The sequence below is a fragment of the Malus sylvestris genome, chromosome 7, assembly GCF_916048215.2.
Source record: "Malus sylvestris chromosome 7, drMalSylv7.2, whole genome shotgun sequence".
NCBI classification, from domain to species: domain Eukaryota; kingdom Viridiplantae; phylum Streptophyta; class Magnoliopsida; order Rosales; family Rosaceae; genus Malus; species Malus sylvestris.
The window spans coordinates 27,866,726-27,983,643 of record NC_062266.1 but is presented as its reverse complement, the minus strand read 5'-3'; the positions used below and the strand labels follow the sequence as shown (position 1 = coordinate 27,983,643).

Here is a 116,918-nt window from a genome sequence, read left to right as displayed (position 1 = left end):
CAATTAATTTACCAACTTAGAAATCCAAATCAGGAAGATCCGTACGTTGGATTCCCAATCCATCAATTCCAGCTATCCTCAAATATTACGTGCTATAATGCATTAAATTTTGGTGATGATCCAACGGTCGGATCATCAATTCAAATTTTGATCAAGTGATGTATCATAATGAAACTAAGTTCAAACAATCAAACCACTTCATACATATATCAATTATGAATTCAGGGCATCTATTTGGACTTAGAAAGACATCGTCGGCCTGGCCACCCACCGTCGCACGGGCTACCGCGGGTGGCGGTCGGCTGCCCCGACTCACCGTAAAATTCAACTAATTCCAAAAATTACCAAATTTTACAGGTATATAGATCTCAATGAGTGGAACAAGTTTCATACATGTGGTCAAGTCCAATTTGGCCTGGAAATGCCCTAATTTCACTCTAACCATCGGAAACCCTAAAATGGGTGTGCTTCGATTTGACTTCCTCGATATTCCAACACCCTTACAACTGATTGGGTCTTGTTCTTGGATCTAAGGGGAGTTGATTAAGGGTGGTGGTGGGTGGTGAGACTTGCTGGAACGGCGGAATCGCCGTCAAAACTCCTTGGGTAACCCGCACGGTTTTAGACCTAAAAACCCTTAATTTTGGGTGGGAATGGAAGATGGGAGATGGTAGAAGAGGTTGCAGGTCAAAGATAGTTGAATTTTGCCTGAAAAAAAAATGATGGAAGTGGCCGAAAACCACTCCGGGTTGGCGCGGGTAAAGGGTCCACGGAAAATGGAGGGAAAAAAATCCTTTTTTCCCCCCATTGGTCCTTCCTTTCTTCCTTACTTCTAATTGGCTCCCTTTTCACTTCCACATAATTGGGCCGGTCCTCCCTTTCATTGGTCACCATTTCCACGAGAGTTTTAAAGAAAATTAAAATCTATAGTTTAGAAACACAACTTCAGATGTCCGTAACTGTACCGTTATAATTCGGACGCGTAAACGGCTTTCGCATATGCGTTCGTGAGATCGAGCTCTATTCAGAAATATAAATTGTGACCTGAAAAGATCTACGGATTTTAAATAATAAATTTCCAAACTTCAAACTTCGTAACTAGTTTAATTAAAATCTAAATTCAAATAAATTAATATAAATTCCCAAAATAACATAAAATTTCAATAATAACAATACATAGATTATAACAGTGAAATCCGGGAACAGGATTTCACATTCTTTCCCCCTAAAAAAAATTTCATCCTCGAAATTTCAATGTCAATCCCATATCCATCAATGCCACAAATCAACTGAATGACAACATCGAAATGGCGTTCACTCTTTAATTCTAATTGAATTTAGTTAACATCAAGCTTGACAACATTGAATCACAACTCACAAATACAATTATCATCGTCTCAGCATGACTTCATCACCAATCTTGCACAATCACAAAGAATTCCACTACTAACAAGAATTCTTCAATATACTCATCATTCTAGCAACCAAACCAACCAAATTTGCAATTACAAACTTTCCCCATCATCCAATTTATAGTGAATAAAGTCATAACCTTAGCCTATGAGTTTATTCAAGCTCAAAATAAATAAATCAACGAAAATCATCGTGATTCTCACCCATATACTTAGATTCCCAGCAACATTTATTGGTAGAATAATTATAAGAATTTCTAGCCATATACATTGCAAAATAATTATCAAACATCAAGCCGCAATCCTCATTGGCTAAATAAATACCAGATTATCAAACCACATCTACCATTGGCTAGATAAATACTACCACAATAACCACAAGCATTTATCATTAGTGAAACAATATCATAATTTCCAACCGGAACCCTCATTGGCCAAATAAATATCAAAATTTCAAACCAAACCGTTAGAATTGGCAAATCAAACATCAGAAATTCTGGCCAAATTGGAATTTCAAATCACAATTACTCACCACTATATATTAAACCAATCATAGCCTCGGGTTGTGATTTCATTCTCATCCATAAAATCATTGTGACTTTCATAAATACTCAAATTTCCAACCATAATTCTCATGGCCAAAAGATTTTAAAGTTTCTAGTCATAATCATCATTGGAAAAACAATAATTTAATCACCTTTTTCTTTTATGCCCATAAGTGAAATGGTTGTGTTTGTATGATTGAATGGGAGAAGAAATTTTTTAAAATATCATATTTCATGTTATAGCTTCAAAGATGAGCATTTGATTAAAGTCTCGAATTAATCTTGAATTGGGTTGATTTATGTTATACGATATGAAAATTTTGATGTTAAGATGATTGTGCAATTGTGATAAGTAGATAGAAAAGTCGTATTATACATGTGCAATTGAGAAATGTTGAATAAGGCGGAAAATGCCGTGGATGTTGATTCGGACAAAAAGGCCGAGGAATGTGGAGGAATGTTGGAATGGGTAAAATGACTTGTGGAATGTGAGCAATGGATGAGTGGGCACAAAGACTCAATGTTTCCAGGGAGAAACTCCATATATGGGTTGCGAGAATGAATTATTGAAGGGAGAAATATGTGTGATGTGTATTGGTCATGTATATTACAATCTTTTCCAGTCCAGCTTTTCAATCGGGCCGAGACCCCCGCACACCAACCTGATTCTATTACCAGCGATTCCACCATTTTTTCCGTCGAATGACCACCATCCAACACCTACAACTTCTTCCACAGCCTCCCATCTACCATCTCCACCCCAATTTGGTGATTTTTAAGCCCAAAAAACCGTGTAAAAACCGTGCTGGTGACCGGAGGTGTTGCTATAATCTACGTATTGTTATTATTGAAATTTTATGTTATTTTCAAGAATTTATATTAATTTATTTGAATTTAGATTTTAATTAAACTTGTCACATCCCGGCCCGGGCCCTCACCACATCCCGGGCTCGACTTCACCATAGAACGATATTGTCCGCTTTGGGCCCCAACAATGCCCTCACGGTTTTGTTTCTGGGAACTCACACAAGAACTTTCCAGTGGGTCACCCATCCTGGGATTGCTCTCGTTGCTATCTCGCTTAACTTCAGAGTTCCGATGGAACCTGAAGCCAGTGAGCTCTTAAAATGCCTCATGCTAGGTAGAAATGAGAATATACATATAAGACTTACGTAATCCACTCCCCTGGGCGATGTGGGATGTTACAATCCACCCCCTTTAGGGGCTCGATGTCCACATTGGTACACTTCCGGCCAGGGATTGGTTTTGATACCAAATTGTCACATCCCGGCCCGGGCCCCCACCACATCCCGGCCTGGGCCCCCACCACATCCCGGGCTCCACTGTAGCATGATATTATCCTCTTTGGGCCCCGACCATGCCCTCACAGTTTTGTTTCTGGGAACTCACACGAGAACTTCCTAATGGGTCACCTATCTAGGGATTGCCCTCGCTGCGATCTCGCTTAACTTCGGAGTTCCGATGGAACCCGAAGCCAGTGAGCTCCCAAAATGCCTCATGCTAGGTAGAGATAGGAATATACATATAAGGTTTACATGATCCACTCCCCTAGACGATATGGGATGTTACAAGGATCCTCCCCGGATCCCTTCCTCCTAATCCACACAATTACAGGATCTGTACCGTTGAAATTTGATCCAACGGCTGAAATTATTATAACTTTTAAAGTATACCCCTGTGTGAAATCTCGTTCCTAGACTTCACTATTATAATCTACGTATTTGAATTATTGAGATTTTATATTATTTTTTGAGAATTTAGATTTATTTATTTGAATTTAAATTTCAATTAAACTAGTTACGAAGTTGAAGTTTGGAAATTAATTATTTAAAATTCATAGATGTCTTGAGGTCACAATTTATATTTTCAATTAGAGCTCGATCTCATGAACGCGTGGGCGCAAACTGTTCGTGAAATAGAGTTATAACGAATAAGTTATGAACGAGCAAAGTTATGGATGAAATTGTCATTTGACCATAATATGGAATGCTCCACAAAATCTAGAAAGCCATGTGGATGGTTGTGATGGAGAAAGGAAAGAGATGGATAGCTGGATTGAAAGAAAAGAAGAGAAATGAGGGTAAAGGGCGGCCAATCAGAGAAGAAAAGGGGAGGATGTGAACCAATGAGAGGGGAGAGTAGGGAGAGAAATGAAATGGGGTGAGAAACACCCAACATGATTTCCCCCTTTTGTGACTTGTGTACCCGCGACCCGACCCGCCCTCTGTGACTATTCTGACGGCTATTCCGTCCAATTTCCTGGCTTTCTTCAACCTCTCATCACCACCAAACTTCATCACCACATCACAGCATCCAATTCTAGCTAAAATCGACGAAAATTGATTGTGATTTCACAAGGGTTTTACACCTTGGGTGCCGCGAGGAACCATGTCGAGATCTACCAAATGTGAAACGTTTTCCTCCAATTATCACCACCAATGGAACAAAGCCTAAACAACATTAGAGGCGGCAGAGCACCGGAGGTGACGGATCGAAGTCACCCAAATCAAGGGTTTTTGGCGGTTCGTGGGCAATTTGAGGTGTTTCCCGGTCAAATTGGACTTGGCCACAGGTATGAAACTTGTTCCTCTCATTGAATTTCTAAGTTTGTGAAACTAATTGTTGACCGTTACCTAATTCTATAAATTGACAGAGATCCAACCGTCGGATCTGGATGATAATTTAGTATGTTGTTCTATGAGCATAATATGGACCTTGGGAAGTTACAGATATGAAATACGATGTGCGTATCTTCCGAATTAAATTGTTAGGGTGTGGACCCCGCTATTGACGTTTGGTCAACAGGTTTTGAACCATTTGAATTTCTAAAATTAGTATTACTAGAGATTCGATGAAGCTTTACGGACTTGTCTCAGTGAGTGACTTTAATATATGTGATATGGTGATTACCCGATTCTTTATATTAATACCATTTGTGGATATGACATGGTTTTATAAATGTGTTTTCTGTTAAAATGTGATTCTTTTATAATTGGCCATCGATCTATTTTTATTAAATGTGATTTGATTCATGGATTGGTAATATTTGTGGAAAAGTGATTCGAATTGCATATTGAAATGTTTTGTAAATTAAGGGCTAGTAAGGGATTATGATCCTGCTTAGTTAATCTGCATTGTAGGGTCACTAGTGGTCCTACTTAGTTAATCCGCATTGGGGGACCATACTATATAGATCGCGCTTGGTTAATTCGCGTTGGGCGATCCTTATGGCCATTTATACTGAGGGGTGATCATGCTTGGTTAATCCGCGTTAGGTGATCACTTCCTAACAGTTCTGTAGGTGTGACTCTGCTTGATTAATCCGCGTTGTGGGGTCACTACCTACCTAATTATCTTGACCCTACTTGGTTAATCCACATTAGGGGGTCACTAATGGTTCTGCTTGGTTAATCCGCATTGGGGGACCATACTATATGTGGATCGTGCTTGGTTAATCCGCGTTGGGCGATCCTTATGGCCATGTATGCTTAAGAGTGATCATGCTTGGTTAATCCGCATTGGGTGATCACTTCCTAACAACTGTAGGAGTGACTCTGCCCGCATTGGGGGGTCACTACCTACTTGGTTACTTTCTCAGGGGTGACTCTGCTTGGTTAATTCGCTTTGGGGGGCCACTTCCTGTTTGGTTACTTATGTAGGCTTTGGCCGAACTGCGTCCCTCTAGCCCTAGTTTTTAATGTACATATGAACGATGTTTTTTTGAGAATCTTGTGGTTTGAATTAGAAAAGTCGTTGGATGTCTGGGTGACTTCTTCAGAGTTTTCAGCAACTTGATTATGATTTCATAAAGCATAATTCTTTACTTGATGTTTATAGATTGTGATCGATAGTCTGTTTTTATTGAATATCACATATTTGTATTATTGTCACTCACTCGAGTTTCGCAACTTATCCAAGTTCTGATTTGCCCAGTGCACAATTTTCATGATGTAGGCACTGATTGTACATGCGAAAGGTCTGGGTAGATTACGAGAAACTGATTGATATTTTGGTTTCGTTGAGTGGTCCGGAACCCGATGTGGTTGGGTTCTGTTGAGTGGTCCGGAATCCTTACTCTTGCACATTTCCAAAAGGTTAGTCTAGAACCCTAGATTCGGGTGAATATGAATTGTCAACATTAGACCTTGTGAATATAAATTAGTTTTGCCATGTTATTACTCATGATCCAAGTAGGAAATTATATAGAGTTCTTTAATTAGATTCATAAAATGATATGTTATCGCATTGTTTGATTAACGTAGTTAAATGCTAAGATCATGCATTTTTAATTCATGAATTGTTTAATTTACGGGATTGTGGAATGACGTTGAAGATAAAGTGAATTATGTGATAATTGTTCGAGTGTAATATATGACGAACTACGAATGACTTGATCCCTATTGAGGATACGTAGGCAGTCTAACGAGAGGTTAGATGCATCCATAAAGTATACGAAAAAAATCACTAATCAATTTGAGGCTTGAGCGTACTTGGTACATATTTCGGAGGCGGGATATGTTAGATATATGGATGTTTGGTGATGTCACGTGTCGATCCTAGACGTATGTCAGGATCGGGGCTTGACACCTTATTTGTAGCCGTTTGATTAAATTTCAATGGCACAGATCCCATGATTTGATGGATTAGGAGGAAGGGATCCGGAGAGGATCCCTTTCCCTAGAAAAGGAGGTCCATCTTAAAATATATATTAAAAAAAATAATGAAAAATGCTTGAAAACTTTGAGTTTGAACGACGAGGACAAAATAAATGGTAAATTGAAAAGTATCAGCATTAACTTTTTAGTGTAAAAATATGATTTTTCGTTAAAGTGAACAATAGAAGAAGTTTTTCGTTAGAATTTCTATTAAAAATAGAGATGATGTCTAATTGGGGGAGGTGTTAAATGGATTGATTACAATTACGACAACGCTTCAGTAATTACATAATGTGTAATGGTAAGGAAATATTCGACATTGTGTTACTAGATCGAGAACTTACCGTAAGATGTACTCGAATAGTTTAAATTGTTCTGGCAAGTAATCCCAATATGTGGTGATTTTTTTTATTTCTTGAAATACCATTAATATTGGTTGTGATTGCAGAGTTGGCCAATCAACACCGAGGAAGGACGATAATAATGATAGTGTCGTAATCAAACACAACCATCGTTGAAATAAATTTCTCTTTCTGTTTGCCTTTTAAAAATAATACTTGACAACTTTAAAAATGAGTAAAATTCTTACTCAAAATTATACGTTGCTAAGTCATAAAACATTGTGTTTATGATCAAAATTGTTCATATTATAAATCTTCTACAAATGCCATCTCTTAAAAAAATCAATTAAAAACTAAGTTCGTTTGTAAGTTCTTGAAAGGTCTGTATGCGCATAAGAAAGATTTATAATAGTGATTTTAAAGTTTTAACCAGAGAATTACTTGTGTTTTTGTGAACTTTGTATCTCAAATTCAAGATCAAAAACTAAACCTGACCTGAAATTCGACCACAATTCCCCCTGAACCACTTGTTTTGTTTAGTAAACTTCTTTCGACTAAAAGTTTGAGATACCATTTCGCCTTAGAGATCATTCTACATTTATAAATGTTTTTACAATACAAATAATTAGGGTTCAGACAACCCAAATAAAGAAGGGAGTTTTAACGAAAAGTTCACGGTACTGTTCACTTTAATGAAAAACCATATTTTTACACTAAAAAGTCAAATCTGGTATTATTCACTTTACCCTTTATTTTGTCATTATCATTAAAAGTTAAAGTTTTCAAATCATTTTCATTAGTTTTCCTAATAAAAAATTGGTTGATCGAGTTAATATCGTAGTACTACTTCTAAAACTATGTGCCATGACTTTGATTTCTCAACCGTAGAAAAATAAAAAGTTTGTAGTATAAAGATAAATGGCAAAATATATATGAGTAATGTTATTCTTATCATAATTTTATATTATATTTTTTTTATCATTTTACGTGGTAGATGAGTTAGGGCTGGTTTGGTATTGTTATGCTTTGAAAAAAAACTGCTTCTACTGTGCTGTGAGAATAAGCATTTGTGAAATAAAGCAGCAGAGTGTTTGGTAAACTTTTTTTGTAAAAGTGCTTTTGAAAAAAAAAACAGTATTATAGTGTTTGGTAAACTTTTATGTAAAACAGATGTGAAAAAAGCTAGTTTTTCAAAGTTGAGTTTTGTAGCCTTGTGTTTTTGGCTTTTTTTTCATCCAAAACTGAGAAAAAAAAGCTAAAGCTGAATGTTTACCAAACACAAAAAAGCTCCCAGCTTTTTTTGATACCCACTTTTTTTTCAGAATCACCTCAGTACCAAACCAGGTCTTAGACAAGCTACATCATTTAATTTCAATCTTTTATTAATTAAAACACTTGAATAATTTTAGATGGAAGAATGAGACTTCTCGTATACCACAATCATCATTTAATTAATAATTTTTTATTAATTATTGATTAATATTTTGAAATTAAATGCTAATTAATTTAGATGATGTAGTTGTCCATATCAAATACTACCTAAAGTAATATACAATTATGGTACAAAAATATAATAAAAATAACATTATTGAATATATATATATATATATATAGGGGTAGGGATCCTAGAGGATGTGTGACATATTTAATTTGAGATCCACCGATCACTATTATTTTTATATCAACTTGCAAGTTGCAGCCAAATTTGCCAACAAGGCAGAAAAAAGCATATTCCAGATAAAGATGCAGCTTACACCAGAGCAATTTTTCAATCTTTTGAAGAACTTAATTTGATATATCAAGTGTAATAATATAATTGGTTAATTTTTTTTTATTTTTTTTATTTTCAACTAATTATACTATTACTATTATATTTGATATATCAGACCGTATCATCTTATATCACCATACCAAACCTGATGGGTTTTGCTTCTAATGCAAGATCCACATAAAGGTTCAAATTAACCCCAAATCAAAGGCAAAGTATATAAGCACAAACTCCAGCTAATTTCAGCTTTAAACTTTTGCTTGCCTCTTAAAAAAATTGTCATTGATATGCACCAAAACAAAATCTCTCTATTTCTGATACGAATGATGTTATTTTTACCACATTTACTGATTACTTTATTAGTTTTCTAATAAAGGTGAAAACTTCATCTATATATGTGAGACTTGCATGTATTTCAGAGGTCATCGACAATGTAATCAGTAAATGTGGTCTGAATAACATCACTCTTCTAATACTAGTAAGTACAAATACAAACATGGGAAATTCAACCACGAAGCAAGGTTCAAACTTTTAACAAAATGAAAACGAGTTTTTTAGGAATTTTACATTGATTACATCATAATAAGAGGTTTGTAACTGAAGCAAATACAAGCGTTTATCTATGCACCCGAATCATACAATTAAGGAAACTTAGTTGTCTTGCGCCAAAACTAAGGCTTACTTATGTTGGTCAATATCAGCATGTTCTAAATTTGCCGTCCTCATCCAAACAACCTAAACAATTCGTTGACCTTTTGGTGTTGGATCCCTTTGACAAAATAGCAAGTCATGCATGTATATATATTTGGTTATGCTCCACTTCTAAGTAATTGGCCTTGTGGCCGACCTAAGTTAGAAATAGAACCTTTAACCTTTTAGTGTTGTTAAACCAAACAAACCAAAAGGGGTATGTATGTGTGAATGAGATTTTAAGTCTCCAATTGAAGTAACAATTTGGCTTTTCTTTTTGTTATCTGTGGAACCATATTTTTTTTTTTGGATAGGAGTAAGGCATATCGGAATATAAATGCCTTAGAAATCCGATTATAAACTCAACGGCTCTAATTGGACTAAGCCGACTAAATAGACCAATAATGCCCTACATCTTGTTGAGCTCTGATATGATAAGGAAGGTATGCAGACCTTGCTGAGATCGACCATGCCTATTTTGCAAGACATGGAAACCTAATCCGACTAGGGTTCATATTGATTTCTTATATTCTTAGATATTCCAACCATCAAGGGAATGGTTTGCGCTACAAGTATTCACAATCATAAAAGGAGTGCGAAGATCTTTATACTAACTTGACCATCAAAAAGCCTTTGGCTTGGTACCACACCAGTACCTTATGTTAATCACGATTGTTTATTCTTGGTACCACACCAGTAACTTAACGACTTGCACCCGAAATCACGTATTCGATATTTCATACCCACCATTACTAATGAAGCCTTAAGGAGCATGTCATCTTTCCTTAATTAATACAATCAAGAAGTGCAATGCGAGTTAAAATAGTAAAGGACAAGTCAGCCCAACTCATCTGTCTGCTGGAAAAAGCAAAAATAATGTGTGAATTTGGTCTTATTTGACTATTCAAAATCTTTAGGCTTTACTTCATATCGTCACCCACTTTCTTAATTATATCAAAAAATATAGACACGACAAGCCACCATTTTTTAGTATAAGCCAGAAATAATCAGGAACAGAAAAAGTTCGAGGGTAAAACAAGAAGATTAACAAATTAATTTAATCCGTATATTCTTTCTTTAACCAAAACAATGGAATATGCATTCTTATCATGGAGAAATTATAATGTGGTCTTAGAACGCTGCCTCATAGCATGACCAGTTCACCACTAACGCGTGTTATTAATAATACACGCTAAAATGTAAAATAATCTCACCTATATTATAATATGAGTGAATTAGTTATAAGATCTGATTGTTCTATTGCCTTTTGTTTCAGGCACAACTCAAAGTGTGTTAAAAGCGGTCTAAACATGTTTACGATATCCAGGTAGTTAGTCCGTTCAAAGCCTATTTTTAGGTCTCACTTCTACTCGTTACCTACTTAAGAAAGAATCAAAAGATTCAAAACTGAAGACCAGCCAAAGAAATCATTTGAAAGAGTTGATTGCAACTAATTAACAGCTCTGCTCGAGCTAATCGCTCATTAGAAACTAAACCAGTGATTGATCAATGCCATCTTTCAGAATAAAAAAGAGAACAAGCAAAAACCCTTTGACCATGAAGGCCCATCTACGTAATTAGTGCTAATCTTTCTTCAAGCCCATATGTCCACCCAAAAAGCCCAACTACATAATTCCCTTGCCACCCATATGATTGAGCTTCTTTCTAGAGAGAGTATGCTTTGGATTAGAGAATCTCTGTGTCCGGCACTCAAAGACCAGGAAATTCAGGCTGTTGACAAAGGTTTGGGCTATTGGTTTGTGTAAGGTGGGCTAATGAAAGTCGCAAGATTTGAATGAGTAGTTCAGATTTCCTAATCTTTAGGCTCCGAACACAGAGATCCAGAGAGAATCTCAATGACATAATAATTATCAAATGCTTTGTGTAGTGTGTACACATGGATCACGAGTGTTGTACACGTAAGTGAATAACATACTTTCTCCTCTTTTTGGGTATGCCCATTGGCATGTCCAATACTTCCAAAAAAAATTCTTTAAGGCACGTTTCTAAACCCTAAATCCTAAACCCTGAACTCAAAAAATAAAATAAAAAACTCATATTTCAGCAAGCAAAACCTTCACCTCAAGCTGTACAAGCAGAACTCTGGTAATATATAACATACATATGCATCTGGTAAACAAAAACACAACCGTGCAACATCCAAATAGGACAGGTAACTGGAACAAAAATTAGACATCAACCACCCTTTGCTGTGGCAACGCTTGCAATGTACTCAATCTCCTCCGCGACTTCTTTCATTCAAGGCCTGTTCCGAATTAATAAAGCAATGTCATGTGAGCAAGTTAAAAGACATAATATTGCATGATAGTTTAAAATACCGTCACCAGTGCTCTAGTTGCATGTAAGTCTCTCTCCTAAAAAATGAACTTTGAGAGTATAAAAAAACATAGAACGTTGATTTGCAATTTTGCACCAGACATCGCATTACACAGATGAATCAAGGAAATTTCCATAGCATTCCCCACATAGCTGCATGTTTCCTAAGACGATACAGAACAATTACATAACATTTCCAAGCGTTTGGTTACATCACAGCCACTTCCAATTATACACAACCTTAGTTGTACATCGTCGAATTGATACATATTACGATATCCTAACCGTATTAGACGTGGAAGACGTCCGTCATGAAAGAATGAGGTACATGCATATACATACATAAATACATATGTATATGTACATACAATTCCATTCCAAACTAGTGTATGTACATGTAACCAATAAGTTACCAACTTCAATGAACACTGCTATCTAACAAAATTGTACCGTGGCCTTTGGACTAGGAGAACTCAAGTAGGTTCAGCAAGCAGTAAGGTATGCCACCAGCCGCATGCCACATTTTTCGGCACACATCCGTCGATCGTGACTTGAGCTGGAATGTTGCGGTCGATCACATCACCCAGGCCAAGCTGGAATTTGCAACAGAAAACCACAGTATTAGACTTGCAAGGCAATACGAGAAATGGGAACATTGCAGAGCAAAATACATTCATAGCATCGACATGAACTATTGATGACAGCTGAATACCTGACCATACTTGTTCCATCCCCAGCCGAAAACTTTCCCATCCTCTACATGAAACACAAATAAATTAAGAATCTCTTTAGGTTTTAATCCACACAAGTTCAACTTCAACATCTTCTAAACCAAAATTATGACATAAACCGATATTTCTGTAAACCCAAGCAACTGATATCTCCACCGGAACAGATATTTTTATCCACACTACCTACAACTTCAGACACTTTACTGTTGTTTCGTTTGTTTACTAGCCTAAACGCAATATTTGGAATTTTCTAAGGACTTGTGAAGGCTCTCATGAGCTGACCAAATTTCTGTGTTTCTTTCTCCATAAATCACTTCCTGTTTTCTGGACCAATGCAGACGACCACATGTAACCAAATACAATCGAGGTAATCATATGTGCTTAACCACATTAAGATTGGATATATACCATCTCTTCTTTAGCTTAAAAGAAAGACTAGTTAGCTTAAAGAAAGATAAAGTCGCTTATCATAAAATAGTAAGGGAGCTTGTAAAAGTAGACACATACCCGTGATTATGGCACTATGACGCGCCCCACAGGAAACAATCTTTGCATTCTCATTTTCCAGAATTGGAGCATCCAAAAGTCTTGGTATTGTCTGGTCCACAATTCAAGAAAATTCAGTTCAACAGTTTCTCTGAAAGCAACATTCAATGAATATTGGCAATGATGATTTGAAAATACTGCAAAAGTAGCCACGCAAATATTATCGATTACTTAATTTATGTTACCCTAGTAACCCTACCTATATACTATTAACATTTTATGGCCGAGTAAGGGAAAAATTAAAGTTATCATAGCGTTGTGTCGTTGCCTGAATGACAAACCTATGAATCAAAGCAATCATATACTATTCTAGTAACCTTGTGACTTCTCAATTAGTGAGGATGTCAAAGTCTATAGCCAACAAAGGAAGGATGTAGGTAAACTTCATAGTTTACCTCAGCTTGATCTGCTCCGGTTCCCAGCTGTCCAAACTGATTCCCGCCAAATGCATAAACATCGCCATCAGCTGAAATGCAGACAGTGTGCCACAGTCCTGCCGCAACACCCTCTATCCGGATACCCAGTAATGAAGATACACAAATCGGGCTTAACTCGTCATCTGTGCTTCCTTGCCCACACTTGAATAAAACAAAAATGACAAGGAAATCAGTTTTATGCCTTATTTTAATAAGCCAAAATGTTCAGCAACAGTGCAATATTGGTAACATTGAGAAGGAATAGAATAGATTAATCCATTTGAGTGAACCTCATCTTGAGCACCTACAGTGCTTTTTCTCCATCATTCCTATACCTACGTAATGATACCGTAGAATGGTTAAGATTTGGGGAACACCTGCTAGTTGTTGTGTACGGAATTATGGATGGATACAACAATTAAAAATTAGTCATTCCGGTTTGATTGGTACACCGGTAACATCTTGTTTAGGTACTAATCCAGTAATACTATAGATAGTGAATTTTTATATTGGTCATCAATAACAGTTTTACCACCAACAAGCCAAAAGCACTATGATCAATGATTTTTCACTATGAAGAAATATGTTGTGCATAAGGATGAAATAAAATTAACGCAGACAGCACTAATGGTTTCTTGAAGAAGCAAAAGTGTGAGGCAAAGAGTGCAATACTGCAGAAAACTCACCTGTCCATACAGCCCCCAACCAAAAGCAAGTACTGCTCCAGCATCTGAAATGCAAGAAAGAAATCACAAACATACATGTAATATAAAACATAAAAGCTAAAGTGCTAAAATCGTTTAACATCTCAGTTGTACCACATGATACACTAACCACGGTAATGCCATTCCTGTGATAAGTCAATTCTAATTCCCCACTTACAAACAGCTATAACTATGAAGTTTTGAAAATGGCTCCCATGATTCCAGTGATTGATCATTCACCTGACCTAGTGACTGATTCTTCAGTATTTAATCTAATCTCTCTTACATATACCATGAGCGGTAGGTCTCGGGTTCGAGACTTGGGAGCAGCCTCTCCATAAATGGGGGTAAGGCTAGCCGACATTCACCTCTCCCAGACCCTGTGTAAAGCAGGAGCCTTGTGCACTGGGTACGACCTTTTCTCTTACATATACCATATTAACGGCTAGAAATACCAATTGAGTATCTAAGATTAGTTAAAGATGTTGGCAGTAACAGTACTATCCAGCTCGGATGCCCATGCTTATACATAATTGGAGAAAGAACTTAAAATTTGTACCTGTGATTACTACACTATGTCGCCCTCCACTGGCAATCCCCTTCACATAATTTCCAGGAACCCTAACACCAAATCCGTCTGAACCCATGGTTCCTCGAGACAGTGCTGCAGATCTATCTTTTCCATAAGAGGACTCAATGCAAGGTACAGGATGAGGAGAGGACACCATACGTATGCGGGAGCCCAGACCAAGCTGCCCTTCACCTCCATAGCCCCATCCCCACACTTGTCCTATATCTGAAGTTTTGGGAAATTAGGATACATTATGTCTTGCTTGATATTATAAATATTCTAATTTCTAACTCAATACTTCATTCCACACCTTATTTCATGACCACAATGCAAAGAGACTATGCATCGCATACAGGTAAAAATCAGAACAGGGTAAAATTACCTGATAATGCCAGAGTATGGCGCCCTCCAGCAGCAACACTGGCTATTCTAACTCCCGGGTTCAATGCCACAAGACAAGGCAATGCTGACGGAGGTTCATCACCAGATGAAGAACTTTCAGCCGCTTGTTTTGCTGATGACAATTTTCTTCGCTTTGTACTTTCTTCACTAGCAGAAACTGCCGCAGCAGTGGATCGTGAGCCTTGAGAGCGAGGGCTAACTATATTATAAACATAAGTAAGTCAGCAATGAACGAAAAACAAGCTTTTGTCATTGTCATGAAAAGAGGCTAAACATAAATTACCTTGCTCAGTCATAAAAGAATTCTGCCTTTCATAGGCATCCTTTACACCGTCTGAACCCATAGATTGCTCCCCAAAGACCTTCCCAGATGGAACACACTCATTCCATCCCCATGTGTAAACTCCTCCATTATCTGCATTAAAACCAAAATGTATTGACTGCCTCAATACTCATAATAGCTTAATAACGATGGAACACGGAAACTGAAATTGTTTCCACAATTCAATTAGTTACCAACTAATTGTTTCAGTCGGTCTAGTTTCATGCGCTTAATTCCAAACCCCCTTGGCATCTTCAGAAGAAATTAGTTGTCAGAAAAGGGTTCAGATGTTTCTAAACCTTTACTCACTACGTTGAATAAAAATCTTCTCTTTGATAAAAATTCAGTTGGGAGATCAGCATTACCTGTGACTGCAACACAATGGGCCCAACCCGCGGCCGCCTGTACTATACAAGCTTCATTCGGAAGAGGAAAAGGCTCCGGGTTTTCCTTAACAAGCAAAATTGAGAACAACGTCAATAATTCCATCAACAAATTAACAAAATAAATCAATGAACAAACCAAGTGTCGTGTATCGCTACAGTACCCCGTGCATCCCAGATGTCACATAGCTTTGGCCTAGATCATCTGTTGAGCCCCATGTAATAAGCTTCCCAGGCTCTGGGTGAAATCATACCAACAAAGAACCATAAGCAAAAACAAACGTACTTTGCAGCACAACCATCAAAGAAAAACATACACAAAGATATGGGGAGAAAAATAATAGAGTGTGCCCTTGCAACCAAGTTGACATTCCCTCGCCGTGGATTAGAGCAATTTAGAATATATATATATATATGTATGTATGTATTTATATGCATATATATATATATGTGTGTGTGTGTGTGTATAGACTAAAATTATAATTCTTCCCCAATTTGAAATGTGAAATGAAAATAGAAGAAGATACATAAAGTACAGCAGAAATTTTCAGACACAAAAACTCTGTATACTAAATTTACTTAATTTACTATGCTGTATGTTTTTATATAGCAAAAAAATAGCAGAAAGCATAAAATTTCAAGCTTTATTTTCCCACATTTTCTCGGCATCCAAACAGCGGGTAAAACTGCAATCAGAAAGTAAAAAACCGAGGCAGAGTTCGAAGAAAGCACCAGAAATGGCCATGGCGAAGCCGCACCCGCCACCGCATACGTCCTTCCACGCGTACTCGGCGTCGGCCGTCCGCACGACCGTCGGCGACAAAAGCGGCGACCTCTGCGGCAGAGCTCCGGGAAGATATCCCCACATGAACACCACCTTCTCTTTCCCCTCTTCCATCTTCACTTCCTCTCCCTCCGTAATTCCCTCCGCATTCATCGCTCGATAAAATCCGAAAAACAGGGAACGGAAACGGATTCCGAATCCGAATTTTTGTTTTTCCGTTTTCGGAAATTTCAGAATTTTCTTGAAGTTTTTTGAGCTTCGGTGGACTTTTGAGTACGTTGTTGGGAAGTGCCCTAATTTTGCTGGGTTGCTAAAAATGGGGCCGTATCAAATACAGGAAAATGGGGACGCCACGTCAGATTCCCGCGTGGCTGTGTGGACACGTGGCGCGTTTTGGACCCCAAGTTGCCTCGGCCGCTGCGAGCCAGTAGTTCCCGGAAGTTTCTGGAAGGTCGGCCTCCCTTAACTACAGAGAGCATTGTTCGGGGCTGGCGTGGCCGCCTGTCCATCACACCACGTGGTGGAACCTGATGCGAGCCGCCAATGATTATGTGCTACCACGTGTCCGCATATTTGATCAGGACCCCTCGAAAATGTTTTTCGATTCTTTCTTTCCATGATTTCTGTTTTTTATATTTATCTCAAAAAATGTAGTAGGATTTTTTATTTAGTCATATTTAAGTAGGATAGTGTTTTTCACAAACCAATTTTACGGTACCTCTCATACACTTTTATCTTTGATTTTTAATTTATTTGATTCGACGGTTTAAAACTAAAAAGAATGTGCGAGGAATAAAAACAGTTGTACATGTAGCACAAGTATCACACTTGTCATCTTGATAAAATAACTTTGAGACATTTTACTTTTATGTAAGAAAAAAATATTGTTAGATTGTCGTGCTAGTAGCTATATTTTTGTGTTGTGATTCTATTTATTTAAACCAAAGAAATTTACTTATTTCGAGGAGCAAGTCGAATAGTTGAAGAAGGTGTTGACCCTAAAAACTACCAAGCCTACGTGGCGCGCAGGCCGAGTAACTAATGAGCTAACTACATCCTTCGATTGTATGCGGGCGTGCCAACTCATCGGCCGAGCTCGGACGGGGAGTAAAATATGTTGATGTTGCGTCGGATGCGCTGCTGACTTCTTGATCTTGCGATTGCGGCCGAGGAAGGAACACGTCTTGGCCTTTGGGTTCTAGAGCTTGAAGACAAGGCTATTAGTTCTACGAAGTTCATAAATTGTCGGTGTCAGATTCGATCACGGTGATTATATTTGTAAGAGTATAAGCACGTCGAATCGACACCAGACTATATGGACACAAATATTCAAAAAAAATGTACGTCTTAATCGTAAATGTGGTTCGGCCTTCAGAATGCTAAACTCTAAACCCAACTTGTGAGTATCCAATCATAAAACCACTCGGCGTTCAATGCATCGAGTCTAGTGATTCGTAACACCTCACTTCGCCACTCGTGAGATGACCTTTGCCAATAAGGATTCGAAAACCCTTCTCGACCGAGACTTGGATAGATAACCAGTCGACCTTAACGCAGTGCTGTTTATCCAAACTGAAGGTGCTTTGCGATCGGCTGATTCTACGGCAGCAGTGTTGTTTATCCAAACTGAAGATGTTTGCCGGTTGCCTTCACAGTGTTGTTTATCCAAACTGAAGATGTGTTGGCGAAAAAGAAACTAAAAATCTCAAGGTTGTTGAGAGGTTTCGCGTAGAGTAACGGTTTACGCATTGCAGTTTGTGGGTTGAATTGGAGAAGGCCTTTCCGTTACCATTGCATCTGTATTTATAAGACTGATTGCTTGGCACGGCTAGATAATTGTGTAGAGTCCAACTGCAACTCTAACTCGTTGAATAGGCCAAACATATCCTTCAGACGCATTTCTTGACTTTTCAAACAAGATAAAAAAAAACCTATATAGAAATCATATCACATCAGGAGCTTAGACCACCTAGACTTCTGATCTCATAATAAAAACTCCATCAGAAACCTTTAAACCCATTTGATCACTTTCATCACCACCAAAAACCTAGCTTTTCTAGGCTTGTCTCATCATCATCACCCAAAGTCACCATTTTCTTACCCCATTGTCGCATGCATCCTGACCCATGAATATTAAATTCATTTTTAATTATCATCCTGTTCTGCATGCTTCATTATCTGATGCCGTGCATATCCGTTAACCAAAATTGATCCAAACCACATACCCATATGCCAAACATCCACATCAACTTGAATTGTGCTGCCTGTTTCCTAGCTTGGAGATATATTATATTTATAAGAAAATGTCAAGATAAATCATTATTAAAAGATAATTATGATAAAAATCATAATGTTTTCTTTTAATATTAATAAAATTATCTTCACTTTTTCAGCGACGGTGTGGAAGTATGCTTACTCAACGGCCTCGATTACTCGGGCCGATCGTGTAATTTTGGGTCCAAACAGAAGGGCATGATATTTTACTAGAATTATATGTTATTAATTTTCTATTTTGTTCTATTATTAGAAAGATCCTAACAACTTGGCATGGTAGTTCCAAAACTTTAACATTTTAACTTCTGGGGCCGGAGAAGGCTAGGACCTCCTCACGGTTATCTAAACCTATCGGGACCGAAGAAGGCTAGAACCTCTCCAAGGTTACAAAGTATCGAACCCAACTTATTAAGCATCAAAACTAGAACCTCCTTTTTTTTCTTTTAAAGAGTTGTTGTATGCATTTTTTTTATTGAACCACTTATCGTAGTTGAGTATTACTCTAACTCCTTTTTCCTTATTTGTTTAGTAAAGAGGACAACTTGCATACACATCATGCTACAAGTTGGAAGCTATAATTTTCAGCAAATTTTTTATTTAGAAACAATACAAAAATATTTGTACATGAACCAAATAAAATGACAAGTGTTTTTATATGTTATAGAAGGACCACCAACTCCATCTGCATATATAGCCAAATAAAATATCAATTTATTAGAGAGTGTCAAGACCAAATGGCTTGGAAACATGCAAATTGACTGTTATTTGATATTGTTTGCATCTAGCTTTAGTATTTCACGCGTGAACCAAATAAGCAGTGCGTCTGTGGTCCGACATACCAAGTTGCATTCAACGAATTTTTAGACCAACAATTATAAGTATTGTTATTGTGCATTGTACTTTTAATTTTCTTTTACTATGGAATACTCAATGTCGCTTAAAGTCATATGTTTTTCTTTTTCTCGGTAACATGGAAGAAGAAAAAGAAAAACTAAGGAACAACTAATCTAGCTGTAGCGACTCTAGAGCAGTCATCGAAAAAAGTTTAAACTAAACAAAGATGAGGCTCCGCAAGCTCTTGAAACTCCATCTTGCTATTTAAACCCAATTTGGCTAACCCATCAACTGCAAAATTATGCCCTCTATGAATATGCTGCACATAACAACTCCAGTTCTTTATGATCAAATTTCTGCACTTCGAAACAAGACCATAAAAAAATGATTATTAAAATTAAGCGAAGCATGAATGAGAAAGACCATTCGTTTTTCTCTACATTTCCCCACCACTACTAATGCTAGAGCATTTTTGGTATAAATGTGTATGGATAACCTTTTAATTCTCCTAAATATGTACACATGCAATCCAATCAAGTTAGAGAGAGAGAGTCCACCACAAAACCTAACTTGGAAGCCAATTAAGTGTGCCCTAGTACTGTCCCTTCCCTTGGATATTGAGCAGTCTCTGCTTTTGCACAAGTGGCCCAACCTAAAACAGTAGACACCTGAACTGAATTGAACACCTGAAGAAACGTTGGATGGACTGCAAACCACAAAGGGTATTGCTATCCACATCCACATACTTCTTTTACTTTCTGCACATCATCTGCTAATTTATATTATTTGATAATCTTCAATTCATTTAATTTGATAATCGAAAATTAAGAAGGATGTATGAAAAATAAAAACGAATGTATTGATAGCACCACTTATGAGTGGTGATTTGAGAAGCCACTTGTTACTCCCTAAGCCTTGTGTACGGCACAATTCCCTCCATATTTGGGCCTCATGCATATTTCATCTGCTTCTCTTCGATGGAAGTTTTATTTTCCCATAATGTATCCTAATTTTTTGCCTAATTCTTCTTCTGATTATCGATTCAACCTCTGATAAAAAAGATATACCTTAGTTATATTTTATCTCTTCAACAAGTTTGGTAATGAGCATATCGGCCCTATTGTTCCGATGAAGAGAAGAACCTACGATTAGCTTTTCGGGAAATTTCCAAATGAACAATTTAAACGAAATCTTTTAGTTTCTTATTACATGGTAAAATTGGCCTCATTATTTCCCTCAATTTGGCCCCCTTTCAATTCGAATAGCCAAAAAGGGAAAAATAAGGAAAATCATTTCCGCACCAAAAAATAATTTGCTTCAGTTACCATGTATCCATTACAGAACAATACTTAGGTTAGTCATTCATTGTCCTTAAAAAATTTCACTTACATTAGGATTCAAGAAATTTATTAAGATTTGCTTGACTTTATAATACGTTATAAAGTTATCTCATCATCAATTTGAGTATATCTTTATTAGTAGAGCAATTTACACTACACACAAGCTTTAATTTTTACATAAGAGCAAGCGATGTCTGATTAAACATTTGTCCAATTAGAGGCAGAGCTTCGTGAAAGGTTAGATTCGGCTCTAGTCCAGCTCAAATTTCGTGTTATCCAATAAAAAATTATGTGCATTGATTTACCTATTTTAACCTTAATTTAGTCCGAACTTCGCCCGTTAATCCACTCTCACACCTCCTACTTTGTCATCCTGACTCCGCCATTGTCTCCATCAATTATGAGTAGACCCTCACCCTCAATCATCTGGTTAACTTAGTGACACGATTTAGTTGAAGCAAATCACTAGGCTAGGAATATAGTTTGATGATTGAGTTTAAGGGTCCCAAAGTCCCCACAATCAAGAGGTGGGTCGCTATTTTTAAAGTGACCATGCATACGGATCCGCAAACACACCACATATATTTAGACTAATATCTAACTATATTACACACGTTTCATGTCTGAACCTCATGAACCCGCACGACATCATACCCCAAATGCACCAAGTCCGGGCCCTCCAATTATATGCGTCTCACTTTATCATCAGTCGGTCTCAGAACTGATCGTGTGGCTAGAAGTGGATGTTCATCTGATCCCATGCAGCGGCCTACAGAATTGAGTGGTTTGGATAACATTATCGAATACAGACTCGTACTATTCCGTTTATAGGCACCATATGGCAACACGTACAAGTTGCTTATTCACACCCTTTAATTTAGTTTTGGTTTGGGATCATTTTATAGGGTCACTTGGGAGTTGAGATTGTGTCGGTGAAGATTGTGGTAGGGGCCAAATACCAGCTAGGGTTTTGGTTCTAGTGAATCTTTTCGTTTTAAGAACAACAAAAACATCACATAGTTGTCGAAGGCTCGGACAGAATTAGGTCCGGTTAGAGTAGTGCGTTGATGTTCGATTAACTCAAGGGCTACTTCAACGAAGAGACGAATGGTGTAACAATTCGAACAAAAAAAAAAGTATTGTTGTATTGAATCTTGACCAATCCTCACTTATCAAGTATAATTGATCCTTGTAAACATACTCAATACTAATATGACTTGTTCATTCATACAGTTGACAAAATTTAAGAGAGGTCTGAAGTTTGAATACATCCAGCATAATTGAAAAAAGAGTCGAACCGTAATAACATAATGAGTGTGTAGATGCATGTTGTATGTGTTCCTTATCTCCAATGCTTGGTTTAGCCTTCTTATTGGGTTAGTGTCGTGCTGTTCTCGTTAAGAGTCTCTCTCTACAGATGCACACATGCACGTAAATACCATGCTATGAGAAGGTATGCCAACCGATTCTTGTGAACCCTAATCATGCCTCTGGAGCCTTCGAGGATTAACTCTCATAAAATCTCTATAAATCAAGCTCACAACACCAAACTAAAACACAGAAAACCGAATTTCTAGATCGAGCATAGTGATTAGTAAGAGTGGAAAAATCAGATGGAAAGCAGAAAAATGAGCAGCGGTGTGGGCTTCTTCAAGATGCCTCTTCACCACCCGAGATACTCCAAAAAGGACTACGAGGGCATGGCTGAGTGGAAGCTCGACCGCCTTCTTGCTGAATATGGGTTGACCATGCACGGTGACTTGGCGCACAAAGCGAGAGTTTGCAATGGGTGCCTTTCTCTGGCCTGATACCACAGTTCAGGACGCTTCAAGTTCTCTTGGAGACAAAAAGCTCAAATGGCTACCTTCCTACCAGCAGTAGCATCTACGACTATCAATATATTTTAGGGAACTTTAAAGAAAAGAACCCGGTATGGTTCATTTTAACGAAAAACCACATTTTTACACTAAAAAGTCAATCCTAGTATTATTCACTTTACCCTTTATTTTGTCCTTATCATTAAAACTCAAAGTTTTCAAGCCATTTTCATTAGTTTTCCTTATATTTTATGTAATTTTTTCTTTCTATCATGCTCCTAAAATTTGGTAATGAATTTGATTTCTATTACAATATTATGATTTTCATTGCAATATTCAGAAAGTGTGGCCAGTGGTAGAGCTAGAACTTTTTGTGTGATCGCCTTTCAGATATGTATTGAGAAAAATTCTGAATCATAACATGAGCAACTGAAGTAATCTTCACAAAACTGAAAGACCCATTAAATTTAATCAAAAGGATGAAGAAGTGTATAATACAACTAAGTGGGGGGGGGGGGGTAGAGAGCACCGTAACTAGTAAAAAAAATTGAAATTATAGGAAGAAAATACAAAGAAATCTGATTTGAATCATTTGACAGAAAAAAGAAGGCAAATAATAGTTGATTAGGTTGCTTTAGAAATAATATTAAAGTAGATTTTAAACCCCATCCATGAGTTTCCCAAAACCACAAAGACAAAACAAACAAAACTATTAGAAAAATATAAGACACAGCATCGTTCAACTCAACTTCTTTATGAAGATAATTCATCTTCTTCCTCATGTCTCATGGTTCTACAGCTGCAAGCTTGAGGCAGTTAGAAATTTCTTACACAGTCGTCAAGATAGTCCTAGAACCACTCTGGTCCCTTAGTGGACACAGTTGTCAAGATAGGCCTAGAACCACTCTGATCCCTTAGTGGCTCTGCCCATGACCATGAGTGTGGCCGTGTACTAGCAGTCTAGCCCAAAAGAAGTATGCACAATCGTCTCATTAATGGGACTGACTACAATACTTACATCTTTTTAACATCATTTAACGATTAAATGTAAGTATTGTAAGTAAATTCTTCATTTTATAGTTTTTTCTTTGACATGGAGCCATTTTTAAGAGAAATCGAACATAGAATCTCAAGCATAATGGTTAATACTCTTTTAACTACTTCAACCTACAAGCTCCTGAACTAACGATCGAAGTTATACCTTTACACTAACAATGTACCCCCAAACGAATTCAATTTGTTGAATTCATTAGCACGTTTGCGTATAACTTGAACTTAAAGAGTTCATATACATCTTTCTGTTGGTATAACAGCTCCCCCCCCCCCCCCCCCCAAAAATCAAAACAGTGTACAACATCAAAGAACTTAACATTTCATATCAAATGCTCTTAAAAAACCCCGAAGATCTTAGACCGCGAGTCCGAAATTGCCTCGGAGTTGCTTGTTACTTGAGCAAACATTAATCTAAAACTGAATAAGTAAATTTCAACACCTAAACACTCTATGCTTTTCAGTAAAAATTTCAGATTCCATTGGAAAGGAGAGACTACCTATAATTCCTACATAACACACAATGCAACCATACAATTCTCAGTTTTACATCCAACAACAGTGACCCCCCACAGAACCTTTATACAAGGAGTGCCTGGCATAACGCAAGACGATAAGTGACAAATACACGCCCGCCATGCATGACTCCCACTCCTTTCAGGCTTGTGGCCTCCAGGAAACTACATATGCTAAAACCGCCGCCTCACGCGCCTACCATTGAGATTTGCTGATTCTGCTGCAGTCCCACCCCCATCTGCTGGCAAATCGAGTCCATATATGCTGCTGCCACTCCTCTTCCGACTTGACAGAAGACTAGAATTGTCATCCACCGCTGCAAATGTCTCCAGCAGCTCTACCAACATTGATGGGCAGCTCTCTTCTAGATGCTTGTACCCTTCTGATTGCATTACAGCTGCAAAAATCACGAGCATTCATGAGTCCTATATTCAGTTTTACAACATACACTACCAAATGAATAGAGTTGCATGCAAAGAAAATAAAAAATAATTCCTCTATGAAAGGATGAAAGTGATTGTTGCAGGAGGACGGATGTGGAAAATACAAGCTTTGAGAAAGAACACATGAAAATTTATGTTCACGGGTAGTAACATAAATTCATGCTGCAACAGGAAAACGTACAGATTCATATCAAATGCATCACAAATATAAGGTCAACCAATATTTTCAGCAGAATAACCATGACATTCAACCACGTGAGGATAAGGAACTACGGTTAAATCAATGCAACTAATGGAATTATAGGAACTCTGAGATGTTCCAGACCATTCAAAATGGTCATTCAATTATTAACCAACCCATAAGGCATTCATCGGTTAATCCCTAAAAACTTAGAAGAAACTGATAACTGTATTCGAGTTTAAATATCGCAAACAGTGGGTGGGGGAAGAGGTCAGTGCCTTGTTAAGACCAATTAACAGCACTTCTGGTTTAAACCAGTTTCCAGGGTCTAAAATATGGCAAATTGTAACAATTTCAGGCAGGGTCCAACTTTTTGAATCACTCTTCTACCATTAGAGAGAGAAACAGTGAAATTCCTTGTAATTCTTTCCTTTCTTTAACTTAATGGAAAAAGAATGTATAGGGGAAGAACCTATATACAATCAGCCAAAATAGAAATCCTACTATACCATTCTCAGAATGCTGCCCCTCGATCAGCCAAATATCAAGGTGTCACCATAGGCTGACCAGAGGACCCAGACAGAAAGGTTGACCAGAGGTCCCACCATCCCAAATGGAAATATCATAAATTTTAAGGCAACATCCTTATTGACATCCTGAAACCATAGACATTGATAAGGACATCTGCAACATGCATGATGAGGCAGGCATGCATGATACATCAAGGATACTTGAGACACTAAGAAACAGAGAAAATTCAAAACTGATATAACCTGAAAGCTTGCACCATCAGAATCTATGGGTAACACCCACCTCCCAAGTTCGACGGATTTGCTGTAAATTTAAGACAGACATCCTTAAGCTGTCGGCATTGATGCTGTTCAGCAAGCGCAAGTGTAGTCGCCACTGTCTCAGTAGTGATTTCTTCACATAACTTTGATTCACACAACAATTTCAGTCGATCTAGATTATACAGGTCTGCAGCTGCCAACAGATGCTGCACCATGACAGTGAATGTGCACAAAGGTGATGAGCCCATAACTTCGTGTGTATCAGGAAGTTTGTCCGTGTAAATAAAGAGAAGCATTGCCTGGAAAAAAGGATCAAGATCTCTATTAAATTCATTAAACATGTTCAAAATAAGAGCATGCATAAATAAATCCATATGGATAAAACTTATCAGGAAAGGTCGGTACCGCTGTGAATATTGGCCACAGGCCAAAGAGCGAACTTCTAGTCTAAATCTAAACTAATGAAACAAAGACAAATGGACCAGCGTAATATTCACAGTTACATGTTACTGAAACAAGCTCAAACTGGTTCAACTTTTCACTTATTAGAGGCCAGTTCTAAGCAATCAACTCCCACATGTACCCTTAATTACATGTTGAATCTGAATCCAGACATGCCATCAGCTACTTTTGATTTATCACATTTGATTATATCTGTAAACAATCGAACAACAACAGTATAAAAACTCAAACCTTAAGATGACTCTCTCTAATTCATATTAGGGGATTCCTGCAATAATTATACCACCAACCAAGCAGACCCCAACGAGCACTGTAGTTTAAGTGCTAACGTGAACATGAGAAGAAACAAATATCACTTTCCCAGATAATCTTTAACCTATAGATAGGTTTTTATATTTAAGTGAATTTAACAACTCAATGCATTATATGAGAACTTGTAATTATTATCATCATTACTTTGTCTTGAAAGCTCCTAATCTAACAAAAGAATACTAGCATTTGACTTTGATCATCCCAAGATTTCCTATTTGTTCAGTTGATAACTGAATTCAAAAAGAACCTTTTGACTACTAATAAAAGTGTAAAAGGTGAATGTCAATTATGGAGAGACACAGAAGTGCACAAATGTTAACGCACTCTATTATTCAGATGCTAACAAGTGGAAGCAACAAGATCATGAAGCATTACCTTGAAGATGAAGGGCTCAACATCCTTCACAACTACTTTATCTACGTTACAATCCCCGACAAGTCCATAAAACTGCGCTCTAAATACACGAGACCGAGCAGCAAGTATCAACTTGTGAGCTTTAAACTGTTCATCACCAACCTGAAAAACTATGTCACAACCAGCTTCAGAATCTAGAAAGTCCTTTAGGTCTCGTCCCATGTCTGATGATGGAACAGTGATTGTAAATTGTTTTGGTTGCTCAAGGCGAGTTCTGACAACTCCAACAGTGCAGTTCAATACAAGGCAATCATCCTTAAGGAACTCAGAAGTTTCTAGGATTGATCTTCTGAAGAATTTCTTGTAACCCCTGAAATTACAAAAGTAAATCTAATTACGGAAACATGCAGAAAGTTCCCACCTGAACATAAATTCCCAATATTTGGAAATCAGTAAGCTTAACCAAAATTGAAAAATAGGTTACATAAACTGCAAGAAATCTATAAACAGTCTGATCAACAATAAACGATGAACTTCTCAAATTAGAACTTTGCAAAAACAGTTGACAGGTAGACTTCTGTTTAACAATAGTATAGATTGTAGATATTGATAATGAAACGTTAGGGTTTTCCAAAATATAATCTTTAATATGATTAATATTCACCGGACAAAATAATTTCTTTATATATAACATTTCTAAAGTAGATGTATATCGGGTCTGAACTAAGCATATTACAAAAAACTCAATCAGACCTTTAATATTATTATCACCATCACTTCTGGGTCTGTTTTACATTTTCTATGGAGAAAAAATCCTAACCAAAATCAGCTTTTCTTTCTTTAGCTGTGTTGATTTTCCAAGTGATTTATTAAATAAAAGTACAATTCAAGACTAGGTTTACTAACAACAATGTGAAAAGAAAACTGAAGAGGAATGGTTCATTTCAAGATTTGGATGAACATACACATTAGTACATCAGACTAAACAGTGATATATCTTAAAAGTTAGTATCCATTTGAAGTTTTTTGTACAGTTTTATACATTTTTTTCTCTCTCGTTTTTTTTTTTTTTTTTTAAAGCAAGCCTAAGGACTGGAGATAGGTAGACCTATGTCACAGAGAGCTCAACCACTTAAGCTATAAGCCCCAAATATAACAACTAGCATGCCAATCTAGCATAATCACATACGTACCCACTGAAATAACACCCATACCAATCACATTCAAATCCCAATTACCCAATTGATTACCAAGCTGCCAAATCACCATTATTTCACATAAAACACATTAAAACCTATCCGTAACCCACAATTCTCCGGGAATGTACTCAATTTTATCATAAAAATTGAAACTTTAAGGCACGAAAACCCGCCAATTAACCCATTTAAACACATACCACATGCTGCCTCTGTACTTCAGCGTGTACGGCCCGCCCTCGAGAGCGCGATCAAAGTGACTGTGCACCTTGTCCTTCCCACTGTCCGTCTGATCCACCAACGTCAGCTCGAACAGAGCCCTCACATCCGTACCCTCACTAACCAAAGCAATGAAAACCGAGACGTACGCGTTGCTATCCTCGGGGTTTTTACCGTCGGGGTAAAAGTAAATTGCCCAATCGTATCCGCCCACCGTGAACGTATCGCTCATCAGGTACTTCCCAGCTCCCATCCCTTTGGCCAGCGAATACCCCTTTATCGTGAACCGGTGGGAGCCGTTCACAGTCTCGCTGATCGATCTCGAGCACGATTCCTGGTCGGACCCAGGCTTCGAATTCCCCATGGATTCACCCGATTTCGCCCCTCTGGAATGTTTCCGAATCGGCGGCATCGGACGGTCGGGTCCGGGCTGAAACCCTAGAAAGCCAAGAGGTCAAGGCGCGGCCTTGGCATGGCATGTAAATTGCGCAAATTGGGAAAATGAAACCCTAATTTTGGGTTTTGGGTGGCGAATTGGGAGGAGAAACGATGCGTCGCCGGAAGAGATGAAGATTCGAGAATACTGAAGAGGTTTTTTGGGGTTAGGCGGTGCTTCCTGACGGGCCAGATGGGTTGGGGCTCGATTCGAATTTATAGTTCTTTTCGGTTCGGGTGACGTGTCCGAATGGACTTGAGAAGATTTGGTCTAAAAAGATTATTTTTAGAGAACTTTAACGAAAAACACCCGGTACTGTTCACTTTAACGAAAAATCACATTTTTACACTAAAAGGTCAATCCTGGTACTATTCAATTTACCTTTTATTTTGTTCTTATCATTAAAACTCAAAATTTTCAAGCCCTTTTCATTAGTTTTACTTTATTTTTATTAAGTTTTAGGACTTGGAAGTAAATTAACTATAAATTTGGTTAATTAGCAAACTGAGGACCAAGTCTATTCGTTAATCACATGTATCATGGACGCAAATAATGCCTATGCATTAAAACATATCAATTATGATTTTTTTTTTTGTCAATATCAATTAGGCTAATTATATTAACACCCCACAAATTGTTGAATAAATCCCACAAACTTAATACACCTCACATTTGCTTTTTCACTTAAAAATTATCTTAATACACCCACTTACTTTCCCATAATACCCTCACATCCCACATTCTCAATATACATCTTATATTTTGTACATACACCCCACATTTTCTTTACACCCCACATTTCTCAAATCTTATAACACTCATTTTTAATTTTCAGGGATTGAATCTAACCGTATGAACACTAAAAGATGAATATGAATATAGAAGTTTAAATAATGCAGCAAACGCAAGATGAAATAATTATTGATGTCATTGAAATCACTAAAACAATGAAAACTATGAAGTCTTACCTCATGTGAAGCTCCTGAAACATCAATTTCGTGTTCCATTCGTCAAAAACAATTTTTCTTAATCAACATGTTTGATAGTTGAGAAGATAAATAATACGCTAAAAGTGATTTGGGGTGTATTTATAAATCTTTATTTTTTTTAAACCTAATGAGGTCAAAATTGTCATTACATAGTAGAGTAAATAAGTCATTTAATATTAAATTTTAATGTGGGGTGCATTCAACATTTTGTGGGGTATTAATATAAAAACCCTATCAATTATTATGATTTGGAATTTGAAATGTTAATGTGATTCTTTCAAAGTGAGACTCTCTATCAAGAGATTTTTCAGTGTATCAGAAACTCAGTTCGGTATACCAAGTGACATAATACAAGTCGTTGGATATTTGAAAAATAAATTCCAATTAGTTGTATTATGACACTTGGTGTACCGACTATGTTCTCCCACACTAATTTTTTTTTCATTTTTATGGACTCTCTGTCACTTCACAATTTAAAGTCACTTTTCGTGCCAACATGATAAAAAATTGTGTCAAAAACACTAAATGGCAGAACGTCTATAAAGAATCACACTTTTGAGAAAGTCCCGTTATCATTTCTTATAATTGATGTGACCTAATTTAGAGCATGTTTACTAGAAATGGATATGCATCAAATTACAAACATATTTTGTGAAAAATAAGTGCATCGCACATCAAACTTGGGTATGTCATTCATGAACACCATCAATACCATGGCCGAATTGGCTGGTTTTACTTACTATCGCATACATTGATGACTATTATGACTCCCGTTAAAACAATTTGAATTGATTACAGTTGACGGCATTCATTTTGCTAGAAAAAAAGTTTGGTTTAGAATATGTGGGACCGTAAATTTTGGCCCATGACACGGGACATTTTGGGTGGTCAAAATAACTGAGAAACTCTCAACATTATCTCTGCCAAAGGTAGTCAGGCACAAGTCCATTAGTTTTAACTTTTAAGTTCGTTATAGAATATAGATATTTCTTGTCTCCTAAACAAGGAAATCTTAATTCAATTCAAATTAAGATTTCTTGAGAATTAGGCAATGTAATCATAATTTTAGAAAGATTTGATATCTTATTCTGAATTTCTTCCTAGATACTTTTCCGATTAAATAAAGATTACTTTCCTTACAAGGATTCAAGATTTCTATATAAGCAAAACACACAACATGAACTCATCTCTTACACGCCTAACCTAAGGCTCTTTTGTCAGGTATGGTTCACAATGTCACACCCCTCATTCTCTAAAATTGTAGTTGTGAAATTGGTTCCAACAGATCTCATGAACATGAACATTACTATGTTTATAATTTATAATGAGTATATACATACATTTATTGTTGAGTCATAGAATGAACTGTCAACATAAACAATATATCATTATAACGAACAAAACACATTGACATGTTATTGACAATAAAGAATGAACACCATTTACATATAAACAACATCATTTTTCCAAGGGAACTCTAACGAAAAGCTTATGGTACTGTTCACTTTAACGAAAAACCATATTTTTACATTAAAAAGCCGATTATGGTACTATTTATTTTACCATTTATTTTGTTCTTATCGTTAAAACTCAAAGTTTTCAAGCTTTTTTTTCATTAGTTTTCCTTTTTTCCAATAACTATTCTTTTAAAAAAGTTACATTTGAAATAATTTAACATATGAAAATTTAGATGATTATCTATATTATTAAGAGAATCCTCCTTGTCAACTTTTATCCCTTTTTTTTCTATTTTGCTCTCGCTTTTGATACACGCTGTTGACAAAAAGAAGGGCAAAATAGTAATTCTATACCATTTGACAAAATGACAATTATATCCCTATTTTCCCTATTTTACCCTCTCTTTTTTTTTTTTGAGAAAATGTAATTTTGTACATTTTGACAAAATGACAATCATCTCTATTTTTCCAATTTTACCCTCACTTTTGATTCACAATATTTACATAAGGATGACAAAATAGGAAAAAAATGGGGAAAAAGTTGACAATGAGGTTTCTCTTAATAACATTTTTGATACACAATATTTACATAAGTATGACAAAATAGGAAAAAAGGGGAAAAAAAGTTGACAAGAAGGCTTATCTTAATAATCATACTAGCATTTGCCTACACACTTTGTGTGTATGAACATATTTTTTTAAAAAATGAAAGGGAGAGAGGGAGAGAGAGAGAGAACGTGGGGGAGTGGGATGTTTTTGTTTTTGGTTATTTTAATTTTTTAAATTTTTATTTATTTATAAATATTAGAGGTATTTTAATATCATCTGTGTATGAGACTTCAATAAAAAAACAGTAAAATTTGAACCTGTGAAATTACATTATTGCCTATCATTTTTATTTGTGTGATAGAAGACTAATTTATCTTTTCACCCTCTTTTGACTGACAAAGAAGATTTTATTAATTAGTAAGGATAAAAAAATATGTATTTATTAAAAGAAATGGTTCATACACACAGTGTATGCTATCTGCTAGTTTATCTGATCAAAACGCTAAATCCGTTTATATTTCTGACACTGCAAAGTGATCAGTTTTTACAGTTTATTTGGAAATTTTACGCGCCCTTTAAAGCGGAACATTCACCCCTGCCAACTGCTAATTAATTCACCCCTGCCAGTTGCACACGTGTCACCATCTCTCACTCCCTCCACAAAACAATTTCACACCTCCGTCGGTGACCGTCTGTCTTCTTCTTCGGCCAAACCACAACCACACTCAACCTTCAGATCCTCACTGCCCTCACTCTCAGACCACCCCAGTTCCGATTCCTCAACCCACCCAAACGCAGCGTTTCCTTTCGTTTCGATGCCTTCTTCGTTTTCCGATTCCACCCATTTGAATTAAATACCTGAAAAATCAGAAGCATGACGATTTTGGGCAATGGCGATTGGCTGCGAATCCCTTTGATCCTGAAAGTTTGGGGATTTGTGATGATAGCAGTCACCTGCTTCTACCTCGGGAAGCACTGGTCCGATGGGTCCCAGCAGCTCCTCTTCTTCACCACCACCACCACCACCACGCGCCGAGCACCCTCCGCCGTCTCCGTCTCGCCCAATCTAGACAAGCCTTTCAATCTCTCCGCCCTCATAAACGAAACCCTAGCTCCACCTCCACTGCTTCCGCCTCCGCCTCCTCCGTCTCCACCTCCTCCGTCTCCGCCTCCTCCTTCTTTGCCGCCTCCGCCACCGCCCGATGTGGTCCGGAGGTTCGGGATCGTCGACGAGAACGGCACCATGTCCAACGAGTTCGAGGTGGGGGATTTTGATCCCGATGAGGTGGTGGAGAATTGGGGCAGCGAGAACGGGACTGTGCCCGAGAGCGAACCGAGTAGGTCGGGTCGGGTTAGTGTGAAGAGGTTCGAGCTCTGCCCGAAGAGTATGAGCGAGTACATACCGTGTTTGGATAATGTGGAGGCGATTAAGAGGCTGAAATCGACGGTAAAAGGCGAGCGGTTCGAGCGGCATTGCCCGGAGGCTGGTCGGGGTTTGAATTGCTTGGTTCCGCCGCCCAGGAGTTACAAGACCCCAATTCCATGGCCTAAAAGCCGGGACGAGGTATTTTCTGAGACTTTAAAGTTTTTAGCTTTCTCTATGTAAGTATTTGTTTTTAAGATTAAGGCATTAATCTTTTCGAATTTCCGAAATTGTCACTTCATTGCAGGTTTGGTACTTCAACGTACCTCATACAAAATTAGTGGAAGATAAAGGGGGTCAGAACTGGATTACCAGACAGAAGAACAAGTTTAAGTTTCCGGGAGGTGGCACACAGTTCATACATGGAGCAAATGGTTACTTGACTGATATTTCTAAGGTTAATACTGTTTAAATTCGACGGAATTGGGAAATGTGTAATTTGAGCATTGGATTATTGTTCTTCTGATCATCTGATGGTCAAAGTATTAATCGTGCAGGCGGTCCCTGACATCACCTTTGGTCAGCATATACGAGTTGTTTTGGATGTTGGATGCGGTGTTGCGAGTTTTGGTGCGTATCTGCTGTCGCGAGATGTCCTTACCATGTCAGTTGCACCTAAAGACGTCCATGAGAACCAGATTCAATTTGCTCTTGAACGTGGTGTGCCTGCCATGGTAGCAGCATTTGCAACTCACCGTTTGTTGTACCCGAGTCAGGCATTTGACTTGATACATTGCTCACGATGTAGGATCAACTGGACTCGTGACGGTATGCAAAACTTATACTAAACTTTTTAATTTCCTCTGAACTGCCTTAGTTACATGATGGTCACGCGGGGATGTCTTCTGATTGTGTTTTTTTACCTCTTTCACTTCTTTGTTATGAAGATGGCATATTGTTGCTTGAGGTTAATAGGATGCTAAGGGCAGGTGGATACTTTGCTTGGGCAGCACAGCCAGTTTATAAGCACAAAGACGTTCTAGAGGAGCAGTGGCAAGGTATTACCGTGAAAAATTTCTTTGGTGAAACTTTTTAGTAGTGTATTGATTGCTAGTTAGTGTTTGAAAGTTCTGCAGTTTTTGTATTTGCATTTCCTGGCCCAGATGAATCGGGAGCAAAATAACATTTTGTGCCTCCAGTTAATCACTTCATCCCACAAACTATAATTTCTGTTTGACTGTGAATACAAATATTCAATTTCAATTGTTTCTTGAAGACCTATACTAACTGACAAGCCAGCAAAACAACTTTGTTTGTTGCACGCAAAACTTTCTAATCTAGCTTCCCTTTAGGCATCATGTATGACTCTGTTCCTAGTTTTGAGAATGTGGAAGGATCGAGAAGAGAAGAAAAGTGGTCGCAAGGGTTTAGTAATCATATCTGGACCTGGGAAACAATTAAACCTTGTGTACTAACTTCTTGTTTGATGACATCACTGCTTTGCTAATCATGTCTGGGCCTGGGAAACAATAAAATCTGTTTTTCATTTTTTCCTTTTTCAGAGATGCTTAACCTCACCAAGCGGCTTTGCTGGGAATTGGTGTCGAAGCAAGGCTACGTTGCAATATGGAAAAAGCCGGTTAACAACAGCTGTTATCTGAATCGGGATGAAGGAACCAAACCTCCATTATGTGATCCAAGTGATGACCCAGACAAAGTTTGGTACATCCGCGATTCCTCTCTTAACAATGATTTGATAATTTTTTTAAAGTAAGATAGGTTATTCATCAAGCTCAGATATGAATTAAATGCATACCAACTGTTTTCCGTCCGACCACTTTCCTTTGCATTAAGGCCATACATATTTTTTATTGGAGATAAATTTGGAATAAACCTGCAAGGAACTCTTTGAAAATGTTGGACTCCCTTTTATCTTTTGTTTTTGGTTCTGAATTGACCTCTTGTTTGAGGTCTAGTTTGAGTTTAAAAGTTTATTTTTGCAGATCCAAAAGAGCTTTCATGTGCATGTAGAGCACTTGCCTCTTGTTCTCTGAAGGTTAATGGTATTCTTTGTATGATGATTCAGGTATGTTGATCTGAAGTCATGCATTACAAGACTCCCTGAAAATGGTTATGGAGCAAATGTCACAGCATGGCCCGCGCGTTTGCAAACTCCCCCTGATCGGCTTCAGAGCATACAACTTGATGCCTATATATCCAGAAAGGAGCTCTTCAAAGCAGAATCCAGATATAACGATGAATTAATTGGAGGTTACGTTCGTGGTTTAAAATGGAAGAAGTTTAAATTAAGAAACGTAATGGACATGAGAGCTGGCTTTGGAGGGTACTGTATTTATCTTGTGCTCTACTGGTCTTCCATTTCCACTTTTTTGCCAAAATTTTCTCATTGCTTCTGGTCTCTTAATTGGTTGGCAGATTTGCAGCGGCACTAATTGAACATGATTTGAATTGCTGGGTTATGAATGTGGTTCCTGTTAGCGGCCCCAACACCTTACCTGTTATCTATGACCGTGGACTCATTGGAGTAATGCATGACTGGTACATTACCAACTGTTTTTCTTTGTATAGCATGATTGCTGCTTATAAGAAGTTCAGTTGATTTAAAAGTACTCATTTGCATTAAATGTATCAGGTGTGAACCATTTGATACATACCCACGGACCTATGATTTATTGCATGCAGCCGGTCTTTTCTCTATTGAGAGAAAAAGGTGCTCTCTCTCTCTCTCTCCCCCCTACCAATCTCAACATTTTCATTATTTTTTTAGTTTTATTTATTTCGCAGCACTATCTTGTCATTGTGTGCTTTAGATGATACCGCACAAGAATTTTTGCTTAATGAGGGGAGTAACAGTTTACTGAGAACAAATATCCAAAATATCAGTGGTTATGATTAATTTGACATAGAGCTACTTTAGAACAGCGTTGGATTTAACTTCTGATAAGTTGTTAATTTAAAGGTTGGGAAAATGGAAAGGCTATTTCTTGTTGAATAGTAGTTAATCATGACTGGAAAAGGAAAGAAATGCAGAATTATATTTGATTTGTCGGGATCATCCTGCATGCCTTCTCTCTTTTGTTTGTTGGCTGAGGTTGAGGTTTATAACCATGATGATGCTTGACTGTTTGATTTGAAGTTTTCATTCCATAATTTGACGTTTGGATTATCTGGATTTGTTCCTGGGGTGGGAGTGAGATTCATTGGGAGTAAAGTGGCGGTTTTACACCTTTGTTTTTGTTTTCTTTCTGTAAAGCCTGATTTGATTCATAACATTATAACAGATGCGATATCTCTACAATCATGCTTGAGATGGACCGGATGCTAAGACCTGGTGGTCGTGTATACATCCGCGACTCTCTTTCTATCATGGATGAACTTCAAGCGATCGGAAATGCCATGGGTTGGCGCGTCAGTATAAGAGACACATCTGAGGGGCCTCATGCAAGTTATAGACTCTTTATTGCCGAAAAGCGCCTCTTGCATGGTTGAAGCATTGGGACATAATGACCAGATTGTATCTTACTACTCATCTTCTCAAAGGGAAAATGAGCAAACCAGATTGTCAATGTCAAACACCATCGCTTGACGGTGCCATGGACCGCTAATGAGAGAGATTGATAGAATTCTTCAGATCAGTGTCGAAACTCCGTCCGGATAGTGAGGAGCTGTTTTTCCTTGTGAAATAGAATCGTCATAGTCGTGAATTTAGATCATGATTTATTTATTCAAGAATTTCAAATTTTTGGCGTACGATGTACATATTGGTCATATCGATATCGATTTTTTGATTTCTCAATGTTTAATATTTACGTGGTTCAAAAAATTTGAGGTTGCGCTGCGTTCTTATTGAAGGCTATCAGTTTATTTGCTATAAATTTCTCATGATTTGCAAAATTCATTTCTAATTGACATCTTTACAGAGATCAAGGAAACTCCAATTCAATGGAGATCAAGCTCATTGCATGGTTAAACGAGTGAAAGGAAATAGACGAAGCCTGTCAAAAGTGATTTTCACACACATCTTCTCTTTGTGCACACTTTTATTTATATATAGGGGTGTGCATAAAAAAAAAAGTAGGTGCGAAAAAGTCATTTCTCGGGTCCAAATTTTATTTTTGAAAATGGTTGCTAAAGAAATTGACATCTTTTCAGTCGTACTCTAAACCAAACCCTCAATATTCCCTTATGCACATTCATTTGTGCAGGAGAGAATGACTGATGAACCCTAAATCTAAACCCTAAACCCTAAACCCTAAACCAATGACTGAATCTTCGGTCCAACATAACTTTTGGTCAATAAAATAAAATAGGGAAATGTTATTATCACTTCAAAAATCTTGTTCTACACTCAAACTAGGTGTGAAGATCCGAACGGAGTGCAGGATGAGATGAGATGAGATTTTTTAACTTGTATTGGCAAGATGAGATTTTTGATGGTGAACCCAAACCAAACCAACTACACCCAGCCATTTACATAGGAGGTGAACAACTTACATGGCATCGGTACACCGCTACGTAAAACCACTATCTTTATTTCATTAGTACGGAATGTCATTGTCGCAGCATACATGTGCCATATAAGTCATTCTCACATTGGAAAGGGGGCGACTTGACTCGCAAAGCCCGATTGTTCTCCTTCACCATACCATGTAAAGGTTCTTGAGCCCCTTGATGTAATATTTGAACCTTATACACATTTATACAAATTACAGTGAATTTAGCTCTGTTTATGGGTAGCCCACTATATTTTCTTGTGTTTATACTATGAATCTATGATTCATCTCACCCCTTGCACCTGTATTTGACCATCAATGTCCTTTGTTAACCTTACTAGTTTCAGCGTTAACAATATAGATTCCAAATTATATTAAAAAAAATCGAGATAGCTTCGTATTTCATTTGAATTTAAAAATTATGTTTCGATCCAAAACTTTTGAAATGAAAATCAGAAACCTTGTTTCTAATCCGATCCTTGCAAAATCATTGATACATAGATTAGGAACTAGGAAAATTTTATTCAAACCCTGCTTCATCTATTCAAACCCTGCTTCATCTCTCTACACCCATCTTAACATTTTAATGTAAATGATCTTTTCTACTGTATTAGAAAATTACCAGAACATATGCTTTGTCTAATAAATCTTTTTCTCAAATTTTAAATCATCTCAGATAAACTAGAGAATGTGCTTAATTATACGTTTGAAGATGGCAATGCGTTTTCTCTGGTTGTAAAGAAAACAATCGAACTCTTGATCTAACCTAATCCGAATGGAGAACACAACGAAAAGGGTTCCTTCACTCTCAAGCTACTAGTAAAAAAAAAAAAAAAAGATCTGCAGGTGCTCAAAGTTTCAAACATAGCATGTGATGTGAAGACATTTGAGTCACGACCGAACGCCCCCGCGCACTGCACTGCTGTCTACAAATTTACAACCCCCCATGCATAATGATCCAGATTGAATTATATTATACAGAAAAATAATTAATAAATAAATAATATTTTTGTATAAAAGGCTTAATTGTAACCATGACTCTTGAACTTTACTTCTAATTTAATTTTAGTCTCTGAATTTTTATATTAGTTCTTTAATCCTCGAATGTGTCACTAATGCCGTTTTTTTTTTCATTAAATTTAAAGGTATATTAGGAACTTCAACTTAAAACTTTTCAGAAAAAATAAAAGAAGCTAAAAAAAATTAAAATTATAAATTAAAATCTAAAACTTACAACAAAATGAAATATGAACTATAAAAATACAAATGAAAGTTGAACTTTAGCAACTAGTAAATTAAGGCAATGGAATTTCAAAGTTGGTAGGAAATCGAACCATGGTTGAACTTAACCAACTAACAAATCATATAATGAACTAAGGAAAAAATTCCATGTATTCAATAGTTGGTGTTAGCGAAAATGACGGATAGTTCCTAAATATCTCATTATTTTCGAGGACTAAGAAACTAATATAAGAATTTATGAGACTAAAATGAACTACGTGTAATGATATAATATTCATATAGTAAACCGTACATAGTTTTGCAATACCAGGCTGAATAGAAGTTTCCATGTCTACGGATCATCGATCTTCTTGACTTTGATTGCTTTCCAAGTAGTGACGTGGTCTTAACTACAAGTTAGTAGTCCAGTGTTAAAGAGCAGATTACGAGATTTTTTTTTTAAACTAAAAATTGGTAGTTTTGGGTTCGAAACTCGTTACTAATGTGGAAACCAAACTTAATGATCAAAAGAAGACTGAAATACCTTAATGAATTTTTCTAATCCTCAAAAATAATAAATAACCGTAACTTTGCACCATATGTTCTCCTTTTTAAAAAGAATAAAAAAGTATTGTGGTCTTCAACCGTAATGAGATTAAATGGTATTAAATTCGATATTGTTTTTTTAAGTCAAATCCCTAATGTGTGGGTGGGTGATGTCTCTTTTTTCCTTCTCTTTTAATTATTTCATTGCGTAATGCGTTTTCATTATTTGATTGGTCCACCTCACATAGTATTATATAATATAATAATATAGTCGGGTTATTGTGTGTCCTCTCTTCTAGATAATTTTAGTAAGGGTGCAACGTGGCTATATATGTAGGGCAACCTAATAAAACGTTGTTATGGACTTATGGTGACCTGATAAAAGACATGATTAACCAAAAAGCATAAAAGCTTGTGTTACTTGTTATAAAAATACTTACATTAAACAAGTTCAATGTTATTCTAGTAAGTTGAGACACTACGTAATGATAAATTTAGGGATGTGATATCCATATCTTTTTAATTTTCGGCTGTCGGAACAAGGGATGTGGGAGAAGTAAAAAGGGGTGTGTGGATAGCACACCCCTAAATTTATTTTATGTAGTGTTTAAAATATTAGTATCGGTGAAAATATTGATATGTAAATTTGTATAAACTTGATTTCAATGGAAATAATGAAATTTTATAGAATGTCAAACACTAATTTAGACAAAATATCATAGCTTCTCTAATATTTAATCGATATGTCAATATATCTACAAAATCTGTCGATTTTAGACGAAATTTAAGAATTTTTCATATTTTTTTCTTCTGATTTTTCAGATATTTCTACAAAAAATATCGAGCATATCGAAAAAAACATTACATACTCATTTTATGTAAATCTTACGTGGAGCCAAAAAACCCTCACCTAATGAAGTTTTTCACCCTCTCTTCAAAAGAATGCAATTAGGTAGGGACACAACTAAATCCAAACAAAAAGGAAAATTGGATCAGACGACTCGCAAGGAAAGCCCGAAGGAACATAGTATCATAAAATTTGAGTACTATTTCACTCTTCATCACACCAACCAATTGAAACTGGAATTTTTATAATTTTGCAGTTGACAACACCAAGCAATTAGAATCATATAATATAAGAATTTAGAATTGATAATGATACGCGTCTATAAGATTTGGTCACCTATCAAAATTTTAGTTACGTGTCTACAAGCGTCGTACAACTTTTACTTATTATTTGATGCATTAGTCACTTGATTAGTTGTTCAACAATTGTCATGCTTAAGATTTGAATTCACAGTTACTTTTTACAACAAAGTTGAGACAAAATGTGATTGGATTAACTGATCATAGACGAGCATTTATTAGTTGCATCGGTTTTTTCTCGAATTTACATATATTTGATGTTAAAACATATTTAACCATTAGATTTGATCTGCAGTTTAAACTCAAGGCCGGCCCTGAGTATTAAGGGGCCTTGTGCAAAACTTAGATGGAGGTCCTTCATTTTTTTTAATGTTATATTTCTTTATTATTATTATTTTTCAATTTTTTCATCTATAAAACTAAAATATTATAAGTTAATATAACAAAAATAAGTTGTTTGATCAGCTAGATGTTTTTCCTTACCTTCAAAGGTCCTGAGTTCGATACATGTTGGATGCCTTTTTGTTATCTTCTGTTTACAAATTTGCAGATGCCTTTTTGTTATCTCTTGTTTACAAATTTGCAATGTTGGATGCCTTTTTGTTATCTTCTGTTTACAAATTTGCAGATGCCTTTTTGTTATCTCTTGTTTGCAAATTTGCAAAAACTTAAAATATAACAAAACAGTATCATTGGGATTCAAACCCAGCACATGGGCTATAAGAAAGAAGAGCTAAACCGCTTGTGCTAGAACCACATATAAGATTATCTTTTGCATCTAATATATTTTATATGCATCTGTATACATGTAATGAAAATTTAGGGGCTCTTCAGAATCGAGGGCCTTGTACGATGGCACCTGTTGCACACCCTCAGGGCCGACTCTGTTTAAACTAATTGACAAAAACCTGTTGGATTAAATTCGACAATCATATATGTGCTGAAACTAAATGAACGTAGGCACTCAATAAAAAACAATACTTGACTACTCAAATATGAGTAGGAACTCCTACTTAAAACTCTTAGTGTTTTAATCACAGAGTTTCATGCTTATGATAAGAACCATTCATAATATGAATCACACTGTAAAGATCATCTCTGCAAAAAATAAATTAAAATTAAGATCGTTTAGTCAATCTATTGTAGCAAATATATAGACGGTTCGTAATGCCTTTACCAATACAGTTTGATGACTAATTGATTTTTTGCACATACGATCTTTATAGGGTGATTTATAGTATGAAAAATTCTGATTTTAAACACAAAGTTTTATAAATTGACAACGGACAATTTTGAAAAATTTTAAGTACGAGTTCCTACTCATGTTGGAATAGCTAAATATTGTTCCTCAAGAAATATTGGAGTTGTATCACAAGAAATACAAAAATATTACTCTTATCACGTATTTATACCATATTTCCAATAGAGATGGAACCCACATATGTTTGTAGACCTTACCTCTATTGAAGATGTGATATAAATATGTGATAAGTATAGCATTAATCCAAAAAATATCATACATATATTTACTTGGTATGATAGAAGGGAAAAGTCTTGACGGCCGTCAAGAAATATATTCACGTGCGTAATTTCACACAACACTGTCACGTAACGAGTAGTACCCAAACATATATTTCCGATTCTATGCACATTTATCCCAAAGCATATAAAACGGCCGATCATTCAACGTTATTTTTTGTTCTCCTACTCATCTCAATTAAGGAAGGATGCACCAACATATCATACCACCACCTCATTTCTTACCCTTTTGAAAAAGGGTTGGCGTTATTAAAGTGGCAGAAAAAGCTCTTCTTCCCCTTCCTTTGATTTTTGAGGGTAACATTTGGGTCCATGCCCATCACCATCAAAATATAAACAAATCAAAGCCAGTTAAGAGATGCTGATGCCACAAGGCCAGCAGCACATACGAAACGCTACGTGTCGGGATTCCATTGAGCAGGACAATGTGTGTGTTCCCCTAACATTGTTGTTGAGGAATAAAAATCGGGTGGTGGAACCCCCCAAATCTGTGCCCACTCAGCCACTTCAAAGGCCGATGGGTAGGCCTATATCTATCCAGCTTTGGCCACTCAGGCGGCTGAGACTGAGAGGGAGCTCACGGTTATCCGCACACGGCGACAGCGGTGGCGGAGATAGAAGGGGTCCCAAACGATTCACGTGAACGACCCATATGCCAGGTCTACATGAACTGAACACTTCCGAAATCTGTCGCTTCCCTGTTTTTATAGAATAATACTTGACTCGTTCTTCAATTATTCACTTGACATAGAATTCGTTTGGACGTATTTTTAAAATAACTGAAACCGTTTTTAATGAAAATATTTTTAAAAACTATTCTTAATAAAAATATTAATAAATTCTAGAAAATGAAGAAGCGAAAAAGCTGGTGCTTTATATAAAAAGCACTTAAAAATGCTAAAGAATTCTTAAACCAGAATTCTGGCCCGGTCTTCTCATTGTTTTACTTTCTCTTTTTCTTCATATCATTAACAAAATCTAGTACTGAAGGATTTTCCAGGTGGAATGGTCCTTCCCCCTTCCAAAAAAGGTTACGGCCACACATTATTGACCAAAAGCTAATCTCGCATAATCCGTTATACAAAACTTACACAAAAACAAAAATAATCATCGTGACGATGTTCATCACATTTGAAATTCAATAACAACACTTCAAGCAAACTCATTGATTTTGAGAAGCAACAAAACATCCAAAAGTAATACAAAAAAACAATTTAGTTCGTATAATAACACATTTCTGCAACGTTCTGCAGTCAAGCGAATATTGTAAAATAAAAAAGAAAAACTAAAAATTAAGAAGGAAAAAAAAAAAAAAAAACCAAACGACTCAGAGAAAGAAATCTAAATTTTCTTTCCTTCAACTTGTAAATTATAAGAAAATTAAGAGCAGCCTACAACCAAAAATTAACAAATCGAAAGCTACTCTCTTGTAATTTCCCTTTCTCTGAGGCTAGATCAGTAATTATATCACGATCGCGTAACGAAACGACACCGGATTTAGGACCTCCCCGGTCTTCTCAAATCCACGATGACGACGCTGACGTTGTCGCTGCTCTGCCTAGCCAAGGCCAACTTCGTCAACAAAATGGATGCGTCCGAGCACGCCTTGTCGGAGCTTGCCGCCGCATCACAGCACAACTCCGACTGCGACGCCGCCGTCTGGGCGCGCAGGCACATGCGCACGACGCCGCAGGCGGTGTCGTTAGATACCACGTCCCAAAGGCCGTCGCTGGCAAGGATAAGACACTCGTCCTCCGCCGTCCGATCCGTGACCGTCACCTCCGGCTCCGATATCACGTACGGCTTCAGGTAGTTGTCGCCGATGGCCCTCGACATGGCAAGAACTCCGAGGACTCGCGCGCCGTCCCAGTAGATCACGCGCCCGCCCGCTGCTTCGATCCGAACGAGCTCGTCGGGTCGATCCGGCTGCACAAACACAATCAATATAATCGCACGTTAGCTAACGTGTTGTGTACGCGCAGTCAAAGTGTCAATTAGTTCACGCGCCAAAGCGACAGATTAGGTTCAATGAATTTGTAGTCTCAGTCTCTCAGATTTTATTAGATCCAAAAAGTAACGATTATTTAATTTTATTCCACTATTTGTGTTTGTTGCTCGGGAAAAAAGCGAGGGAGCTAAAAGCTCACCTTATGATCGGAGGAAAGAGGAACCGCGGCGCCGCTTCGGCAAAGCACAGCGCGCGAATCACCGCAATTGGAGACGACTATCTTCTCCGGGGTGACGACGGCCACAACCGCCGTAGAACCGACGGCGTCGCACTGCGGAGTCTGGAGCTCGCACCGGCAGTTCGAGCTCTGTGCCTTGAGGTTCCCTTCCTGGACCTCCTCGTCCATCTTCAAGAAGCTTCGCTCCATGGCGTCCTTCCACTGTACGGACTCGCCTTCGGTTTCGAGCTCTTGCTTTACGATCTCGTACAATCGGTCCTTACACTTCAAGGCCACCTGAAGAAAAAAAATATCGAATTAAGAACAACAAAACTAAATTCCGAAACGAAAAATCGAAAGCGAATCGGCTAAGTAAACAACGAAGATCAATTAGGCTAATTGAATAGAATTAGTGTGCTTACATGAGAGCAGCCATGGCCGTCGAAAACGCCGTAGAAGTGAGTTCCGTTAGATTCCGGATTCTCCTTTTGCAAAAAAGACGGGTGAATCGAAACGGCGTCTTCCATGTCTCGTCTTCTCCCACACACCGAAGTCATACCGAACCGGGGACTCTCCTGGACCAGCGCCTGAACCGCTTCGTTTTCCACACGAACAGACTCAGACACATCATCACCACGTGCATCTTTTACACCAGCATCATCTTCCACAACACGCACCGTAGGACTAGGCTTCGACTCTTCGAGTCCCTCTTTCGAGCTTTCGGCTGCGTTTTGTGGCACGGACGATAAGGACCGGTACAGATCGATCTTCTGCCGCTTCCGCCCGTTCTCCGCCGTCGGTTGGACGGCCATTTCAGCTATGTACTTAAGCGGCAAGAGGTCCAATCTCCTCCGCCGCGACGTCCTGGAGCTCGCGTCCATCGTCGTCGTCGTCGTCGCCGACGCCTCGCTTTCTCCAACAACACCGCAGCACATTCCAGCCATCGCAAATCAAATCAATTAGACCAATACCAAAATCAAACAACAAACAACGCCAACAAAAAAAATTAACTCTTCTCTCGCTCGTTAGAGAGATTTCAAACTTGTTAGGGTGAGAGAGAATGGATTTCTATAAAATGAGTTTGGACGGAGCTTTTTCTAAACGAAGGAGGAGAGCGCCACCTCATCACCCCGCAACAATTTCACCTGGGGGCCACCACGCCTAATCACGGGCAGCTTGCCCGTCACCATCTCGGGCACGATCCGACACTGTCCAGTTGGTATGACGTCGAACTACTGAATAGAACGCTCTCATCTCTGCCGTCCATCTCATCTCCAGCATCCCTCGATTTTGAACACGTGCTTCGTCCTTCTCGACGCGTATACGTGGCCTGCTTTTGGGTTGACACGTTAGGTATACGCGGTGTCCTTTCTTCGACACGCATGTGGTCCACGACCGACCCCTCTCTCTTTTTTTAAATATTTTTCTATATTTTATTTTAATCGCTGCTTCTATATACCACCACGTGGCGTCATCGTGGATGTACGAGACTGGTTTTCTTTCCCACACGCGAGTAACTCCCTCCAACAGCTAAAGCTTTTTGTTGTGGACTTTCCCCATTGGGAAGAGGGGAACGATCCTAAATTTTATTTTTGAGCACCAGATTTTTGTATTCAATTTAATATATTAATTTCATACCACTAAAATGATAATTCGATGTTTGGGTGCAGAAGAAAAACACATTATTGTTAATGGATTTGATAATTTTTTACACGATTTGTTAAGCCGTTTAGACGTAGTTGTATTGTTTGGTTTCTATTTCATACTAAATGTTGATTTGTCATTTTTTTCTAATCTCTACTAATTAATAAAACACTCATTATCAACCAAAACTTTATGAAATTATCAATTTAACCATCTAATTAAAACAAAATATGAATAAAAAATATAAAGTAGAAATGTAATTTCACACAGCCAAATTTTGCCATTTTTTTTTCAAAATCTTATCTAAATGTAATCCTAACATATCTCTAATTATTTTAAAAAAAATTCTCACTCCCTTCCTCTTTCCTTCTATTTCAAAAACAAAAATAAATTTTTTTTCTCACACATTTGTGTGTGCCCATATGCTAGAAATATTTGACAAAAGTTCATACTCAAAATTGTTCGTTACTGCTTCGTATAACTTTGTGTTTATGACTAAAACTGTTCATATTTTAAATCTCGTTATAAAGATCGTCTATGTAAAAACTAACTTTGTTTAGTCATCGAACTGTACACAAACAGATGAACGAAATTAATAAAAGCATTACAAATCGTTTATGTATTAGTTACAATAGATTAACTAAACGACTGTAATTTTAATTCTTTTTTTTTTTTTTTGCAAAAATAATCTTTACAACAAAATCTATAATAAAAACGATTCTAATCATAAATACAAATCTTAATAATTTGAACTTAAATAATTTTGAGCATGAGTTTTTACTTGAGTGAAACATTTCTTTCGTTTTTCAGCCGTATAAATAAGGCAAGGACAACATAGGGGCCCAAACGTAATAATATAAGAACAACCGGTGACCAGCTGCCACGTAAAGGGTATGGGTTGTCAAGCTACGAGTTTCTGGTTCCCCACATGTGGTGACCCACAAGTGGGATGAAGTGCCACGTCAATGATCATTAAAAGGTCAGTCACTGTCCCTGAGTGACTCAACCTTAACGTCCTCCTCTAACCACGGTTCACTTCACCCATCTTGGTTACTTGTTAGGTCCAGGGGTCCTCTCCTCTCCTGTTCAATTCTATTTTCTTTTTCTTTTTTATTTCTTCTGCGCTTGTAATAATAAAATTTGGGATGTGATATCCACACAACTCATTTTCCTTCTCACACACCTTTTTAATTTTCGGCTTTCGGATCAGATGAATTAAAAAAGATCAACGGACAGAAATCATCAAGGGGTGTGTGAGAAGTAAAATGGGGTGTGTGGATAGCACACCCCTAAAATTTTGATATAAAGTACGTTCTCATTTGATGTCATTTATAACTTCGGTTTAATGGTATTTTTCTTTATTTATTAATGAAAGATTTTATATTCGATTCACAAAGATGTATTTGAATCACATTACTGCTAACCTATTATGTGGTTAAGTTCACCTCTCTTTCTCTTAATGTAAATAATATCGTTTGTTAAAAAAAATGTTCTTATTTGATATATTCATTATAAATTAGAAATCGAATAAATAGTGTAAAGAGAGGAAACATGACTACGAACTCAATTTCCTTTTGAGGAAAAACAACGTAAATTGATCAGATATTAAACATTGATTACAATGTAAATAAAATGAAACCTTGTGACTTATTTTTGAATTAACTTAAAAATTTAACGGTGTGAAATGTACATAAATTTAGGTAATTTTAATAAATTATTATAATACTAGTAAAATTTCGTGTTTATAATCATTCTTTAATTTATTCAATCTATAAGCATTAGAAAGCAAATTTAAAGCTTTCATTCTCATTTGCATCTTTTGGTTTTGAGGGATATTATGGCTAGTTTGGGGTTGATGTGCTGTTAAAAAAAAAGGCATTGTTTTTAAAAGTAGAGGTAGAGCTAATTCTGCTTTCTGCAGTTTTAAACCCATGATTTTTTTTTGCATTTACCAAACACAATTTAAGCCCCCGTTTTTCTTAAAAGCTACTTTTAAACTAATTTCAGCAATCCCCAACTAGCTCTTAGTTAAGGAGAAGATATTTTACTATAAGGTTCTAAAAGACTAAAAGCTCATAGTCAAAGTGAAAGTTTAAATTTTAATCGAGAAAAAGTATTAAATTTTAGTTCGAATGACTTTTGCGTAATGGAAAACTCATTGCAACAGTACCAATTTAATCATGTTTTGTCATTAAAATGACACGATTAAATATTAAGTTCAACACAAATATTTATTTATTTATTTATTGAGAAAAAAGGGTGGGGGGATTCAACAAAAACATTAAATGCCTTATATGAATCTGTTTGGGCCTAAAATGATAGTTTGGGCCGAGTTTAGTGACTCTCGGCCCAGTAACTACTTAGAGTTCTATCATGGGCCGTCCAGTCGTCATGGGCATTTAGTCAAGGTTGGCTGAGTCCTACTACAAGGATAAGTGGTTTAGATAAAGGTAAGGTAATCGAGACTTAGTACAACAATGAGTCTTAAGGCTAAGGCTGAGGATGATGAGATTTAGAGGATGAATCTGGTTCGTTAAAAGATGTTGGTTCAAAGTCCTATTGGAGTTAGGATTGGCCCATACCTAATCAGATTAGGTTGACGAGTTCTAATCCAAGTACGGTTCTAGCTCGGCCATGAGGGGGTTTGCTAATATAAATAAAGAAGGAAGTGCATCATTTGAAGCCCCTCCAATTTAACACAATTGCCTTGCACAAAGCTTCTTAACAACCTTTGAGATTTTATCCTCTTCCCCTTTATTCCACCAATACATCTTCAGTTTGGATAAATAGCACTGTGAAGGTAATCGGCGACATCTTCAGTTTGGATAAACAGCACTGGAGCCGTAGAATCAGCCGATCAAGGAGCACCTTCAGTTTGGATAAACAACATTGCTTCGAGACCGACTGGTTATTTATCCAAGTCTCGGTCGACAGGGACTTTCGCATTCTTGTTGGTAGAGGTTATCTCATCAGCCTTCTTGGCGAAGTGAGGTGTTACATGTTACCAGGCTCGGCACATTGAAAGCCAAGTTGTTTTATGATTGGATATTCGCAAGTGAGTTTCAGAGTTTGGCATTCTGACGGCCGAACCACATTTACTATCAAGACATACATCTTTTTTCGAGTACTTGTGTCCATATAGCCTGGTGGCAGTTCAGCATGCTTATACTCTTATGAATATAATCACTGTGATCAAACCCGGCGTCGACGATTCGTGAACTTCACAGGACTAGCAGCTTTATCTTCAAGCTCTAGAACCCAAAGGTCGAGACGCGTTCCTTCCTCGACCGCAATCGTAGGATTAAGAAGTCAGCAATACGCTCAACGCAACATCAATACATTTTACTTCCCGATCGAGTTCGGCCGTCGAGTTGGCACGCTCTGCATATAACCGAATGACGTAATTAGCTTACTAATTACTCGCCTTGCGCGCTACGTAGGCTTGATAGTTTTTAGGATCAATAGAATGAAACCTAAAATTTTCACTTGTAAAAGAATACGAATACTCTTAAATTCGTTGTATAAAAGATAGTTAGGTTGGAACTTGGAATGGTTCGTGCAATATTACTAAATTGTGTTTATTTAGTAATTGGACCGAAAAGCAATAATAAAAACAATAAAAATTTTCCGTAAAAATCCGACATGCATCACGATGGCAACACGTATTGGAATTCCTAATTCCCAACACCCACGACATTACAGAAGGTGGAAGGAAGAGGAGAAGAGAAGACGTCGAAAAGGTTTTCGATGGTTTTGGAGACGTCGAGGATTATTGTGTTGGCGTTTCATCATTCAACAGTTGATATTGGTTGCCACGTAAACCCACAGACCCAACTCCCCAGGTCAATCACGACAGATTTTTTAGTATGCTCGAAAAATAAAATGAAACGATACGTGTCATGATATAAGTAGTGATACTGTAAAATTTCTCGTCGCTCACTTAATACTAGTTTTGCCATGAAATGAAGCAACTTGTACGGTAGGGTTCCTTTCACCAGAAATATCTCACATCTTCATCCTCCTGTACACCTGTCTTGCAATAAATAAAGTATTTTTGTTTCCCATGCGGCGCCGTTATTAATTCTATATACTATTTTTTTTATGTTCAATTTTAATTCTAGAGTAAATTACATAGTAGCTCATCAGGTTTTGAGGGTAAATTACAACCCCATACAATAACTTTAAAACATTTCACTTTCATACATCTAGTACCATTTTATTTCAAAATAACACATCCGTTAGATTTTCCATCAATTAGTCTGTTAAATGCTGACGTGGCTACCACATTTGTGCTGATGTGGCTGCCACGTGGAATTTTTTTTTTTTATACATTAAAAATATTATAATATTAATCCAATTATAAAAAATTAAAAAAAAAACATAAAAACCCTAACCCAGATCCCCTTTCTTCCCCCTCTCCTCTCTACAATCCCTACCCACTATCTTTCACCCACCCCCCAACGACCTCCCCCCAATCGACCCACATCCCTATCCCTAACCTAGAACCTAAAAACCTGCAACAAGAAGAAGAAGAAGAAGAGGAGGGAGGAAAAGAAAAAAAAAAACCCCCAGTTCATCCCCCCAAAACCTGCAAGAAGAAGAAGAAGAAGAAGAGGGAGAAAAAAAGCCCAGTTCGCGGGAAGGTCGTCAGAAGGTCCGGGGGGGGGGGGGAAGGGAAGTGGGTCACGGCGGAGCGGGGGGAAGGGAGGTGGGTCGTGGGTCGCGGCAGGGCCGGGGGGGGGGGTTTTCTCTCTCGGATCTCTCACTCTTTCACTCTCTCTCTCTCTCAGACTCTCTCCCCAACAGTACACCCACGCACGCACCCATCTACACAACCACGCACGCACCGACGACACACCACCACCACTGAGCTTCAAAATCCCTGGCAGGAAATCCGACTTGAAGTCGTTGTGGCTGATGCCGAGGATCCTGAGGTTGTAGAGCTCGAAAATGGCGGGCTGGAGAGGGCCGTTGAAGGCGTTGCCGCTCAAATTGAGGTGGATTAGTGAAGAAAGGTGGCAGATTTATGGTGGGATTTGGCTGGAGAGGTTGCAGCGGGAGAGGTCGAGGGAAACAGAGGGAAGAAGGAGGAAGAAAGAGAAGGTACTTTCATGGTTTTGGGGGTGTGGGGAAGGTGCTGGGTGAGAGTGAGAGTGAGAAGGTGAGTGTGTTGGGAAATTTAAGGGAATGGGGGTCTTGATGGCTGCTTATGGGTTTTCTAAAGGGATGGGGTTTCGGCGGCCGGGGGGGAAGTGGTGGGATTTGGGTTTTCTAAGGTTTTTTTTTTTTTTTTTTTTTTTGAAGATTTAGGTTTTTTTTTAAAAAAATAAAAAATTATTATTTTTGCCACGTGGCAGCCACATCAGCACAAATGTGGCAGCCACGTCAGCATTTAACAGACCAATGGATGAAAAATGTAACGGATGTATTATTTTGAAATAAAATAGTACATGAGGTATGAAAGTGAAATGTTTTAAAGATATTGTATGAGGTTGTAATAAACCTCAAACCTGAGGAGTTACTATGTAATTTATCCTTAATTCTACATACGATTTTCACAATCGTTAGATTTTCAGATTATAAGCCTTTTTTATATATATAAAATATTTTAACGGTTAGAGTTAATTTTTATATTTTAGAATAAATATCCAACTGTTAATATCTTGTCATTTGAGAAGGTCTAAGTTTTCTAATCGCCAAACTTTTAATTACTTGTATTTTCTCCGACAATCGACATATTCTTAAATCTCTAGCGTTATCTAATCCAATCCAATCACATTGCATTAAGCATTGGCATCATTGGTGAAAGATTACCACAAATTTACCAGCAAGGGTGTTGTTATTTACACTTCATCGAAATCATTCTACACTACTCATCAGTAACAAAATTAACAAAATAAAGGAGCGCCTAATGATCATTATAGAGCGTTAATAACCACTCCTCGAAATTGCAACAATTTTATTCTAATGTTCTTCAAGCGCGATAACTTTTTAGAATTCATACAGTCGACATCACTTAGATAAGGGTTCGTGGCTAACAGTATGAGTGGTACAAATCCATTCATCCAAAAAAATGTGCAAACATTAGGAAGCAAGCATGGTAAGAATGTGAGAGACAGAGGATCAAAATGGCCGGCTAGTAGGGTTGAAACTGTTTACAGTCATTCCTCCGTCCACAGAAATAATCTGACCGGTGATGTACGAAGCAGCCGGCAGGCAAAGGAATGCTACCAGAGATGAGACTTCCCCAGGCTCTGCAATGCGCTCAGGAGGAGTTCGCGACGTTCTCTCTTCCAAAAACTCCTTGTTATCCAGCAACTGAAACCAGCTAGCAACTCTGTTAAATTATACGTACCCGACAACAGATCGATAAATAGAGAACAATGGTCAAACATAAATTTGAAAACTTCAACAGAAGCCAATTTTTGATACATTACCATTGCACAGCAGATCCAATCTTTACATAAACATAAAATGCACGGAATCAACGTCAATGTTAGGGGATTAAAGTATCTCTTTCTTCGGTTACATGCCAGAATATCAAATTCTGGACGTGTCTTAATTTGTATCCTAATCTTAACCCATTATCCGATTCTTATTGTGCAATATCCAATTAGTGCTACTATGATCACCTCATAGTCTTATTTTCCCACCCACTTATTTTCACCCGATAGAAAAAATTTAAAAAAACCAAACACTCTCTTCCCATCCACTTATATTCCTAAAATATCCCAAACAATTTTAAGTTTTAAATAAAATAAATATAAAAAATGATTGAGTTTTGGAGATTTTAGGAAAATGGAACAGCACGAAAGTCCTCTCCCAACCCAGTCTAATGCAACTCCAACCAAACACCACATGATGGCGACAGCTCTTTTTCTCTTTGCCGGTGGGAAAATACATTCCTTTCTTTTTCTTCTCTTCTTTGTTTCTCTTTATCTCTTTCTTTCTTCCCCTACCACATCTGGATTTAAGACTCATATTCACATTTATTCCCAAATTCCAATTCAAGATAAGGGTTGAAAAAGTAGGGAGAAAAGAAGAGAGAGAATTTGGGGTGTGTGGGGTGGACAAAAGAGAAGATGGGGGGACAAAAAAGTTAGAAAGTGATGAGAGATGAAAAGATAAAATGCGAAGGTTGCTGGGCAGCTTGATTCGTTTCTCATTTTAAGTTTTTTAATTATTTTTCATTAAAAAGTGAGTGAAAAAAAAGATTATGGGATGCATATCAACACTCTATCTAAATATATAACAGTAAGAGAGGCGTAATATTGGATGTGTACTAAACTGGAGAAAAAAAACTCAGCACGATCCAGTGAAATGGTGGGACACAAACACTAATTTAGGTTTCAGGACTTGATTCCTGAGAACATGAGGTGCAAAAGGGAAAGGGAGACAAGATGACGATGCTTCAGCATGATGATAAAAGACTACTGGAAATGCAACACAACCATTGAGAGGAGGATCGATGGTGTTAAAAATACTCATTCCTCGCATAGTAAACGCACACGTATGAAAAGGCAAAGTGTTATTCTCCATGAGACAAAAAGAAATTCAACTTAAGACCTTTGGCACATGTCTGCATGTAACCCTCTTGTTTCCCACTAAAATTAGTAAAAGTGCGACCTCAAGCCAACAAGGCTTCTCGCTTTGCGAGGGGGAAGGAATGTCTATCGTACGCAACTTTACTTTTGCTTTGCAAAGAGATTGTTTTCACAACTCGAAGCCGTAACCTTTTGGTCACAAAGAAACAACCCTTCTGTTTCCACAACTCTAAACCACTAAAATTAGTAATTATCGAATATCATTTGCAAGAAAAAGCATACTGAGTGGGATATAGGTTAAAGCCCCCACAGCAGGGTCTACAAAATCATACCTTTATGCATCTTTTGATATTGTTCAAAGTCTTATATTTGAGCTGCTGATACCTCTCATACATTCTATCAGACAATCTCTTGCCACTTTTCTTGGTTGAACACGACGTAAGAAGCATGTCGATTACTCTTGTATCTATATTTCCAGAATACATCTGAACATTAGCAAGTGTATATGATTCCATTTGTAAGCATGTAACTCATATAAAATTGCCTGTCCGAATACCTAATAACCCGATAAAAGAGAACTAACATATTCGCAATCAATATAATTTGCATTTAGACTTACTCCAACCCTTGGAGTAAAACTCTAATTTTAGGTTCTAAAATCACCCCAACTTGCTCCAACCCTTTGGCCAAAAATGAGTTTTGTGGCAAATTCTGGCTAGCCCACTATTGAGAATAAATGCGCCCAGCCTTCGGCCAGACACAGAAGAATTATATGTGTAGGTGAAGCACCTAAATGGCCATAGCGAGGAAAGAGAATTACATGTTCCACGAGTGAGGTTCTAGTGTACCAAGGGCAGACAGCATTGCTCCTGATATTTGTCTTTCGCCTACTCACAAGCCAGATGTTTCGTAAGCTGATTGATTGCAGCTGAAAAAAGAAAATTGGAGACAGAACATAAAGACTTGGCTTTCTCCTTTCGCACTCAATCGAATATAATAATATGGGGCAAAAGAAGACACCAAAACGGAGCAATGCCTCACCTTTACTTACTGCATAAATGGTCCCGGAACCTATATCCGCCATCCCGGCAGCAGAGGATATAAACACAATGCTTCCTTGCGCGGATGCTTTCAAGAGAGGAACAAGTTGGGAAAGGTGGTAAGTAGATTCTAAGTTGGTAGCGATGAGTGATGAATATTCTTCAGAAGTGTACTCAGTGGTTGGCTTCCTGATGTTAGTCCCAACGTTGTTCTACCTAAATCCCACCACAAAACCCAAAGAAACCCTTTTCAGATTCTACAAAAGGTACCTAGTCAATTCGAGAATCGAAGTCACAACCGCAACCCGTTTCTAATTATTCTAATCATATGAAAAATGAAAAAGTTTTCTTCTCTGGGGGCACTTATACAAACATCTAGAGGAAATAGGCATGATTGCTTTACACCACTAAGGTAAAGTGTCATCTGACAATGGTTAGTGTTTTTGATGAGCAATCCATTATTTCTATATGGGGGAATGAAACTAAGCATTTAAATTTTAAATGTCTTATACCGATTTAGAAATAATGAGTTGCTCATCAAAAATACTTGTGCATATCGAGTTTGATACTATTTTATTAAAACAAACTCAATGTACTGCTCAAATTATCCGGCTGTCAATGTTAATACATCTTGTATAAAAAGAATTGATTTATATTTATTTTGTTTTTGGTTGTTCGTTTTCATTTTTTATGTGTTAGTGTGATAGAGGTTGAAGAAATGTATATGTAATGTAATGATAATAAAATGAAAAACAACTTTGAGTTTTCAAAGAGTTTGTAGCTCAAGTTTGTTAAAAAAAAAACTTGTAGCTCAAGCATTTAAAAACATACTCCATACCGAGGAAGTGCAATGTTTGAATCACCAATCTTCTAAGAATAGGTCTATTGAAAAAATAACACAGCTTTTTGTTGAAGAATAGAGTGCCACCTCAAAAATATAAAAGAAAATATACATCTTATACGTGGAAATTCCACACTTAATATCATCGAGGTTTTTTATGATAAAACCAAACATCTAGTAAAATGTGTTTAAATTGAAAGAACATACATATTGAGTTTTATTACAAAAGAACTCGTTAATATTAAGTGTATACCATACTTGACTTAAAATCTTATCAGAACCTTCCTCTTTAGCCCATCGCATCCCAAATTCAAACCCTTTTTATTTCGTGGATAGAGACTTTCACTCTCTCTCTCTAATAAAAAAAAATTAAAGAAAAACGAAAATGTTACCAATTCAATTCCATAAATCTTCATTCCATCAATGATACATGTTCGTTTGGCCCACATGCATCCTATGGACTCTCACACAAATACACAATCCTACAAGCATTTTGCCCAATTCTGGCCAATCCAAGAAGTACGTACCATGCACCACTAGGGCTTCATATCACAGTTCAAGTTTTGGACTTTTAGGCCGAATCAAGCTTTTTCCTTCAAGAACAACGGTTGGGTCAGATACCTGTATAAATGCAAAAGCGAAAATGATACAATGCTAATCTGCTTCGGTGTATACATGCACCAATAGGATTTGGATGCTCTCTTGAGCCCAAGGAGAGGATCCTCCTGATCAAACAGTGTGGGCCGTTGAATTTTCATCCAACGGTTATAATTAATATAATCTTAAAGGGATCCTCTGCTTGTAGTCGTTGGATAAAAATCCAAAGGTCCACGCCACACTGCTTGGTCATGAGGATCCTCTCCTTGGGCTCAGGAGAGGATCCAAATCCGCACCAATATACTAGATGTCTAGATTCATTTGCATGACTATATTTTGACAATCCTAATTTAACTATTCAAACACTAATGCATCTCATACACCCGATATACTATAAAAAATTTCAAAACAAAGCACCAAACCCAAGTAACCAACCAAAAACCACAAGCCATTTATGAAGATCACTATCCAATTGGTCATAAGCTCACTTAAAGCTGATCAGTACCGCAATATCTCATCATTCCCTTGTAAAAATTTCCTCTTCAGTGAAGGAAATAAACAGAGGAGAGAGAGAGACATCTCATATCCATGTGATTTTCTGGCTCTACAACTGCACCTCAAATTAACTCATCTCTCAATAATATTTTCAGACCTCGATAACCGGTAAAAAGTAAAACCAAACCAACCAAACTACTCGAACTGCCAGACCAGACACTGCCCCAAAATAATACCGTTAACTTTTCAAACCCTCCCTCCGTCCCTCCTCCTTACACAGAAACAGCGCCCTCATTCAAACCAAAGTAAAACCAAAACCTCCATACCTATTTACCCTTTTTACCCACCTCGAAATTCATGCTCATAGAAATGTTCATGTGTGTGTGATGAAAGCATGCACATCAAAAGGTAAAGTCTTTCCATTTTTCACGTACATCGCCTAAAAGTGGTAAAAATATAGTTGGGGTAACATAAAATCCCTCCAGAGAGTAGATACCGTCTGAAAGTGCATCAAAAGAGATGTTTCATCATCGTTTTACCTTATAAAGAAAACGTTGAAAAAACACACACATTAAAACCCTAGAGGGTATCCCCGTGTATTCTGCAGGAAGAAACCATTGTGTGTATATTCTAGGGTTGCTGCATTACTAAAACCAGATAGGAGTCTCGTCTATATAGGGTTTCGAAATTTTGACATTAATTTTGGAAACTTATTAAGAGAAGACTTTTATAGCTCAAGTATACCGCTATTGTATTGTCCCGTACCAATGATATGATGCCTGTATGTTGTTTATCGCATGGCATCGTATCATTGACACCAAATGCTATGATAATAGTGTACATGTGCTATGAAAGTTGCTCTCCATTCTAAAACGCTTTTATTTTATTTTATATCTATAGGGCAGCTGGTGATTGGTCGTTGAGGGTTTCAATATGTAGCTAGAATGGTTCCAAAAGTAAAAACACTGGCCTATTTGTTTCTCTCTGTGCCCGGATTATTTAATGGTGCTCTTAATTTGTTTGTTACATTAATTAATCGAATTTGATTCCAGCGAGTTGATGGACTATTTGGACGATTAGAGATAATGATTACCATAGCATAGAATTACAGAAGAGATCAACAGATCGATATTCCATAGAAGTGCTTCTTAAAAACTTGGAATTTGATTTGATTTCATGTTAATTATATACTATAATGTATATAGTATTAATTGATCTCTGAATTACTTTCAGTACACTATGGGATATTGTAGCTGAAATGACTTTTGATGTCAGTTACTAGTCAGTTCTTTCAACAATATTTGCAGCTTCAGAGATACAGTTAAGTTCCCTAGTCTCTACCACTCTTGGCAGGAAGATAAACAACAAAGGAAATAAACATAAAAACAAGCACAAAGAAGCTTCTCTCTCTCTCTCTCTCTCTCTCTCTCTCTCTCTCTCTCTCATGATGATTCAAGTAGTCTGAGAACTGGCAGTCAACTAATGGTAACTACTGTGTACTTGTTTGAATTTTTTAAAACCTCAACAGCAACAGCAAAACTGGTAGATCTGAAAATTTTATGGGAATTTTATTTATCTTTGGACCTTCATCTATCTAGGTATCTAACACGTGGAACTGTGGAATGGAATATATATCACACCTCTCATAAACCCTAATGCAACACTACTTAGCATATCTTTCCATGCCATATCAAGAAATAAAATTCCAACTATTTCTTGTGTAGCTTTTTTAGTTTGCTCTCTGTCATTTAACTTCCAGTTTCAGGCATAACATGTTATCATCACATCAATACTAGCAATATATAGTAACTAATATACTGGAAACAAAAACCCATCGATCAGAACTGAAAAATGGATAAAGTGCAATCAATTAATCTTGAATTCAATTATGTGCACATGGAACCTCAATCTGGCATGTTCTGTTACCCTTGCATCTTTAATTAAGGGTTTTTCCAAGAAAGAGACGGAAAAAGGTGGACGAGGAAAAACAGAAATTTAAAGTGATTAATTTCTTCTAATTCTCTCCTAAAAACTAATTAAAAACATTAACTGCAACAATTAACATGATCAAGATGATTAGCTAGCTAGCCAATAATACAACTGCATGCCGATTGGCCAGGCCAACTATACTATCATTTCACCTTGGGAGGGTCACCAAGCCTGAGCTCAAGATCCAAATCTTCCATGGAGCTTGCCGCAAGTGCTGTAGTTACCTCTACTTCTGGTTGTAGAAAAAATGGAAATGATGAAGAAATAGCTCTATTAGTAGTATTCCTAGGCCTCTTACAACTTATGCTTGCTTCTTCCCCACAAGAACCACCTTGTGATCTGCTTCTGCTGACAGCCGAAATATTCAAGCCCACCGACAAGTCGGTTTCCACATTAAAGTGATCGCCATGATCATAATTACCTTGAAGGGATATGGAGTCTTCCCTGATATTCTCCTTTTCCAATTGGTCATCAGGTTTTGAATTATCTGATGACCAAGATGGAGCTGCAGTAGCAGTAGTAGTAGAAGAAAAAGGAGGAGAGAGAAAAAAAGCTGGTTCTTCAGTACCTGAATTCTCCTTTTGAATAGCTAGTAAATTAGCTGCAGATGAGGGAACCCTAGAAGAAGGTGGTGAAGAAAAAGGACATGATATTGACGAGATATTATTAGGGTCAAGCTTGTGACCTGAGGAAGCTATAGGTTGATGATGATGATGATGATCATGTACATCATGGATATGATGATGACGATGATGATGTGGGATATGATGATGATCATGTGTAGTGGCAGTAATATTAGGGTTAAAGCATTGCTTAAGTCTAGCTCTATCTCTCCTGTGGACATTCATGTGGCCACCCAAGGCTTGAGCTGACCTGAACTCTCTCATACAAAAACTGCAGGAGTAAGATCTTGGAGGCCATATGCAACCACCAAGAGGGCCATGCCCTGCTGCATCTTCAGCAAAAGCCTTCTCTTCCCATGTTCTTGATGAGCTACTACTCATGAGTGCTGATGAGTTCATTGATGGTGCTGATGATGAGTTCAAGATCTTCTCTTTCCTGCTGTTTAGCCACACCCAGCACTGAACTTGTTCCATCCACAAGAGCTAGCCCACCACAGAGAGAGAGAGAGAGAGAGAGAGAGCAGCCTATAAGACTAAAGTAGAGGTATATATGAAATCCTGAGTTGAATATATAATTTGAGAATAACTTAAATAGTAAATACTGATTCGTGAACCGGATTTGTAACTTAAGTCATCGATAATAATAAAACTGATAGAATTGAATATTATGATGTGGGGCATATAGAGCTTTAATTAATAGGAGTGATGATCGTAAACCCTTGCCACCAAGATTAATTAGAGTTTGAATCCTCTCCTATCTCTCTCATATTGGTCTCATTTGTAAAGATGATGATGGTGGGAACTTGAGAATATATGGGTAAGAAAAAGAGGTCAGATGAAAGGGTCTGGGTACTAAGTTTACGCCGTGGGTTTCCTACTTTCCTCTATTTTGGCTCTAGCAATGAAGCTACTCTTTTGGTTTTTAGCTCGTTTTCAACACAGTTCTTGTTTCTAGTATTATTTTGGGAATTTATAGAGGGTCCCCTTTACAAGCAACTGTCATGCATTTGCTTTGATCCACATGCATGAAAACACTAACAATCGTTAATTGATAATTGATATATATATATAAGAGGAAAAGAAATAGAAATGTGCGCAAATACTCATCAAAATCAAATGCCTAAGTTATGTAAGCTACCTATAGCTTGCTAGGTAGCCAGACACGCACAAAATTATTCTGAATTGACAAAATTATTCTGAATTGAGATAACAATTTTTACGATACAGTCGCACTAAGACATTTCATGTTAATAATACCATGTTATATTGAAAAAATTGAATGTAACATTTTGTCATCATGTCATACAAATTATTCAGTTTTTTTTATAGTACAACGATATATTTTACATTAAGAAGAGGAGGGAGTTCAGCTAAGTCACACAATGGGCAACCTAATTTGGTATCAAATTCGACATCCATTATATTCGAACCTAATACCTCTTACTTATAAGTGAAAAAGAATATTACCAGACCGTAGTATTGAGTTGCCAAAATTCTTCTGTTACAATAAAGGTATCCATCAAACTATTTATATTTGGGGATATTATTAGGGAAAAAAAAAAAGGAAAAAGAAGAAGAGCATGATGACTCTATGGGAACCATTTTGTTTTTAGCTTAGAATAAGATGTAGGATAGGAGCCATCCATCGCCGTAAGCGGGAAGGGAGACCAATCCATGAGGAGAAAGAGAGTTCTCCACAGAAAAGACAAACACCTGTGAAGTGAGGGTGAAATTGATATAACATATATATATATATATATAATTATATATCTCTCGAGGATATATATATTATATAGCTAACTTGGTCCAATTGGTGTCTTTTCTTGAATCTCTGGTTAGCTAGATGAGACATGTAAATCAATTTGATGATCAATGGTTTCAGTGCAAATTGTCCTAATCATTTAGTCCTTTTCGTGGTAAGTAAACGCCTAGGACGTTATCCAGACTATTATTTAGAAGAAGATTTCAACTATGAACAAATTGAATCTCACGTTAATTATATACATAACTATATAAATACATTTTTCTTGGGGAATTTTAACGAAAAGCTCCCGGTACTATTTACTTTAAGAAAAAACCACATTTTTATACTAAAAAATCAATCATGAAACTATTCAATTTACCTTTTATTTTGTCCTTATCATTAAAACTCAAAATTTTTAAGTTATTTTCATTAGTTTTCCTTTCTTATTATCTTGACTTACCGTCATTGTAACATGGCACAGTGATTAACGCTCAAGCATAAACTACGAGGTTAAATGGTAGGGGTACCGAACAACTGATTAGTAATGTATTACCTTACTGGCTAGTTAGTGGAGGACCATGATTTTCGGACCATCAGACCAAGGCGGGGAAGGCTACAAAGACTGGACCTTAGAGAAATTAGCAGAGCTTTGAAAAGGATCCAATTCCGGACCCTCTGCCTTACACGATCAGATCAATACGGTTCTAATAACCTACATGATTTGATCGGATCATCTAAAGGTATTATCAGAACAAGTCAATCTAATAAGCACCGAAACGATAGATAAGGTTTGCCCTTATTAAGAATGACGTAATTGGTCCTCAAGAAATGTATCATGATCATATCCTGATTATGAGAGAATCCTGGGAACTCCTATTATCATGGGATTGGTGTCCATCTCAAGTAATCATTGACTTAATAGGAAATGATCTCTTTCTAGATTTCCTATTAGGATTCTCCTGACTTTTAATATGGATATCCATCCTTATAAGGACTCTCATTGAACACCATAAATATGCCCATCTAGAGCTCAAAGAAACTGGTATCCCATGTCTCAAGGGATAATCCCATATTCATAGAGAGGGGGGGATATATATCTCAAGAGAGGATCTCATATCTCAAGATAACCCACAACTCATTCAGCGCATCTCTACATGGTCAGCTCATCATTACATGCTCATCTACACGTGATTTGATTCTCCCTCTCTGACGAGGAGATAAGTAGGCAATCCTTCCCAGATTCAATCACTCCCCCTCCTCCCAAACCCGCTATACACAGATGTTCATGAAATTCCGACGATTATTCATAGACCAATGTCTGTGCGCGAATTTCGTTCCATTATTCATAGAGCAATGGTTGTGCACAAATTTCATTCCAACAGTTAGAGTTTAGTGTGCTGCTTCTCATTAGAGGCGAATGTGATCAAGGTCTGGGGCACGTGCGCCAAGCCCTCTCAGTTTTTTGTTTGAAAAAAATATACTTAGTTCCCAAAATATTTCTTTTTCAATCGTTTGTTTGCCGTAAAAACAGATGAGTTCAACAAAAGTTAAACAACATCTTCATCTCTCCAATGCAACTCTATCACTTGATCCTCGTCCAAGACCATAAGAAGGTGAATATTCAAGTTGATTACGGTAGCTCAATAAGAAGAAGACCCATTAACCATCTCTCCCCCCATTCGTCTTATAAATTTGATCTCCCAGCCAAATACATGTATGATTTAACTCTTTGTTTTGTTCATAAAAACATAACTAAAAGAGCATTAAAGGGTAGGAATGTACGCTAACACTATGTTTGAATGAAGAAATTTAAGATTACTAAGGAATTTTAAAATGACAGAAATTGAAATGAAGGGATTTTATTTTCTAGAATTTGTGAATTTTGTTGTTTGGTTAACTTAAAAGAACAATGGAATTGAAAACGGAATTTGTTAATTTTAAACTCCCAATCATAGAAATTGGGAAATGACACCTATTTACATGGAATTTAAACTTGGAAATTGGAGGCCCCAAATTCCAAGTTTTTTTTCCACGCGTAAATTCTAAATTTCTATGTTATAAATCCAAACAAGGGAATTGATGCATATCAATTTATAAATTCTGACTTTTATCCTAATTCCAAGTTTATTTCCCTCATCCAAACATAGTGTAAGTGCACAATAGTATACATCAGCCAAGTGCTTGATGAAATGACTCACCCTAAAAACTAAAAGAATTTTTTTGGTGTGATGTGCGCTATTTTTGAAATGCAACGAGGATGGAGTCCTGCATCCGGCTCTACTTAGTTACACACTTATTAAGATGCATACAATAGTATACAACTCCATTACACATGTCTTCTTCTTTTTGTTTTCTTTTGTGTTTACGCAATCCTAGTAGTACGTAGGTCCTCGTCTACCCCAATGTCACATGTTGGATCAAGCACCAAGGTTTATGGCACATGAATTGGATGTGGTGAAAGCATCATTTTCATAAATTTCACATGATGATGCTTGTTCATTTGAAGGACCCAGCGAGTCTTGATATGATCATTTCAAATTTTCTTCTTATTGTAGAGAACGTGTGCAGAATCTTTGTAACTTTCCTCCATATCACGCCAAGTTAACAAGTCAATATATATGACATTTTTGTTCAACATAAATAATAATTAATATATTTTTACTTCATAATGCAGAATTAGTGAGACTTTAAGTGTTTGCTTATAGTTTCATTATCTTAGTTAATATTAAAATATCCTTTAAAATATTCATTATCTTAAAGGTCAAATATACCGATTACGTATATAATTATAAATGGTTAAGTACTACAAGTTGGGTAAGATTACTTCTTCATTTAGAACTATCAATTCTCTTCTCCCCAAGGCATTGTATAAAATTAGTTATCTTCGTAATAGCTTGATCAGTTGTCAATATTTTTAATATGACAGTTAACGACTGCTTCAATAGCATATATGTATATGCAATGGAGCATATTCATGATCATAATATGGAAATCCTAAGTTAACAATAGTAGTAAAAATTACATAGCATGAATGCATGCGGGACGTTTGAATAAATATTACCTTGTGGAGGCCCTCTTCGATTCTGTTTGACATTATTTCTATCTTAATAAACCACTATCGTTTCAACTCAATAATAATAATAATAATAATAATAATAATAATATATTACCTTGCTACACGTACACTTAAATCGTATATATATCCTCCCTACAAGTATTTTTTACACCCCATATTTTAGAGAAAATCCAAATTAATTGGTAATTAATTTCTATCAAATTTATTATGTTAGGATTGAAATTTATAGTGACGAATTTGCCTTTTTAGATAAATAAAAAAACAAATTTTAAAATCTTGATTAAATGCATTATTTGATCAAATATGCATTTAAATTTTTTAAAGCTTGCAATTGCTCCCATAAAAACTTGAATTCATACAAAACAACTTGTCAGTCATAGAGTCCTGCTCTTCTAAGGTCCTCAATTTGAGGATTTGTGAGGACCAAATGCATATTAGTGTCCATAGAATTATATTAGTTTATATCCAAAAGTTTAAAATATTTGACAACTTAGTAACGAAAAACAAGAAATTGATTTTTCTAATGGTTCATGGATTTTAAGTTGGTTTTGACCTATTAAGTTGTCAAACATTTTAAGCCTCTAGATCAAAACTAGTATAATCTTGTGGCTAATATGCATTTAGTCATCTCTGATCATCAAAATGACGACCTTAGGAGAGCAAGCTTGGTCGGTCATAAAACCTATTGGTGAGGTAGAATTGAAATGTCTCTTAAACAAAACAAAAAACAAAACCAAGAAATTATCAACACATAGATACCTAGAGCTAGTTAATTGAAACCTTATCAATAGGTAAGAAAATCGTGTCTATATCACCTCCGTGATAGGTATCAAAACCTATATATCCACATTATCTACACATTCGGTATCAAACTCATCCACATTACCTATATATAAGACTCAAATGTAATAATTGTAAGCAAAAAATCAATTTTTTCCACATAAATGACACTAAATTAGAAAAATGATGGTTGAAAAAAAAAATTATAAGGAATACAATAGGCATGAAACAAAATGACAAATTGGAACTCTAGCTATTAGTTGACCTTATCATCTCACTATATGCTAAGCTTTTTGACAAGCCAGTGCATGAGCCACCTGCCAACCCAAGGACCAAATGAATTAACGTATTCGGTGAAGTAATCACTGTATTAATTATGTGTACATATGAGTATAAGAACTATCTCATCACATTTTGATAACAGACTAATTACCTTTTCATGCAGTTTAGGTAGTTGGTGGAATACATGTGGGAGTTCGAATTTGAGTTGGAAGTTCCAAATTTTTGCTCACTTTTTACTAGGCTTTGGGTATACTTATATTAAGAGATGCAATTGAACTCGACATTCATGATATTCAAACTTAAGAACTCAACGTTACAAATGCAAAAAAATATCACTTTTTTTTGACAAAAAAATATAACTTAATATAGTACTGAGTGCCTTAATTAACACATATATAAACCTAAGATTAGATTAGTCATCGGGTCAATTTAGTCCATGTGTTTTCAATTTGGTTCTTGTGTTTATCTCCGTTAACCAATTAAGGACATTTCCACCTAATTTCTATAAAAAAATTATAAATTATTATAAACTTATTTATATAATTTAAAATATTTAAAACAGAAATAAAATTTAAAATTAAAACAAAAATTATTCTCCTCCCAACTCCCGACCTCCTCCCTACATTACCCCCTCTCTTTTCTATGTCACAACCTTAATCATTTTTCAGATTGGAAGTTTTATCTCTTATATGTGTTATTTCTTATTGACTTTCATTTTTTCTATAAAGAGAAGGGGTAATTTTATCTCATATAATTTTTCTTATAAATTTTTAAAGAGATTGAATGAAATGTCCTTAATTGGCTAACATAGACAAATACGATGACTAAATTAGCCAAATAAAAAACACATGAACTAAATTGGCTATATGACTATAACACAATAACCATTTTGACATTTAATCCAAAATTAAAATAATAGGTTGTTGAATGGTCAAACATCCTGTTTGACGTAGTCGGAGTAGGACCCAGGTACCCAAACTTCTAAATTGTCCAACCTTTGGCTGGTACAGTTTAACTGTTCGACTGTAACAACATCAAGACAAACAGAATGCTTTTCGAGTTTCTCTCTTAAACCAATGAAGGATAAATAAAACAAGAAAGATTCGGAACCAGTTAAAGGCATGTTTTAAAAGTGTTTAAAAATGATTGAAAGTGTTTTTAAATAAATGTTATTTGCTTTCAAAAAGCGATTTCAGTTATTTAAAAACACTTATTTAATAAGCTCTATGTCAATTCCTAATTTTAAAATCCACTTAATCACGTACTCTTCATGATACAAAACCAAATTAATCCCTGATTTAATTATGGATTAGAGTACTACAATTTGCTCAACTGCAGCAGATTGAACAAAAAATGCTTTCATGGTAGGGATGTTATAAATACTCAAGCTAGGAGCTTAGAGCGAGATAATTTGCTGGACTTGATTCCCTTTCATTTAGTAGTGGCCAGATGTTTTATAATTCAAAATGTTTTCTGTTAATTGGCTTTGGCCAAGCTTTGTGTAAATCTAAAACCCTTAACAAATTAGAGAGTAAGGCTAGAGTACAGAATTATGTTTTAAGTTATTGTAGTTACTTGCTCTGATTATGGTGTGTTGGAGGGAAAATCCAGAGGCTTGTTTTTAAAAAAAATTGCTATGAGCAGGAAGAAAGTAGGCTATGATAGAAGTTCGACAATCAGACTTTTACATGTAATTCGACTTACCTAATCCTTCACCGACTTCCATTGATTTTTACTTCTAGTTCTTCTCTTTGTATTGGTTTGCTTGTTCTCCTTCAATAATATATAATAAAAACAAATTACAGAAGGTACACAACATAGAATCCTCCATTTAATTGATCACAACATTGACTACTAAATAATATACATGAATGCCTTCTTGATTTAATTTGATAAAAAAGACAAAAAAAAATATTATTAGGATTGTCTTCTATTTGTAGGGTTCTATCTAAAATGTCTTCATTCTCAACTTGTGGAACAAGAAAATATGAAAGGGAACGCGATAATGTTTGATATTTATAACTTTGATTACAAAAACAAGAAGGAAATAGCTTAAAATAAACCTTATTAATTAAGAATAACCTAATTATTTAGGGATCTGTAATTTTAATATTCTATGTGCCGACTGAGAGAGAGTCCAGTCATGGACTCGTATATATGACGTGACACTAGGTGACTAAAAGAAAGAAAATTTAAGCACTAGTTCAACTAAGTAAGGTTTGAATATTGTGACTAATTCAAGTTGTATAAGTTTAGTATTGTTGATCAAGTATAATTCGTTTATAGTAATCGACTAAAACAAGTAACAATCATGCATGGACCATAATCAAGAGTAAAACCAACTTGATAAAAGAAATCAAGAGCAAAACCAATGGAGAGTATTATCATGTATGATTCTCTCTCACCCGATCTCGGTTGTTGAGAAGAAAAAAAATAGTATGGCACAATTTTAAGATCGTCCAATGTTGTCTTTCATAATAACTAATTGAGGGCTAACAATGGTTGGTTGAGTTGGTAAAGATCATTCTTTTTGCTAGATCAAGGTCTAGCTAGGTTCGAGTCTCGTTGCCAGCAATCCCACTTGGTGGGAGATCTGTAAAAACAAAAAAAGAGGCTAAGACACTATTAATAAATCCTCAAAGAGACTAGTGGTATACTCTCGCCCTAGAATGGGGTAGCCTCCCCTCCCCCTAAACTTTTGGAAAACCCAAAAAAAAAAACGAAGGACACAAATATCATGAGGCCGTAATTTTCTTTTGTAGTTTTTACCTTTAAACTTTGTGGGGCTGGGCTATAATATTAACATGTATTTAATATAATCATTATTTGACGGTCACATATAATTTTTATAAATATATGTATATAATACAATCATTATTTGACCGTGGAGATAGTGATTTTAATCAATAAAGGTACTTGTTCTAGTCAAATCAAATTTTGTTATATATATTTTTAATTAAAATACATTTACATGAATTGAAGCCTCAGCTTGTAGCTGTCTTCCCTTGTAACATAACATGAGATGTTTAGTAGTTGTTTTAGAATCTAATATGATCATGCTTATAGAAGTTTTAGGGGATGTCTCTTTCATTTTTTAGAATTCTACATTTTAAAAACAAAAATTGGAAATAAGTTAAGAGGTTGTTACCCTAAAAAACAAACACATGCAATATCTAATAAGGCCAATGCAAAGGGCAAATACTCCTAACTTGTATTGGGTGTCCGCACGTGAATGATCAACTCACCTTAAAATGCATTTAACAATATAATTAAAATAAATGTTAAAATTGATACTAACCAATTCATTAGAGCAACCTCACTCCTACAAATTGCCCCACCTGTTGAGTGATAGAATCCCCCAACCCCTCCAAAATCTAATCCAGCCCATGCCAATTGCCTCACCTCTTGGGTGGGCCCATCTCCCACGGACCAAGCAGTCGGGGCGAGAATGGCATGAGGCTGTGCTTGAGGCAATATGACGTCAGGTTGACGCCACCCACATTATAAATTTTTTTTGCATCAGGTGCATGGGCGCAAGTCATCTGAGAATCTGCACAATTGCATTTTCCAAATCCGACGGTCTATTTAATCCTGATTTTAAAAAACTCAGAGAAAAATCTATAAAAGACTATGTTGTCCACGTGGCACCACCTAGACTCTTGGATTGAAAAAAAAATGTCATCCAACCGTCCATATTAGTTCTATTATTAGTAAATGTTTAAAACTTATAAATAATTACAAACAAATAAAATTTAAGAGAATAGGAACCGTGGAATGAATGGGATGAAATTTTAATTTCAATAATAACACGTGACGTGAAGGGATTAGTTGAAAATATTCTTCGAAAATTGAACATGATATTATTTTTTAACATAATTTTTTAATTCCAATTGTTCAGGAAATTTATTTACAGGGTGAAGATATTCTTAGGCAACTACTGTTCACCAAGGCAATAATTGCCAATTACCCTATAGCCTAGGCAATTATATCGTTCTAAGACCATCTCCAACTCTTAGGTTAAAATTTTAGGTTAAAAATTTTAGATTTTAACGTAAAGGTTGAAGATGGTCTAAGAGATGAAGATGCTTTTAGATGCTTATCATCCCATACTCCCATCAATAATACCAGTTAATTTGGGCTTATTGTTCATGCTGTGGACAATAATACCGGTTAATTTGGGCTTTTTAACATTTCGGCTAGTGGCCCAATAATCCTTAACAAACCGATGCCGGCCTTTTTTTCTAATATAATTTAGAACTTTTCTTCTTTATTTTTGTCATCGTTTTTTTCTTTTAAATAAGAAAGTTTTTTTTTATTTGCCAACGATACGATTATTATACTATATATTGCACACTTTGCGCATTTTATTTTACTATTATTTGGTTAATGTAGAATATGTGTGCTTGTTGAGTTTCACTGTTCTCGCATGATATCTTGACGAAAAATTAAGGTTCAAATTAAGAGCATGTTCCTAATCAACATAGAGCACCTACGAGTACTGGGTTTCACACGTGAATAAAAGCATTATTATAATAAGTTGAGGTTCTAATCTTAAAATTAATTGACAATTACAGTGTCCAAAAGTTCTTATAAATTCTTACAAAATTTCTTCAATTTTCGACATAAACAACTCATTACATCCACACACAAAATCATGTACGAGGAACGGGGATAAAATTTATATTATGCAATTTAATATTTGCTTAGTTGGACCAAAGGTTTTTATGTCTCATTTTTAGGATAACAACTTATATGACATAGATATACTGTTATGTGACGTCCCTTGCCCAGAAACAAGGACACTATGGATAAAAAAAAACTTTCACATATTTTTATTTCGTTAACACAGAATGATATCTTGGCAGTGTACTAATACCATGTAAATCATTCTCTACTTTTGGGGTACACTAAAAAATATCTTCCTGAGAAAAATGTTATAGAGACCTTATCTTGTAGACCTCGTCTAAACCATCTCTTTAATAGTAGCGTGTGAACTCTACTTATATTAGCGAGATGATTTAAATGTGGTTTACAAAATATGATATCTCTAAAATCATCTTAACTGGAGGTGCATACATATGATAATGCTAAGAAGACCACATTTTGTAAACCACATATAAACCATCTACGTAATAAAAATAAATTCCACAATATATGACTCCGTCGAGTTTGCCGTCGTAGAAGTAGTCAGTTATAGCTCCTTGTTCGACATTATATAGATTCCACCTTTCTATGTCTCATCTTTATTAGAGAAAGAATTTACAAAATATAATCTTCCTAACATTTTCAGCTTGTTAAATCCGGGACAAAATAAACAATTATATTCAAATCAGAGAAACAATTAATTAGACCATGAATGCGGGGACACGTGTACGTTCCATCACTATCTTTATCAAAATATTGAGTTTTCTACCCGATTTTTTAATCATGCAGAGGAATCACCTTCCCTCATGATTCCATTTAGTTGGGTTCATCGTCCCAAACACCTTAAAAAGCAAAGGTTTGGTTTTGTGCAGGGAAAAAGAAGAACAAGGAAGTGGCATTTTCTCTGTTCATCTCATCGAATCTCTCATTTTACTAATAATTAAAGATGATCTGGTTTGAAAGTGTTTTTAAAATTGCTCAGAGAATTTATGGTGAAAATATTTTTGGTATCAATTATTGACAAAAATGTAAGTGAACATTGGAAAACACTTCAAGTGCTTTTAAAACCTAAAAACATTTTATCTAAAAGTGTTTTCAGTCATTTTATAAGCATTTATAAACGATCTCTTGATTATGTTGGATGCATAATGAGGGTAGTTCATATGCGGAGATTTGATTGACGTTAATTTAATTTTCTAAATAATTAATTTGCTGGATATCGAACTTGTAACTCAAGTGATTCGGCGTTCACTCCTCCACCATGATTCATTTTCGGATCAAAATTTGTTGAGTCGTTCATGAACAGGCGAACATGAATAACTTCCATGAGTAATTTGACAAGTATTGAGGCTTAGTCACTAGCTAATGGATGATTCCAATGGTACTAATAATGTTTATACCAAGAAAATGACATTCTATAATATGAAAATCAAATTTAACTTCATATGTTATGTTTTTCTCTAAAAACGACATCCACCTCCAAAGAAAATGACATTCAATACATGTGAAAATCAAATTTAACCTCATACGTTATGTTTTTCTCTTAAAACGACATCCACCTCTACAAATGCCGCCCGCCGTCTATTTGCGCTTTTTTTGTTTTCGCCAAACGTCTGACTCATGTTAATATGTTAAATTTGAATTTTTAATTCTCAAGTTCTAGGTTGTATACAACTCTAACTCGATAATAGATCAAAACCAACACAAAAAGCTTGAAAACTCAATGCACAACTATACGAATAACTAGTCTAGTGAACGTCCCCATTCCCAATTGAAAGAGGACTTATCAAGACATCTTGCATTGAAAATGTCTAGTTATATTTTTTTATGTTTTACATAGGTTTTGCTTTTTCTCAATAATTTACATGAAATAACGCATAATGATTTCCTTGAAATAGGAACCACAATCTCCTTAACAAAATTGCTATAGTGCATAATTATTTAAGAATAGCGTAATACATACAACGATCATTCAAATAATACACATTACTTATCACGTCAAATCATTATTTTCTTAACATTTTTCTTATCTACTAATTACAGACCCCAAAAATCAAATCAAATATGTTAAAGTAGAATGTACTATGAACACATTTCTATATATTTCCCCTCCCCACCTCATATTTTTTCCATAATTACAATATTTACACCTACAAAAAATCAAAACGAACGACACCCCAAAAATTGCGTACATATAGTTACCCCTGCCAGCACAAACCACACCCAATATTTTCCCATCTCTGTAAACAGTAAAAGCCAGCTTTCTCACTCCTCCATTTATTTTCTTCTTTCTTCCTCGCACAACCCAATTCCCATACTCTCTCTCTCTAAAACCCATTCGTTCTTACTCTTTATCATTGTACGGATTCTTCCCACTTTTCCTCCTACCCTGACCCTTTCACCGTCTCTCAACCAGAAGCTCTGATACGAGAATTTCTGGGTCTGGGCGTACATGAGAGATTTTTCTGCAGTCCGGGGCAATTTCATAAATACCCGATTCCCCGAGGACTTACCGGTTTCAAATTAGAACTTATGCAGGGGGTTTTGGGCAGAAGTGAGAAAAAAAAGAAGCAGAAAACGAGTCCGGCTCGGCAGGACCAGCTCAAAGCTTCCAACTTGTTCGCATTCCCGGAAAAGGGCGACTACTTGGTCCTCTGCCTGCGCTTGGGCCTCCTCCTTTGCCTCGTCACGTCGATTTCACTCGCGCTCTTCTTCGCCTTCTCCACCAAGTCACACTGGTTCCCCATGCCGGACGTAGTCCGGACCCGAGTCGACTCTGTAGCTCCGGGACCCGGACCCGGACCCGAACTGGAACCCACTAACATAACCCACATTCTCTTCGGCATCGGCGCCTCCCTCACCACGTGGCGTAACCGCAGCCTGTCAGCGGAACTCTGGTGGGACCCGAACACGATCCGCGGGTTCTTATGGCTCGACGCCGAACCCCAAAACGAAACGGACTTCTCCGGTTCGATTCCGTACCGGGTGTCGGAGGACTGGACCCGGTTCAGCTACTCGAGTTCCCAATCGGCGGTTCGTATAGCCCGGATTGTGTACGAGAGCTTTAAACTCGGGTTGCCCAACGTGCGGTGGTTCGTGATGGGGGACGACGACACGGTGTTTTTCAGCGACAACCTAGTTTCGGTGCTGGCGAGGTACGACCACGACCTTACGTACTACATTGGCGGGAATTCGGAGAGCGTGGAGCAGAACGTGGCGCACGCGTACGACATGGCGTATGGCGGCGGCGGGTTCGCGATCAGCTACCCACTTGCGGCGCGGCTGGTCGGGCTGATGGACGGCTGTCTGGAGAGGTACTCTAATTTCTACGGCTCCGATCAGAGGGTATCGGCCTGCGTCAGCGAGATGGGTGTGCCTCTCACTAAACTCGGTGGGTTCCACCAGGTACGTTATACTTTTCTTGCCTTTTTTGGTTGCACTCGGTTGTTTTACTTAGCTGCTAGGGGAAAAGGTGGCGGATTATATTTGGGTTTAGTGCTATGTTTTGCGAAGAGATTTTTCAATGTGATAGCCATACGAAGTAGTACATCATATATCATCATATAAATGATGAGTTATATGTGTTAAAAATTAATAACTTAAAAATTAAAATTTTTCATTACTTGCATAAAAACACATGATGTATCATCCATGTTTCCGGCACAACTAAAAGTTTCTCATGTTTTGTGACGCATTTTTAACGGCAAGCGTGGGCGGGTCATTGGGTTAGCGCCACGTGTGTGGCGTAACGACATGGATTTGAATTTCGGTTGGATGACCCAATGGTGAGCCGCCACCTCAACTGATGGCTTTAATTAATTGACTCGAGTGTCAATTATGTTGGAAAAAACTTGATAACCCACGTTTAGAAAGCTTAAATCAAAATTTGAACTCAGACAACAATAATGATTAGAGCTAAATACTGTTCAATTATTAGTGTAGCAGTACTTCTCTTTTGATTTCGAATGAGTAAATCCTACGTAAGAAGTTAACAACCATTCACAAACAACGACATAAAATTAGAATTAAGATACGTCCTAATTCTAATGTAAAATTTGGAAGAAAGAAATTTAATGCTACTTAGAGCGTCCCGCACAATTTCAAGTTTACTTAGATCTTTGCGTAAATAATAATAGCTCACTTGTACAAAAAAATTAGTTTTGCCCTTGTTAAAAAAAACATTGACTCGAAAATATAAATTAATTTGTTTTAATTTATTATTATTAAAAAGAGTAAGTGAATAATTTAAGCTCCTGAACCATATTATAATTGGTAGGTATTATAGTTGCTCTTTTTTTTTTTTTTTAAATTATTTGAGGAATTTAAAAGCTGCATGCATGTGTTTGCCTTGTCGTGTCTTATAGCAAAAAGGTTGGATACGTGTCCTTGAAGTTGCATTTTTTTCTTCATAGGATTACTTTCTTATTGAATATTCTGTATCACTTTATTAGGACAAATATTAGTGTGTGTGGCCTAAAACATAATGACCATGAAATCGCCCTCCTTTATCCTTAACCACTTTCCTTTGAAATTTTTTGGAATAGAATAATATTTGGTTACCCTAACAATGCGTAAGATTATTTTCAAAAACTGTTCATTGCCAATTTATAGAACTTTGTGTTTGTAATTAGAATCATTCACACTATGAATCACTGTACATAGATCGTCTTTGCAAAATATCAATTAAAACTAAGGTCTTCTTGTCATCGAATTGTATAAAAACAAATAAACAAAATTGGTAAAAGTATTACGAACCATCACTAGATTGACTATACAACCTCAGGTTTAATTCATTTTTTGCAGAGATAATTTTTACAGAGTGATTTATAATATGAACAATTCCAACTATAATTTTTAGAGTATGAGTTGTTACTCATCTTTGAATAGTCGAATAATTATTTTTTGGATTATATACCCATTTACTGTACCAGTTTTTGTGGCGTGTATTGAGCCATGGAATTGAAAAAAGTTGGTTGCTAATGCTTGCTTCCACTATTCCACCCGTCAGTCGTACTCGTAATGCAGTCCAGTCCACACTTTAACTGTTAAGATTGGAGAACTTTTGTTGTTCCATGCACAACTGAAACGCTACAACAACCATATTTTAAGGGATTTGGATCCTCTCCTGAGCTAATGGAGAGGATCCTCCTGACCCATCATCTTGGACCGTTGGATTTTTATTCAACGGCTACAAACAGGAGAGTTCCTTTAAAATTATAATAACTATAGCCGTTGGATAAAAATCCAACAGCCCACGATTATGGGTCAGGAGGATCCTCTCCATTAGCTCAGGAGAGGATCCAAATCCCTTAAAATATGGTTGTTGTAGAGTTTCAGTTGTGCATGGAACAACAAAAGTTCTCCAATCTTAACAGTTAAAGTGTGGAATGGACTGCTTTACGAGTACGTGCTATTCACACACTTTATTTTACTTCTCACACACCCTTTATTAATTTCTGTTTGTTGATCTTCTTCAATTCATCTGATCTGACAGTCGAAAATTAGAGTGGTGTGTGAAAAGTAAAAAAAGATATGTGAATATCACACCTCTATTTTAAAGGATGTGCTATTCACATATCTTTTTATATTTCTCACATATTTTTTAAATTTTAGATCGTCAAATCGAATGAAATGAAAAAAATTAAATGACAGAAATTAATAAAAAATGTGTGAAAAATAAAAAAAAATGTGTGCATATCACACCCTTATTTTAAACTGGTCTCGCACAATTTCACTAACATGAGAGAAAATTAAAATTTATGTGTGTCATGGCTTGAGATAGAAATGTATAATGTTTGTGATATCTTCATTTATATCCACCGTTTCTCTCGTGCTCGTAAGGTTGAGCTATTTCGCGATCACTGTTGATCAACTATGAACGGTAGGTTGGTCGCTGGCACGTGTGATGCTGACTGTTAAATTTATTGGAGGTTTGTGTTGTGTGGTGGGCCCGGTGAAAATAACGTCTCTGCTTTATCTTTGTGTGCTATCTTTCTCCATGCTTCGTACTTCGTAGCATTTCAATTTTTCCAACCATTTACGCAAGATGGTTGGTGGGTGAATTTTGATAAGGCATTAGCTTTCACCGGCATAATTGTATGGTCGAAATTAATGATACAACAAGAACAAAGTTTTATTTTATTAAGTGGAGTCGGCTGTATAAATTCTAAAAAATCACTGTACTCGATTTTGTGATAAATGTTCTGTTAGATTCAAGTACTTCAAGTTTTTTCTTAGAGTATTTGTCCAAGTCTTCTCAGGTATTCTTCTATCCTTTTAGTCTTAAGCATCTATCTTGTAATCGCACATTCTAATTGGAATGTCGGTAGGTTTTCGTTTCATATGTTTAAACCATACCAATTTTCTCTCATCTTATTAAGAATGCTAAAATTAAAAAAAAAAAAAAATATCCTACAATTCAATCGCTAAACACGATTATTTAGTCTACCAGTATTCAATCTTAGTAAAACTTAGTAAGACAGTCGTATCACGTCATTACGTTGATATTTTATGATTTTATAAATCAAAATGCTTATTGTATTTTTTGTTTGGTATTATTGTAATTTTCCAGCTTGATATCAGAGGTGACCCGTACGGTATCTTAGCTGCGCACCCATTGACACCACTTGTGTCACTTCACCACCTGGACTCCATGAAACCCATGTTCCCGAGCCAGACCCATTTAGACTCGCTCAAGTCCCTCCTTCGTGCATACCGGCTCGACCCGGGCCGGATCCTACAACAAAGTATTTGCTACGACCATCGGCGTAAATGGTCAATATCCGTTTCATGGGGCTACACCATTCAGCTTTACCCGTCGTTGATCGGAGCTAGGGAACTTCAGATGCCGTTGCAGACGTTCAAGACGTGGGGGACCTGGAGTGACGGACCATTCACATTCAATACCCGACCCGTGAGTTCCGACCCGTGTCAGCAGCCCATCATTTATTTCTTGGACCAGGTTATATTTGTTAGGGGTGGGTCCGTGACTATTTACAAGAGGTTTGTGGCCAGTGAAGGAAAGCAATGTGAGAGAGCAGAATATGCCCATGCAGCGCAGAGGATTGTAGTCTCCTCAAAGAAGATGGACCCTCGCTATTGGACAAAGGTAACCCTAGCTCTTTTCATAAATGATAATACTCCTCTTGTATTGTACATGGGTCCTATATATGTTTTGAGTTTTTTTTTTATGGATTGACTCGTTTGAAAGGGATTTTGAAATGACTGAAAGCGGTTTCAGAGAAAATGTTTTGGGGTTGTAAAAGAACTTGAAGTGATTCCTAGAGTTGTGTCCTCCTTCCAATAAGTACTTCAAGTGATTTTTCAGGATTTACTTGCGTTTTTATAAAGGATTGGTTTTAAAAACATTCTCACCAAAAACGCTTCTGGTCATTTTAAAACACTTTCAAACGAGCCCTAAACTTTTATGCATTAGGAATGCTATTGCGACAATATTTCAAATTAATCAGGCATTGTCATATGTTACTTACAAGTAACTAACTTAACGTGCTTCCCCAATCATCCCCGTTGTAGGGGAGCTTGTTCCCATGTTGCACAGTAGATTAGTAGATATGTTTTCAGATTAATTTGTGATTAGTGGTCTAATCTAATGGGTGTGATTTTGTAGGAGGCGGCTCCACGTAGGCAATGCTGTGAGATTAAGAACCAAGGAATCATAACGAATGGAGATCTGGAGGTTAGGATTAGGACATGCAAACCCACGGAATCAATCACTATATCTGTTTAGGATATTTGGCAATGCTGCGAGACTACGTAATTTAGAGGCCTTTTGTGGGGGCTTAGCATACTACTTATAGATTAGCGGTTTTTTTTTTTTTTTTTGCCAAACTAGTTACTGAGATTTAAAATCAATAGAAATGGTTCATGAAATTGTCTATCATCAATTATTTTAGTCATTTCTTGAGAAATATCTGTTAAATTGATGATATTTTCGTCAAATCAACTCATTTACTTGAACTAGTGGTTTTTTCAATTCCATGGACATTTTTCACAGAATAGCCAAAATGATTGACGGTGGACAATCTTCGGAACCACTTTTATCGATTTTAAATCTTAGAGACCAAAGTGAGGAGTTATGACAATCTTAGACACCAATTTGGCTAAAAAGTCTGATTAGCCTATTCAGTCGTTCCACTTATGTAACTAATTCAAGCAACAATCAAAGGCCTAGATTAGTCCACACTTAAGCAACTACTCTTTGTAATTACTCTCTTCCTCTGTATCTCAATCTCTTCTTTATTTCTGCTAAAGAAAGTAATCCTCAAGAAGCATTAGGTAGGAATACGATCACGTGATATAACTAGTCTACTTGTGTTAACAAGAACGAACGGCAAAGCTAATGTATCTAAACAGGCTCATACAAACCCCACATTATACCACACAAACTAATTATATCATGTGATCGTATTCTTATAGCACACAATAATAGCGTGTCATTTTTCGATGTCCTTGTATGTGTGTGTGTCAATTTTTCAAAGTTTGAACGGGGGTGGCCTTAGTTTTAGTGGTAGAGCGAACACTAGGCTCGTATCAACAACAAGAGTTAAAATTGCTCTTGCAACTTGACCACTTGGAGCTAAACACACCAAATGGCCTGAAAGCAGCCGCACTACTACTAGCAAATGAAGAATACACACGGTAATGCATAGCATTAACAGGTTTACTGTTGTTTGCTATTTGCTAATCTAGGTGGAGCTAAACTCTCTTTGTTCCAGTGGTAAGTGAAAGCTAAAAGCAGATTACTATTGTCACCGAAGAAAATTTGCGATAAATGTAAGACGCAATACCTGGTGAAAGACGATGCCAATAATGGTTTCCTTGTCAATCGAGGAGAAACAATGAACAGATAAGAGTTCAGCTGACTGCCCACCTCAGCCTCCGACAATGGTTACTTACATGAAACATGGTGACACGTGAAAGGTACCGAAAGTTAACTGATAAAAGTATCTGTATCAAACCGTACCTGGTTGGCCATAGTTTACGTGTGTAACATATGCATTTGAATAAATGGAACTAACAATTACTTACATACCACACAATAGTTACATCAGATTAAGTAACAAGCTCCATTCGAGAAAATTGCAGCTTCCCGTGTATCCAATATTAACCAACTCCCTCCTTACAATGTCGTTCTATATTTTGATCAATGATCTATTAATTGCAAAGCAAGGTTTCACGTGTTGGGTTTCCAGTTGTCGGATTCACACTGTTAACAGAACAGTGGCTTCATTGTAAAATGGAGCAGATTTGTGAAGATGAATGTGTAGATATAAAGTATCGTATTCTTACCCATCGGCAACTTTGCAAAGATATGCCCGTTGATCTTCTCTCAGAGGCACATCTGTGAAGTCTGGCAACATACATAGAAAATCGTCCAAAATTGATTATGTACACTCGATTTGAAGTTACGCAGCTTAGAAAATTAAGATATGCTTGGTTTGCCCCAAGGAAAAGGAAACATTTCATTATCTTTTTTCCATGGAAACTAGCCAAAGAAAACTGAAGCTACTGTGTAGACTGGAGAGAGAACTAGATACAGCAACGCGATGAAAAGCTTATCTTTTTTTTGTTGTCTAATTTTCCATTTTCTTTGTAGTATTAAACGTAGCTCGAATGGATTAGAGTAAACCTTGAGATGAAGTCCCAAATGGTAAGGGTTAAGTCGAAGCATTAGGAAATATTAGCATTGAGCAAAATCTTGACATACCTGCACCCGTAATATTTGACCCTTTGAAAGATGTGTTGCCTGTGGCTACTGCACCTTCTAAGTTAGCGTTGCTCAGATTCGCCTGCAGAAGTGGAACATGTGTGAGTGAGAAGTTAGAACATTATGGAAACCTTTCCTTCTTCATTTTTTATGCTTGGACATTCGAACTTTGGGACCAGTGGAACCTCAACCCAACTGTTACTACCAACACCTGAGGCATTGACCAAGGGATGGGAACGTAACTGCATTCGGGTGAAAACTAACAGAACTGTAAAACTGGGAATGTGGAAAATTTATAAGGTTCAGCTAAACTAGTTGACGAAAGCATTTTCCACTACTGAAGGCTAGCTGTCTGATTGAATGACCGGTTTAACTGTTTTCTACAAATTATAATGCTATTGTAGGGTAAATTCCTCAAAATCTCTAATGAACTTGATTGGAAAGCTCTACCAATGTCATTCTCGTTGCAATCTCAAAAACGGAAAACACATGAAACTCCATTAAGAATGCTATTGCGAACTTGCTTGAAGGGCACTTGCATCACAAGTTAACCAGACCCCGATCAAAACAAACCTGATAAAGCATGAAACTCCATCACTCTAACCCACCTCAAATCTCTTTTTCCCTCTAATATCCTCGAAAAATGACAACACACAGAGAGCTTCCGACTGACAATTTTCTGAAGGCGTGGAGGTATTCATGATTAACAATTCAAGCTTCAAATCTTATTAAGAAACTGAGAGCCAAATTAACTAGTATAGAAAAGAAGTAAAATTCTCCATCCCCCTATGTTGCGAACTTAAGAGGACTCAAACAACGGATTACAGCCAGGATTCTCTCATCCTTCTGCTTATTATTCCACATTGTAACCCCATAACTCCTGGAAATTGGAACTTCAGACTCATCGACATAACATTCGTAAGTTACTGGGAACACTTTCAATCCCACTATTGTCCCCTTATCTACATTTTTCACCATTTACCACAAAACTGATGGCAGAACGCCAGAACATCTAAATTAGGGTTTCTTATTAATCAAATGTAAAATTGAATGTTCCATCAAAGTTCACCTTTGTCACATTGGCCAAAGAAAAGTCCACAGCTCTTAGATCTGCATCAGAAAGATCAGCCCCTGGAAAGAGAATATCACAGTAAACAAAACAACCGATAAACCATGTTCTTCCTAAACATTTGCAACACATACCAACGCCACTCGAAGGTTACAGCATTCGTGATGATAAATAACTGAAAACAAATGTACCTGTTAAATCAGCATCAAAGAAGCTAGCACCTAATAACTTGGCGCCCTTGAAATTCGCTTGCCTCAATATCGACTGCAACAAAATCAACACACAAAGATTCAAAATTTTCGAATCTAAAAGCATCAAACGCTTTGCATATAACAAATTCGATCGATTTTGGACCGTTTTGAAGTCTTGCTTGATCAAAGTCTTGCCGCTAAAGTCCTTGCCGGTGAGGTCCTGGCCCCTAGTCACCTCCGCACCGTACGGACCCCCACCCTTTCACCAACAACGAGACGAAAATCTCAGTACATTGAGTAGTTTTCCTTCACTTTCTCGGGAACCAAACAGATTATTGGAATCCGGGATTAAACACTTACCTTAAAGGCGAATGCAGGATTGGCTACGAACAGAGAAGCCGAGAGCAGAGCGACCAGGCTCGCCTTACAGACGGACTCTCCCAGCGACAACACAGAGCTTCCAGAAGTTTCCAGGCGATTCTTTACAACCTGTGCAAGAAATTTGAAAAGTGAGAATTCATCAGAGCGAATTGACTAACGTACGCGGGTGTGCGCAGTGCGAGATAAGCGGAAATGGAGGAGAGAAAGAGGCGAGGTAGCGCAGTGTACCTGGGGCGGAGGATAGCCGGCGGAGAGAGGGACGTGTTGGCGGGAAGGGTGAAGTTTATGGGGGAGAGAGATAGAGAATTTTGGGGGGAGTTTGGAAGAGCAGATGGAGACGTTGAGAAGCGCCATTTGCAAATTTCCAGTCGGATTTTTTTTCTCTGTTTTTGTGTCAGCGGATAACGAGAGAGATCTGAATATGGATAAATGGGGCCGGGGTTCTGGGACTTGGATTCTCTGCCCTCCCGTTTTCGGCGCCCTCCACGTGCCCTTCTGTTTTGTGTGGTCACGGTTAATCCATGCTAACATTTTATATTGTTTTTTATAAAAATAATAAGACAAAAAAAAATAGTAATATTAAATATTGACGTGGCTTAACCGTGACCACATAAACAGGAGGGCACGGGGAGGGCAGAGAATCCAAGTCCGGGGTTCTGTCCACTTGCTCACACCTATGAGTGAGGGACTAGGATTCTCACCCATTATCTTATTTTGTCTTTCTCTTGTTATAAAAAATTAATATAAGATGTTGACGTGACTTACCGTTCAAATAAGAGAGGAGTGAAGGGGAGGGGAAAAAAAATGGGAGAGAAGGGGAGGGGAAAAAAGAGGGGAGGGGAAAAAAAGAGGAGATAATCCTACTCCATGAGTGAGAGCCCTAAATCCTGCAATTTGAATTTATACGTGGAATTTAAGACATCGTGTGCTTATAACTAGAGAGAATTATATTATCGTAATAACAAACTTCATTTGACTTATAACTAGATAGAAATATATCATCGTACTAACAAACTTTATTTGCACATTTGTTAAAAGAGACTCATCACAATGTAGCTTCGTTTGTAAGTATTCAATTTTTCTATTTTTTTTCTCGAACAAATGATATTATCTACTCTCAAGAGGTAAGGGAGTGGATCAAGCATGTGGTTTACCATTGCATTTGGCGATAACTGAACCTAAGACTTCTCACTTACAAGTGAAGAAAAATATCACTAGCATAATATGAAGTGGTAGTTTTTTAATATCATAGAATAAGCAAATTTTGTGATATGTCACAAATAGAAAATAAGCACGGTAATCAATACTTAAGTATCTAATCGAAAAAAAAGTTGTTCTCTCACAATCTCCCAAACACGAATTAAATAATAGGTTTTTTTAGTCAAAACAGTCATTGAAATTAGTATAACTCTTCAATTTGGTTATTGAGATTTATTGAGATGATTTTTGTCAAATCAACTCCTCAATTTGACCAAGTGGTTTCTTCAATTTGATGGAAATTTTTAATAAAAGAACTAAAATGATTGACGATGAGATCACTTTTATTGGTTTTAAACCTCACGATTCAAGTGAGGGGTTATGTCAATATAAAATAACCATTTTGGAAGTAAAAAGGAGAAAACGTGCGAGCCTCTCTATGGTTTCTCAACCTTGCAAACTCCTTTGTCGTCAGCCCCAGCCTTTGGCTTAGGTGCCGGTGGCTATCCTTGTCCAAGTTACTTGTTCTCCTCTTTCCCTCTTTCCCCTAATTATCTTATCTCTTTTTCAATTTTCCCCTAAGATTTTCTCTCGGTTTCCTTGAGCTTTGTCTCAAACTTTTCCGTGAGTTTGTCTCGCTTTTTGACTTCATGTCCCTTCTCTCCACCCCCTCCCTCTCCTCTGGCTATTCTTTTCCAAACCTAAACTCCATATCCCCTCACTTTTCCCCTCAACATCCCTTCCCCATAAACCATCCTCATCCCATCCTTTGCTTTGATTTGATTTGCAGACTCCGGGTCAAATATGGTTGCCAGCTTTATTTACCTCCCTCATTGTCCCCACCCCCCCCCAAAAAGAAACGGCTTGCCGGATTTCCATCGAGGCCAAGTGTACTGCAATTTCGGCCAAAGTAAGGGTATTTTACATATCCTTCAGCCTCACTTTCTATCCATGTGTTACTGTGTTTTTATATATTTGCTGAGATTTGGATCTGGTGCTTATCTTTTGGTTCTGCATCTTTGATGAAGAAATCTAGATGTGGTGTGCTTCTTGTTGCGGGTTTGGTACTTTTGTGCTGCGATGTATTGTTCGTTTTCACCTCTCGGTCGTTTTTTCTAGTGTTACTATTTCGGTAGTTGCTGACAAGACTTTCATGGTGAAGACAGCGACAGATGCTGCTTTTTACTGTTAGAAATTAAAGATTTGAGTTTTCATATTAGTTTATTTAATTAGACTGGACTTTTATATATGTGTTTTCCCCCAAGGTATTTGAATTATTTTGCCTTCCTTTATGTTAGCATGTAACCTACCATCGGATTAATACAATTATCTAGGGGTGGGTTCGGTACGGTTACCGTACCAAAATCCTTGTACCAATTACCGTACCAAACTTTCGGTTTGGTAAAATCTATTACCATTACCGTACCAAACTTTCGGTATACCGAAGTTCGGTATTGCCAAAAGTTTGGTTGGCATGGTATGGCAATGGTAATTGCCATTTTGTTTTGGGACAAAATATGTTTTTGTTTTTTTAACCCAATTCAAGGGCAAAACTTTTTTTTTGTACCTTTATCTCATACATTATAGATTAAATTCATCTATTATTCATCATTCACAATTCACACACATAATAATTCAAATGAAGCATCAAGATTCATCATGAAAATTAAGCTTACAATCCAAATTGAAGTTACGAACCAAAACAAATAGAAGTTAACAATCCAAATAGAAATTAAAGTTTCAAACCAAATGAAAATTGGAAGTAAACTTCAAAAAAGAGAATTCATTGATCAGTTATTCAAGCTTGAGATGTCGAAGCTTTTGGAGGAGGCATTGAACTTGTAGAAGATTGAGTTTGTGTCAAGCCTACATTACAAACAAAGAAAACATATTAATTAGTAGCAAGAAGAATTAAAGTTGAAAACCATTTAATAACAAATTTACTAAAAAAATTAAAGCATATCTTTCTTGTTTTCTCTTCTTCTATTTCCTTGTAAAATTGAAGCATATCTTCCGTTAGTCCTTGTAGAAGTTTACTTCACCTGCCCTAAGCCAACCACTAGTACACACTAGTGCCTCCATTATTTTAGGAGTCAAGGATACCCTAAAAGGGTTCACAACCCTCCTCCCTAGACTAAATGCATTTTCACTAGCAACAGTAGAAGTGGGGGTTACAAAGATATTTTGGCTATTTGTGAAAGAATTAAACTCTTTTGTGTTTGATTTCCACAATTTTAAGAGATCAAAGTCACCAACAACAATGCTAATATAAGTAGGGTATTATTTTCAAATTATTGGAATATTATAAATATGTGTTATATAATTATGTATTATATAAATTATAAATTATATTGTATTTTCGGTATGGTACGGTAATACCGTGGTAATGGTATCCATTACCAATACCATACCATGATATTTCGGTACGGTACAATACCGTACCATTACCGATTGGTACAAAAAATTTGGCACAAAATCGGTATGACACGGTTGGCAATTCGGTTGGCATGACAATTTGGCAAAAAAATCCACCCCTACAATTATCATTTCAGACCCAAAAAAAAAGCCAAACTAATAAAACACGGTGGAATTCTTCTTCTTTTCCTTGTTTACTTTCTTGTTCATTTCTTTTCTTCCTCCTCGAGATCCTTGGCCGGACTCTAGGGATTCGACCTCGCTCTTCCATTTTTCCAACCAAGGTAAATTCTTCTCTCTCACGCAACTTCACTCGCATGAAATCTCCTTCGCATTCCGAATTTTTATTTTTTTTGCATTTTTTTTTTCCTGATTTAATGGATCGCGCCGGATCTGTTACCAGAGAAGTGGAGCGGTCGAACCCGAAGCTTGCAGTTGTGCTTGAACCGGTGGGGGAGAGGAAGGAACCGGATTCGGGAGGCGTCAGGCTCGGGATCGCCGGCGAGGTGGAAAGCAGGACTGCTTGGTAAGTAGCCAAACGAAAATTTGGAATTTGAATTTTCAGTCTCTGCTAAATCTGATGTTTGGAGAACATTTGGCGTCCGAATTTGGGATTCAGCATTGGAAGGGCCAATGTTGAAATCAATGGAACCAAATAGAGCCAATTTTAGTTTATTTTTTCTTGGTGTTGGGGGGGGGGGGGGAGCTGCTTAGTGTTTTGTTTTAGGTTTTAAGTTCTGTTTAGATTCAAATCTTTACTTTTTCGAATGGAAATTTACGAGTAATTTTCCGTTGCTTGAAATTATAGTTTTATTGAACTGATAGTTGGAATTTAAGTATGATGCATACCACCTGACTATGTTTTTATTAGTGAAGGTAGTGTAGGTTTTAAATGTTGTTTATAGTGTGTTTAGATGGTATGTGTACATGTAAAGACATATAAATTATAGAGCGAGACGGGAAGTTATGGTTGTGATATTGGTTACAGTGGCAATGAGGGTGGGTGCCGGGCAGTCATGGCTGTTGAAAATCAGCGGTAGTGGTTATGGTAGTTTAAATGTCTGCATATGATATGATTACGATCATTTTGAATTACGCTTGTTGATTAATTGTTATACTTCAGTTAGCTTACTTGGTATGTTGAATTTCAACTAGGTATGTGTTGCCTATGCTTCTTCGCCTTCTCTATATAGAAGGTGGTAAATACAGCTAGAACTTTGGTTCTATTCAAAAGAATATTGTTCAGAGATGGGGCGTCTAAAGCTGCAAACTGGCATCAAGGCAATTGAAGAAGAATCCGAAGACTTTGAGGCAACGAATTCAAATAAAGCTACATTGGCATGCATCATCAATTCGGAAATAGGTTCTGTATTAGCGGTTATGAGGAGGAATGTAAGATGGGGTGGGCGCTATATATCCGGTGATGATCAGCTGGAACACTCTTTAGTCCAGTCTTTAAAGGCATTGCGCAAGCAAATTTTTTCATGGCAGCATCAGTGGCATACCATTAATCCTGTTGTGTATCTCCAGCCATTTTTGGATGTGATTAGATCGGATGAAACTGGTGCACCAATCACTGGCGTCGCCTTGTCATCTGTTTATAATATCTTAACACTTGATGTGATTGATCAAAATTCCTTAAATGTTGAAGATGCCATGAACTTGTTAGTTGATGCCATCACTAGTTGCCGATTTGAGGTCACCGATCCTGCATCAGAGGAAGTGGTATTGATGAAGATATTACAGGTTCTTCTGGCTTGCATGAAGAGTAAAGCATCTGTTATGTTGAGTAACCAGCACGTTTGCACTATAGTGAATACATGTTTCCGTATAGTTCATCAAGCAGGAACAAAAGGCGAGTTGTTGCAACGGATAGCTCGCCACACAATGCATGAACTTGTTAGATGTATTTTCTCACACCTTCCTGATGTTCACAACACTGAACCTACACTGTCAAATGGAAGCACTACTAGAAAACAAGAGGTACTGTGACTAACAAAGTTTGCATGCATTAGGTCTTAAGCTTAGATGTGTTCTGTTGATTATATAGTGTAAACTTATTAATTGATGCGCAAGTGTCCAATGTTTAGAACTTCTTTGTGAATCCGTGGTTGTTTTTTCTTGTGCAGATTGCCGGCCTGAATAATGAGTATGCTTTTGGGAGTAGACAATTGGAGAATGGCAATGTGAGTTCTGGGTATGATAGTCAGCCATTATCCACAAGTCCTGCATCAAATGCTTCTTCAGGCCTGGTAGCACCTGGGATTGATGAAAATGCACTCGCGGTTTCTACTGGGAAGGAGGCTGTTCAATATGATTTGCATCTCATGACTGAGCCATATGGGGTACCCTGCATGGTGGAAATATTTCACTTTCTGTGCTCTTTGTTAAATGTTTCTGAGCATATGGGAATGGGACCTAAATCTAATACCATAGCATTTGATGAAGATGTGCCTCTTTTTGCCTTGGTTTTGATTAATTCAGCTTTAGAGTTGGGTGGATCCCACATTCAGAATCATCCCAAGTTATTGAGTTTAGTTCAAGATGAATTGTTTCGAAATCTTATGCAGTTTGGTTTGTCAACGAGTCCACTTATTCTTTCAATGGTGTGCAGCATTGTTCTTAATTTGTACCACCATTTGCGCACTGAACTTAAACTACAGCTTGAGGCTTTCTTTTCTTGTGTGATATTGAGGCTTGCACAAAGTAGATATGGAGCTTCTTATCAGCAGCAGGAGGTTGCTATGGAGGCTCTTGTTGACTTCTGCAGGCAGAAAAATTTCATGGTGGAGATGTATGCTAACTTAGATTGTGACATAACATGCAGCAATGTCTTTGAAGAACTTGCTAATCTGTTGTCAAAGAGTGCATTCCCTGTCAATTGCCCTTTGTCTTCAATTCACATTCTTGCTTTGGATGGCCTTATTGCTGTTATTCAAGGAATGGCCGAGAGGGTGGGGAATGGATCCGTTTCTGCACATACGCCAGTGAGTCTGGAAGAGTATACTCCGTTCTGGATGGTGAAGTGTGACAACTACAGTGATCCTAGTAATTGGGTTCCATTTGTTCGCCGGAGGAAGTACATAAAGAGAAGGCTAATGATCGGAGCTGATCATTTTAACCGTGACCCAAAGAAAGGACTGGAGTTCCTCCAAGGAACATATCTGTTGCCCGACAAACTTGATCCACAAAGCGTGGCCTGCTTTTTCAGGTACACTGCTGGGTTGGACAAGAATCTAGTTGGGGATTTCTTGGGAAATCATGACGAGTTTTGCGTTCAGGTTCTTCATAAATTTGCCGGTACCTTTGATTTCACAGATATGAACTTGGATACTGCACTCCGACTGTTTTTGGAGACATTTCGATTGCCTGGAGAATCACAAAAGATACAGAGGGTGCTTGAAGCATTCTCAGAGAGATATTATGAGCAATCACCACTAATTCTAGCTAACAAGGATGCTGCGCTTTTGCTGTCATATTCACTCATAATGCTCAATACAGATCAACACAATGTTCAGGTAAAGAAGAAAATGACGGAGGAGGATTTCATTCGGAATAATCGGCACATCAATGGAGGCAGTGATCTTCCTCGAGAATTCCTGACAGAGCTTTACCACTCAATATGCAAGAATGAGATCCGAACAACTCCAGAACAAGGTGCTGGTTATCCTGAAATGACCCCAAGCCGGTGGATTGATTTAATGCACAAATCTAAGAAGAGTGCTCCATTTATCATGTCTGATTCCAGAGCCTACCTAGACCACGATATGTTTGCTATAATGTCTGGCCCTACCATTGCTGCTATCTCTGTGGTGTTTGATCATGCAGAACATGAAGAGATTTACCAAACTTGCATCGATGGATTTTTAGCCGTTGCAAAGATTTCAGCATGCCATCACCTTGAAGATGTTCTGGATGATCTGGTTGTATCTCTCTGTAAGTTTACCACCCTTTTAAACCCATCATCTGTTGAGGAGCCTGTGTTAGCCTTTGGTGATGACACAAAAGCAAGAATGGCAACTGTGACTCTATTCACAATTGCCAATAGGTATGGTGATTACATCCGCACAGGTTGGAGAAATATTCTGGACTGCATCTTAAGATTACACAAGCTTGGTCTTCTTCCAGCTCGTGTGGCCAGTGATGCAGCCGATGAGTCGGAGTTTTCTGCTGACACAGGGCCTGGGAAGCCTATATCAAATTCTCTCTCTTCTGTTCATGTACCTTCCATAGGCACTCCTAGGAGATCCTCTGGATTGATGGGTCGGTTTAGTCAGCTCTTATCTCTTGAGACAGAGGAGCCGAGATCGCAGCCTACTGAACAACAACTTGCTGCTCATCAACGCACCGTTCAGACAATTCAAAAGTGTCATATTGACAGCATATTTACTGAGAGCAAGTTTCTGCAGGCTGAATCCCTCTTACAGCTTGCACGCGCACTGGTTTGGGCTGCAGGACGACCCCAGAAAGGGAACAGCTCTCCTGAGGACGAGGATACTGCAGTTTTCTGTTTGGAGTTGCTGATTGCTATTACCCTAAATAATAGGGATAGGATTGATCTTCTTTGGCAGGGAGTGTATGAGCACATATCGACCATTGTTCAGTCAACTGTGATGCCTTGTGCTCTGGTAGAGAAGGCTGTTTTTGGACTTCTTCGGATTTGCCAGCGGCTGCTTCCCTATAAAGAGAACCTTGCTGATGATCTCTTGAAGTCCCTGCAGCTTGTCTTGAAGCTTGATGCTCGGGTTGCTGATGCTTACTGTGAGCAAATTACACAGGAAGTCAGTCGCCTTGTGAAAGCAAATGCCTCTCACATCAGATCCCATGGGGGGTGGCGCACAATTACATCCTTACTCTCTATCACAGCCCGGCACCCTGATGCTTCTGAGGCTGGGTTTAATGCACTGTTCTTCATTATGTCAGAAGGAACCCACTTGTTGCCGGCCAACTATGTTCTGTGTGTTGATGCTTCAAGGCAGTTTGCAGAATCTCGCGTTGGGCAGGCAGAACGATCTGTGTGCGCACTTGATCTTATGGCAGGTTCTGTTGATTGTTTAGCAAGGTGGGCCTGTGAGGCTAAGCAAGCTGTGAACGAGGAGGAAGCGGTGAAAATGTCTGAGGATATTGGGGAAATGTGGTTCCGACTTGTTCAGGCACTAAGAAAAGTTTGTTTGGACCAGAGAGAAGATGTCAGGAACCATGCTTTGTCGTTGTTGCAGAAGTGCTTGACGGGAGTGGATGGGATCCCTCTTCTACATGGTCTCTGGCTACAGTGCTTTGATGTGGTGATCTTCACAATGCTTGACGACTTGCTTGAAATTGCACAGGGACACTCCCAAAAGGACTACCGCAACATGGAAGGCACTCTTATCCTTGCAATGGAGCTCTTGTCCAAGGTGTTCTTACAGCTACTTCCTGATCTATCGCAGTTAACAACCTTCTGCAAACTATGGCTGGGTGTTCTCAGTCGAATGGAAAAGTATATGAAGGTGAAAGTTAGAGGGAAAAAAAGTGAGAAGCTTCAGGACCAAGTACCCAAACTACTTAAGAACACATTGCTTGTGATGAATTTAAAGGGAGTGCTCGTGCAAAGGAGCGCTCTAGGAGGTGACAGCTTGTGGGAGTTGACATGGCTACATGTCAATAACATTGCTCCATCCTTGCAATCTGAGGTTTTCCCTGATCAAGGTTCAGAGCAGCCCGAGACTAAGCTGGGTGAAAACAGAGGTCTAGTTTCGGATGAAAAGGGTAATGTACTTCCAACTGAAATGGCGTTGCCAGAAGTTTCTGGCACTGCAAATTAGCTGCTTGTATAGTTGTTTGCAACTAGAACTGGTCCTGTTAGTGATCCCGAATACTTAGTTATTTTAGGAGGCATCCTGTTATGAAACTTTTATGTTACAGAAACTTGCAGACGACATCTTTGATTGTTTTTTTTGTAGAGCTGCTAGATGTGGATTATTACAGAGGGAACTGATATACATACTAGTGTTTGAAAAACCCCGCGGATTGGTCGTTTCTTTGTACTCATCTTCGTCTTCCTTCATTTGCCTCCAGATAATTCTGTTGCAGTGTTACTCTTTGCCTAAGGGTAGCTAGTGAATCCATCTATGTTTCTGTACTGCCTTGTTCATCGATGTACAGAATTCAACGATTGCTGACTCGTATTTTTACTCGGCATCTATCGTGCCATGTTCGACATCGATAATTCGGATTTCGTGCATCGCAAATTGGTGGTTCGTTCTAACTTCTACTGATGTGGTTGTTTGAAAGATGTTCGGTTGCGAAAGTTGGTTTTTTATGATGCAGTTTTGAGTCTTGTGTGGTTACTGTGGTAGAGGAGGTATTAGATTACGGGCAATACAGCTCTTCCCCCAGCACTTGAATTCAACTTTTGACGCTTTCACAACCAGATGGGTTCAACAATGTGGGAAAAGACCGAAAAGTCATATTGAATGAAAATAATGGTGCTTTTTATTTTTTATTCAATTAAATTGCTTCGACATAATTATTTTAGGGGTGTGATATCCAAACATCATTTTTTACTTCTCCCACGTCTTTTTGATTTTTGACCGTCGAATCAGATGGATTGAAGAAGATCAACGGACATAAATTAACAAGGGGTATGTGAGAAGTAAAAAGGGATGTGTGGATAACACACCCCTTATTTTAAAAACCATCATTCTAAGCAAACTACAAGGTTACATCATTTTTTTAACCCACTGCATTTTGAGTCCAAACTCTCTTCTTTTCCGTTAACGTAAATCAAGTTTTACGAGGCAACCATGTTACGCTCCAAGCTTCCTTGTTTCTTAAACCTGAGCTTGGCCTTTTCGTTTTGAGCCCTCAGGCTGATTTACAAAATAACATGATATATTGAATTTAGCCGTATCATAACAAGTTTATAATTATGAATAAATCAAAATTAACATAATACTAATGAGAACTGTTATTAGCATTTCAAAAATTTCATTTTATACTTCTGTGTATTTTTTTTTTTAATTATAGAAAGTTTAAAGTGTCAAATGAGATTTTTAGAGTGTTAATAAAAATTCTCATACTAATTATTATACAATTTTGTAATATTTTTCATTTTATATCTTAGAAGTCTCAAATTTGACCGATAATATTTGTTTTGAAGGGCAACAAATTTTCTTTTTATTAAAACAAAAAAGATTTTTTTAATGGGCATCATGAAAAACGAAAGAAATCAGACGGTCCACATTTGAAGAGACATTTTATTGGAAGATCTCATTGCTTCGAAAAACAGCGAAAACCATATAATCTGACAAAACAAACAGCGGAAACCATTGTTTTACAGTTCACTAGGACATCTGGTACCAAGGTGGTTGGTGAACGGGTCGAACCCGAACTTGACAATTAGAGCCGGCGACCGCCTCGCAACCGGACTCAGAGGCTTCCGGCATGAGATCGCCGTCGACGTCGAAAGGCGGGAATCTTCCGGGTTAGTGCTCATATGAAATTCGGATTTTGAATTTTCCTTTTCTCACTGAGGCACCCAAACTGTGGGATTCGAAATGTTAGAGATCACTACGAATCCCCACTTTCTTTTTTTACTCCCATTTCTTTGGGAGCTGCTGATTAGCATTTGTTTAGTTTCAAATTTTCTAATTAGAATCAAATCTTGGGTTTTTGGAATATGGATTATATTAGGCTTTTTATCAAAAACAGTCCTGAGATTTGCATAACACATCATTTTGATTTTGAGATTTAAAATCAATAGAAGTGGTTTATGAGATTGTGCAGTATCCATTATTTTGACCATTAATAGGTACAACACATAACTTCGGTATATGAGATTTGCATAATACATAATTTTGGTCTTTGAAATTTGCATAACACATAACACTTTGCTCTCTGAGATTGTCTATCATCCATCATTTTGGTTATTCTATTAGAAAGCTCAGGTTTTTAATGGAATGACCAAAATAATGGATGATAGACAATCTCAGGACCACTTCTAATGATTTTAAATCTCATTACGGACCAAAGTTATGTGTTATGAAAATATCAAGGACCATTTTGGCTAAAAAGGCCATTATATTATTACTAGAATCGAAATTGTCGAATAAAGGTTTTATGAAGATTTATAATGTCATTGAATGATTCCAAGGCGGTCGTGATTGTTCGAATTTGGTGCTAATAGTTATGAACTTCTGGGTAGTTTCATTGCCTGCCCGGTTAGCTGATATGTTCGATTTCTACTAGGTATGTTAACCTTGGTAGATCTTGAAAGTATGCGATACCCCATATGCTACTTTGCTTCGCTCGGAGAAGTTGGGAAATACTGGTAGAATCTGGGTTCTGTTGAACGATGGGGCGTCTGAAGCTGCGAAGTGGAATCCAGGAAATTGAGGAAGAACATGGGGAATGTGATGCAACGCATTCTAATCATGCTACTTTAGCATGCATCATTAATTCAGAAATAGGCACTGTATTAGCGGTTATGAGGAGGAATGTAAGATGGGGAGGACGCTATGTGTCTGGTGATGATCAGCTGGAACACCCTCTAATCCAATCTTTAAAGGCGTTTCGCAAGCAAATCTTTTCATGGAAGCACCATATGCATTCCGTCAATCCTTCTGCATATCTCCGGCCATTTTTGGATGTGATTAGGTCGGATGAAACTGGTGCACCAATTACTGGTGTGGCTTTGTCTTCTGTTTACAATATCTTAACACTTGATGTAATCAATCAAAATTCCTTAAATGTTGAAGATGCCATGCACTTATTAGTTGATGCAATCACTGGCTGCCGATTTGAGGTGACTGATCCTGCATCAGAAGAAGTGGTATTGATGAAGATACTGCAGGTTCTTCTAGCTTGCATGAAGAGTAAAGCATCTGTTATATTGACCAATCAGCATGTTTGCATTATAGTGAACACATGTTTCCGTATTGTCCATCAAGCGGGAACAAAAGGTGAGTTGTTGCAGCGGATAGCTCGCCACACAATGCATGAACTTGTTAGATGTATTTTCTCACACCTTCCAGATGTTCACCATTCTGAACATGCATTGCCAAATGGAAGCAATACCATCAAGGGAGAGGTACTTCTAATATCAAAATTAACAAGCATTATTGGGTCTTAGCATAGAGGTGATCTGTTAATTCTCGAGAGTGAAACAATAAGTTAAAACCTGCAGATGTCCAGTCTTAAATACTATTCTTATTCACGAATATATGGTGTTTTTCTTGTGCAGATTGCAGGGCAAAATAATGAGCATGCTTCTGGGAGTAGACAATTGGAGAATGGCAACATGATTTCTGAGTTTGATAGTCAGCTATTATCTTCAAATCCTGCTTTGCATGCTTCCTCAGGTCTTGTAGAATCTGGGATTGATGAAAAGACAGCTGGTGGTTCTAGCAGGAAGGAGGTTGATCAATATGACGTGCAACTCATGGCTGAGCCATTTGGGATTCCCTGCATGGTGGAAATATTGGACTTCCTGTGTTCTTTGTTAAATGTGGTTGAGCATATAGGAATGGGTCCCAGGTATAATACCATAGCTTTTGACGAAGATGTCCCCCTTTTTGCACTGGGTTTGGTTAATTGCGCTATAGAGTTAGGCGGGTCCTCCATTCGGCATCACCCCAAGTTATTAAGTTTGGTTCAGGATGAATTGTTTCAAAATTTGATGCAGTTTGGCCTATCAACAAGTCCACTTATTCTTTCAATGGTATGCAGCATTGTCCTCAATCTGTATCACCATCTCCGCACTGAACTTAAGCTACAGCTTGAGGCTTTCTTTTCATGTGTGATATTGAGGCTTGTGCAAAGCAGGTATGGGGCTTCTTATCAGCAGCAGGAGGTTGCCATGGAGGCTGTTGTGGACTTCTGCCGGCAGAAAACTTTCATGGTGGAGATGTACGCGAACTTAGATTGCGACATAACTTGCAATAATGTCTTTGAAGAGCTTGCTAATCTGTTGTCAAAGAGTGCATTCTCTGTTAATTTGCTTTTGTCTTCAATTCACATTCTTGCTTTGGATGGCCTTATTGCTATTATTCAGGGAATGGCAGAGAGGGCAGGGAAGGGCTCAGTTAGTGCTGTTCAGGCTCCCCCTATGAATCTTGATGAGTATACTCCATTCTGGTTGATGAAATGTGACAACTACAGTGATCCGAATCATTGGGTTCCATTTGTTCGCCGAAGGAAGCACATAAAGAGAAGGCTAATGATTGGAGCCGATCATTTTAACCATGACCCAAAGAAAGGGCTGGAGTTCCTCCAAGGAACCCATCTCTTGCCTGACAAACTTGATCCTGAAAGTGTGGCCTGTTTTTTCAGGTACACTGCTGGGTTGGATAAGAATCTTGTTGGGGATTTCCTGGGAAATCATGATGAGTTTTGTATTCAGGTTCTTAATAAATTTGCTGGTACCTTTGATTTCCAAGACATGCATTTGGATACTGCACTGCGACTGTTTCTGGAGACATTTCGATTGCCTGGAGAATCACAAAAAATACAAAGGGTGCTTGAAGCATTCTCAGAGAGATATTATGAGCAATCACCACAAATTCTAGCTAACAAGGATGCTGCTCTCCTGTTATCATATTCAATTATATTGCTCAACACAGACCAGCACAATGTTCAGGTGAAGAAGAAGATGACAGAGGAGGATTTCATTCGGAATAATCGACACATCAATGGAGGTGATGATTTACCTCTAGAATTCCTTTCAGAGCTTTACCACTCAATATGCAAGAATGAGATCCGCACAACTCCAGAACAAGGTGCTGGTTATTCTGAAATGAACCCAAGCCGTTGGATTGATTTAATATACAAATCTAAGAAGAATGCTCCCTTCATTGAATCCGATACCAGAGCCTACCTTGACCAGGATATGTTTGCTATAATGTCAGGCCCCACAATTGCTGCCATTTCTGTGGTATTTGACCATGCAGAACATGAAGAGATTTACCAAAAATGCATTGATGGATTTTTATATGTTGCAAAGATTGCAGCATGCTATCATTTTGAAGATGTGCTCGACGATCTGGTTGTGTCTCTTTGTAAGTTTACAACCCTTTTAAACCCATCATCTTATGAGGAACCTGTTTTAGCCTTTGGTGATGACCCAAAAGCTAGAATGTCAACAGTGACAGTTTTCACGATTGCCAATACATATGGTGATCACATTCGCACAGGCTGGAGAAATGTTCTTGACTGTATCTTAAGATTACACAAACTTGGTCTTCTGTCGGCTTTTGTGGCCAGTGAAGCAGCTGGTGATTCTGAGTTTTCTGCTGACACAGGTCATGGCAAGGCCATAACCAATTCTCTGTCATCCGTTCCTATGCCCCCTCTGAGTACTTCTAGGAAGTCCTCTGGATTGATGGGCCGGTTTACTCAGCTATTATCTCTTAACACTGAGGAGCCGAGATCACAGCCTACTGAAGAAGAACTTGTGGCTCATCAGCGCACCCTTCAGACAATTCAAAAGTGCCACATTGATGGCATATTTTCAGAGAGCAAGTTTCTGCAGGCTAAATCCCTGTTACAGCTTGCACAGGCACTCATCTGGGCTGGAGAACGACCCCAGAAAGGGAGCAGCTCACCTGAGGATGAAGATACTGCAGTTTTCTGTTTGGAGTTGCTGATAGCTGTTACCCTAAATAACAGGGATAGGATTATGCTTCTTTGGCAGATTGTGTATGAGCACATATCGAACATTGTTCAGTCTACTGTGATGCCTTGTGCCCTGGTAGAGAAGGCTATTTTTGGACTTCTTCGGATTTGCCAGCGGCTGCTTCCCTATAAAGAGGACCTTGCTGATGATCTTTTGCGATCATTGCAACTTGTTTTGAAGCTTGATGCTCGGGTTGCGGATGCATACTGTGAGCAAATTACGCAGGAAGTCGGTCGCCTTGTGAAAGCAAATGCCTCTCACATAAGATCACAATTGGGGTGGCACATAACTACATCACTACTCTCCATTACTGCTCCGCACCCAGAAGCTTCAGAGGCTGGGTTCGATGCACTGTTCTTCATTATGTCTGAAGGAGCTCATTTGTTGCCTGCCAATTATGTTTTCTGTGTTGACGCATCAAGGCAGTTTGCTGAGTCTCGTGTTGGAGAGGTGGCGCGATCTGTATGCGCACTGGATCTTATGGCAGGTTCTGTTGATTGTTTATCAAGGTGGGCCTCTGACGCTAACCAATCTATGAATGGGGAAGAAGCTGTGAAAATGTCTCAGGATATTGGGCAAATGTGGTTGCGGCTTGTTCAGGGGTTGAGAAAAGTTTGTTTGGACCAGAGAGAAGAGGTTAGGAACCATGCTTTGTCCATGTTACGGAAATGCTTGACTGGAGTGGATGGGATTCCTCTTCCACATGGCCTGTGGTTACGGTGCTTTGACACGGTGATCTTCACAATGCTTGATGACTTGCTAGAAATTGCACAGGGACAGTCCCCAAAGGAATACCGCTACATGGAAGGCACGCTTATCCTAGCCTTGAAGCTCTTGTCCAAAGTTTTTCTGGAGCTACTACCCGAGCTATCGCAGTTAACAACCTTCAGCAAACTATGGCTGGGTGTTCTCAATCGAATGGAAAATTTTATGAAGGTGAAAGTTGGAGGGAGAAAATGTGAGAAGCTACGGGACCAAGTGCTGGAGCTACTTAAGAACACCTTAATCGTAATGATTTTAAGGGGAGTTCTTTTGGAGAAAGGTGACGTAGGAGATGATAACTTGTGGGAGTTGACATGGCTGCATGTAAATAAAATTGCACCATCCTTGCAGTCTGAAGTTTCCCATGATCCATTTTTAGAGCAGTCAGAGACTAAGCAGGGTGAATCAGGGCGAGTCTCTGATGCAACGGGTACCATACTTCCAACTGAAACCATTCCTGCTGAAGGTTCCGGCGGTGGAGGTTAAAAATGTTGTATAGTCATTGGAACCGGATCTGTTTTCTTTAAGGCATATTAGTAAGCAAGCACACATGGTCGTCACCATTTCGTAGTACAGAGGGAGGCGGTCTTGTTCTGGCAGGCTACCTCTTAATTTTGGCCGTAGAGCTGCAAGACACGGGATTTAGCACACAGATGGAACTGGTGGTCGGGGAAAACCCAAGCGGATCAAACTTTATCTTAGTAATCATCTTCAACTTCCTTCATATACTGTCTTCATCTCTACACTGTCCCTATAACTTTGTTGTATGAAGATATCATATATGTCGTGTTTCGGAGTAGGGTACTTAGGCCCCTCTTTTAACTCCCCACACCCCAATTTTTTGTTATGTCGAGAAAATCTGGTAGGGAAGGATTCATTTCTTGCCACAGAGTGGTGAAATACTTTTGTTTGATTTGTTTACAATGTACAGAACTTGAGATTGCTAGTTCTAACTAGTACTTTTACCCGGCGTCGAACTGTTTTTTGTGCTCGTCTTTGACATTGGTATTTTCAGGTTGATGAATCGCAATTTGTCGATCAAGTCAGTGCAAGAAATTGGCTAAAAACTGAAATGGTTATCAGACGGACTCTAAACTTGTAATTTGGTTTTATTGTCAAAATTATTTTCTTTTGTTGCCAACTGCCCTTCTTACTTTCAAAATTATACCTAATGACTAACGAGGACACTAGTGATGTTGCTACAAAAGTGGACATAAGTAGTGACGTGCTTAACAGTGCATCACTATTGATACTGATTTGAATATGCTCCACTGAGGAAAATAATAGTCACACGTTTTTTTTGTTATTTTTACTCGTTCTTCTGTATTTTTGGTTATCGAATTGGATAAATAAAATAAAACAACAAACATGAGTAAACATAATTAAGTACGAGCAGCTGCAGAAAAGAGAGAGATAAAAAGAAATATAGCAAACACGTAAATGAATTTGTTCCGTTTTAGAATGAAAGAAATTTTGACATCAATTTTAAATTGTCACATCAATCTTCAAATAAAACTTTGACAAATCATATTTGACACCCTAAAAATTCTCCTAAGAGCTCCTAAATCTAGAGAATGAAAAAGAAGCTCCCAATGTTTATTACTAATTTTTCAATAAGAATTATATTCTTATTCATCCACAATTATTACGACTGCTTAAACTAGAGAGTATAATCAAATTTTTTTTTTTAGGGAGCTAAGTTACTTTATAGTCTTTTTACTTAAAACTTAATCAAGAAATAAAGAGCATGATTGAAGTTTGAAGATGCTCTTACAAAATTTTAGTTTTCTTTTATTGTTTTATGTAATTTTTGTGTTGACTTAGAAGTCACATTTACACTACGTTAACCAACAATAGTCAACAATTATCATGAAGTTTTACTTTTAGCTATTCTTCAAATTGATGTTTTGTATTCCAAAACGACAATTAGATGCACACTGTGATATGCAAATATGATTTTTCCATCTCCGCAGTCTATAAAGAAGTCTAGCATTTGACCCACACCAAACATAGAGATGCAATTTCAAAATCTCGTGCGAGGATGAAAACTTTCATGACTTAGTTTTAGAAACTATCTTGAACAAAACATAAAGGGTAAAAAATGTATAAATGGGTTAATGTTTGGAACGTTGATATACTAATCTACACTACCTATTAATAAAATTCTCTTTGTCAACTAAAAGACGATGAAAATACTATTAGTCTTCTATCACAGGAAAAAAAATGTTGATGAGCAATAATGTAACTTCACAAAACTAAATTTTGTTGTTTTTTATTGAATCTCACCTAAATCTGATTTTAGCATATATATAATATTTAAAAATAAAAAACAAAAAACAAAAACCAAAAACCTCTCTTTCCAATCCCTCGTTCTCTCTCCTTTTTTTCTCTTTAAAAAAACTAAAATAAAAAATTATTCATACACAATGTGCGTAGGCATATGCTAATTGCTAATTACTATCTGAAGTTAGAGAAAATTTCTTATAAATTGTCCTTCGTTCATCTATTTGTCAACTCATTCTTCAATCAACTCACCATATTCTAATTGTTATTTTGAAAATTTTATATCTTAAAAATTTCATTTTACACTCTTCATAAGTATATTTTTCTTTTTAATTATAAAAAGTTTAGAGTGTCAAATGAGATTTTTGAAGTGTTAATAACTATTCTCTTTTTAATTTGTAAATTAGATTGTTACCTCTATTAAAAATGGTTTTTTTATTTTTTTTTCTCACGTGGCATAACAAATATAATTTTATTATTCAATTCCTATTCTCTTACGAAGAAAGTTGAGGTTCAACTATAAATCAATTTGCAATATAGAAAGTAGCCCGAGTTCCTTATAAACTCATGTAAAGTCTCTCCTCCCATCTATATGAGATCCATTTTCAACACGCCTTCAACACGTATGACAAATTTTTAAATCTAACGCGTGGATAACACTGGAGCACGTGCGGTCGTTAACTTTTACACGTGAGCCAACATGCTATGATATTATAAAGAAAGTTTAGATTCCATTATAAAAATTAATTGGTAATATATAAAGTAACTCAACTTATTATAAACTTATGCAAAATTCATCCTCCTATCAACGTAAAATTCATTTTCGACGACCCAGGAGATACTACATGGTATGTAGAACAATAGAAGGTCAGTTGCGTCCTTAAAAATGGTAAAAACCTGTCACATATCAGTGGCTAAAGTTTGGTCATAAGCTCACATCAACTTTCCAATGGACTGTCCGCAGTAGTTACTACATAGGCCCAGGCTTAGGACTGTCACGTTAGGTTTAACATTGGTAAAGCAAACAAAACCAAATACTCGAAATACGAACCCCAAATAAAATTTTTGAAAAATAATGAAAAGGGTATCAAAATTTTGAGTTTTAACTATAAAAATAAAATAAAAGATAAAGTAAATAGTATCAAGTTTGATTTTTTAGTGTAAAAATATAATTTTTCGCTAAAATAAACAGTATTGCAGGTTTTTCGTTAAAATTCTTATAAATTTTATGATACATATTTATTTCTTTGAAATTAAAATTGAATAGTAAGAGATTAAAATGTTCTTGAATTTTGAAGTTTGAAAAAATGGAATTCGCCTTTTTAAAGTAAAAACTAAAGCCGAAGCATCTAAAATTTGGTGTAAGATAGTTGGACCAATTGGTTAATAATCCTGATCATTTGGTATAATGGAATATATTAAAGTTGTGCTACTCAACCATCAAATTACATTTTTTTTTTGCTAATTCGAATTGAAGAGTAATATAAAAGAAAAATTAATGGAAATGACTTAAAAAATTTAAATTTTAACATTAAAAATAAAATAAAAGGTAAAATAAATAGTATCAGAATTGATTTTTTTAATGTAAAATTTTTATGAAAGTAAATAATACAAAAACATTTTCGTTAAAATTCTTTAATATAAAATCGATCTATTTCTAGATTGGCACTCACATTTTGACATTGTTTGGATACAAAACTATTGATATCACCTTTGACAATATTAATGGTGAAAATATAGGAGCATTGAGCAAGTAGCTGACATTGACAATTCAACATTATTTGATTTGATTAGCCGCCCAACTCGAGGTTTTTCTTCTTACAATTTGCAATGTAATATAAAGGGTTTTGACTTTTTTCAGATCTTGTTATAAATCGTTGAATTCATTAGTGTATTTGGATAACGGATCTTAAATTTTTGTGTTAAAAGACGAACAGGTCATATGACTCGTGTGACAATGTAGGCCATTCCAGTAAAATAAATTGTACGCCATTTTCAGTTTCAACCAAAGGCCAAAATAAATATACGAAGACCATCTCAGACCAAAGATTATAGGTCACTTTTAGCCCCAATTTGCAAAATTTGTCTCCATAATCAGCCCTAATTAAACTACAATTAAAAAAATTGGTAGACAACTAAACTAGTCTACCGTTTTTGGATCCCAAATGCCCTACCTGATGACAATTTAATTAACAATTAATTTAATTATGCCTCTCCGTTTTTCTAACCCTAGGTCGTTAATCCACACAAAACTCATCCCACCACGTACAGCAAAGCAATTCCAGTCCTCACTTCTCCAGATTTTTCCTCTCCTTTCATTCAACCAAAACTCAATTGAATTTGGAGTGTTATAGACAGTTGGAGTTCAAGTAATCAATTATCAAAATTCAACACAAAAATTCAACACAATTGAATTTATACAACTTTACTTCATTAATTTGTTTTTGGCATTTCAATTTAGAATTTAGCTTTCTAATTTAGAGATTAATGGATGAATGATAACATGATTATTTTTATATAAAGAGATTAATGGTATTGGTAATGATATTATTATGCAACGCTTTCAAAACATGAAAACAATTCGAGGAATATTGTAATATGTTGTATGAAAAACTTTATAGATTAATATATTAGTGTTTTGTTCAATAAATTCTTAAGATTTTTAATTGTGACTTTGTTGTTTGAGGATGGGCTCATGCAAATCTCTGGCTTCGTCCCTGCAGCAATGCCAACATGAATCTGTTAAAAAGAATTAGGGCTAAGTTTAGTCAAGGATAGCCACATAGTACTATTTGTCTAGTCGTATTCTTCACTTGTAAATGACGTTTTAGGTTTGTTTCTCACTAAAGGCGAATTTGAACCATATTATTATGGTTGATCAATTGTAAGGATTAACTCACTCTCTCATCCTATTATAAATAATATCGTTTGTTAAATAAATAAATAAAAAAGGGTTAGTCAAGTACAAACTATATATACCAAGCTTCCAAGTTCCTCAACAGCCCCAACATGTGTATCACAAGCCAAAATAACAAAATTGACATGGCGGGAGATAAACAAATTTAATTCTACAATATTCTTTAAAATATTAATTAAAAAAATTAAAACATAGCTAAAGGCTCGATATAACGGAAAGGGATCCTCTTTGGATCCCTTATACCTAATCCTCTTCATTAAACAATCCGAGTTCTTGAAATTTGATCAAACATCTAAAGTTATCATAATTTTTAAAATGGTTTCCTGTTTGTAGCCGTTAGATCAAATTTCAAGGGTCTGAATGATTTGTTAAGGAGGATTAGATGGAAGGGATCTAAAGATGATCCATTTCCTGATTTTACTTAGAGATGGCCTTAAAAAACCAGAGCTAAATTTAGTTAAGGGCTAAATACATAAAGCTCTTAAGACCATCTCCAATGGTGGCTTATAACCTAAATTTTTTCCTTTTTTTCCCCCCAAATCCACTCCAACCCAAAACCTAAACCAAACCTAAAACTTAAAACTTAAAATGAAGGTAAATATAGGTAACAAATTTAGCCCACAAAAGCTGCTGGGACCCACAGATGAGAGTGAAAAGTGGGCCTTGTCCTGTAGCCAACGGCTACTTTTCTTCATCGGGTGGTGGTGGTAATTGGACCGTTGGTTAATCCAACGGTTCACATTCAATTTTTATTTTATTTTATATTTATATATTTATTGAATCCAACGGCTTAAATCGAATATAATCAAATCTAACGGTAAAAAAAAAAAATCTAACGGTCCAAATTTAAATCCAATGGCTAGAATAATCTTAAAATTTATCGGAATTTAAATATTTTTTTCCAACGGCTAGAATAATTTTTTTTAAGTTTATGTGGTTTATCATGATTTTCATGTATTGATTTAGTGATTTTTCAAAATTTATCGGAATTTAAATATTTTTAGGTTAAAATATTCATAAAATTAATTTAGAATAGTCTACATATTTTTTTTTAAAAAAAAAAAAGTTAATTTAAAAAAAAATAGGCTTAATTCATTTTTTGATAATCTGGGGTTAAAATTTTAGGCCAAAAGGGTTGGAGTAGAAAAGCTGTTTCTGGGCTAAAACCTAAATTTTCTAGGCTAAATATTTTAAAGTTTTAGGTCAGGATTGAAGATGGTCTAAGCCTATCGACTGTTGATTGTCTTTAATTTGTTCATTCCAATTCAAAATATAATCTCTTTAAAGAAGATGTCAAATCTTATGTGGAAATGCCAACATGCATATTTGACTTAAAAAATTTGCCAATCAAAGTATTATTTGTTGACTGAATTTGAAGTTTTTATGATTAGGAATCAAATTTAACGTCAATGTCAAATTTATTTTTCATTAATTAATAGTAAATCCTTTATTCTGCTAACATTTCAACAAATTTTTAAGTAAAAACAATCATTTAAAGATTTCATTTAATAATAAAATAATATTTAACAATTTAATTAGAAAAACTTAAAATTTAACATAAAACATTAAATTATTACATTAATCGATCATTATAATTTAACTGTTATAATTTCACATATCTTATTTGATATCGACGGGCTTCAAGCCTTCAACATCTTCATTTCACGTGAGATGGAAAAATTTTGGCCGGTATGACTAGAGGTGGATAAAACTAGTGTTCAGTATTCTTTGAGAAATGATCCTTGCCGGATCTTTTTCTAGGGATTTTAGAGATCTTATGATTTCACCCGTTTATCATATATCGTACGGTTAGAAATTATTTTAAAATTTAAAATTTAAAATTAAATATGAATAGTATTTAACAAATACTGACCGCACGATATACAATAAATGGGTTAGATCACGGGTTCCGTATTCTTTAAGCTTCCTATATGACTGGAGACGGCATTAAGTATGGGTCATCGGTCGCGGTTTCTGGCGGTGATGTTTTCAGACATTGGCATTCGATATACCTTGTCGCGACTCGCGGACAATGACGACTTCCCACTACTCCAAGCGCACGTTACCCCACACTCCTTCTCTCTCTCTCTCTCTCTTCTCTGTCGGTAAAAACCCAAAAAAAGGAGAGATGAACACCAATTCTCATAGAAATTCTTCAGTATGATCGGTACATAGAATATTATATTTATTAAACAAATAGTGAGATATGTATGCTAAAAAATTAATAATTTTAAAAAATAAAATTTCTTACCATTCCTATTAAAACATGTGATGCACTACTTATATTTTCGTCGTAATTAAAAATTTCTCTAATTCTTAACCTTGGCTTGCACACTTGCCCTGCACCTTTCCACAGTCTCTGCTTTCCCAACGTCAAATCAAATTCCCGCACGTCACCTCATGAGGGCATAACGGTAATTCCGATTACAAAGATGCTTTTTTTCTTCCTGGTGGTTGGTTGCGGTTGGAGAGTCCAGTTGTTGATGACTGTAGAGGATTAAAATCTCACTCAACTTGGAAGCTCGGAACTTGTAAAGGCAAAACCGGAGGGACAAGAAAAAACCAGGTACTCTCTGCAAAACCGCCTTCTTCTTTTCCCCTCATAATTTTTTTGTTTTGTTTTTATTTTGTTTTTGTTTTGTTTTTATTTTGTTTTTGTTTTTGTTTTTGTTTTTGTTTTTGTTTTTACAAGTTTAAAGATAACATATGTTATCGTACGCCAGGGAGAGTTGGGACCCTTAACGTACGCACCCCCGCAGCCCCCGAAGTGGTAAAAAGGTGCAGTATTGCAGTAGAAAAGAGAGAGAACGAGAAAGAAAAGAAAAGAGAGATAAGACTGAAAATTACAGAGGAGAAGAGGCCCCCCCCCCCCAACCACAGAAACAAAATCTTTGGGTTAGTTTGCTCGTACTGGCCAACCAAGATTTCCCATTGATTAGACTTGAGAGAGAGGGCAAAGCAACCCAAGCTATAAGGAAGAAAGAGGAAAAGCTAGAAGCTGCTCAAACTCAGAAAGCTTATCAGAGAAGAACACAAGGGATGCACTTTGTGGGTATCCAATAATATACATACATATATATATATACTTGTATTTTAATGTTGTGAGCACAAATATGTGAATCGTTGGGTATTTTGGGACGTGGGTTTTGAAGATTGTTGAGGTTGGATTTGGTTTTTGAACTAGGGGGTTAGGGTTGTTGGATTCTAAATGGGGTTTGTTGGATCTAATATTTCTGGGTTTTTAGCTTTTAGGGTTTTCAAGTAATAAAAAGGAGATAGAGTTTAGGTGGTTTTGTGAAAAGGGATAAGGTTTTTGGATTCTATCTGTTGGGTTTTGGAGATTGTTTTTATGTATTGCTTATAGGAGAGATCTTTCAGTCTGTTCCTGCAAGCAAACAAAGAAGAAGGCGAGAGAGAGAGAGAGAGAGAGAGAGATGGGTTTTAAAGAGATCTTTACCTTCCTTAATTAGCTAGACAGGTGGTTCAGCCGTGGTTGTCGTTATGCATCCAAAAACAGAAAGAGTGTAAAAGCAAGAGCTTAGATTTGGATTTTTTTCCATTCTTGCTCGGATTTGGATTTTGGTTTCTAGGTTTTTTTTATTATATATTTTCCCAAGATTTAATTAGAAGGCCATGGCGAATCGATGGTGGGCCGGAAATGTTTCCATGGGCGGAGGAGGTCATGTGGATTCAATCTCCTCGACTCCGCCGTCTCTCCACCTCAGAAACACCGAGGAACAACTCGACGACCAAGACAACACCACCACTACTCCCACCAACAGCAGCACCAGCCCACACAAGCAGAACAACAAACACCACGAAGATGGTCGGGACAACAATGACCTGGAAGGCGACGATCAGGGCCCTAACACCGGCAGCGGCAGCCATGACAGCCTCGAGCCAGGAAGTAGCAACCGGAGGCCGCGTGGCCGCCCCCCTGGTTCCAAAAACAAGCCCAAACCGCCCGTTGTCATCACTAAAGAGAGCCCCAACGCTCTCCGAAGCCACGTCTTGGAAATCAGCAGCGGCAGCGACATTGTAGACAGCATTGCCACCTTTTCTCAAAGACGGCATAGAGGCGTCTCTGTCCTCAGCGGCAGCGGCATTGTCGCTAATGTAACTCTTCGGCAACCAGCAGCGCCAACTGGAGTGATTACATTGCACGGAAGGTTTGAGATTCTATCGTTGTCAGGGGCGTTCCTACCCGCCCCGTCACCGCCCGGCGCGACAGGACTGACCGTGTACTTGGCAGGCGGCCAGGGGCAGGTGGTGGGAGGCACCGTGATGGGAGCGTTGGTGGCTTCAGGTCCGGTGATCGTTATTGCAGCTACGTTCACAAATGCAACATATGAGAGGCTGCCACTCGAGGAAGAGCAAGGTGGAGAAGGAGGAATGCAGATACAGCAGCATTCAGGTGTGAATTCGGCAGGGACAGGAGCGAATTCGGGATCTCGAGGTGTGGGTGAGGATCCTAGTGCAATGGCAGCTTACAATCTACCTCCGAATTTACTTGCGAATGGCGGTCAGATCCCTCATGATGTTTTCTGGGGTCCTCCCCCTCCGAGACCTCCATCTTACTGAGACAACAAAGATTTAGAGAGAGAAAGAAAAAGAGAGAGATACTTGGTTTGATCACTGACTTGTTGTATTTTGGTTTTGTGCAAAAATATGTTTTGGCAGCTTTTGTAGGCACAGCAAGCAAAGGTATATCTTTTGCTTGTTAAATCTCAAATCTCTGTAGTTTTGTTGTTAGGTTTTATTTATTTTTTCTTTATCCGTAGCTATGTTTCGAAACCGGTGGATCATATGGATATATTTTGTTCGTTCTTTCGTTTAATTTTCTGTGGAAGAATATGTTGATGATGGTGTAGGGGAAAAGAAGAAGAAATAGTCAAGAAGATGGAGGGGTTTGGAGCTATTGAAATTTCCACTGCAAATTGTTTGTGAAAATTCTTCGTTATTGGTAAGCTTTCCCAAGAGTCTTTCTATGCATTGCTTTAGCGTCTCCGGTTCACTCGATAACTTTCCCGTGAATTATGAATTCTCAAGCGTGCATGCACCGTTAAATTCAGTAATGTATGCCAACCGTTGATCTTCTGAATATTGTCATCTGCATCTTCCCAAAAATGTCGTTTCATGGATAATTATTGAAAAGTTGAGTTTCCGGTTAAGTGCATGCTCCGACAGGAATATCATTGAGGTTTATTTGGATGGGAGATAACTTGAGAGGAGGTTGGTATGGATGCCTTTATGCTTGCCAGGTTTTAGGGTTTTAGGGCTGTATGATTTGATGGGTCGATCGACAGATTTGACAAGTGTGTAGAGGCTTCCTGTTAGGTCTTGGAGAACTTCCTGTTTGGTCTTGGAGAACTTTTTACATAATTGATTCTTCTTTAATCTACGAGAGTTTTCTTGTTTATACAAGGATATGCTGATATATTAAGGATAATATTGACAGTGTGTAGAGGCTTCCTGTTTGGTCTTAGAGAACTGTTTACATAATTGATTCTTCTTTAATCCACGAGAGTCTTATCTTGTTTATACAAGGATATGCTCATATATGAAGGATAATATAGTGCCATAGTTCTTAGTTAAGTTGTTTAGAGACACTTTAGGATTATGGAGACAATAGGGAGTTCACAGATGACAGTTCCCAATCATCCAAATTAATTGCATGTCGAGTGGTATTCTAATTAAACTACGGGAGGGGTAGAGAACAGTAGTCAACTTGGCTACGTCGGGTCTGTAAATTACTTACACGCCTTTTGTTTTAATAGAATTTACTCAGATGAATGTATGTGCTTTCCTTTCATGTTTGCAGTATTGATCAAGTAATGTTTGAGTAACAAGAAACTTTGGATCATTGGTACAATTGGATGTGAGAATTTTTTAGATGAATTTTAGATGGTGTTTGGTTTAGAATTAGATCTTTTTGTTTTTTGTCACACTCCTTTTTTCCCGACACTTGTTTCTTTAAACAAGTGGTGAAAGAAATAATTGGTGGTGTTGGTCGCCAGATTTGACTGTTTTAGGTCATCAAGTTATTTGGATTATTTTTCCCTTCATATATGCCAATTTTACTTGTATGTTGTTAGGATTATTTTTATTGTTTAATTTCTAATATTTATTTAGGTGATGTCAAGAAAAAAAATGGTGGGAAAATTTCACTAATGTCAATGTGTGATAGTCAATTTGCATTATTTGGAAATTTGACACGGAATTTTGTTAACACATAGGGAAATGCTGGCTATACACCCGGTCTTCCTACGCATTTATGTTTAATCATGTTTTTTATCAAATCAGGTGCTTAGAAGTAAAAGAGCGGTGTAGGAGAAAACTAGTGTGAAATTATCATCTCCCAAATCTTTTGAATAGGGACGATGTTGTATTTCATTTAACTTCACAAACAGATACAAGGGTGACTAGTTGGGTACATAAACTTCAGTGACCAAGAAATTGATCTGAAGTGAATTTGTGCAGTACAACAAATAATAGTAAACCTTTATACGACAACCACAAATACTGTCCTGACCCTCCCACATACTGTCATCAATACAAATTTGTTACAAACGCAAGCAACAAAATTATATAGATGACCACATAAGTCATTGCATGAATGCGAGGCGACAAAATGTCATCGCCGTGTGAGACCACCAACTCAACGCAAAAAGCGGAGACAACATCAACCAACGCAAGCACGCAACCACCACGTACATAGGGAGAATAACCTAGACTAAAATACAATAAAATAAATTCGACATGTCCACAGTGGAGAAGCAAGCAGGAGACGGTGGAGCAGCAAAACGTGCAGAGATGACAAAGGCGTGGGACACCCACCGAAGCTGGGGCGATATCCAAGGCACCAAAGACCGTCATCCGTCGCTCGGAGTGGGACGTAACAGGAGGAGGAAAGCGATGGCTGACAGGATGGCAAAGGGAACCAACCACCCTGCCGCACCACCAGCCCCACCACCGAAACAAACCCAAATAGGTTGAAATGATAGTTCCAAGGGCAAAGCCCTCGAGGAGCCCAAAGCACCAGGAACAACAGTTCTGCACATCAAAACTATGAGCAACCAAGAGGCCCTCGCCGGGAACACCCAAAATTGACGCCACCCAGGACAAAGCACGACAAATCCAAAGGCCCACCACGCCAAAGCGAGGGGGAGACCTAGCGAACTTGATATTGGAACAACAACACCAAACCCGGCAACCACTAAAGTCACCCAAAATCACAAAAAGGCAGAGCCACCCATGGGAGCACCAGTGGGACTAAGGACAACTGTGGGGGGAGAGGGAAAGGAGAGGAGTCCCGGATGAGAGAGGGGGAGAAGAGACACAGGGGGGAAGGGGGAGAAGCTGTTGAAGGGTGGGATGGGGTGGAGAGGAAAGAGGGGACGGGGAGAAGAGAGGAAAGCTAGGAGAATGAGGAGGAGAGGCGGCCACCGACCCCCAACCTTAGCCAGATGCCGGTGGCCATGGAGGAAGGGGAAGTTGGCTGCACTGGTGGGAGATATTTTTCTTCTTAAAATTAAAAAAGCTTACTGGTTCAAACTACTCATATATACACTGCTATGCGATTGAGAATTGTTATTGGCACTTCACAATTCTCATTTGACACTTCAAATTTTTTATATTTAAAAAAAAAAATACACTTGTGATGAGTGTAAATTGAGATCTTTATAATGCTAATAACCGTTACCATGCATTTTAACTTTCTTATAAAATATAAAATATGATCACAATGGCACATTTTGTTATAATTTCGGGTACTTTCCTTTTTTGGTTCTTCACCAACTCCCCCCTCCGAAAAGGGCAAAAAATATTGGTCCGGGTCAAGGGTGGTTAAACAAGAGCATAGTAGTCGCCAAGTTGGTAAATCAAATTGAAAAATAAGGACAGGATAAGGAGCAGTTATTATCTCCGAGAATTCAATTGACTTCTGCTGCATTTGCACTTTCTGAAAGAAAATGCAGTGTCATGATGTTTTTCTTCTTTTTCTAGATCAGCATGAATTGACTGAACATGCTGGAAATAAATGTACTCTACAGGAGCATGACCGATGACTGAGTCGGTGTTAGGACTCGAAGTACATCGAAGGAAAATGGTACACATTCTTTGTATCCCTCTAAAAACTTTTCAAGAGGGGTGTGCGAGTCTAAGAGGGGCACGAAAGTCAGCTATGAATGTGGATGTTAGCAATCTTCGATTTGGACTATTTTTAATGACGTTTCTCTTTTTTCTCTTTTTACGATTTTAGTTTATGATCAAAACGATTTACTTTTACATTATTGTTAATGATTAACTACAACAAATTAACTATGCTAGAAATTTTATGTTTTTTATAAACGATATTATTAGTGAGTCAAATTCTTAGTTGTTAGGGAAGAAGGAGAATAATGAGACAGAATCTGCACTAGAGTGCAAAAAGATGACCCTTTTTTGCCATTGCGATAAATCATCATCTACTATGCTAGAAATTGTTAAAATGTTCCGATTAACAAAGTTAACACATTTTGGTGTTTAATTATTAGGGAATTGTTATTGGTACTCCAAAAATCTCATTCTACACTTCAAACTTTTTATATTTGGAAAGAAAAATACACTTGTGAGGAGTGTAGAATGAGATTTTTAGAGTGCTAATAACACTTCCCAATTATTATTTAGTTATAATGCTGAAAAAAGAGACTAGGTAATGGCCTATTTATTATAAAATGCTGATAAACTCCCCCTGTCTATTCTTTTCAACCACATTTTAATAAATAAATTAATATCAATTTACCTCGTGTAAAATAATATTTAAGGACTAAAGCAAAAAAAAGAAAAAACAAATCTTTTGTCTATTCACCATTTCACTGCAACCATCTCAATTGTCTCAATTCTTTTAAATAAACATTTTCTTCATTGTTTCAAAAAAAAAAAAACATTTTCTTCATTTTCTACTTTTCTAGTTTAATCATATATAAGAGTTATTCACAACATTTACTAATAAAATAATTATCTAAATCTTTGAAAAATGAAATGAGAGACCAGAAGAAGAAATTGGGCTTGGACGAGTGGAATTCGATTATTGCGAATTTGGAAATGGGACATGAGGATGAGATTTTGGGAATTCGGTATGAGGCTTAGTTGTGGGATTTGGAAGGGGGTTGCGTTGGTGGTGGAGAGGAAAAGAAGGAGAGTTGCAATCAATTAGAGATATAGGAATTGACCAAAAATTGAAATATTAACTGAAATAAAAATCGGGAAGGGAGGCCTTTACGGTAGGCTTATCAACACTCTAATATTTATTATGGAGAAATTAGGTTCTCATCATTCATTTTGCTACTCCATTGATTAAAATCCTATTCATTTTCAATTTTTGATCAAGGCGTATTAATAACATCATTAATTATTTCAATAATAAAATATTTTTTTATTTCTAAATATATTCATTTAATGTTAAAAATGTTACAATTAGTATATTTATATTTATGACTAAATTTTTTATCATATATTTTTAGTTTTAGTTTGTACCCATTTTTTGTCACAGCCCGTCCCGAATTATTTTATTGACAGAGTGAAATATCTATTTTGCCCTTGGACGTTGAGATGTGTTGTGTGTGACATGTTTTTAGAAGTGGACCAATATGTTAAGTTCCTAAGTGTTAGGACCCATTGAGGACTTAAACTTTTGTTTGTTTTGGTTGGTAGCCCAAACTAGGACAACACACACACACCCAAACAACCCCGTTGACCATTCTCTCGGATTTCATCCATCGTTCGTACAAGTTGTACGGTCACTCTTCAAACTAGCTTCATCTTACTCAGATCGAAGTCGAGGAGGTTGCTTTTGTGTTCTTGGTGAACTCAGGAGCTCATCCATACCCTTAGTTCGACGTGAGAGCTCGTAAAACCCGGAAACCAGAGAACCTGGATTGTGAACATTGTTCATGTGATCGTAATTGTTGAATTTTCAGCGAGTTTTAAGGTCATAGGAAGCCTTAAAACATCTTCACGAAGCTCGGGGAGTAACTTTGGAGTGTTTTGGACGTCGGGAAGCTCGGGTTCAACGAGTTGCAGAGGTGGCCAGATTATCGTGCTTTTTCCAACGAGATCCTATGAATTTTAGGGCTTAAAATTGGTAAGGTTTTGTTATACTCGTTGTAAGCTTCATTGTGGTATAAAATTCATGAGTTTTGGTTGAAAAATGAAGAAGATATGAAGGTTTAAACTTTTTCCTAGTTTCCGGCGACGACGACGATCTCTGGCGAACCAAGGAAGACGAGGGAGAATATTCCGTCAAGTTTGACAAAATATTCTAACGGCGTCAGGCAATGCCGTCAACTTTTATTAAGATTTTAACGGAATATTCCTAATGGCCGTTAGGTTTAGTTAGAGTTTGGCCGCGCGTGGGTGGAAATTTTTTCTAAAAATATGGGGATGTTCGTGGTGTTGAGTATATCACATTGGTATATTCAAACTCCCCATTTGACCATTGTATGAGAAGTTATTAGCTAGTTTTGGTTATATGCTTTAATTAACGTTTATTTAGTTATTTCGCATATAGGTGAGACCTATCTTGAGGACGTGTACCATCAATCGAGGCTCGGGGGCTACGACCCTTCGACATATCAGTGAGTGGGCTTTTGGTTTTCCGTATATACCTATATACTTGAGATTTTTCCCAGAAAATGAATTTGAATGATTATACGTTTTGAAATGCCATGCAAAGTATCTGTCTATTTTATTTATGCATTAGTAGTTGCATATATTTATGATTGGTGCTGCGGACGCATAGGTAAGTGCCAGGTAAGTTCATAAATTAAAGATATGAGATTGCTTTAGTTATGCGAGATATGATGTGTTGCATTGAGAGCTCATAAACCTGCACCCCGGTGTTAGTGCTCCCGCCCAGAGTTAGGGCATAATCCTTCACGTGATGTTCACCTCTCGCACCATATGCTCACCTTGGATCCAAGTTAGGTGCACAAGCTTGTCGTACAGACTACTTAGGTGGTTCCGACTCATAGGTGACCCGCGATCATTCGCACAGTCTTCACGTGATTGTAGCACTACAACATATTTATTTTACACCTAATCTTGTTGTACATACCACTTTAGGTGGTTCCGACTCATGTGCAGGATTTGATATGGTTGAGATTGGTTATGAGCTATAGACTCAGCCGTGCAGGTTAAGTTAGGTGGATCCTGCTGATATGATATCTGGCATTGATATATTGTAATTGGATTACTTCTAGCATTTCATTGAGATACTTTGGCATGATATATTTCTATGGATTTTCATCCTGAGCATGATTTCTGACATAGCATATATTATATTTCATGGGAAATTATACAGGTTTTACGGCGAGGGGTTAGAACTTTTGAGAAATGAAATGATTTTGAAAAACTTTGTTTTTACTCACTCACACTTTTTGTTTTGTGCCCCTCTAGGTTTTAGGTAGAAGTGCTTTGGTGGCTCACGGGGATTTCGACGGTGGTTCTGACAAAACATCATAAATGTAAGATCACCTTTGGGTGCTGTATAATTAGTACTTGTCGAGTCGGACTGCACTTAGGCTATTTATGCTATGATTGTGTATTTCACACTTAATCTTGCACTAGCACTTTATCTTATCCAGTGCTGCTAGTAGTTTGGTTTTTTATTTATTCATATTTCTCTATGTCAATTTTGCTTCTGCATTGTGCACATGGTTACGTTACTCTCGCGTGACGGCCAACACGCCCTGATGTAGGTCGGGGTGTGTCATTTTTAATTTGTGCCAATTTTCTTTTCGGTTTTAATTTGTACCCATATATTAATTTCTTTTTGTGCCCATATTTTTTAAAGTTTGTTTGTATTTGTACCCATATTTTTTTTTATTTGTACTTTTTATTTTGCTAAATGTACCCATGCTAATTATATGTACCTATTCATGTAAAACTTTTTAATCTTAAAATGTACTCATTCTTAAATATATCAATTTGTTATATGTAAAATGTACCCTTTTTTTTTATATAAAATCTATTCAATTTTTTTCTAATCCATTTTTAAACTTATATGGGTACATTAATTCTTTTTTCTTTGATTTTAAAATGTATCCATGTCAAGTTTAATTGAAGAAATTTACTAATGTTATTAAGCCTAATCTTTATTTATTTAATTTTTTTTGTGATTTTGAACAATGTACCCATGTTTTGATACAATAATTTTTTTTTTGGTTAATTTTGATGAATGTACCCATGTTTATATATACACACACACACACAATAGTATATTTATATTTTAATATTTTTAATCCCACAAATTATGGTTTTTTATTTAAAATGTCCTTTATATAAACAACTAAAATTTATAATTTTTAATTTAAAAAATATAGTAACGTACATAGAAATAAATTATTACATTAATTTCAGGGACCTCGATCAAAAATTAAAAACCAACAAGGTTTCAATCAAAAAATATTCATAGCTAAGGACCGCATCCAAAGTCTTCCATTTATTATTCTAACAAAATAAAAAAGAATTTAGATATATATTAGAGGTTATTTTAGGAATAATAGTGGGTGGAAAAATAGCACTTCAAATTTTTAATTTTTTTGTGAAGTCTTGATAGGGATTTTACTACACATGTGAACGGGCAAAAAAAAACTCCTATTATACTTGCAAGAATCACAAGGTTGTTGTAGTATAAACGGATCTCACAAGGTTGTTCTCCACATGGATTATTAAATAATTCGAAACAAACCAAATTCCAATTAATTATTGTAAAGTAGAAATTGAGATGATTGATTTTATAACCTACTTAAATTAAAAAACGAATTTAATTAATAAAAATAAGACACTCTGCAATATTAAAACTAGAGGGAAAAGAAAACAGTTTTGGGAGAAATCAAATTAAGAAAGCACTAGGGTTCCACCATCACCTAGCAATCCGATGAACTTTTACCAATTACTTATGATCTACACATGCCACTTTGAAGGTTAGATTTTCCTAATTCATATTCTACTTGGAACATCCAACATAGAACGTATATCTAACATGCAACCCGTCCGGACGTTCGAATCAAATCTGAACATGAAAGACTCATTATGCTTTATGAAAACCCTTTGAAAAACCATGCAATCCTTAAGACTTGGTGTTCATCCTAAGTGAAATTACAATTATTAATCACAAGAAGCCAGCGTCAATTTCAGGGAACCTTTCGCCCAAAATTGCATTAAATTACTTTTCTAAAGATCCTAATGGTGATCAGGCATTAAGACAATTAGATAGTTTTTATCCCGGTGATTAACAATTCAAAGTATGCATGCAATCAATCATAAGCAATTAAATAAAAATCACATATTCATGCTAAGGCTCAAAGCTTCGCCCTAGCAAAAGAAATTAGTTACACATATTCATAATTGAGATCATAGAAAATATTATTAAGAAAAGGATTGAAAACACCTTAAAGTAGAAAATCTCCAAAACCCTAGCAATTCTCTCTGTCTCCAAAATTGCATAAAATAAAGCGTCTCGAAAAACTGTAGACGGCCAAGCAATATATCTGCTAAGCCCCCACACATACCCTAAAAACAGGTCCTTTATTCCCCCTAGGAAACTAAAATTAATAATAAAATAAAATAGGAAACATAACCCTAAATTAAATGGTAAAATTCGCCTAAAATATGAACAGCCACGTTTTGGACCCATAAGCTGCTCTAAAACTGGCCCATTAAAGCTGGATTTAATGTTTGGAATATTCTAAACACTTCTCCAGAAGGTCACGAACCCCTCCGAGGTCATCTTGGGCTCAAAAAATGCAATTTAAGCCCAAAAACGTCATTTTCCAGCACTGCGCATTGCTTCTTTATTCCATCGCCAGAAAATAACTGCTTGGTAAACAAATCCCAAATTTTGATACAAACACGCCAAGTGACTCACGAACGTCCTTCAACTGGAATTACTCCAAAATTCATCCATTTGATCCTGTTTTTCTCCAGATGAAGTCGAAAGTCCTATATTGAAAATACAATTCAAAGTATCAAAATTCTTTCAAAATATTAACCAAAATATACTAAGATTAGGGTAAAATATATAATATAAAATCTACTCATCATGAAGGATGAGATTATAATGTGAGTGAGAAACTAAGATATTGAGGTGGGTCTAGTTATTATATAATAATAAGGAGATGATTAATTGAATTTGAATTTAGTTACTTCTTTTTGTAGAAATTACTTTTAAAAAGTAATTTGGAAAATAGAAGATTTGGATATCATATAACATTAACACCTACAGTCTACAGAGATGAGATATTAAAATGAGAAGGTTGCTAGCATTGTATGTTTTCGTGTGTGCGTTTGGGTATTGCCAACCTTTTTAGTTGAGCTTATAAGGCCTTCCATGATTTGGAAATTTTGAATGAGAAATGTTTAGGAGACTCTCTCAAAAGTTGGACTTTCTATTGATTCTCTGTCACCTCATGTTTTTGCCACAATGTTTTATAATGTTGTCACGAAAATTGACGTTAAACAATTAGGTGATAAAGAGTCTATAAAAAGTCTCAATTTGAAAGAGTTTCCTTAGAATTTCTCATTATGAGTTTGATATTTGAAAATAGATGAAACTTGGTATACTAAGCATGAAATTTTGAGTTCAATACCACTAGACCGTAGTACTAAATGACCAATTATATAAAAAGTTAAAATCATTAC

The 116,918-nt window shown here is 37.0% G+C and overlaps 11 protein-coding genes and 1 long non-coding RNA gene across 16 annotated transcripts; 6 read left to right on the top strand and 6 right to left on the bottom strand.

The window, feature by feature from the left end:
• The first annotated feature begins 4,088 nt into the window (after positions 1-4,088).
• LOC126629400 (uncharacterized) lies at positions 4,089-4,899 on the top strand. The gene is made up of 2 exons (XR_007625748.1): positions 4,089-4,550; positions 4,632-4,899. It is a non-coding gene; the product is annotated as an uncharacterized LOC126629400 (long non-coding RNA).
• A 6,574-nt stretch (positions 4,900-11,473) lies between these two features.
• Positions 11,474-16,940, bottom strand: LOC126629393 (ultraviolet-B receptor UVR8-like). Of its 2 annotated transcripts, XM_050299426.1 has the most exons (12): positions 16,577-16,940; positions 16,009-16,082; positions 15,827-15,911; positions 15,423-15,554; positions 15,120-15,338; positions 14,726-14,962; positions 14,149-14,192; positions 13,442-13,624; positions 13,008-13,098; positions 12,482-12,525; positions 12,220-12,362; positions 11,474-11,698 (listed from the first exon to the last, which is right to left on the bottom strand). In XM_050299426.1, the coding sequence occupies exons 1-11, from the start codon at positions 16,779-16,781 to the stop codon at positions 12,243-12,245; spliced, it is 1,434 nt and encodes a 477-aa protein (XP_050155383.1). In that variant the 5' UTR covers positions 16,782-16,940; the 3' UTR covers positions 11,474-11,698; positions 12,220-12,242. The 2 variants fall into 2 exon arrangements, with proteins under 2 accessions (XP_050155383.1, XP_050155382.1); XM_050299425.1 differs by lacking the exon at positions 11,474-11,698 and having other exon boundaries at positions 11,831-12,362.
• Positions 16,941-24,400: 7,460 nt separating this feature from the next.
• LOC126629394 (BTB/POZ and MATH domain-containing protein 3-like) lies at positions 24,401-29,059 on the bottom strand. Of its 2 annotated transcripts, none has more exons than XM_050299427.1 (4): positions 28,399-29,059; positions 27,024-27,372; positions 25,897-26,173; positions 24,401-24,856 (listed from the first exon to the last, which is right to left on the bottom strand). In XM_050299427.1, exons 1-4 carry the CDS (start codon positions 28,827-28,829, stop codon positions 24,633-24,635), a joined length of 1,281 nt encoding a protein of 426 aa, XP_050155384.1. In that variant the 5' UTR covers positions 28,830-29,059; the 3' UTR covers positions 24,401-24,632. The 2 variants fall into 2 exon arrangements, with proteins under 2 accessions (XP_050155384.1, XP_050155385.1); XM_050299428.1 differs by having other exon boundaries at positions 24,685-24,856; positions 25,857-26,173.
• A 3,425-nt stretch (positions 29,060-32,484) lies between these two features.
• Positions 32,485-37,110, top strand: LOC126629559 (probable methyltransferase PMT11). Its single transcript, XM_050299637.1, has 9 exons — positions 32,485-33,412; positions 33,519-33,668; positions 33,769-34,039; positions 34,159-34,269; positions 34,774-34,933; positions 35,298-35,555; positions 35,648-35,770; positions 35,865-35,942; positions 36,514-37,110. Exons 1-9 carry the CDS (start codon positions 32,723-32,725, stop codon positions 36,719-36,721), a joined length of 2,049 nt encoding a protein of 682 aa, XP_050155594.1. The 5' UTR covers positions 32,485-32,722; the 3' UTR covers positions 36,722-37,110.
• Positions 37,111-43,277: 6,167 nt separating this feature from the next.
• LOC126629383 (protein phosphatase 2C 37-like) lies at positions 43,278-45,423 on the bottom strand. Its single transcript, XM_050299413.1, has 3 exons — positions 44,765-45,423; positions 44,325-44,639; positions 43,278-44,103 (listed from the first exon to the last, which is right to left on the bottom strand). Exons 1-3 carry the CDS (start codon positions 45,284-45,286, stop codon positions 43,675-43,677), a joined length of 1,266 nt encoding a protein of 421 aa, XP_050155370.1. The 5' UTR covers positions 45,287-45,423; the 3' UTR covers positions 43,278-43,674.
• Positions 45,424-51,888: 6,465 nt separating this feature from the next.
• LOC126630251 (tropinone reductase homolog At5g06060-like) lies at positions 51,889-56,862 on the bottom strand. Its single transcript, XM_050300351.1, is given in 6 exon segments — positions 51,889-52,304; positions 54,351-54,407; positions 54,409-54,458; positions 54,572-54,782; positions 56,686-56,774; positions 56,838-56,862. Coding segments are annotated over 6 exon segments (627 nt in total). The 3' UTR covers positions 51,889-52,109.
• Positions 56,863-58,489: 1,627 nt separating this feature from the next.
• Positions 58,490-60,035, bottom strand: LOC126628239 (zinc finger protein 10-like). The gene has a single exon (XM_050297851.1). The coding sequence runs from the start codon at positions 59,587-59,589 to the stop codon at positions 58,636-58,638; it is 954 nt and encodes a 317-aa protein (XP_050153808.1). The 5' UTR covers positions 59,590-60,035; the 3' UTR covers positions 58,490-58,635.
• An 11,824-nt stretch (positions 60,036-71,859) lies between these two features.
• On the top strand, positions 71,860-77,531 carry LOC126629675 (uncharacterized). Its single transcript, XM_050299771.1, has 3 exons — positions 71,860-73,046; positions 76,213-76,749; positions 77,269-77,531. Exons 1-3 carry the CDS (start codon positions 72,174-72,176, stop codon positions 77,386-77,388), a joined length of 1,530 nt encoding a protein of 509 aa, XP_050155728.1. The 5' UTR covers positions 71,860-72,173; the 3' UTR covers positions 77,389-77,531.
• Positions 77,532-78,582: 1,051 nt separating this feature from the next.
• Positions 78,583-81,422, bottom strand: LOC126629676 (thylakoid lumenal 15 kDa protein 1, chloroplastic). Its single transcript, XM_050299772.1, has 8 exons — positions 81,238-81,422; positions 80,989-81,117; positions 80,792-80,887; positions 80,629-80,701; positions 80,438-80,499; positions 79,369-79,450; positions 78,951-79,011; positions 78,583-78,867 (listed from the first exon to the last, which is right to left on the bottom strand). The coding sequence occupies exons 1-8, from the start codon at positions 81,361-81,363 to the stop codon at positions 78,816-78,818; spliced, it is 681 nt and encodes a 226-aa protein (XP_050155729.1). The 5' UTR covers positions 81,364-81,422; the 3' UTR covers positions 78,583-78,815.
• A 3,325-nt stretch (positions 81,423-84,747) lies between these two features.
• LOC126628815 (ARF guanine-nucleotide exchange factor GNOM-like) lies at positions 84,748-90,782 on the top strand. The gene is made up of 4 exons (XM_050298653.1): positions 84,748-84,905; positions 85,025-85,147; positions 85,777-86,604; positions 86,751-90,782. The coding sequence occupies exons 3-4, from the start codon at positions 85,870-85,872 to the stop codon at positions 90,423-90,425; spliced, it is 4,410 nt and encodes a 1,469-aa protein (XP_050154610.1). The 5' UTR covers positions 84,748-84,905; positions 85,025-85,147; positions 85,777-85,869; the 3' UTR covers positions 90,426-90,782.
• Positions 90,783-91,899: 1,117 nt separating this feature from the next.
• On the top strand, positions 91,900-98,013 carry LOC126629276 (ARF guanine-nucleotide exchange factor GNOM-like). 3 transcript variants are annotated; one of them, XM_050299248.1, is made up of 3 exons: positions 91,900-92,086; positions 92,851-93,691; positions 93,845-98,013. In XM_050299248.1, exons 2-3 carry the CDS (start codon positions 92,957-92,959, stop codon positions 97,520-97,522), a joined length of 4,413 nt encoding a protein of 1,470 aa, XP_050155205.1. In that variant the 5' UTR covers positions 91,900-92,086; positions 92,851-92,956; the 3' UTR covers positions 97,523-98,013. The 3 variants fall into 3 exon arrangements, with proteins under 3 accessions (XP_050155205.1, XP_050155206.1, XP_050155207.1); XM_050299249.1 differs by having other exon boundaries at positions 91,900-92,161; XM_050299250.1 differs by lacking the exon at positions 91,900-92,086 and having other exon boundaries at positions 93,592-93,740.
• A 6,783-nt stretch (positions 98,014-104,796) lies between these two features.
• LOC126627667 (AT-hook motif nuclear-localized protein 15-like) lies at positions 104,797-107,099 on the top strand. Its single transcript, XM_050297180.1, has one exon. It carries the CDS (start codon positions 105,870-105,872, stop codon positions 106,815-106,817), a length of 948 nt encoding a protein of 315 aa, XP_050153137.1. The 5' UTR covers positions 104,797-105,869; the 3' UTR covers positions 106,818-107,099.
• The last annotated feature ends 9,819 nt before the right edge of the window (positions 107,100-116,918 follow it).

What these genes read in the sequence shown, in the direction of transcription:
- LOC126629393 (XM_050299426.1), bottom strand. Translation starts at nt 16,781, where the DNA reads ATGAATGCGGAGGGAATTACGGAGGGAGAGGAAGTGAAGATGGAAGAG. An exon ending in CCATACTCTGGCATTATCAG is followed by an intron (nt 14,963 to 15,119) that starts GTAATTTTACCC and finishes CCAAAACTTCAG; the next exon opens with ATATAGGACAAGTGTGGGGA. An exon ending in GTTGGGGGCTGTATGGACAG is followed by an intron (nt 13,625 to 14,148) that starts GTGAGTTTTCTG and finishes GTTTTATTCAAG; the next exon opens with TGTGGGCAAGGAAGCACAGA.
- LOC126629394 (XM_050299427.1), bottom strand. Translation starts at nt 28,829, where the DNA reads ATGCCGCCGATTCGGAAACATTCCAGAGGGGCGAAATCGGGTGAATCC. An exon ending in AAGTACAGAGGCAGCATGTG is followed by an intron (nt 27,373 to 28,398) that starts GTATGTGTTTAA and finishes TTGTAATTTCAG; the next exon opens with GGGTTACAAGAAATTCTTCA. An exon ending in AAATCCGTCGAACTTGGGAG is followed by an intron (nt 24,857 to 25,896) that starts GTGGGTGTTACC and finishes TGATTTTTGCAG; the next exon opens with CTGTAATGCAATCAGAAGGG.
- LOC126629559 (XM_050299637.1), top strand. Translation starts at nt 32,723, where the DNA reads ATGACGATTTTGGGCAATGGCGATTGGCTGCGAATCCCTTTGATCCTG. An exon ending in ACTTGACTGATATTTCTAAG is followed by an intron (nt 33,669 to 33,768) that starts GTTAATACTGTT and finishes TTAATCGTGCAG; the next exon opens with GCGGTCCCTGACATCACCTT. An exon ending in ATTGGAGTAATGCATGACTG is followed by an intron (nt 35,771 to 35,864) that starts GTACATTACCAA and finishes TAAATGTATCAG; the next exon opens with GTGTGAACCATTTGATACAT.
- LOC126629383 (XM_050299413.1), bottom strand. Translation starts at nt 45,286, where the DNA reads ATGGCTGGAATGTGCTGCGGTGTTGTTGGAGAAAGCGAGGCGTCGGCG. An exon ending in ACGGCCATGGCTGCTCTCAT is followed by an intron (nt 44,640 to 44,764) that starts GTAAGCACACTA and finishes TTTTTTCTTCAG; the next exon opens with GTGGCCTTGAAGTGTAAGGA. An exon ending in CTCTTTCCTCCGATCATAAG is followed by an intron (nt 44,104 to 44,324) that starts GTGAGCTTTTAG and finishes GTGTTTGTGCAG; the next exon opens with CCGGATCGACCCGACGAGCT.
- LOC126628239 (XM_050297851.1), bottom strand. Translation starts at nt 59,589, where the DNA reads ATGGAACAAGTTCAGTGCTGGGTGTGGCTAAACAGCAGGAAAGAGAAG.
- LOC126629675 (XM_050299771.1), top strand. Translation starts at nt 72,174, where the DNA reads ATGCAGGGGGTTTTGGGCAGAAGTGAGAAAAAAAAGAAGCAGAAAACG. An exon ending in AACTCGGTGGGTTCCACCAG is followed by an intron (nt 73,047 to 76,212) that starts GTACGTTATACT and finishes GTAATTTTCCAG; the next exon opens with CTTGATATCAGAGGTGACCC. An exon ending in ACCCTCGCTATTGGACAAAG is followed by an intron (nt 76,750 to 77,268) that starts GTAACCCTAGCT and finishes GTGATTTTGTAG; the next exon opens with GAGGCGGCTCCACGTAGGCA.
- LOC126629676 (XM_050299772.1), bottom strand. Translation starts at nt 81,363, where the DNA reads ATGGCGCTTCTCAACGTCTCCATCTGCTCTTCCAAACTCCCCCCAAAA. An exon ending in CTTTGGCCAATGTGACAAAG is followed by an intron (nt 79,451 to 80,437) that starts GTGAACTTTGAT and finishes CCACTTCTGCAG; the next exon opens with GCGAATCTGAGCAACGCTAA. An exon ending in GTCAAATATTACGGGTGCAG is followed by an intron (nt 79,012 to 79,368) that starts GTATGTCAAGAT and finishes GTATGTTGCCAG; the next exon opens with ACTTCACAGATGTGCCTCTG.
- LOC126628815 (XM_050298653.1), top strand. Translation starts at nt 85,870, where the DNA reads ATGGGGCGTCTAAAGCTGCAAACTGGCATCAAGGCAATTGAAGAAGAA. An exon ending in GCACTACTAGAAAACAAGAG is followed by an intron (nt 86,605 to 86,750) that starts GTACTGTGACTA and finishes TTTCTTGTGCAG; the next exon opens with ATTGCCGGCCTGAATAATGA.
- LOC126629276 (XM_050299248.1), top strand. Translation starts at nt 92,957, where the DNA reads ATGGGGCGTCTGAAGCTGCGAAGTGGAATCCAGGAAATTGAGGAAGAA. An exon ending in GCAATACCATCAAGGGAGAG is followed by an intron (nt 93,692 to 93,844) that starts GTACTTCTAATA and finishes TTTCTTGTGCAG; the next exon opens with ATTGCAGGGCAAAATAATGA.
- LOC126627667 (XM_050297180.1), top strand. Translation starts at nt 105,870, where the DNA reads ATGGCGAATCGATGGTGGGCCGGAAATGTTTCCATGGGCGGAGGAGGT.